The sequence below is a fragment of the Hyla sarda genome, unplaced genomic scaffold (assembly GCF_029499605.1).
Source record: "Hyla sarda isolate aHylSar1 unplaced genomic scaffold, aHylSar1.hap1 scaffold_933, whole genome shotgun sequence".
NCBI lineage: Eukaryota > Metazoa > Chordata > Amphibia > Anura > Hylidae > Hyla > Hyla sarda.
In genome coordinates, this window is record NW_026610963.1 from 10,945 (window position 1) to 142,308 (window position 131,364).

Genomic DNA, 131,364 nt, shown 5'->3' on the forward strand with positions numbered 1-131,364 from the left:
TAACCCTCTGTACTTTGGTCTATATTGATGCGGGACATAGACAGCCAGCTGATGACCAATCCATTAGTGCAATGGATGGCTGGAAGCATTTGTCTTTGCCTTTGCAATACCACAGAAGCAATGCATGGTCAATGTACAGCAATGACACACCTGTGTGAACAGCCAGGAGACCCCCCCCCCCCCCCCCCCATGTTATGTTACATAGTTACATAGTTAGTACGGTCGAAAAAAGACATATGTCCATCAAGTTCAACCAGGGAATTAAGGGGTAGGGGTGTGGCGCGATATTGGGGAAGGGATGAGATTTTATATTTCTTCATAAGCATTAATCTTATTTTGTCAATTAGGAACATTCAGCACCCACCCGCTATCAAGGCAGCTGCCTATCATGTCATGCCCTACCTGCACAGGTGTGCTGGCTACTCAAATGATCCAATTAAGGAGGCCATTTAGTCAGCAGCAGCAGAAGTCCTGTGCCTGGACGCTCCAACAGCGGCCAGACACAAGCAGAAGCAGAAGCAGCAGAAGCAGCAGCAGCACCACCTTTTGTTTTTTGGCTGCAGCAGCAGCAAGGCCCACAGGGCTGGCTAGCTGGCTAGCCAGCAAGCAGGTAGCAATGAAAGTAGGAATCTTTCTTTTTAACCCTGTAAGGGGGTGGTGCACTGTACCCGAAGATACTGCCATATCGGGTCAATGCATAGGGCGACGGAAGCAAGCTTCGAAATCGGCCCCCGTTCTCAAAAATCCATTTAATATATGGTCCCCAGATAGGGGACGTATCAGATATTAAACTGATAAGAACAGATTTTTTTTTTTTTTTTTTTTTTATCTAAAGCCGAGGAACGTGCTTTCGATTCACCCAAAGTGCAAGAAAAAGTGCAAACGTGTTACACTAAAAAAAACGTGCACAAAGGATGCGGTCTATCGCAAGCCCTTCTCCGATAGGAGAGAGGCCCCCCAACAAACCTTACCCTTCGCCTCCGGACCAAAAGGTACCTGCGAGGTTCCAGGTTCGATGTCCCTTTTCGCCGAAGCTACTAGGAGACCACAAATGCTCCCGGCATCCCCCTTGGCGTTAGCCAAGGTATCTGCCCGCAGAGCCGATTACGGTAGGTACCCTGCGAAGCAGGAGTACCCGGGGTGTTTGCAGGGAGGTGCGGAACCTAATGGCCACACACACCTCCCCTAGACCGCCAGGAGGGACACCCAGAAGGGCTACCGCATCCTGACAAATCCTGTGAACACACAACACGCAAAAAGTGACACAGTGAGACAAAAAATAAATAAATAAGTGAATGTGTGCAGATATACTGCCCGGACATCCGGCCGGATCTATAAAAATTTCTCTGATCCTAGCCAGAAGGCCGGGAATCAAGAGGTGAGTGCCACAAGGTGAAGAGATTATGGTGCCCGTGCTTCAACTCAGTGAGCCTATTCTCCCAGTGAGTTTCGGCACCTCGGGGTCACCACTCCCCGAGGCACAAAAGTACCTCGGCTCTAGACCCTCTCAGCCTCATGGCGAGACCCGGAGGGAACAGGTCACATCGGGGCAGCCGTCGAGCTGATTCCTCAGAACCAGCCCCGGAAAGCCCTGGTACACCTGCATCCTCCATGCAGCACCCATCCCCACCAGCATGAAAACTGATAAGAACAGATACTACACTTGATCTTAGCCAAAAGGCCGAGAAGCGATAACCGTGAAAGGGGCGGGCCCAACAAGGTGCCCTTCATGGGCACTATCACTGCTTGCTGTCAGGGAGGCTGCCAGACAATTTTCCATGCACACTCTGGGCTGGGGGGCAGTCAACCACCAGTACACACAGCAGAACCTAAACCCATACCATTATTGCTAAGCAGCAAGACAGGGGCCCATTGCACTCCCACGGGGCCTTTTTAAATGCAATCCATAACCCGGATTTGCCAGGAACCCTTCTTACTCCTCCTACTTGCATGTGACACTGGGCTTAGGATCTGCATAGGAAACACACACACAAGCACACACCTACCTTTGTTGCCTGCAGATGCCTCCTTGGCTGTCCCCAAACGGTATCAAACCAACACCCACGGGAAGCTGTAAGCATAGAGGACATGCCTGCACCCCATTGGACTTACCTGTGTGGGTTAAATCCGGGTTATTTGACAACCTATGGCGGTGATGGTTCTGCTCAGGCAGAGCAGTGCTGATGCTCCTCATAAAGCTGTCGCTGCTGTGAAGGTTCTAGGTGACATCACAAATCCCTATGGTTACATACACAACAAAGCTGGGTTGTTGTTGTTTACACTCTGCAAGGCCTGTGGAAGTGAGTGACATCATAGCACTGTAGTTCTGAGGGTTCTAGATGGATGCAACAATCTCCTGTTGCTTCTATGAAGGCCATAATAGACGACATCACCAAACAGCTCCATAGTCACATACACAGCAAAGGAGAGATGTTGTTTACACCTAGTGATGTCAGTGGTATTGAGTGACATCACAGCACAGTGCTAAGGCTCCTGGGCCTGGACACAGCAGCGGCTGCAATATCTCAACGGAGAATACGTTTATATATATGTGTGTGTGTGCGCGTATATATATATATATATATATATATATATATATATATATATATTTCTCCGCCGAAATCACTTTTAAACCCATTTCCACCTTTTTTTCCCTTCTCTTCCTCTTACTTTTTTTTCACGTTTTTTTACGTTTTTCTCCTTTTCGCCTCTTTTCTGGGCGTATTATTCTTCTTTTTCTTCTTTTTTTTCGTCTAATGCATACCCCATCAGTGCAGCAATGCTTATTCAATACCGCCAGCAGATGGAGACACTGGGGGATAATTTTCTAAGGATTTATACTGATTTTTCCTGTCTGAATTTGTCGCACAGAAAGTTGCAGGCCAAATATGTGTGACATTTCTGCGACTTTAGCTTCTAGAGCATTTTTACAACATTATACATAGGTGCTGAATACATAAAAAGCGACTGTTCAGCGACAGACAAGTCGCATCGGCTGAAAGTAGGCCAGAATGTCAGTCCATGTTGGAGCAGGTTTAGATACAGTCTAAAGTATAGATCTCAAAGTCTGTGCACAGAATTTAGCAAGGGCCTCGCACCTTCTGATGCATCAGGTAGGTGCACAATAGCATAGCCTAACCCTCTGTACTTTGGTCTATATTGATGCGGGACATAGACAGCCAGCTGATGACCAATCCATTAGTGCAATGGATGGCTGGAAGCATTTGTCTTTGCCTTTGCAATACCACAGAAGCAATGCATGGTCAATGTACAGCAATGACACACCTGTGTGAACAGCCAGGAGCCCCCCCCCCCCCCCCCCATGTTATGTTACATAGTTACATAGTTAGTACGGTCGAAAAAAGACATATGTCCATCAAGTTCAACCAGGGAATTAAGGGGTAGGGGTGTGGCGCGATATTGGGGAAGGGATGAGATTTTATATTTCTTCATAAGCATTAATCTTATTTTGTCAATTAGGAACATTCAGCACCCACCCGCTATCAAGGCAGCTGCCTATCATGTCATGCCCTACCTGCACAGGTGTGCTGGCTACTCAAATGATCCAATTAAGGAGGCCATTTAGTCAGCAGCAGCAGAAGTCCTGTGCCTGGACGCTCCAACAGCGGCCGGACACAAGCAGAAGCACCACCTTTTGTTTTTTGGCTGCAGCAGCAGCAAGGCCCACAGGGCTGGCTAGCTGGCTAGCCAGCAAGCAGGTAGGAATGAAAGTAGGAATCTTTCTTTTTAACCCTGTAAGGGGGTGGTGCACTGTACCCGAAGATACTGCCATATCGGGTCAATGCATAGGGCGACGGAAGCAAGCTTCGAAATCGGCCCCCGTTCTCAAAAATCCATTTAATATATGGTCCCCAGATAGGGGACGTATCAGATATTAAACTGATAAGAACAGATACTACACTTGATCTTAGCCAAAAGGCCGAGAAGCGATAACCGTGAAAGGGGCGGGCCCAACAAGGTGCCCTTCATGGGCACTATCACTGCTTGCTGTCAGGGAGGCTGCCAGACAATTTTCCATGCACACTCTGGGCTGGGGGGCAGTCAACCACCAGTACACACAGCAGAACCTAAACCCATACCATTATTGCTAAGCAGCAAGACAGGGGCCCATTGCACTCCCACGGGGCCTTTTTAAATGCAATCCATAACCCGGATTTGCCAGGAACCCTTCTTACTCCTCCTACTTGCATGTGACACTGGGCTTAGGATCTGCATAGGAAACACACGCACAAGCACACACCTACCTTTGTTGCCTGCAGATGCCTCCTTGGCTGTCCCCAAACGGTATCAAACCAACACCCACGGGAAGCTGTAAGCATAGAGGACATGCCTGCACCCCATTGGACTTACCTGTGTGGGTTAAACCCGGGTTATTTGACAACCTATGGCGGTGATGGTTCTGCTCAGGCAGAGCAGTGCTGATGCTCCTCATAAAGCTGTCGCTGCTGTGAAGGTTCTAGGTGACATCACAAATCCCTATGGTTACATACACAACAAAGCTGGGTTGTTGTTTTTTACACTCTGCAAGGCCTGTGGAAGTGAGTGACATCATAGCACTGTAGTTCTGAGGGTTCTAGATGGATGCAACAATCTCCTGTTGCTTCTATGAAGGCCATAATAGACGACATCACCAAACAGCTCCATAGTCACATACACAGCAAAGGAGAGATGTTGTTTACACCTAGTGATGTCAGTGGTATTGAGTGACATCACAGCACAGTGCTAAGGCTCCTGGGCCTGGACACAGCAGCGGCTGCAATATCTCAACGGAGAATACGTTTATATATATGTGTGTGTGTGCGCGTATATATATATATATATATATATATATATATATATATATATATATTTCTCCGCCGAAATCACTTTTAAACCCATTTCCACCTTTTTTTCCCTTCTCTTCCTCTTACTTTTTTTTCACGTTTTTTTACGTTTTTCTCCTTTTCGCCTCTTTTCTGGGTGTATTATTCTTCTTTTTCTTCTTTTTTTTCGTCTAATGCATACCCCATCAGTGCAGCAATGCTTATTCAATACCGCCAGCAGATGGAGACACTGGGGGATAATTTTCTAAGGATTTATACAGATTTTTCCTGTCTGAATTTGTCGCACAGAAAGTTGCAGGCCAAATATGTGTGACATTTCTGCGACTTTAGCTTCTAGAGCATTTTTACAACATTATACATAGGTGCTGAATACATAAAAAGCGACTGTTCAGCGACAGACAAGTCGCATCGGCTGAAAGTAGGCCAGAATGTCAGTCCATGTTGGAGCAGGTTTAGATACAGTCTAAAGTATAGATCTCAAAGTCTGTGCACAGAATTTAGCAAGGGCCTCGCACCTTCTGATGCATCAGGTAGGTGCACAATAGCATAGCCTAACCCTCTGTACTTTGGTCTATATTGATGCGGGACATAGACAGCCAGCTGATGACCAATCCATTAGTGCAATGGATGGCTGGAAGCATTTGTCTTTGCCTTTGCAATACCACAGAAGCAATGCATGGTCAATGTACAGCAATGACACACCTGTGTGAACAGCCAGGAGACCCCCCCCCCCCCCCCATGTTATGTTACATAGTTACATAGTTAGTACGGTCGAAAAAAGACATATGTCCATCAAGTTCAACCAGGGAATTAAGGGGTAGGGGTGTGGCGCGATATTGGGGAAGGGATGAGATTTTATATTTCTTCATAAGCATTAATCTTATTTTGTCAATTAGGAACATTCAGCACCCACCCGCTATCAAGGCAGCTGCCTATCATGTCATGCCCTACCTGCACAGGTGTGCTGGCTACTCAAATGATCCAATTAAGGAGGCCATTTAGTCAGCAGCAGCAGAAGTCCTGTGCCTGGACGCTCCAACAGCGGCCAGACACAAGCAGAAGCAGAAGCAGCAGAAGCAGCAGCAGCACCACCTTTTGTTTTTTGGCTGCAGCAGCAGCAAGGCCCACAGGGCTGGCTAGCTGGCTAGCCAGCAAGCAGGTAGCAATGAAAGTAGGAATCTTTCTTTTTAACCCTGTAAGGGGGTGGTGCACTGTACCCGAAGATACTGCCATATCGGGTCAATGCATAGGGCGACGGAAGCAAGCTTCGAAATCGGCCCCCGTTCTCAAAAATCCATTTAATATATGGTCCCCAGATAGGGGACGTATCAGATATTAAACTGATAAGAACAGATACTACACTTGATCTTAGCCAAAAGGCCGAGAAGCGATAACCGTGAAAGGGGCGGGCCCAACAAGGTGCCCTTCATGGGCACTATCACTGCTTGCTGTCAGGGAGGCTGCCAGACAATTTTCCATGCACACTCTGGGCTGGGGGGCAGTCAACCACCAGTACACACAGCAGAACCTAAACCCATACCATTATTGCTAAGCAGCAAGACAGGGGCCCATTGCACTCCCACGGGGCCTTTTTAAATGCAATCCATAACCCGGATTTGCCAGGAACCCTTCTTACTCCTCCTACTTGCATGTGACACTGGGCTTAGGATCTGCATAGGAAACACACACACAAGCACACACCTACCTTTGTTGCCTGCAGATGCCTCCTTGGCTGTCCCCAAACGGTATCAAACCAACACCCACGGGAAGCTGTAAGCATAGAGGACATGCCTGCACCCCATTGGACTTACCTGTGTGGGTTAAACCCGGGTTATTTGACAACCTATGGCGGTGATGGTTCTGCTCAGGCAGAGCAGTGCTGATGCTCCTCATAAAGCTGTCGCTGCTGTGAAGGTTCTAGGTGACATCACAAATCCCTATGGTTACATACACAACAAAGCTGGGTTGTTGTTGTTTACACTCTGCAAGGCCTGTGGAAGTGAGTGACATCATAGCACTGTAGTTCTGAGGGTTCTAGATGGATGCAACAATCTCCTGTTGCTTCTATGAAGGCCATAATAGACGACATCACCAAACAGCTCCATAGTCACATACACAGCAAAGGAGAGATGTTGTTTACACCTAGTGATGTCAGTGGTATTGAGTGACATCACAGCACAGTGCTAAGGCTCCTGGGCCTGGACACAGCAGCGGCTGCAATATCTCAACGGAGAATACGTTTATATATATGTGTGTGTGTGCGCGTATATATATATATATATATATATATATATATATATATATATATATATATTTCTCCGCCGAAATCACTTTTAAACCCATTTCCACCTTTTTTTCCCTTCTCTTCCTCTTACTTTTTTTTCACGTTTTTTTACGTTTTTCTCCTTTTCGCCTCTTTTCTGGGCGTATTATTCTTCTTTTTCTTCTTTTTTTTCGTCTAATGCATACCCCATCAGTGCAGCAATGCTTATTCAATACCGCCAGCAGATGGAGACACTGGGGGATAATTTTCTAAGGATTTATACAGATTTTTCCTGTCTGAATTTGTCGCACAGAAAGTTGCAGGCCAAATATGTGTGACATTTCTGCGACTTTAGCTTCTAGAGCATTTTTACAACATTATACATAGGTGCTGAATACATAAAAAGCGACTGTTCAGCGACAGACAAGTCGCATCGGCTGAAAGTAGGCCAGAATGTCAGTCCATGTTGGAGCAGGTTTAGATACAGTCTAAAGTATAGATCTCAAAGTCTGTGCACAGAATTTAGCAAGGGCCTCGCACCTTCTGATGCATCAGGTAGGTGCACAATAGCATAGCCTAACCCTCTGTACTTTGGTCTATATTGATGCGGGACATAGACAGCCAGCTGATGACCAATCCATTAGTGCAATGGATGGCTGGAAGCATTTGTCTTTGCCTTTGCAATACCACAGAAGCAATGCATGGTCAATGTACAGCAATGACACACCTGTGTGAACAGCCAGGAGACCCCCCCCCCCCCCATGTTATGTTACATAGTTACATAGTTAGTACGGTCGAAAAAAGACATATGTCCATCAAGTTCAACCAGGGAATTAAGGGGTAGGGGTGTGGCGCGATATTGGGGAAGGGATGAGATTTTATATTTCTTCATAAGCATTAATCTTATTTTGTCAATTAGGAACATTCAGCACCCACCCGCTATCAAGGCAGCTGCCTATCATGTCATGCCCTACCTGCACAGGTGTGCTGGCTACTCAAATGATCCAATTAAGGAGGCCATTTAGTCAGCAGCAGCAGAAGTCCTGTGCCTGGACGCTCCAACAGCGGCCAGACACAAGCAGAAGCAGAAGCAGCAGCAGCACCACCTTTTGTTTTTTGGCTGCAGCAGCAGCAAGGCCCACAGGGCTGGCTAGCTGGCTAGCCAGCAAGCAGGTAGCAATGAAAGTAGGAATCTTTCTTTTTAACCCTGTAAGGGGGTGGTGCACTGTACCCGAAGATACTGCCATATCGGGTCAATGCATAGGGCGACGGAAGCAAGCTTCGAAATCGGCCCCCGTTCTCAAAAATCCATTTAATATATGGTCCCCAGATAGGGGACGTATCAGATATTAAACTGATAAGAACAGATACTACACTTGATCTTAGCCAAAAGGCCGAGAAGCGATAACCGTGAAAGGGGCGGGCCCAACAAGGTGCCCTTCATGGGCACTATCACTGCTTGCTGTCAGGGAGGCTGCCAGACAATTTTCCATGCACACTCTGGGCTGGGGGGCAGTCAACCACCAGTACACACAGCAGAACCTAAACCCATACCATTATTGCTAAGCAGCAAGACAGGGGCCCATTGCACTCCCACGGGGCCTTTTTAAATGCAATCCATAACCCGGATTTGCCAGGAACCCTTCTTACTCCTCCTACTTGCATGTGACACTGGGCTTAGGATCTGCATAGGAAACACACACACAAGCACACACCTACCTTTGTTGTCTGCAGATGCCTCCTTGGCTGTCCCCAAACGGTATCAAACCAACACCCACGGGAAGCTGTAAGCATAGAGGACATGCCTGCACCCCATTGGACTTACCTGTGTGGGTTAAACCCGGGTTATTTGACAACCTATGGCGGTGATGGTTCTGCTCAGGCAGAGCAGTGCTGATGCTCCTCATAAAGCTGTCGCTGCTGTGAAGGTTCTAGGTGACATCACAAATCCCTATGGTTACATACACAACAAAGCTGGGTTGTTGTTGTTTACACTCTGCAAGGCCTGTGGAAGTGAGTGACATCATAGCACTGTAGTTCTGAGGGTTCTAGATGGATGCAACAATCTCCTGTTGCTTCTATGAAGGCCATAATAGACGACATCACCAAACAGCTCCATAGTCACATACACAGCAAAGGAGAGATGTTGTTTACACCTAGTGATGTCAGTGGTATTGAGTGACATCACAGCACAGTGCTAAGGCTCCTGGGCCTGGACACAGCAGCGGCTGCAATATCTCAACGGACAATACGTTTATATATATGTGTGTGTGTGCGCGTATATATATATATATATATATATATATATATATATATATATATTTCTCCGCCGAAATCACTTTTAAACCCATTTCCACCTTTTTTTCCCTTCTCTTCCTCTTACTTTTTTTTCACGTTTTTTTACGTTTTTCTCCTTTTCGCCTCTTTTCTGGGCGTATTATTCTTCTTTTTCTTCTTTTTTTTCGTCTAATGCATACCCCATCAGTGCAGCAATGCTTATTCAATACCGCCAGCAGATGGAGACACTGGGGGATAATTTTCTAAGGATTTATACTGATTTTTCCTGTCTGAATTTGTCGCACAGAAAGTTGCAGGCCAAATATGTGTGACATTTCTGCGACTTTAGCTTCTAGAGCATTTTTACAACATTATACATAGGTGCTGAATACATAAAAAGCGACTGTTCAGCGACAGACAAGTCGCATCGGCTGAAAGTAGGCCAGAATGTCAGTCCATGTTGGAGCAGGTTTAGATACAGTCTAAAGTATAGATCTCAAAGTCTGTGCACAGAATTTAGCAAGGGCCTCGCACCTTCTGATGCATCAGGTAGGTGCACAATAGCATAGCCTAACCCTCTGTACTTTGGTCTATATTGATGCGGGACATAGACAGCCAGCTGATGACCAATCCATTAGTGCAATGGATGGCTGGAAGCATTTGTCTTTGCCTTTGCAATACCACAGAAGCAATGCATGGTCAATGTACAGCAATGACACACCTGTGTGAACAGCCAGGAGCCCCCCCCCCCCCCCATGTTATGTTACATAGTTACATAGTTAGTACGGTCGAAAAAAGACATATGTCCATCAAGTTCAACCAGGGAATTAAGGGGTAGGGGTGTGGCGCGATATTGGGGAAGGGATGAGATTTTATATTTCTTCATAAGCATTAATCTTATTTTGTCAATTAGGAACATTCAGCACCCACCCGCTATCAAGGCAGCTGCCTATCATGTCATGCCCTACCTGCACAGGTGTGCTGGCTACTCAAATGATCCAATTAAGGAGGCCATTTAGTCAGCAGCAGCAGAAGTCCTGTGCCTGGACGCTCCAACAGCGGCCGGACACAAGCAGAAGCAGAAGCAGCAGAAGCAGCAGCAGCACCACCTTTTGTTTTTTGGCTGCAGCAGCAGCAAGGCCCACAGGGCTGGCTAGCTGGCTAGCCAGCAAGCAGGTAGGAATGAAAGTAGGAATCTTTCTTTTTAACCCTGTAAGGGGGTGGTGCACTGTACCCGAAGATACTGCCAATATCGGGTCAATGCATAGGGCGACGGAAGCAAGCTTCGAAATCGGCCCCCGTTCTCAAAAATCCATTTAATATATGGTCCCCAGATAGGGGACGTATCAGATATTAAACTGATAAGAACAGATACTACACTTGATCTTAGCCAAAAGGCCGAGAAGCGATAACCGTGAAAGGGGCGGGCCCAACAAGGTGCCCTTCATGGGCACTATCACTGCTTGCTGTCAGGGAGGCTGCTAGACAATTTTCCATGCACACTCTGGGCTGGGGGGCAGTCAACCACCAGTACACACAGCAGAACCTAAACCCATACCATTATTGCTAAGCAGCAAGACAGGGGCCCATTGCACTCCCACGGGGCCTTTTTAAATGCAATCCATAACCCGGATTTGCCAGGAACCCTTCTTACTCCTCCTACTTGCATGTGACACTGGGCTTAGGATCTGCATAGGAAACACACGCACAAGCACACACCTACCTTTGTTGCCTGCAGATGCCTCCTTGGCTGTCCCCAAACGGTATCAAACCAACACCCACGGGAAGCTGTAAGCATAGAGGACATGCCTGCACCCCATTGGACTTACCTGTGTGGGTTAAACCCGGGTTATTTGACAACCTATGGCGGTGATGGTTCTGCTCAGGCAGAGCAGTGCTGATGCTCCTCATAAAGCTGTCGCTGCTGTGAAGGTTCTAGGTGACATCACAAATCCCTATGGTTACATACACAACAAAGCTGGGTTGTTGTTTTTTACACTCTGCAAGGCCTGTGGAAGTGAGTGACATCATAGCACTGTAGTTCTGAGGGTTCTAGATGGATGCAACAATCTCCTGTTGCTTCTATGAAGGCCATAATAGACGACATCACCAAACAGCTCCATAGTCACATACACAGCAAAGGAGAGATGTTGTTTACACCTAGTGATGTCAGTGGTATTGAGTGACATCACAGCACAGTGCTAAGGCTCCTGGGCCTGGACACAGCAGCGGCTGCAATATCTCAACGGAGAATACGTTTATATATATGTGTGTGTGTGCGCGTATATATATATATATATATATATATATATATATATATATTTCTCCGCCGAAATCACTTTTAAACCCATTTCCACCTTTTTTTCCCTTCTCTTCCTCTTACTTTTTTTTCACGTTTTTTTACGTTTTTCTCCTTTTCGCCTCTTTTCTGGGTGTATTATTCTTCTTTTTCTTCTTTTTTTTCGTCTAATGCATACCCCATCAGTGCAGCAATGCTTATTCAATACCGCCAGCAGATGGAGACACTGGGGGATAATTTTCTAAGGATTTATACAGATTTTTCCTGTCTGAATTTGTCGCACAGAAAGTTGCAGGCCAAATATGTGTGACATTTCTGCGACTTTAGCTTCTAGAGCATTTTTACAACATTATACATAGGTGCTGAATACATAAAAAGCGACTGTTCAGCGACAGACAAGTCGCATCGGCTGAAAGTAGGCCAGAATGTCAGTCCATGTTGGAGCAGGTTTAGATACAGTCTAAAGTATAGATCTCAAAGTCTGTGCACAGAATTTAGCAAGGGCCTCGCACCTTCTGATGCATCAGGTAGGTGCACAATAGCATAGCCTAACCCTCTGTACTTTGGTCTATATTGATGCTGGACATAGACAGCCAGCTGATGACCAATCCATTAGTGCAATGGATGGCTGGAAGCATTTGTCTTTGCCTTTGCAATACCACAGAAGCAATGCATGGTCAATGTACAGCAATGACACACCTGTGTGAACAGCCAGGAGACCCCCCCCCCCCCCCCCATGTTATGTTACATAGTTACATAGTTAGTACGGTCGAAAAAAGACATATGTCCATCAAGTTCAACCAGGGAATTAAGGGGTAGGGGTGTGGCGCGATATTGGGGAAGGGATGAGATTTTATATTTCTTCATAAGCATTAATCTTATTTTGTCAATTAGGAACATTCAGCACCCACCCGCTATCAAGGCAGCTGCCTATCATGTCATGCCCTACCTGCACAGGTGTGCTGGCTACTCAAATGATCCAATTAAGGAGGCCATTTAGTCAGCAGCAGCAGAAGTCCTGTGCCTGGACGCTCCAACAGCGGCCAGACACAAGCAGAAGCAGAAGCAGCAGAAGCAGCAGCAGCAGCAGCACCACCTTTTGTTTTTTGGCTGCAGCAGCAGCAAGGCCCACAGGGCTGGCTAGCTGGCTAGCCAGCAAGCAGGTAGCAATGAAAGTAGGAATCTTTCTTTTTAACCCTGTAAGGGGGTGGTGCACTGTACCCGAAGATACTGCCATATCGGGTCAATGCATAGGGCGACGGAAGCAAGCTTCGAAATCGGCCCCCGTTCTCAAAAATCCATTTAATATATGGTCCCCAGATAGGGGACGTATCAGATATTAAACTGATAAGAACAGATACTACACTTGATCTTAGCCAAAAGGCCGAGAAGCGATAACCGTGAAAGGGGCGGGCCCAACAAGGTGCCCTTCATGGGCACTATCACTGCTTGCTGTCAGGGAGGCTGCCAGACAATTTTCCATGCACACTCTGGGCTGGGGGGCAGTCAACCACCAGTACACACAGCAGAACCTAAACCCATACCATTATTGCTAAGCAGCAAGACAGGGGCCCATTGCACTCCCACGGGGCCTTTTTAAATGCAATCCATAACCCGGATTTGCCAGGAACCCTTCTTACTCCTCCTACTTGCATGTGACACTGGGCTTAGGATCTGCATAGGAAACACACACACAAGCACACACCTACCTTTGTTGCCTGCAGATGCCTCCTTGGCTGTCCCCAAACGGTATCAAACCAACACCCACGGGAAGCTGTAAGCATAGAGGACATGCCTGCACCCCATTGGACTTACCTGTGTGGGTTAAACCCGGGTTATTTGACAACCTATGGCGGTGATGGTTCTGCTCAGGCAGAGCAGTGCTGATGCTCCTCATAAAGCTGTCGCTGCTGTGAAGGTTCTAGGTGACATCACAAATCCCTATGGTTACATACACAACAAAGCTGGGTTGTTGTTGTTTACACTCTGCAAGGCCTGTGGAAGTGAGTGACATCATAGCACTGTAGTTCTGAGGGTTCTAGATGGATGCAACAATCTCCTGTTGCTTCTATGAAGGCCATAATAGACGACATCACCAAACAGCTCCATAGTCACATACACAGCAAAGGAGAGATGTTGTTTACACCTAGTGATGTCAGTGGTATTGAGTGACATCACAGCACAGTGCTAAGGCTCCTGGGCCTGGACACAGCAGCGGCTGCAATATCTCAACGGAGAATACGTTTATATATATGTGTGTGTGTGCGCGTATATATATATATATATATATATATATATATATATATATATATTTCTCCGCCGAAATCACTTTTAAACCCATTTCCACCTTTTTTTCCCTTCTCTTCCTCTTACTTTTTTTTCACGTTTTTTTACGTTTTTCTCCTTTTCGCCTCTTTTCTGGGCGTATTATTCTTCTTTTTCTTCTTTTTTTTCGTCTAATGCATACCCCATCAGTGCAGCAATGCTTATTCAATACCGCCAGCAGATGGAGACACTGGGGGATAATTTTCTAAGGATTTATACTGATTTTTCCTGTCTGAATTTGTCGCACAGAAAGTTGCAGGCCAAATATGTGTGACATTTCTGCGACTTTAGCTTCTAGAGCATTTTTACAACATTATACATAGGTGCTGAATACATAAAAAGCGACTGTTCAGCGACAGACAAGTCGCATCGGCTGAAAGTAGGCCAGAATGTCAGTCCATGTTGGAGCAGGTTTAGATACAGTCTAAAGTATAGATCTCAAAGTCTGTGCACAGAATTTAGCAAGGGCCTCGCACCTTCTGATGCATCAGGTAGGTGCACAATAGCATAGCCTAACCCTCTGTACTTTGGTCTATATTGATGCGGGACATAGACAGCCAGCTGATGACCAATCCATTAGTGCAATGGATGGCTGGAAGCATTTGTCTTTGCCTTTGCAATACCACAGAAGCAATGCATGGTCAATGTACAGCAATGACACACCTGTGTGAACAGCCAGGAGACCCCCCCCATGTTATGTTACATAGTTACATAGTTAGTACGGTCGAAAAAAGACATATGTCCATCAAGTTCAACCAGGGAATTAAGGGGTAGGGGTGTGGCGCGATATTGGGGAAGGGATGAGATTTTATATTTCTTCATAAGCATTAATCTTATTTTGTCAATTAGGAACATTCAGCACCCAACCGCTATCAAGGCAGCTGCCTATCATGTCATGCCCTACCTGCACAGGTGTGCTGGCTACTCAAATGATCCAATTAAGGAGGCCATTTAGTCAGCAGCAGCAGAAGTCCTGTGCCTGGACGCTCCAACAGCGGCCAGACACAAGCAGAAGCAGAAGCAGCAGAAGCAGCAGCAGCACCACCTTTTGTTTTTTGGCTGCAGCAGCAGCAAGGGGCCCACAGGGCTGGCTAGCTGGCTAGCCAGCAAGCAGGTAGCAATGAAAGTAGGAATCTTTCTTTTTAACCCTGTAAGGGGGTGGTGCACTGTACCCGAAGATACTGCCATATCGGGTCAATGCATAGGGCGACGGAAGCAAGCTTCGAAATCGGCCCCCGTTCTCAAAAATCCATTTAATATATGGTCCCCAGATAGGGGACGTATCAGATATTAAACTGATAAGAACAGATTTTTTTTTTTTTTTTTTTTACATTTTTATTGAAAAAACTCAAAAACTTAAATACATCACAAAAAATGTTTACAATACATCAAATACTGTTTTCCATAAATGTAAATTCCACATAGCTAATGCTTTTTTCTGCCCATATCTCTTTTTATCAATTAAATAGTACAAGTAAACTTCACTGTATATCATCTTCAAACATTCTTTTTCACAAATAAAATCTCTTTTGAAGACAAGGATATTACGAACTTTCCATAATACATTTTTTGTACAGTTGATAAAAATCCACAAAATTCTCTCTTTTTCTTTCGTAACTCCATCACTTTTGCCATATAAAACAACTTCATGATTTAAAACTTTTAGACCTGTTAGGAATTTCAATAAAGAACCAATTAGTCTAAAAACCTTTTGTGCAAAATAACAATTCCAGAAAAGGTGCAAAACAGTTTCATCTATATTGCAATTTTCCCGGGGACAGACACATACAGCATTTAGACCTCTTCTATATTGGAAAAATCTTACCGGAAGACACTCATGGATAATCATCCATGCTAAATCCTTGTGCTCATTAAAAAGATATGGCTCGTTTACCTTTTTCCATATTTGTACACACCTATTATAAGAAAAATTAGAGACCATACATATTTCTTCTTGCAAATTTAACTGTACTTCTATCTTGCGAGCATCCCTCAAGGTTAACAAGTCAAAGTCTTTAAGGTTATACATACGTATAATTTTTTCTAAGATGGCATAATGTTTAGGCGGAGTTAAAAGTACAGGAGAAGATAATGATAAAAACACCCATTCTCTTTTTCTAAAAATATGTCCCGCAGAGTACTTTAAAAAACAGGACCATACACTTTTCATAAAAAGTCCCCTAAAACACCAACTAAAAAACCTTAAGTATAAAAATTTTCTAATACAGGGAACCTGTTTTCCTCCATTTTTTTGTGACTTATACATAGTATCTCTTTTTAATTTTTCTGCTTTAGAACTCCATAGAAACTCAAAGAGAATCCTCTGAAGTTGCCTAGACATAAGTTCATTAGGAGGATAAATCATATTTAAATAGAGCATAATGGGTATTAGCATAGCCTTAATCACCAAAATTTTACCTTCTAAGGATAATTTCCTAAGGGACCAAAAGTCTACCTTTTTCTTTACCTTTTCTTTTACCATTAGCCAACTTTCCTCACCATTGTTATTTTTATCAAAGATGACTCCAAGGATTTTTATTTTTTCTGACTGTAATTTTAGGTTTGGTATTTGCACGTTTTCCCATTTACCTATATAAAAACAGTCACATTTAGATAAATTAAGTTTAAAAGCAGAAGCTTTACAAAAGAAATCAGTAACATCAACAACTCTTTGTAAAGAGAAGGCACTTTCACAAAAAACATTAATATCATCCATATAGCCACACACTTTAAGGGTGGCATTATTACCTCCAGGAACTGGCACTCCTTTTATTATTTTATCATTCCTTATTAAGTTTAACAGAGGTTCTATTGCACATATAAACAGTATAGGAGACAGAGGGCAGCCTTGCTTTACCCCTGATGATAAATTAATAAAATCTGTAAGGAAACCATTTATTAAAATCCTGCTAAAAGAACCTTTATATAAGAGAGCAATTTGCTTAATAAATATGTTAGGAAAACCCATGCGTTGTAAAACCATCCATAAAAAACAATGTGATACTCTATCGAACGCTTTATGAAAATCTAGAGATAGAATGGCTAGATTTTGATTCCGCTCTTGCTGATACCATATGACGTCCCTAATAGCATTTAAAGGTTCAGCTACACTCCTTCCTGGGACACCACATACCTGATCCACATGGATGACCTTGTACAAAAACGGCTTCATTCTGTTAACAAAAATTTTTGACATAATCTTATAATCAACATTAAGAAGCGTAATTGGTCTCCAATTTTCTAAGCTGTTCCTATCCCCCTTTTTGGGGATCAGAGACACTATACCACTCCTCCAAGATAAAGGTAGAACATCAGAATTAAAAGCCTCCTTAAAAATATTAAGCAAATCATCTTTAAAAATGTCCCAAAAGGTTTTATAAAACTCTACAGGAAGTCCATCAGAACCTGGTGTTTTACCTGTGGATAAACTTTTAGCAGCAATTTCTAATTCTTGGCATCTTACTTCTGTGCAAAGTGCATCTTGGTCCTCCTTACTTAAACCACAATCTAAAGTGCTTAGGAGAAAATTAGCAGCAGATATATCAATGGGTTTCTCATTAAACAGATCTTGATAAAAGGATTTAGCTTTGGATAACATTCCTACATTAGTAGTTTCATCCTCAATGTTAATCATTAACTTTTTTGTTTCCATTACCTTTTTAAAAAAGAATCTTGTACACTTTTCATCCTTCTCTTTACATTCAACTTTGGAGTTAAAAATTATTTCTTTCCCTTTGTTAGTTATAGCCTTCTGAATATCACTTTTAACACTTAAAATCAGATCGTCTACATATACACCCAGCTCTTTGAGTTGATAATAGGTTTGTAGTTTTGTGTTAAGATCTCTATACCATTTCAATTTCTCTTTTGTTTTTTTAACACCCATCTTAATAAAATACTCTTTAAATTTTACCTTGCAGAATTCCCACCATGCTAAAAGAGAATTAAAATTAGTCCTTGAGTTCTGCAATTTTTTAAAAAGATAGATAAAATTACATTTAATTTCTTCATCTTCAAGCAAAGAGATATTCAGACGCCAGACTCCTTTGGCTCTGCAAACCCCATCAAACTTACATGTAGCAGATAAAATCTTATGATCTGAAAAAAAGGTAGAAGTCAATTGCATATTCCCATAAAATGCAAATCCAGAAGCAAAAATATAATCAATCCTTGACATATAAAGGCTATTCCCCCAGGTATACCCAGGGTCATTAGGGAAAGAGGTTCTCCACAAATCTTTTAAATTAAAATCAACTATAAAATCCTTTAGTTGTTTTTCAGTCTTATCTTTCCTTTGTTCAGATCCTCCAGCCCGCTCCTCTCCTGCCATTATACAATTAAAATCACCAGCGATGATAAGCGGGGATGAACCCGGTAAATAAAACTGAATTTTCTCTAATAAATCAGATCTTTCATCCTTATCTGGAGAGGCATATACATTTAAAAGTCTCATATTCATGTCATTATAAATAATATGAACGAGCAGGGCTCTACCGGGTACAATGTCTGTGAAGGAGGTAACTTTATACTCACTGCTCTTGAACAGTATGCAAACACCAGTCACTTTCCTCTCATTATCCCCTGACCACACAGACGGGCCAAGAGTCCATTCAGATCTCAAAGATGAATAATTGATATCATAATCAATGGCACATTCCTGTAAAAATAAAATGTCTGTAGGCAAAGAAGACAAGAAAGAAAATAAAGCAGCCCTCCTCTCTGGGCTCTTCAAACTCCTCACATTGAAGGAGGAGATATTAACACTTGGTAGCTCCTGGGTCATTCATTATCCTCAGACAAAGAACCCCAATCTGTAGGTGGTGACACAAATTCCTCAATATTAACAGGGTCGGATGCTGTTATAACCTTTTGGCAGACAATCTCCACGTTCCCCTCGTCCGCACTAACTCGACCACTCCTTTTGATGTTAAGGCCCTTTTCCTCTTTCCGGTCTCTGCTTTTCCTCTTTCGCCGTTCTTCTACATCCATCTCCTCTGTATCCCTTCTGGGCGGTCCAGGACCCTCAACTTCCATGAGAGGAGAACCCCTCACTTCTGTCTCAGGTCCCACGACCTTCCCCGGGGACACAATGCTTTTGGAGACATGAGCCACAGCAGGTATCACAGGAATTCCGGTAGCAGAAGACTCAGGCATCACTTTCAGGGTGTGGGTCTTAGGCACAGGCACAGCATCCATGGAGCTCTTCCTCATCGAGGGACCAGCCGACGTAGCCACAATATTGGCCCAGGAGCGTTGAGGACAATCCTTAAAAGCGTGTCCTTTCTGCTTACACACATTACACAGAATCTCATTTTGACAGTCCAAAGTGGTGTGGCCTTTTTGGCCACATCTTTTGCAAATAACCACTTCCTCTTTGCAAGATTCTTGTGTATGACCATATTCATGGCATTTCCTGCAATAATACGGCATCCCAGGGTAGAATAAATAGCCACGTTTACGCCCAATTAAAAAATTTGCAGGTGGGCGACACAGACCTCCAATTCCTCTCACATCTTCTCTGAACTTAACAGCAAACTTATGCTTTCCAGTCCAAAAGTCCATTGCATTCATTATTTTATGAGAGTATTTGACTTCCGCACAATATTGGTTTAAAAATAAGACAATGTCTCTTATATCCACGTATGGATCGTGCATAGTAACCACCAGTGGAACATCGCCATTAGAATATAGAGCAATGAAAACAAGTCCTTTCATATCCTCCTCATTGGCAAGCTCCCGAACTTTCTCAAACATATGGTCACATGCAGATGCGGAAGTCAAGGTAAGAATGAAAAGTCCTTTACCTGGGTCTTTTAGGCAAAACACATCTTCTCTCTGAATGTGCAATAAATCCAGCATAATTCTCTTGACAAAAAATTCCAAAGTCATCTTCTCCTTTTTCTCCTCATCCACTTCAATACGGAAGGTGTTCTTAATCCGAGTTTCAGTATGCGCAGCAAACCTAAGGGTCGCCATGGGGGATCGCCTTCCCGTTCTTTGTAAGTCCTCCTCCTATAGCAGCATGAGGCTTAAGACGGCTAAAAAACCGCCGATGCCTCAAGGCCGAAGGTTCGACAAACTCAGAGCCCCTTGACAAGATACAAGATCTTAGCCAAAAGGCCGAGAAGCGATAACCGTGAAAGGGGCGGGCCCAACAAGGTGCCCTTCATGGGCACTATCACTGCTTGCTGTCAGGGAGGCTGCCAGACAATTTTCCATGCACACTCTGGGCTGGGGGGCAGTCAACCACCAGTACACACAGCAGAACCTAAACCCATACCATTATTGCTAAGCAGCAAGACAGGGGCCCATTGCACTCCCACGGGGCCTTTTTAAATGCAATCCATAACCCGGATTTGCCAGGAACCCTTCTTACTCCTCCTACTTGCATGTGACACTGGGCTTAGGATCTGCATAGGAAACACACACACAAGCACACACCTACCTTTGTTGCCTGCAGATGCCTCCTTGGCTGTCCCCAAACGGTATCAAACCAACACCCACGGGAAGCTGTAAGCATAGAGGACATGCCTGCACCCCATTGGACTTACCTGTGTGGGTTAAACCCGGGTTATTTGACAACCTATGGCGGTGATGGTTCTGCTCAGGCAGAGCAGTGCTGATGCTCCTCATAAAGCTGTCGCTGCTGTGAAGGTTCTAGGTGACATCACAAATCCCTATGGTTACATACACAACAAAGCTGGGTTGTTGTTGTTTACACTCTGCAAGGCCTGTGGAAGTGAGTGACATCATAGCACTGTAGTTCTGAGGGTTCTAGATGGATGCAACAATCTCCTGTTGCTTCTATGAAGGCCATAATAGACGACATCACCAAACAGCTCCATAGTCACATACACAGCAAAGGAGAGATGTTGTTTACACCTAGTGATGTCAGTGGTATTGAGTGACATCACAGCACAGTGCTAAGGCTCCTGGGCCTGGACACAGCAGCGGCTGCAATATCTCAACGGAGAATACGTTTATATATATGTGTGTGTGTGCGCGTATATATATATATATATATATATATATATATATATATATATATATATTTCTCCGCCGAAATCACTTTTAAACCCATTTCCACCTTTTTTTCCCTTCTCTTCCTCTTACTTTTTTTTCACGTTTTTTTACGTTTTTCTCCTTTTCGCCTCTTTTCTGGGCGTATTATTCTTCTTTTTCTTCTTTTTTTTCGTCTAATGCATACCCCATCAGTGCAGCAATGCTTATTCAATACCGCCAGCAGATGGAGACACTGGGGGATAATTTTCTAAGGATTTATACTGATTTTTCCTGTCTGAATTTGTCGCACAGAAAGTTGCAGGCCAAATATGTGTGACATTTCTGCGACTTTAGCTTCTAGAGCATTTTTACAACATTATACATAGGTGCTGAATACATAAAAAGCGACTGTTCAGCGACAGACAAGTCGCATCGGCTGAAAGTAGGCCAGAATGTCAGTCCATGTTGGAGCAGGTTTAGATACAGTCTAAAGTATAGATCTCAAAGTCTGTGCACAGAATTTAGCAAGGGCCTCGCACCTTCTGATGCATCAGGTAGGTGCACAATAGCATAGCCTAACCCTCTGTACTTTGGTCTATATTGATGCGGGACATAGACAGCCAGCTGATGACCAATCCATTAGTGCAATGGATGGCTGGAAGCATTTGTCTTTGCCTTTGCAATACCACAGAAGCAATGCATGGTCAATGTACAGCAATGACACACCTGTGTGAACAGCCAGGAGACCCCCCCCCCCCCCCCCCATGTTATGTTACATAGTTACATAGTTAGTACGGTCGAAAAAAGACATATGTCCATCAAGTTCAACCAGGAAATTAAGGGGTAGGGGTGTGGCGCGATATTGGGGAAGGGATGAGATTTTATATTTCTTCATAAGCATTAATCTTATTTTGTCAATTAGGAACATTCAGCACCCACCCGCTATCAAGGCAGCTGCCTATCATGTCATGCCCTACCTGCACAGGTGTGCTGGCTACTCAAATGATCCAATTAAGGAGGCCATTTAGTCAGCAGCAGCAGAAGTCCTGTGCCTGGACGCTCCAACAGCGGCCAGACACAAGCAGAAGCAGAAGCAGCAGAAGCAGCAGCAGCACCACCTTTTGTTTTTTGGCTGCTGCAGCAGCAGCAAGGCCCACAGGGCTGGCTAGCTGGCTAGCCAGCAAGCAGGTAGCAATGAAAGTAGGAATCTTTCTTTTTAACCCTGTAAGGGGGTGGTGCACTGTACCCGAAGATACTGCCATATCGGGTCAATGCATAGGGCGACGGAAGCAAGCTTCGAAATCGGCCCCCGTTCTCAAAAATCCATTTAATATATGGTCCCCAGATAGGGGACGTATCAGATATTAAACTGATAAGAACAGATACTACACTTGATCTTAGCCAAAAGGCCGAGAAGCGATAACCGTGAAAGGGGCGGGCCCAACAAGGTGCCCTTCATGGGCACTATCACTGCTTGCTGTCAGGGAGGCTGCCAGACAATTTTCCATGCACACTCTGGGCTGGGGGGCAGTCAACCACCAGTACACACAGCAGAACCTAAACCCATACCATTATTGCTAAGCAGCAAGACAGGGGCCCATTGCACTCCCACGGGGCCTTTTTAAATGCAATCCATAACCCGGATTTGCCAGGAACCCTTCTTACTCCTCCTACTTGCATGTGACACTGGGCTTAGGATCTGCATAGGAAACACACACACAAGCACACACCTACCTTTGTTGCCTGCAGATGCCTCCTTGGCTGTCCCCAAACGGTATCAAACCAACACCCACGGGAAGCTGTAAGCATAGAGGACATGCCTGCACCCCATTGGACTTACCTGTGTGGGTTAAACCCGGGTTATTTGACAACCTATGGCGGTGATGGTTCTGCTCAGGCAGAGCAGTGCTGATGCTCCTCATAAAGCTGTCGCTGCTGTGAAGGTTCTAGGTGACATCACAAATCCCTATGGTTACATACACAACAAAGCTGGGTTGTTGTTGTTTACACTCTGCAAGGCCTGTGGAAGTGAGTGACATCATAGCACTGTAGTTCTGAGGGTTCTAGATGGATGCAACAATCTCCTGTTGCTTCTATGAAGGCCATAATAGACGACATCACCAAACAGCTCCATAGTCACATACACAGCAAAGGAGAGATGTTGTTTACACCTAGTGATGTCAGTGGTATTGAGTGACATCACAGCACAGTGCTAAGGCTCCTGGGCCTGGACACAGCAGCGGCTGCAATATCTCAACGGAGAATACGTTTATATATATGTGTGTGTGTGCGCGTATATATATATATATATATATATATATATATATATATATATATATTTCTCCGCCGAAATCACTTTTAAACCCATTTCCACCTTTTTTTCCCTTCTCTTCCTCTTACTTTTTTTTCACGTTTTTTTACGTTTTTCTCCTTTTCGCCTCTTTTCTGGGCGTATTATTCTTCTTTTTCTTCTTTTTTTTCGTCTAATGCATACCCCATCAGTGCAGCAATGCTTATTCAATACCGCCAGCAGATGGAGACACTGGGGGATAATTTTCTAAGGATTTATACTGATTTTTCCTGTCTGAATTTGTCGCACAGAAAGTTGCAGGCCAAATATGTGTGACATTTCTGCGACTTTAGCTTCTAGAGCATTTTTACAACATTATACATAGGTGCTGAATACATAAAAAGCGACTGTTCAGCGACAGACAAGTCGCATCGGCTGAAAGTAGGCCAGAATGTCAGTCCATGTTGGAGCAGGTTTAGATACAGTCTAAAGTATAGATCTCAAAGTCTGTGCACAGAATTTAGCAAGGGCCTCGCACCTTCTGATGCATCAGGTAGGTGCACAATAGCATAGCCTAACCCTCTGTACTTTGGTCTATATTGATGCGGGACATAGACAGCCAGCTGATGACCAATCCATTAGTGCAATGGATGGCTGGAAGCATTTGTCTTTGCCTTTGCAATACCACAGAAGCAATGCATGGTCAATGTACAGCAATGACACACCTGTGTGAACAGCCAGGAGACCCCCCCCCCCCCCATGTTATGTTACATAGTTACATAGTTAGTACGGTCGAAAAAAGACATATGTCCATCAAGTTCAACCAGGGAATTAAGGGGTAGGGGTGTGGCGCGATATTGGGGAAGGGATGAGATTTTATATTTCTTCATAAGCATTAATCTTATTTTGTCAATTAGGAACATTCAGCACCCACCCGCTATCAAGGCAGCTGCCTATCATGTCATGCCCTACCTGCACAGGTGTGCTGGCTACTCAAATGATCCAATTAAGGAGGCCATTTAGTCAGCAGCAGCAGAAGTCCTGTGCCTGGACGCTCCAACAGCGGCCAGACACAAGCAGAAGCAGAAGCAGCAGAAGCAGCAGCAGCACCACCTTTTGTTTTTTGGCTGCTGCAGCAGCAGCAAGGCCCACAGGGCTGGCTAGCTGGCTAGCCAGCAAGCAGGTAGCAATGAAAGTAGGAATCTTTCTTTTTAACCCTGTAAGGGGGTGGTGCACTGTACCCGAAGATACTGCCATATCGGGTCAATGCATAGGGCGACGGAAGCAAGCTTCGAAATCGGCCCCCGTTCTCAAAAATCCATTTAATATATGGTCCCCAGATAGGGGACGTATCAGATATTAAACTGATAAGAACAGATACTACACTTGATCTTAGCCAAAAGGCCGAGAAGCGATAACCGTGAAAGGGGCGGGCCCAACAAGGTGCCCTTCATGGGCACTATCACTGCTTGCTGTCAGGGAGGCTGCCAGACAATTTTCCATGCACACTCTGGGCTGGGGGGCAGTCAACCACCAGTACACACAGCAGAACCTAAACCCATACCATTATTGCTAAGCAGCAAGACAGGGGCCCATTGCACTCCCACGGGGCCTTTTTAAATGCAATCCATAACCCGGATTTGCCAGGAACCCTTCTTACTCCTCCTACTTGCATGTGACACTGGGCTTAGGATCTGCATAGGAAACACACACACAAGCACACACCTACCTTTGTTGCCTGCAGATGCCTCCTTGGCTGTCCCCAAACGGTATCAAACCAACACCCACGGGAAGCTGTAAGCATAGAGGACATGCCTGCACCCCATTGGACTTACCTGTGTGGGTTAAACCCGGGTTATTTGACAACCTATGGCGGTGATGGTTCTGCTCAGGCAGAGCAGTGCTGATGCTCCTCATAAAGCTGTCGCTGCTGTGAAGGTTCTAGGTGACATCACAAATCCCTATGGTTACATACACAACAAAGCTGGGTTGTTGTTGTTTACACTCTGCAAGGCCTGTGGAAGTGAGTGACATCATAGCACTGTAGTTCTGAGGGTTCTAGATGGATGCAACAATCTCCTGTTGCTTCTATGAAGGCCATAATAGACGACATCACCAAACAGCTCCATAGTCACATACACAGCAAAGGAGAGATGTTGTTTACACCTAGTGATGTCAGTGGTATTGAGTGACATCACAGCACAGTGCTAAGGCTCCTGGGCCTGGACACAGCAGCGGCTGCAATATCTCAACGGAGAATACGTTTATATATATGTGTGTGTGTGCGCGTATATATATATATATATATATATATATATATATATATATTTCTCCGCCGAAATCACTTTTAAACCCATTTCCACCTTTTTTTCCCTTCTCTTCCTCTTACTTTTTTTTCACGTTTTTTTACGTTTTTCTCCTTTTCGCCTCTTTTCTGGGCGTATTATTCTTCTTTTTCTTCTTTTTTTTCGTCTAATGCATACCCCATCAGTGCAGCAATGCTTATTCAATACCGCCAGCAGATGGAGACACTGGGGGATAATTTTCTAAGGATTTATACTGATTTTTCCTGTCTGAATTTGTCGCACAGAAAGTTGCAGGCCAAATATGTGTGACATTTCTGCGACTTTAGCTTCTAGAGCATTTTTACAACATTATACATAGGTGCTGAATACATAAAAAGCGACTGTTCAGCGACAGACAAGTCGCATCGGCTGAAAGTAGGCCAGAATGTCAGTCCATGTTGGAGCAGGTTTAGATACAGTCTAAAGTATAGATCTCAAAGTCTGTGCACAGAATTTAGCAAGGGCCTCGCACCTTCTGATGCATCAGGTAGGTGCACAATAGCATAGCCTAACCCTCTGTACTTTGGTCTATATTGATGCGGGACATAGACAGCCAGCTGATGACCAATCCATTAGTGCAATGGATGGCTGGAAGCATTTGTCTTTGCCTTTGCAATACCACAGAAGCAATGCATGGTCAATGTACAGCAATGACACACCTGTGTGAACAGCCAGGAGACCCCCCCCCCCCCCCATGTTATGTTACATAGTTACATAGTTAGTACGGTCGAAAAAAGACATATGTCCATCAAGTTCAACCAGGGAATTAAGGGGTAGGGGTGTGGCGCGATATTGGGGAAGGGATGAGATTTTATATTTCTTCATAAGCATTAATCTTATTTTGTCAATTAGGAACATTCAGCACCCACCCGCTATCAAGGCAGCTGCCTATCATGTCATGCCCTACCTGCACAGGTGTGCTGGCTACTCAAATGATCCAATTAAGGAGGCCATTTAGTCAGCAGCAGCAGAAGTCCTGTGCCTGGACGCTCCAACAGCGGCCAGACACAAGCAGAAGCAGAAGCAGCAGAAGCAGCAGCAGCACCACCTTTTGTTTTTTGGCTGCAGCAGCAGCAAGGCCCACAGGGCTGGCTAGCTGGCTAGCCAGCAAGCAGGTAGCAATGAAAGTAGGAATCTTTCTTTTTAACCCTGTAAGGGGGTGGTGCACTGTACCCGAAGATACTGCCATATCGGGTCAATGCATAGGGCGACGGAAGCAAGCTTCGAAATCGGCCCCCGTTCTCAAAAATCCATTTAATATATGGTCCCCAGATAGGGGACGTATCAGATATTAAACTGATAAGAACAGATACTACACTTGATCTTAGCCAAAAGGCCGAGAAGCGATAACCGTGAAAGGGGCGGGCCCAACAAGGTGCCCTTCATGGGCACTATCACTGCTTGCTGTCAGGGAGGCTGCCAGACAATTTTCCATGCACACTCTGGGCTGGGGGGCAGTCAACCACCAGTACACACAGCAGAACCTAAACCCATACCATTATTGCTAAGCAGCAAGACAGGGGCCCATTGCACTCCCACGGGGCCTTTTTAAATGCAATCCATAACCCGGATTTGCCAGGAACCCTTCTTACTCCTCCTACTTGCATGTGACACTGGGCTTAGGATCTGCATAGGAAACACACACACAAGCACACACCTACCTTTGTTGCCTGCAGATGCCTCCTTGGCTGTCCCCAAACGGTATCAAACCAACACCCACGGGAAGCTGTAAGCATAGAGGACATGCCTGCACCCCATTGGACTTACCTGTGTGGGTTAAACCCGGGTTATTTGACAACCTATGGCGGTGATGGTTCTGCTCAGGCAGAGCAGTGCTGATGCTCCTCATAAAGCTGTCGCTGCTGTGAAGGTTCTAGGTGACATCACAAATCCCTATGGTTACATACACAACAAAGCTGGGTTGTTGTTGTTTACACTCTGCAAGGCCTGTGGAAGTGAGTGACATCATAGCACTGTAGTTCTGAGGGTTCTAGATGGATGCAACAATCTCCTGTTGCTTCTATGAAGGCCATAATAGACGACATCACCAAACAGCTCCATAGTCACATACACAGCAAAGGAGAGATGTTGTTTACACCTAGTGATGTCAGTGGTATTGAGTGACATCACAGCACAGTGCTAAGGCTCCTGGGCCTGGACACAGCAGCGGCTGCAATATCTCAACGGAGAATACGTTTATATATATGTGTGTGTGTGCGCGTATATATATATATATATATATATATATATATATATATATATATATATATATATATTCTCCGCCGAAATCACTTTTAAACCCATTTCCACCTTTTTTTCCCTTCTCCTCCTCTTACTTTTTTTTCACGTTTTTTTACGTTTTTCTCCTTTTCGCCTCTTTTCTGGGCGTATTATTCTTCTTTTTCTTCTTTTTTTTCGTCTAATGCATACCCCATCAGTGCAGCAATGCTTATTCAATACCGCCAGCAGATGGAGACACTGGGGGATAATTTTCTAAGGATTTATACTGATTTTTCCTGTCTGAATTTGTCGCACAGAAAGTTGCAGGCCAAATATGTGTGACATTTCTGCGACTTTAGCTTCTAGAGCATTTTTACAACATTATACATAGGTGCTGAATACATAAAAAGCGACTGTTCAGCGACAGACAAGTCGCATCGGCTGAAAGTAGGCCAGAATGTCAGTCCATGTTGGAGCAGGTTTAGATACAGTCTAAAGTATAGATCTCAAAGTCTGTGCACAGAATTTAGCAAGGGCCTCGCACCTTCTGATGCATCAGGTAGGTGCACAATAGCATAGCCTAACCCTCTGTACTTTGGTCTATATTGATGCGGGACATAGACAGCCAGCTGATGACCAATCCATTAGTGCAATGGATGGCTGGAAGCATTTGTCTTTGCCTTTGCAATACCACAGAAGCAATGCATGGTCAATGTACAGCAATGACACACCTGTGTGAACAGCCAGGAGACCCCCCCCCCCCCATGTTATGTTACATAGTTACATAGTTAGTACGGTCGAAAAAAGACATATGTCCATCAAGTTCAACCAGGGAATTAAGGGGTAGGGGTGTGGCGCGATATTGGGGAAGGGATGAGATTTTATATTTCTTCATAAGCATTCATCTTATTTTGTCAATTAGGAACATTCAGCACCCACCCGCTATCAAGGCAGCTGCCTATCATGTCATGCCCTACCTGCACAGGTGTGCTGGCTACTCAAATGATCCAATTAAGGAGGCCATTTAGTCAGCAGCAGCAGAAGTCCTGTGCCTGGACGCTCCAACAGCGGCCAGACACAAGCAGAAGCAGAAGCAGCAGAAGCAGCAGCAGCACCACCTTTTGTTTTTTGGCTGCAGCAGCAGCAAGGCCCACAGGGCTGGCTAGCTGGCTAGCCAGCAAGCAGGTAGCAATGAAAGTAGGAATCTTTCTTTTTAACCCTGTAAGGGGGTGGTGCACTGTACCCGAAGATACTGCCATATCGGGTCAATGCATAGGGCGACGGAATCAAGCTTCGAAATCGGCCCCCGTTCTCAAAAATCCATTTAATATATGGTCCCCAGATAGGGGACGTATCAGATATTAAACTGATAAGAACAGATACTACACTTGATCTTAGCCAAAAGGCCGAGAAGCGATAACCGTGAAAGGGGCGGGCCCAACAAGGTGCCCTTCATGGGCACTATCACTGCTTGCTGTCAGGGAGGCTGCCAGACAATTTTCCATGCACACTCTGGGCTGGGGGGCAGTCAACCACCAGTACACACAGCAGAACCTAAACCCATACCATTATTGCTAAGCAGCAAGACAGGGGCCCATTGCACTCCCACGGGGCCTTTTTAAATGCAATCCATAACCCGGATTTGCCAGGAACCCTTCTTACTCCTCCTACTTGCATGTGACACTGGGCTTAGGATCTGCATAGGAAACACACACACAAGCACACACCTACCTTTGTTGCCTGCAGATGCCTCCTTGGCTGTCCCCAAACGGTATCAAACCAACACCCACGGGAAGCTGTAAGCATAGAGGACATGCCTGCACCCCATTGGACTTACCTGTGTGGGTTAAACCAGGGTTATTTGACAACCTATGGCGGTGATGGTTCTGCTCAGGCAGAGCAGTGCTGATGCTCCTCATAAAGCTGTCGCTGCTGTGAAGGTTCTAGGTGACATCACAAATCCCTATGGTTACATACACAACAAAGCTGGGTTGTTGTTGTTTACACTCTGCAAGGCCTGTGGAAGTGAGTGACATCATAGCACTGTAGTTCTGAGGGTTCTAGATGGATGCAACAATCTCCTGTTGCTTCTATGAAGGCCATAATAGACGACATCACCAAACAGCTCCATAGTCACATACACAGCAAAGGAGAGATGTTGTTTACACCTAGTGATGTCAGTGGTATTGAGTGACATCACAGCACAGTGCTAAGGCTCCTGGGCCTGGACACAGCAGCGGCTGCAATATCTCAACGGAGAATACGTTTATATATATGTGTGTGTGTGCGCGTATATATATATATATATATATATATATATATATATATATATATTTCTCCGCCGAAATCACTTTTAAACCCATTTCCACCTTTTTTTCCCTTCTCTTCCTCTTACTTTTTTTTCACGTTTTTTTACGTCTTTCTCCTTTTCGCCTCTTTTCTGGGCGTATTATTCTTCTTTTTCTTCTTTTTTTTCGTCTAATGCATACCCCATCAGTGCAGCAATGCTTATTCAATACCGCCAGCAGATGGAGACACTGGGGGATAATTTTCTAAGGATTTATACTGATTTTTCCTGTCTGAATTTGTCGCACAGAAAGTTGCAGGCCAAATATGTGTGACATTTCTGCGACTTTAGCTTCTAGAGCATTTTTACAACATTATACATAGGTGCTGAATACATAAAAAGCGACTGTTCAGCGACAGACAAGTCGCATCGGCTGAAAGTAGGCCAGAATGTCAGTCCATGTTGGAGCAGGTTTAGATACAGTCTAAAGTATAGATCTCAAAGTCTGTGCACAGAATTTAGCAAGGGCCTCGCACCTTCTGATGCATCAGGTAGGTGCACAATAGCATAGCCTAACCCTCTGTACTTTGGTCTATATTGATGCGGGACATAGACAGCCAGCTGATGACCAATCCATTAGTGCAATGGATGGCTGGAAGCATTTGTCTTTGCCTTTGCAATACCACAGAAGCAATGCATGGTCAATGTACAGCAATGACACACCTGTGTGAACAGCCAGGAGACCCCCCCCCCCCCATGTTATGTTACATAGTTACATAGTTAGTACGGTCGAAAAAAGACATATGTCCATCAAGTTCAACCAGGGAATTAAGGGGTAGGGGTGTGGCGCGATATTGGGGAAGGGATGAGATTTTATATTTCTTCATAAGCATTCATCTTATTTTGTCAATTAGGAACATTCAGCACCCACCCGCTATCAAGGCAGCTGCCTATCATGTCATGCCCTACCTGCACAGGTGTGCTGGCTACTCAAATGATCCAATTAAGGAGGCCATTTAGTCAGCAGCAGCAGAAGTCCTGTGCCTGGACGCTCCAACAGCGGCCAGACACAAGCAGAAGCAGAAGCAGCAGAAGCAGCAGCAGCACCACCTTTTGTTTTTTGGCTGCAGCAGCAGCAAGGCCCACAGGGCTGGCTAGCTGGCTAGCCAGCAAGCAGGTAGCAATGAAAGTAGGAATCTTTCTTTTTAACCCTGTAAGGGGGTGGTGCACTGTACCCGAAGATACTGCCATATCGGGTCAATGCATAGGGCGACGGAAGCAAGCTTCGAAATCTGCCCCCGTTCTCAAAAATCCATTTAATATATGGTCCCCAGATAGGGGACGTATCAGATATTAAACTGATAAGAACAGATACTACACTTGATCTTAACCAAAAGGCCGAGAAGCGATAACCGTGAAAGGGGCGGGCCCAACAAGGTGCCCTTCATGGGCACTATCACTGCTTGCTGTCAGGGAGGCTGCCAGACAATTTTCCATGCACACTCTGGGCTGGGGGGCAGTCAACCACCAGTACACACAGCAGAACCTAAACCCATACCATTATTGCTAAGCAGCAAGACAGGGGCCCATTGCACTCCCACGGGGCCTTTTTAAATGCAATCCATAACCCGGATTTGCCAGGAACCCTTCTTACTCCTCCTACTTGCATGTGACACTGGGCTTAGGATCTGCATAGGAAACACACACACAAGCACACACCTACCTTTGTTGCCTGCAGATGCCTCCTTGGCTGTCCCCAAACGGTATCAAACCAACACCCACGGGAAGCTGTAAGCATAGAGGACATGCCTGCACCCCATTGGACTTACCTGTGTGGGTTAAACCCGGGTTATTTGACAACCTATGGCGGTGATGGTTCTGCTCAGGCAGAGCAGTGCTGATGCTCCTCATAAAGCTGTCGCTGCTGTGAAGGTTCTAGGTGACATCACAAATCCCTATGGTTACATACACAACAAAGCTGGGTTGTTGTTGTTTACACTCTGCAAGGCCTGTGGAAGTGAGTGACATCATAGCACTGTAGTTCTGAGGGTTCTAGATGGATGCAACAATCTCCTGTTGCTTCTATGAAGGCCATAATAGACGACATCACCAAACAGCTCCATAGTCACATACACAGCAAAGGAGAGATGTTGTTTACACCTAGTGATGTCAGTGGTATTGAGTGACATCACAGCACAGTGCTAAGGCTCCTGGGCCTGGACACAGCAGCGGCTGCAATATCTCAACGGAGAATACGTTTATATATATATGTGTGTGTGTGCGCATATATATATATATATATATATATATATATATTTCTCCGCCGAAATCACTTTTAAACCCATTTCCACCTTTTTTTCCCTTCTCTTCCTCTTACTTTTTTTTCACGTTTTTTTACGTTTTTCTCCTTTTCGCCTCTTTTCTGGGCGTATTATTCTTCTTTTTCTTCTTTTTTTTCGTCTAATGCATACCCCATCAGTGCAGCAATGCTTATTCAATACCGCCAGCAGATGGAGACACTGGGGGATAATTTTCTAAGGATTTATACTGATTTTTCCTGTCTGAATTTGTCGCACAGAAAGTTGCAGGCCAAATATGTGTGACATTTCTGCGACTTTAGCTTCTAGAGCATTTTTACAACATTATACATAGGTGCTGAATACATAAAAAGCGACTGTTCAGCGACAGACAAGTCGCATCGGCTGAAAGTAGGCCAGAATGTCAGTCCATGTTGGAGCAGGTTTAGATACAGTCTAAAGTATAGATCTCAAAGTCTGTGCACAGAATTTAGCAAGGGCCTCGCACCTTCTGATGCATCAGGTAGGTGCACAATAGCATAGCCTAACCCTCTGTACTTTGGTCTATATTGATGCGGGACATAGACAGCCAGCTGATGACCAATCCATTAGTGCAATGGATGGCTGGAAGCATTTGTCTTTGCCTTTGCAATACCACAGAAGCAATGCATGGTCAATGTACAGCAATGACACACCTGTGTGAACAGCCAGGAGACCCCCCCCCCCCCATGTTATGTTACATAGTTACATAGTTAGTACGGTCGAAAAAAGACATATGTCCATCAAGTTCAACCAGGGAATTAAGGGGTAGGGGTGTGGCGCGATATTGGGGAAGGGATGAGATTTTATATTTCTTCATAAGCATTCATCTTATTTTGTCAATTAGGAACATTCAGCACCCACCCGCTATCAAGGCAGCTGCCTATCATGTCATGCCCTACCTGCACAGGTGTGCTGGCTACTCAAATGATCCAATTAAGGAGGCCATTTAGTCAGCAGCAGCAGAAGTCCTGTGCCTGGACGCTCCAACAGCGGCCAGACACAAGCAGAAGCAGAAGCAGCAGAAGCAGCAGCAGCACCACCTTTTGTTTTTTGGCTGCAGCAGCAGCAAGGCCCACAGGGCTGGCTAGCTGGCTAGCCAGCAAGCAGGTAGCAATGAAAGTAGGAATCTTTCTTTTTAACCCTGTAAGGGGGTGGTGCACTGTACCCGAAGATACTGCCATATCGGGTCAATGCATAGGGCGACGGAAGCAAGCTTCGAAATCGGCCCCCGTTCTCAAAAATCCATTTAATATATGGTCCCCAGATAGGGGACGTATCAGATATTAAACTGATAAGAACAGATACTACACTTGATCTTAGCCAAAAGGCCGAGAAGCGATAACCGTGAAAGGGGCGGGCCCAACAAGGTGCCCTTCATGGGCACTATCACTGCTTGCTGTCAGGGAGGCTGCCAGACAATTTTCCATGCACACTCTGGGCTGGGGGGCAGTCAACCACCAGTACACACAGCAGAACCTAAACCCATACCATTATTGCTAAGCAGCAAGACAGGGGCCCATTGCACTCCCACGGGGCCTTTTTAAATGCAATCCATAACCCGGATTTGCCAGGAACCCTTCTTACTCCTCCTACTTGCATGTGACACTGGGCTTAGGATCTGCATAGGAAACACACACACAAGCACACACCTACCTTTGTTGCCTGCAGATGCCTCCTTGGCTGTCCCCAAACGGTATCAAACCAACACCCACGGGAAGCTGTAAGCATAGAGGACATGCCTGCACCCCATTGGACTTACCTGTGTGGGTTAAACCCGGGTTATTTGACAACCTATGGCGGTGATGGTTCTGCTCAGGCAGAGCAGTGCTGATGCTCCTCATAAAGCTGTCGCTGCTGTGAAGGTTCTAGGTGACATCACAAATCCCTATGGTTACATACACAACAAAGCTGGGTTGTTGTTGTTTACACTCTGCAAGGCCTGTGGAAGTGAGTGACATCATAGCACTGTAGTTCTGAGGGTTCTAGATGGATGCAACAATCTCCTGTTGCTTCTATGAAGGCCATAATAGACGACATCACCAAACAGCTCCATAGTCACATACACAGCAAAGGAGAGATGTTGTTTACACCTAGTGATGTCAGTGGTATTGAGTGACATCACAGCACAGTGCTAAGGCTCCTGGGCCTGGACACAGCAGCGGCTGCAATATCTCAACGGAGAATACGTTTATATATATGTGTGTGTGTGCGCATATATATATATATATATATATTTCTCCGCCGAAATCACTTTTAAACCCATTTCCACCTTTTTTTCCCTTCTCTTCCTCTTACTTTTTTTTCACGTTTTTTTACGTTTTTCTCCTTTTCGCCTCTTTTCTGGGCGTATTATTCTTCTTTTTCTTCTTTTTTTTCGTCTAATGCATACCCCATCAGTGCAGCAATGCTTATTCAATACCGCCAGCAGATGGAGACACTGGGGGATAATTTTCTAAGGATTTATACTGATTTTTCCTGTCTGAATTTGTCGCACAGAAAGTTGCAGGCCAAATATGTGTGACATTTCTGCGACTTTAGCTTCTAGAGCATTTTTACAACATTATACATAGGTGCTGAATACATAAAAAGCGACTGTTCAGCGACAGACAAGTCGCATCGGCTGAAAGTAGGCCAGAATGTCAGTCCATGTTGGAGCAGGTTTAGATACAGTCTAAAGTATAGATCTCAAAGTCTGTGCACAGAATTTAGCAAGGGCCTCGCACCTTCTGATGCATCAGGTAGGTGCACAATAGCATAGCCTAACCCTCTGTACTTTGGTCTATATTGATGCGGGACATAGACAGCCAGCTGATGACCAATCCATTAGTGCAATGGATGGCTGGAAGCATTTGTCTTTGCCTTTGCAATACCACAGAAGCAATGCATGGTCAATGTACAGCAATGACACACCTGTGTGAACAGCCAGGAGACCCCCCCCATGTTATGTTACATAGTTACATAGTTAGTACGGTCGAAAAAAGACATATGTCCATCAAGTTCAACCAGGGAATTAAGGGGTAGGGGTGTGGCGCGATATTGGGGAAGGGATGAGATTTTATATTTCTTCATAAGCATTAATCTTATTTTGTCAATTAGGAACATTCAGCACCCACCCGCTATCAAGGCAGCTGCCTATCATGTCATGCCCTACCTGCACAGGTGTGCTGGCTACTCAAATGATCCAATTAAGGAGGCCATTTAGTCAGCAGCAGCAGAAGTCCTGTGCCTGGACGCTCCAACAGCGGCCAGACACAAGCAGAAGCAGAAGCAGAAGCAGCAGAAGCAGCAGCAGCACCACCTTTTGTTTTTTGGCTGCAGCAGCAGCAAGGCCCACAGGGCTGGCTAGCTGGCTAGCCAGCAAGCAGGTAGCAATGAAAGTAGGAATCTTTCTTTTTAACCCTGTAAGGGGGTGGTGCACTGTACCCGAAGATACTGCCATATCGGGTCAATGCATAGGGCGACGGAAGCAAGCTTCGAAATCGGCCCCCGTTCTCAAAAATCCATTTAATATATGGTCCCCAGATAGGGGACGTATCAGATATTAAACTGATAAGAACAGATACTACACTTGATCTTAGCCAAAAGGCCGAGAAGCGATAACCGTGAAAGGGGCGGGCCCAACAAGGTGCCCTTCATGGGCACTATCACTGCTTGCTGTCAGGGAGGCTGCCAGACAATTTTCCATGCACACTCTGGGCTGGGGGGCAGTCAACCACCAGTACACACAGCAGAACCTAAACCCATACCATTATTGCTAAGCAGCAAGACAGGGGCCCATTGCACTCCCACGGGGCCTTTTTAAATGCAATCCATAACCCGGATTTGCCAGGAACCCTTCTTACTCCTCCTACTTGCATGTGACACTGGGCTTAGGATCTGCATAGGAAACACACACACAAGCACACACCTACCTTTGTTGCCTGCAGATGCCTCCTTGGCTGTCCCCAAACGGTATCAAACCAACACCCACGGGAAGCTGTAAGCATAGAGGACATGCCTGCACCCCATTGGACTTACCTGTGTGGGTTAAACCCGGGTTATTTGACAACCTATGGCGGTGATGGTTCTGCTCAGGCAGAGCAGTGCTGATGCTCCTCATAAAGCTGTCGCTGCTGTGAAGGTTCTAGGTGACATCACAAATCCCTATGGTTACATACACAACAAAGCTGGGTTGTTGTTGTTTACACTCTGCAAGGCCTGTGGAAGTGAGTGACATCATAGCACTGTAGTTCTGAGGGTTCTAGATGGATGCAACAATCTCCTGTTGCTTCTATGAAGGCCATAATAGACGACATCACCAAACAGCTCCATAGTCACATACACAGCAAAGGAGAGATGTTGTTTACACCTAGTGATGTCAGTGGTATTGAGTGACATCACAGCACAGTGCTAAGGCTCCTGGGCCTGGACACAGCAGCGGCTGCAATATCTCAACGGAGAATACGTTTATATATATGTGTGTGTGTGCGTGTATATATATATATATATATATATATATATATATATATATATATATTTCTCCGCCGAAATCACTTTTAAACCCATTTCCACCTTTTTTTCCCTTCTCTTCCTCTTACTTTTTTTTCACGTTTTTTTACGTTTTTCTCCTTTTCGCCTCTTTTCTGGGCGTATTATTCTTCTTTTTCTTCTTTTTTTTCGTCTAATGCATACCCCATCAGTGCAGCAATGCTTATTCAATACCGCCAGCAGATGGAGACACTGGGGGATAATTTTCTAAGGATTTATACTGATTTTTCCTGTCTGAATTTGTCGCACAGAAAGTTGCAGGCCAAATATGTGTGACATTTCTGCAACTTTAGCTTCTAGAGCATTTTTACAACATTATACATAGGTGCTGAATACATAAAAAGCGACTGTTCAGCGACAGACAAGTCGCATCGGCTGAAAGTAGGCCAGAATGTCAGTCCATGTTGGAGCAGGTTTAGATACAGTCTAAAGTATAGATCTCAAAGTCTGTGCACAGAATTTAGCAAGGGCCTCGCACCTTCTGATGCATCAGGTAGGTGCACAATAGCATAGCCTAACCCTCTGTACTTTGGTCTATATTGATGCGGGACATAGACAGCCAGCTGATGACCAATCCATTAGTGCAATGGATGGCTGGAAGCATTTGTCTTTGCCTTTGCAATACCACAGAAGCAATGCATGGTCAATGTACAGCAATGACACACCTGTGTGAACAGCCAGGAGACCCCCCCCCCCCCCCCCCATGTTATGTTACATAGTTACATAGTTAGTACGGTCGAAAAAAGACATATGTCCATCAAGTTCAACCAGGGAATTAAGGGGTAGGGGTGTGGCGCGATATTGGGGAAGGGATGAGATTTTATATTTCTTCATAAGCATTAATCTTATTTTGTCAATTAGGAACATTCAGCACCCACCCGCTATCAAGGCAGCTGCCTATCATGTCATGCCCTAGCTGCACAGGTGTGCTGGCTACTCAAATGATCCAATTAAGGAGGCCATTTAGTCAGCAGCAGCAGAAGTCCTGTGCCTGGACGCTCCAACAGCGGCCAGACACAAGCAGAAGCAGAAGCAGCAGAAGCAGCAGCAGCACCACCTTTTGTTTTTTGGCTGCAGCAGCAGCAAGGCCCACAGGGCTGGCTAGCTGGCTAGCCAGCAAGCAGGTAGCAATGAAAGTAGGAATCTTTCTTTTTAACCCTGTAAGGGGGTGGTGCACTGTACCCGAAGATACTGCCATATCGGGTCAATGCATAGGGCGACGGAAGCAAGCTTCGAAATCGGCCCCCGTTCTCAAAAATCCATTTAATATATGGTCCCCAGATAGGGGACGTATCAGATATTAAACTGATAAGAACAGATACTACACTTGATCTTAGCCAAAAGGCCGAGAAGCGATAACCGTGAAAGGGGCGGGCCCAACAAGGTGCCCTTCATGGGCACTATCACTGCTTGCTGTCAGGGAGGCTGCCAGACAATTTTCCATGCACACTCTGGGCTGGGGGGCAGTCAACCACCAGTACACACAGCAGAACCTAAACCCATACCATTATTGCTAAGCAGCAAGACAGGGGCCCATTGCACTCCCACGGGGCCTTTTTAAATGCAATCCATAACCCGGATTTGCCAGGAACCCTTCTTACTCCTCCTACTTGCATGTGACACTGGGCTTAGGATCTGCATAGGAAACACACACACAAGCACACACCTACCTTTGTTGCCTGCAGATGCCTCCTTGGCTGTCCCCAAACGGTATCAAACCAACACCCACGGGAAGCTGTAAGCATAGAGGACATGCCTGCACCCCATTGGACTTACCTGTGTGGGTTAAACCCGGGTTATTTGACAACCTATGGCGGTGATGGTTCTGCTCAGGCAGAGCAGTGCTGATGCTCCTCATAAAGCTGTCGCTGCTGTGAAGGTTCTAGGTGACATCACAAATCCCTATGGTTACATACACAACAAAGCTGGGTTGTTGTTGTTTACACTCTGCAAGGCCTGTGGAAGTGAGTGACATCATAGCACTGTAGTTCTGAGGGTTCTAGATGGATGCAACAATCTCCTGTTGCTTCTATGAAGGCCATAATAGACGACATCACCAAACAGCTCCATAGTCACATACACAGCAAAGGAGAGATGTTGTTTACACCTAGTGATGTCAGTGGTATTGAGTGACATCACAGCACAGTGCTAAGGCTCCTGGGCCTGGACACAGCAGCGGCTGCAATATCTCAACGGAGAATACGTTTATATATATGTGTGTGTGTGCGCGTATATATATATATATATATATATATATATATATATATATATATATTTCTCCGCCGAAATCACTTTTAAACCCATTTCCACCTTTTTTTCCCTTCTCTTCCTCTTACTTTTTTTTCACGTTTTTTTACGTTTTTCTCCTTTTCGCCTCTTTTCTGGGCGTATTATTCTTCTTTTTCTTCTTTTTTTTCGTCTAATGCATACCCCATCAGTGCAGCAATGCTTATTCAATACCGCCAGCAGATGGAGACACTGGGGGATAATTTTCTAAGGATTTATACTGATTTTTCCTGTCTGAATTTGTCGCACAGAAAGTTGCAGGCCAAATATGTGTGACATTTCTGCGACTTTAGCTTCTAGAGCATTTTTACAACATTATACATAGGTGCTGAATACATAAAAAGCGACTGTTCAGCGACAGACAAGTCGCATCGGCTGAAAGTAGGCCAGAATGTCAGTCCATGTTGGAGCAGGTTTAGATACAGTCTAAAGTATAGATCTCAAAGTCTGTGCACAGAATTTAGCAAGGGCCTCGCACCTTCTGATGCATCAGGTAGGTGCACAATAGCATAGCCTAACCCTCTGTACTTTGGTCTATATTGATGCGGGACATAGACAGCCAGCTGATGACCAATCCATTAGTGCAATGGATGGCTGGAAGCATTTGTCTTTGCCTTTGCAATACCACAGAAGCAATGCATGGTCAATGTACAGCAATGACACACCTGTGTGAACAGCCAGGAGACCCCCCCCCCCCCCCCATGTTATGTTACATAGTTACATAGTTAGTACGGTCGAAAAAAGACATATGTCCATCAAGTTCAACCAGGGAATTAAGGGGTAGGGGTGTGGCGCGATATTGGGGAAGGGATGAGATTTTATATTTCTTCATAAGCATTAATCTTATTTTGTCAATTAGGAACATTCAGCACCCACCCGCTATCAAGGCAGCTGCCTATCATGTCATGCCCTACCTGCACAGGTGTGCTGGCTACTCAAATGATCCAATTAAGGAGGCCATTTAGTCAGCAGCAGCAGAAGTCCTGTGCCTGGACGCTCCAACAGCGGCCAGACACAAGCAGAAGCAGAAGCAGCAGCAGCACCACCTTTTGTTTTTTGGCTGCAGCAGCAGCAAGGCCCACAGGGCTGGCTAGCTGGCTAGCCAGCAATGAAAGTAGGAATCTTTCTTTTTAACCCTGTAAGGGGGTGGTGCACTGTACCCGAAGATACTGCCATATCGGGTCAATGCATAGGGCGACGGAAGCAAGCTTCGAAATCGGCCCCCGTTCTCAAAAATCCATTTAATATATGGTCCCCAGATAGGGGACGTATCAGATATTAAACTGATAAGAACAGATACTACACTTGATCTTAGCCAAAAGGCCGAGAAGCGATAACCGTGAAAGGGGCGGGCCCAACAAGGTGCCCTTCATGGGCACTATCACTGCTTGCTGTCAGGGAGGCTGCCAGACAATTTTCCATGCACACTCTGGGCTGGGGGGCAGTCAACCACCAGTACACACAGCAGAACCTAAACCCATACCATTATTGCTAAGCAGCAAGACAGGGGCCCATTGCACTCCCACGGGGCCTTTTTAAATGCAATCCATAACCCGGATTTGCCAGGAACCCTTCTTACTCCTCCTACTTGCATGTGACACTGGGCTTAGGATCTGCATAGGAAACACACACACAAGCACACACCTACCTTTGTTGCCTGCAGATGCCTCCTTGGCTGTCCCCAAACGGTATCAAACCAACACCCACGGGAAGCTGTAAGCATAGAGGACATGCCTGCACCCCATTGGACTTACCTGTGTGGGTTAAACCCGGGTTATTTGACAACCTATGGCGGTGATGGTTCTGCTCAGGCAGAGCAGTGCTGATGCTCCTCATAAAGCTGTCGCTGCTGTGAAGGTTCTAGGTGACATCACAAATCCCTATGGTTACATACACAACAAAGCTGGGTTGTTGTTGTTTACACTCTGCAAGGCCTGTGGAAGTGAGTGACATCATAGCACTGTAGTTCTGAGGGTTCTAGATGGATGCAACAATCTCCTGTTGCTTCTATGAAGGCCATAATAGACGACATCACCAAACAGCTCCATAGTCACATACACAGCAAAGGAGAGATGTTGTTTACACCTAGTGATGTCAGTGGTATTGAGTGACATCACAGCACAGTGCTAAGGCTCCTGGGCCTGGACACAGCAGCGGCTGCAATATCTCAACGGAGAATACGTTTATATATATGTGTGTGTGTGCGCGTATATATATATATATATATATATATATATATATATATATATATATATTTCTCCGCCGAAATCACTTTTAAACCCATTTCCACCTTTTTTTCCCTTCTCTTCCTCTTACTTTTTTTTCACGTTTTTTTACGTTTTTCTCCTTTTCGCCTCTTTTCTGGGCGTATTATTCTTCTTTTTCTTCTTTTTTTTTCGTCTAATGCATACCCCATCAGTGCAGCAATGCTTATTCAATACCGCCAGCAGATGGAGACACTGGGGGATAATTTTCTAAGGATTTATACTGATTTTTCCTGTCTGAATTTGTCGCACAGAAAGTTGCAGGCCAAATATGTGTGACATTTCTGCGACTTTAGCTTCTAGAGCATTTTTACAACATTATACATAGGTGCTGAATACATAAAAAGCGACTGTTCAGCGACAGACAAGTCGCATCGGCTGAAAGTAGGCCAGAATGTCAGTCCATGTTGGAGCAGGTTTAGATACAGTCTAAAGTATAGATCTCAAAGTCTGTGCACAGAATTTAGCAAGGGCCTCGCACCTTCTGATGCATCAGGTAGGTGCACAATAGCATAGCCTAACCCTCTGTACTTTGGTCTATATTGATGCGGGACATAGACAGCCAGCTGATGACCAATCCATTAGTGCAATGGATGGCTGGAAGCATTTGTCTTTGCCTTTGCAATACCACAGAAGCAATGCATGGTCAATGTACAGCAATGACACACCTGTGTGAACAGCCAGGAGACCCCCCCCCCCCCCATGTTATGTTACATAGTTACATAGTTAGTACGGTCGAAAAAAGACATATGTCCATCAAGTTCAACCAGGGAATTAAGGGGTAGGGGTGTGGCGCGATATTGGGGAAGGGATGAGATTTTATATTTCTTCATAAGCATTAATCTTATTTTGTCAATTAGGAACATTCAGCACCCACCCGCTATCAAGGCAGCTGCCTATCATGTCATGCCCTACCTGCACAGGTGTGCTGGCTACTCAAATGATCCAATTAAGGAGGCCATTTAGTCAGCAGCAGCAGAAGTCCTGTGCCTGGACGCTCCAACATTGGCCAGACACAAGCAGAAGCAGAAGCAGCAGAAGCAGCAGCAGCACCACCTTTTGTTTTTTGGCTGCAGCAGCAGCAAGGCCCACAGGAATGGCTAGCTGGCTAGCCAGCAAGCAGGTAGCAATGAAAGTAGGAATCTTTCTTTTTAACCCTGTAAGGGGGTGGTGCACTGTACCCGAAGATACTGCCATATCGGGTGAATGCATAGGGCGACGGAAGCAAGCTTCGAAATCGGCCCCCGTTCTCAAAAATCCATTTAATATATGGTCCCCAGATAGGGGACGTATCAGATATTAAACTGATAAGAACAGATTTTTTTTATCTAAAGCCGAGGAACGTGCTTTCGATTCACCCAAAGTGCAAGAAAAAGTGCAAACGTGTTACACTAAAAAAACGTGCACAAAGGATGCGGTCTATCGCAAGCCCTTCTCCGATAGGAGAGAGGCCCCCCAACAAACCTTACCCTTCGCCTCCGGACCAAAAGGTACCTGCGAGGTTCCAGGTTCGATGTCCCTTTTCGCCGAAGCTACTAGGGGACCACAAATGCTCCCGGCATCCCCCTTGGCGTTAGCCAAGGTATCTGCCCGCAGAGCCGATTACGGTAGGTACCCTGCCAAAGCAGGAGTACCCGGGGTGTTTGCAGGGAGGTGCGGAACCTAATGGCCACACACACCTCCCCTAGACCGCCAGGAGGGACACCCAGAAGGGCTACCGCATCCTGACAAATCCTGTGAACACACAACACGCAAAAAGTGACACAGTGAGACAAAAAAGAAATAAATAAGTGAATGTGTGCAGATATACTGCCCGGACATCCGGCCGGATCTATAAAAATTTCTCTGATCCTAGCCAGAAGGCCGGGAATCAAGAGGTGAGTGCCACAAGGAGAGATTATGGTGCCCGTGCTTCAACCCAGTGAGTCTATTCTCCCAGTGAGTTTCGGCACCTCGGGGTCACCACTCCCCGAGGCACAAAAGTACCTCGGCTCTAGACCCTCTCAGCCTCATGGCGAGACCCGGAGGGAACAGGTCACATCGGGGCAGCCGTCGAGCTGATTCCTCAGAACCAGCAGCGGAAAGCCCCGGTACACCTGCATCCTCCATGCAGCACCCATCCCCACCAGCATGAAAACTGATAAGAACAGATACTACACTTGATCTTAGCCAAAAGGCCGAGAAGCGATAACCGTGAAAGGGGCGGGCCCAACAAGGTGCCCTTCATGGGCACTATCACTGCTTGCTGTCAGGGAGGCTGCCAGACAATTTTCCATGCACACTCTGGGCTGGGGGGCAGTCAACCACCAGTACACACAGCAGAACCTAAACCCATACCATTATTGCTAAGCAGCAAGACAGGGGCCCATTGCACTCCCACGGGGCCTTTTTAAATGCAATCCATAACCCGGATTTGCCAGGAACCCTTCTTACTCCTCCTACTTGCATGTGACACTGGGCTTAGGATCTGCATAGGAAACACACACACAAGCACACACCTACCTTTGTTGCCTGCAGATGCCTCCTTGGCTGTCCCCAAACGGTATCAAACCAACACCCACGGGAAGCTGTAAGCATAGAGGACATGCCTGCACCCCATTGGACTTACCTGTGTGGGTTAAACCCGGGTTATTTGACAACCTATGGCGGTGATGGTTCTGCTCAGGCAGAGCAGTGCTGATGCTCCTCATAAAGCTGTCGCTGCTGTGAAGGTTCTAGGTGACATCACAAATCCCTATGGTTACATACACAACAAAGCTGGGTTGTTGTTGTTTACACTCTGCAAGGCCTGTGGAAGTGAGTGACATCATAGCACTGTAGTTCTGAGGGTTCTAGATGGATGCAACAATCTCCTGTTGCTTCTATGAAGGCCATAATAGACGACATCACCAAACAGCTCCATAGTCACATACACAGCAAAGGAGAGATGTTGTTTACACCTAGTGATGTCAGTGGTATTGAGTGACATCACAGCACAGTGCTAAGGCTCCTGGGCCTGGACACAGCAGCGGCTGCAATATCTCAACGGAGAATACGTTTATATATATGTGTGTGTGTGCGCGTATATATATATATATATATATATATATATATATATATATTTCTCCGCCGAAATCACTTTTAAACCCATTTCCACCTTTTTTTCCCTTCTCTTCCTCTTACTTTTTTTTCACGTTTTTTTACGTTTTTCTCCTTTTCGCCTCTTTTCTGGGCGTATTATTCTTCTTTTTCTTCTTTTTTTTCGTCTAATGCATACCCCATCAGTGCAGCAATGCTTATTCAATACCGCCAGCAGATGGAGACACTGGGGGATAATTTTCTAAGGATTTATACTGATTTTTCCTGTCTGAATTTGTCGCACAGAAAGTTGCAGGCCAAATATGTGTGACATTTCTGCGACTTTAGCTTCTAGAGCATTTTTACAACATTATACATAGGTGCTGAATACATAAAAAGCGACTGTTCAGCGACAGACAAGTCGCATCGGCTGAAAGTAGGCCAGAATGTCAGTCCATGTTGGAGCAGGTTTAGATACAGTCTAAAGTATAGATCTCAAAGTCTGTGCACAGAATTTAGCAAGGGCCTCGCACCTTCTGATGCATCAGGTAGGTGCACAATAGCATAGCCTAACCCTCTGTACTTTGGTCTATATTGATGCGGGACATAGACAGCCAGCTGATGACCAATCCATTAGTGCAATGGATGGCTGGAAGCATTTGTCTTTGCCTTTGCAATACCACAGAAGCAATGCATGGTCAATGTACAGCAATGACACACCTGTGTGAACAGCCAGGAGACCCCCCCCCCCCCCCCATGTTATGTTACATAGTTACATAGTTAGTACGGTCGAAAAAAGACATATGTCCATCAAGTTCAACCAGGGAATTAAGGGGTAGGGGTGTGGCGCGATATTGGGGAAGGGATGAGATTTTATATTTCTTCATAAGCATTAATCTTATTTTGTCAATTAGGAACATTCAGCACCCACCCGCTATCAAGGCAGCTGCCTATCATGTCATGCCCTACCTGCACAGGTGTGCTGGCTACTCAAATGATCCAATTAAGGAGGCCATTTAGTCAGCAGCAGAAGTCCTGTGCCTGGACGCTCCAACAGCGGCCAGACACAAGCAGAAGCAGAAGCAGCAGAAGCAGCAGCAGCACCACCTTTTGTTTTTTGGCTGCAGCAGCAGCAAGGCCCACAGGGCTGGCTAGCTGGCTAGCCAGCAATGAAAGTAGGAATCTTTCTTTTTAACCCTGTAAGGGGGTGGTGCACTGTACCCGAAGATACTGCCATATCGGGTCAATGCATAGGGCGACGGAAGCAAGCTTCGAAATCGGCCCCCGTTCTCAAAAATCCATTTAATATATGGTCCCCAGATAGGGGACGTATCAGATATTAAACTGATAAGAACAGATACTACACTTGATCTTAGCCAAAAGGCCGAGAAGCGATAACCGTGAAAGGGGCGGGCCCAACAAGGTGCCCTTCATGGGCACTATCACTGCTTGCTGTCAGGGAGGCTGCCAGACAATTTTCCATGCACACTCTGGGCTGGGGGGCAGTCAACCACCAGTACACACAGCAGAACCTAAACCCATACCATTATTGCTAAGCAGCAAGACAGGGGCCCATTGCACTCCCACGGGGCCTTTTTAAATGCAATCCATAACCCGGATTTGCCAGGAACCCTTCTTACTCCTCCTACTTGCATGTGACACTGGGCTTAGGATCTGCATAGGAAACACACACACAAGCACACACCTACCTTTGTTGCCTGCAGATGCCTCCTTGGCTGTCCCCAAACGGTATCAAACCAACACCCACGGGAAGCTGTAAGCATAGAGGACATGCCTGCACCCCATTGGACTTACCTGTGTGGGTTAAACCCGGGTTATTTGACAACCTATGGCGGTGATGGTTCTGCTCAGGCAGAGCAGTGCTGATGCTCCTCATAAAGCTGTCGCTGCTGTGAAGGTTCTAGGTGACATCACAAATCCCTATGGTTACATACACAACAAAGCTGGGTTGTTGTTGTTTACACTCTGCAAGGCCTGTGGAAGTGAGTGACATCATAGCACTGTAGTTCTGAGGGTTCTAGATGGATGCAACAATCTCCTGTTGCTTCTATGAAGGCCATAATAGACGACATCACCAAACAGCTCCATAGTCACATACACAGCAAAGGAGAGATGTTGTTTACACCTAGTGATGTCAGTGGTATTGAGTGACATCACAGCACAGTGCTAAGGCTCCTGGGCCTGGACACAGCAGCGGCTGCAATATCTCAACGGAGAATACGTTTATATATATGTGTGTGTGTGCGCGTATATATATATATATATATATATATATATATATATATATATATATATTTCTCCGCCGAAATCACTTTTAAACCCATTTCCACCTTTTTTTCCCTTCTCTTCCTCTTACTTTTTTTTCACGTTTTTTTACGTTTTTCTCCTTTTCGCCTCTTTTCTGGGCGTATTATTCTTCTTTTTCTTCTTTTTTTTCGTCTAATGCATACCCCATCAGTGCAGCAATGCTTATTCAATACCGCCAGCAGATGGAGACACTGGGGGATAATTTTCTAAGGATTTATACTGATTTTTCCTGTCTGAATTTGTCGCACAGAAAGTTGCAGGCCAAATATGTGTGACATTTCTGCGACTTTAGCTTCTAGAGCATTTTTACAACATTATACATAGGTGCTGAATACATAAAAAGCGACTGTTCAGCGACAGACAAGTCGCATCGGCTGAAAGTAGGCCAGAATGTCAGTCCATGTTGGAGCAGGTTTAGATACAGTCTAAAGTATAGATCTCAAAGTCTGTGCACAGAATTTAGCAAGGGCCTCGCACCTTCTGATGCATCAGGTAGGTGCACAATAGCATAGCCTAACCCTCTGTACTTTGGTCTATATTGATGCGGGACATAGACAGCCAGCTGATGACCAATCCATTAGTGCAATGGATGGCTGGAAGCATTTGTCTTTGCCTTTGCAATACCACAGAAGCAATGCATGGTCAATGTACAGCAATGACACACCTGTGTGAACAGCCAGGAGACCCCCCCCCCCCCATGTTATGTTACATAGTTACATAGTTAGTACGGTCGAAAAAAGACATATGTCCATCAAGTTCAACCAGGGAATTAAGGGGTAGGGGTGTGGCGCGATATTGGGGAAGGGATGAGATTTTATATTTCTTCATAAGCATTAATCTTATTTTGTCAATTAGGAACATTCAGCACCCACCCGCTATCAAGGCAGCTGCCTATCATGTCATGCCCTACCTGCACAGGTGTGCTGGCTACTCAAATGATCCAATTAAGGAGGCCATTTAGTCAGCAGCAGCAGAAGTCCTGTGCCTGGACGCTCCAACAGCGGCCAGACACAAGCAGAAGCAGAAGCAGCAGAAGCAGCAGCAGCACCACCTTTTGTTTTTTGGCTGCAGCAGCAGCAAGGCCCACAGGGCTGGCTAGCTGGCTAGCCAGCAAGCAGGTAGCAATGAAAGTAGGAATCTTTCTTTTTAACCCTGTAAGGGGGTGGTGCACTGTACCCGAAGATACTGCCATATCGGGTCAATGCATAGGGCGACGGAAGCAAGCTTCGAAATCTGCCCCCGTTCTCAAAAATCCATTTAATATATGGTCCCCAGATAGGGGACGTATCAGATATTTAACTGATAAGAACAGATACTACACTTGATCTTAGCCAAAAGGCCGAGAAGCGATAACCGTGAAAGGGGCGGGCCCAACAAGGTGCCCTTCATGGGCACTATCACTGCTTGCTGTCAGGGAGGCTGCCAGACAATTTTCCATGCACACTCTGGGCTGGGGGGCAGTCAACCACCAGTATACACAGCAGAACCTAAACCCATACCATTATTGCTAAGCAGCAAGACAGGGGCCCATTGCACTCCCACGGGGCCTTTTTAAATGCAATCCATAACCCGGATTTGCCAGGAACCCTTCTTACTCCTCCTACTTGCATGTGACACTGGGCTTAGGATCTGCATAGGAAACACACACACAAGCACACACCTACCTTTGTTGCCTGCAGATGCCTCCTTGGCTGTCCCCAAACGGTATCAAACCAACACCCACGGGAAGCTGTAAGCATAGAGGACATGCCTGCACCCCATTGGACTTACCTGTGTGGGTTAAACCCGGGTTATTTGACAACCTATGGCGGTGATGGTTCTGCTCAGGCAGAGCAGTGCTGATGCTCCTCATAAAGCTGTCGCTGCTGTGAAGGTTCTAGGTGACATCACAAATCCCTATGGTTACATACACAACAAAGCTGGGTTGTTGTTGTTTACACTCTGCAAGGCCTGTGGAAGTGAGTGACATCATAGCACTGTAGTTCTGAGGGTTCTAGATGGATGCAACAATCTCCTGTTGCTTCTATGAAGGCCATAATAGACGACATCACCAAACAGCTCCATAGTCACATACACAGCAAAGGAGAGATGTTGTTTACACCTAGTGATGTCAGTGGTATTGAGTGACATCACAGCACAGTGCTAAGGCTCCTGGGCCTGGACACAGCAGCGGCTGCAATATCTCAACGGAGAATACGTTTATATATATGTGTGTGTGTGCGTATATATATATATATATATATATATATATATATATATATATATATATTTCTCCGCCGAAATCACTTTTAAACCCATTTCCACCTTTTTTTCCCTTCTCTTCCTCTTACTTTTTTTTCACGTTTTTTTACGTTTTTCTCCTTTTCGCCTCTTTTCTGGGCGTATTATTCTTCTTTTTCTTCTTTTTTTTCGTCTAATGCATACCCCATCAGTGCAGCAATGCTTATTCAATACCGCCAGCAGATGGAGACACTGGGGGATAATTTTCTAAGGATTTATACTGATTTTTCCTGTCTGAATTTGTCGCACAGAAAGTTGCAGGCCAAATATGTGTGACATTTCTGCGACTTTAGCTTCTAGAGCATTTTTACAACATTATACATAGGTGCTGAATACATAAAAAGCGACTGTTCAGCGACAGACAAGTCGCATCGGCTGAAAGTAGGCCAGAATGTCAGTCCATGTTGGAGCAGGTTTAGATACAGTCTAAAGTATAGATCTCAAAGTCTGTGCACAGAATTTAGCAAGGGCCTCGCACCTTCTGATGCATCAGGTAGGTGCACAATAGCATAGCCTAACCCTCTGTACTTTGGTCTATATTGATGCGGGACATAGACAGCCAGCTGATGACCAATCCATTAGTGCAATGGATGGCTGGAAGCATTTGTCTTTGCCTTTGCAATACCACAGAAGCAATGCATGGTCAATGTACAGCAATGACACACCTGTGTGAACAGCCAGGAGACCCCCCCCCCCCCCCCCATGTTATGTTACATAGTTACATAGTTAGTACGGTCGAAAAAAGACATATGTCCATCAAGTTCAACCAGGGAATTAAGGGGTAGGGGTGTGGCGCGATATTGGGGAAGGGATGAGATTTTATATTTCTTCATAAGCATTAATCTTATTTTGTCAATTAGGAACATTCAGCACCCACCCGCTATCAAGGCAGCTGCCTATCATGTCATGCCCTACCTGCACAGGTGTGCTGGCTACTCAAATGATCCAATTAAGGAGGCCATTTAGTCAGCAGCAGCAGAAGTCCTGTGCCTGGACGCTCCAACAGCGGCCAGACACAAGCAGAAGCAGAAGCAGCAGAAGCAGCAGCAGCACCACCTTTTGTTTTTTGGCTGCAGCAGCAGCAAGGCCCACAGGGCTGGCTAGCTGGCTAGCCAGCAAGCAGGTAGCAATGAAAGTAGGAATCTTTCTTTTTAACCCTGTAAGGGGGTGGTGCACTGTACCCGAAGATACTGCCATATCGGGTCAATGCATAGGGTGACGGAAGCAAGCTTCGAAATCGGCCCCCGTTCTCAAAAATCCATTTAATATATGGTCCCCAGATAGGGGACGTATCAGATATTAAACTGATAAGAACAGATACTACACTTGATCTTAGCCAAAAGGCCGAGAAGCGATAACCGTGAAAGGGGCGGGCCCAACAAGGTGCCCTTCATGGGCACTATCACTGCTTGCTGTCAGGGAGGCTGCCAGACAATTTTCCATGCACACTCTGGGCTGGGGGGCAGTCAACCACCAGTACACACAGCAGAACCTAAACCCATACCATTATTGCTAAGCAGCAAGACAGGGGCCCATTGCACTCCCACGGGGCCTTTTTAAATGCAATCCATAACCCGGATTTGCCAGGAACCCTTCTTACTCCTCCTACTTGCATGTGACACTGGGCTTAGGATCTGCATAGGAAACACACACACAAGCACACACCTACCTTTGTTGCCTGCAGATGCCTCCTTGGCTGTCCCCAAACGGTATCAAACCAACACCCACGGGAAGCTGTAAGCATAGAGGACATGCCTGCACCCCATTGGACTTACCTGTGTGGGTTAAACCCGGGTTATTTGACAACCTATGGCGGTGATGGTTCTGCTCAGGCAGAGCAGTGCTGATGCTCCTCATAAAGCTGTCGCTGCTGTGAAGGTTCTAGGTGACATCACAAATCCCTATGGTTACATACACAACAAAGCTGGGTTGTTGTTGTTTACACTCTGCAAGGCCTGTGGAAGTGAGTGACATCATAGCACTGTAGTTCTGAGGGTTCTAGATGGATGCAACAATCTCCTGTTGCTTCTATGAAGGCCATAATAGACGACATCACCAAACAGCTCCATAGTCACATACACAGCAAAGGAGAGATGTTGTTTACACCTAGTGATGTCAGTGGTATTGAGTGACATCACAGCACAGTGCTAAGGCTCCTGGGCCTGGACACAGCAGCGGCTGCAATATCTCAACGGAGAATACGTTTATATATATGTGTGTGTGTGCGCGTATATATATATATATATATATATATATATATATATATATATATTTCTCCGCCGAAATCACTTTTAAACCCATTTCCACCTTTTTTTCCCTTCTCTTCCTCTTACTTTTTTTTCACGTTTTTTTACGTCTTTCTCCTTTTCGCCTCTTTTCTGGGCGTATTATTCTTCTTTTTCTTCTTTTTTTTCGTCTAATGCATACCCCATCAGTGCAGCAATGCTTATTCAATACCGCCAGCAGATGGAGACACTGGGGGATAATTTTCTAAGGATTTATACTGATTTTTCCTGTCTGAATTTGTCGCACAGAAAGTTGCAGGCCAAATATGTGTGACATTTCTGCGACTTTAGCTTCTAGAGCATTTTTACAACATTATACATAGGTGCTGAATACATAAAAAGCGACTGTTCAGCGACAGACAAGTCGCATCGGCTGAAAGTAGGCCAGAATGTCAGTCCATGTTGGAGCAGGTTTAGATACAGTCTAAAGTATAGATCTCAAAGTCTGTGCACAGAATTTAGCAAGGGCCTCGCACCTTCTGATGCATCAGGTAGGTGCACAATAGCATAGCCTAACCCTCTGTACTTTGGTCTATATTGATGCGGGACATAGACAGCCAGCTGATGACCAATCCATTAGTGCAATGGATGGCTGGAAGCATTTGTCTTTGCCTTTGCAATACCACAGAAGCAATGCATGGTCAATGTACAGCAATGACACACCTGTGTGAACAGCCAGGAGACCCCCCCCCCCCCCCATGTTATGTTACATAGTTACATAGTTAGTACGGTCGAAAAAAGACATATGTCCATCAAGTTCAACCAGGGAATTAAGGGGTAGGGGTGTGGCGCGATATTGGGGAAGGGATGAGATTTTATATTTCTTCATAAGCATTAATCTTATTTTGTCAATTAGGAACATTCAGCACCCACCCGCTATCAAGGCAGCTGCCTATCATGTCATGCCCTACCTGCACAGGTGTGCTGGCTACTCAAATGATCCAATTAAGGAGGCCATTTAGTCAGCAGCAGCAGAAGTCCTGTGCCTGGACGCTCCAACAGCGGCCAGACACAAGCAGAAGCAGAAGCAGCAGAAGCAGCAGCAGCACCACCTTTTGTTTTTTGGCTGCAGCAGCAGCAAGGCCCACAGGGCTGGCTAGCTGGCTAGCCAGCAAGCAGGTAGCAATGAAAGTAGGAATCTTTCTTTTTAACCCTGTAAGGGGGTGGTGCACTGTACCCGAAGATACTGCCATATCGGGTCAATGCATAGGGCGACGGAAGCAAGCTTCGAAATCGGCCCCCGTTCTCAAAAATCCATTTAATATATGGTCCCCAGATAGGGGACGTATCAGATATTAAACTGATAAGAACAGATTTTTTTTTTAAGTTAGCCCTCAGAACTCACTCAGAGTTCCAAGATCTTATTTGGAACTCAATTTTGTGTTCATCATCAGGTAACATGTTTTTATTTCTTTTCTTAAACACTAATGAAACAAAATAGAACATTTAAAAACAAAATAAGAAATAACATAAAATAGCAAAACCAAACATTACTTTCTAATTAAACAAAACCAAATTAGAAGGTCATCCCCTTCCTCCATGCAAACACCATTAGAAAGTCTATCAGTCCTCGACTGATATTGCCATTTGCTATATCTTTCTTAACTTGAGACGCCAACCAGCCTGGAATTTTATACGTTTCAACAAAACGGTTCATGTCTGCCTTGAAAGAAAAATAGACTTTATCCCGAGCTTCTTCCTCCCGGTTCTTCAAGCCTATCTTTAGATCCATCATATCTTTGTCAAACGTTTTTCTTTCTGCTTCCGACAAATTTTCCAACAAACCACCAAGCACACCAAAATACTGCACTGGCACATACCCTTCCTCCTCTCTCTTCTTCCTCTGCTCTGTAGGTCTTCTAGTTGGAACCTGCTCCACTTCTGGTTCTTTCACTTCAGCTGGTTCCTCTCTGCTTCTTTTTACAGCTTCCTTTTTCTCTGAATTTTTCTCAGACTTTTTCTTAGGACACGAGCCAAGCAAATGGCCCTCCTCACCACACAGATGGCATTTCCTTTTCTTTTGACAATTTTCCACCTCGTGACCCTCCTCTTGACACTTGAAACACCACAAAAACGTGCAATCCTCCTTTCTGTGACCGTACTGTTTACATTTGCGGCAAAAATCTTGCATACCAGAAAAATACAGATCCCCGTTCACAGAACCAATTTTAAACCGTCCTGGGGGGATCACTAACTTGCCATCTGCCATTTTAAATTTCACATGGAACCTCCACTTGGTGGTCCATAGTCCATATTGATTAAATACCTTGCCTTTAGGCAGAACACTGTCACAGAATCGAGACAAAAAGGTAACGATATCCTCCTCCGAAGTATATGGGCTATACATCCTTATAGTCACCAATCGTTCTCTACGTGGGAAATGTGGAACTATCTCCACCCCTTCCAAAACCGGACATACCTTCTTTTGCTGCAATATGTTCCAAAATGACTCATAGTCCTCTTCAGAAGCCAGCACCACGTCGTAGTATCCACTTCTGGGAAACTCAAGCATGGATAGGATTTGCTCCCTCTTGACTTCCAGCAACTTAAACAGCACTTCTTCCACGACAAAGACAAGGCCTCTTTCCTTCTTCCGGACATCGAGCAGGGAAATACGCACTCCATTCCGAAGTCTCGCAAAAGGCGGCACGCCTTCCGAAGAAAAACCGCAATCTTCCTCCATGTCCATGATGTCCAGACACCTCCCCCACCGAAGTAGGTAGGTGGGGATCGCCTCCCGTTGTCTGGGGACTAAGCCGGCTCCCTGATAGCAGCAGGGGGGTGAAGTCCCTCCGTTAAGAAGGACGATCCCCCCAGGCAAAGGAGCCGGGTACCCCAGACACCCTCTGGCCAGACCAAGTGAGCAGAACTACACTTGATCTTAGCCAAAAGGCCGAGAAGCGATAACCGTGAAAGGGGCGGGCCCAACAAGGTGCCCTTCATGGGCACTATCACTGCTTGCTGTCAGGGAGGCTGCCAGACAATTTTCCATGCACACTCTGGGCTGGGGGGCAGTCAACCACCAGTACACACAGCAGAACCTAAACCCATACCATTATTGCTAAGCAGCAAGACAGGGGCCCATTGCACTCCCACGGGGCCTTTTTAAATGCAATCCATAACCCGGATTTGCCAGGAACCCTTCTTACTCCTCCTACTTGCATGTGACACTGGGCTTAGGATCTGCATAGGAAACACACACACAAGCACACACCTACCTTTGTTGCCTGCAGATGCCTCCTTGGCTGTCCCCAAACGGTATCAAACCAACACCCACGGGAAGCTGTAAGCATAGAGGACATGCCTGCACCCCATTGGACTTACCTGTGTGGGTTAAACCCGGGTTATTTGACAACCTATGGCGGTGATGGTTCTGCTCAGGCAGAGCAGTGCTGATGCTCCTCATAAAGCTGTCGCTGCTGTGAAGGTTCTAGGTGACATCACAAATCCCTATGGTTACATACACAACAAAGCTGGGTTGTTGTTGTTTACACTCTGCAAGGCCTGTGGAAGTGAGTGACATCATAGCACTGTAGTTCTGAGGGTTCTAGATGGATGCAACAATCTCCTGTTGCTTCTATGAAGGCCATAATAGACGACATCACCAAACAGCTCCATAGTCACATACACAGCAAAGGAGAGATGTTGTTTACACCTAGTGATGTCAGTGGTATTGAGTGACATCACAGCACAGTGCTAAGGCTCCTGGGCCTGGACACAGCAGCGGCTGCAATATCTCAACGGAGAATACGTTTATATATATGTGTGTGTGTGCGCGTATATATATATATATATATATATATATATATATATATATATATTTCTCCGCCGAAATCACTTTTAAACCCATTTCCACCTTTTTTTCCCTTCTCTTCCTCTTACTTTTTTTTCACGTTTTTTTACGTCTTTCTCCTTTTCGCCTCTTTTCTGGGCGTATTATTCTTCTTTTTCTTCTTTTTTTTCGTCTAATGCATACCCCATCAGTGCAGCAATGCTTATTCAATACCGCCAGCAGATGGAGACACTGGGGGATAATTTTCTAAGGATTTATACTGATTTTTCCTGTCTGAATTTGTCGCACAGAAAGTTGCAGGCCAAATATGTGTGACATTTCTGCGACTTTAGCTTCTAGAGCATTTTTACAACATTATACATAGGTGCTGAATACATAAAAAGCGACTGTTCAGCGACAGACAAGTCGCATCGGCTGAAAGTAGGCCAGAATGTCAGTCCATGTTGGAGCAGGTTTAGATACAGTCTAAAGTATAGATCTCAAAGTCTGTGCACAGAATTTAGCAAGGGCCTCGCACCTTCTGATGCATCAGGTAGGTGCACAATAGCATAGCCTAACCCTCTGTACTTTGGTCTATATTGATGCGGGACATAGACAGCCAGCTGATGACCAATCCATTAGTGCAATGGATGGCTGGAAGCATTTGTCTTTGCCTTTGCAATACCACAGAAGCAATGCATGGTCAATGTACAGCAATGACACACCTGTGTGAACAGCCAGGAGACCCCCCCCCCCCCCCCCATGTTATGTTACATAGTTACATAGTTAGTACGGTCGAAAAAAGACATATGTCCATCAAGTTCAACCAGGGAATTAAGGGGTAGGGGTGTGGCGCGATATTGGGGAAGGGATGAGATTTTATATTTCTTCATAAGCATTAATCTTATTTTGTCAATTAGGAACATTCAGCACCCACCCGCTATCAAGGCAGCTGCCTATCATGTCATGCCCTACCTGCACAGGTGTGCTGGCTACTCAAATGATCCAATTAAGGAGGCCATTTAGTCAGCAGCAGCAGAAGTCCTGTGCCTGGACGCTCCAACAGCGGCCAGACACAAGCAGAAGCAGAAGCAGCAGAAGCAGCAGCAGCACCACCTTTTGTTTTTTGGCTGCAGCAGCAGCAAGGCCCACAGGGCTGGCTAGCTGGCTAGCCAGCAAGCAGGTAGCAATGAAAGTAGGAATCTTTCTTTTTAACCCTGTAAGGGGGTGGTGCACTGTACCCGAAGATACTGCCATATCGGGTCAATGCATAGGGCGACGGAAGCAAGCTTCGAAATCGGCCCCCGTTCTCAAAAATCCATTTAATATATGGTCCCCAGATAGGGGACGTATCAGATATTAAACTGATAAGAACAGATACTACACTTGATCTTAGCCAAAAGGCCGAGAAGCGATAACCGTGAAAGGGGCGGGCCCAACAAGGTGCCCTTCATGGGCACTATCACTGCTTGCTGTCAGGGAGGCTGCCAGACAATTTTCCATGCACACTCTGGGCTGGGGGGCAGTCAACCACCAGTACACACAGCAGAACCTAAACCCATACCATTATTGCTAAGCAGCAAGACAGGGGCCCATTGCACTCCCACGGGGCCTTTTTAAATGCAATCCATAACCCGGATTTGCCAGGAACCCTTCTTACTCCTCCTACTTGCATGTGACACTGGGCTTAGGATCTGCATAGGAAACACACACACAAGCACACACCTACCTTTGTTGCCTGCAGATGCCTCCTTGGCTGTCCCCAAACGGTATCAAACCAACACCCACGGGAAGCTGTAAGCATAGAGGACATGCCTGCACCCCATTGGACTTACCTGTGTGGGTTAAACCCGGGTTATTTGACAACCTATGGCGGTGATGGTTCTGCTCAGGCAGAGCAGTGCTGATGCTCCTCATAAAGCTGTCGCTGCTGTGAAGGTTCTAGGTGACATCACAAATCCCTATGGTTACATACACAACAAAGCTGGGTTGTTGTTGTTTACACTCTGCAAGGCCTGTGGAAGTGAGTGACATCATAGCACTGTAGTTCTGAGGGTTCTAGATGGATGCAACAATCTCCTGTTGCTTCTATGAAGGCCATAATAGACGACATCACCAAACAGCTCCATAGTCACATACACAGCAAAGGAGAGATGTTGTTTACACCTAGTGATGTCAGTGGTATTGAGTGACATCACAGCACAGTGCTAAGGCTCCTGGGCCTGGACACAGCAGCGGCTGCAATATCTCAACGGAGAATATGTTTATATATATGTGTGTGTGTGCGCGTATATATATATATATATATATATATATATATATATATATATATATATTTCTCCGCCGAAATCACTTTTAAACCCATTTCCACCTTTTTTTCCCTTCTCTTCCTCTTACTTTTTTTTCACGTTTTTTTACGTCTTTCTCCTTTTCGCCTCTTTTCTGGGCGTATTATTCTTCTTTTTCTTCTTTTTTTTCGTCTAATGCATACCCCATCAGTGCAGCAATGCTTATTCAATACCGCCAGCAGATGGAGACACTGGGGGATAATTTTCTAAGGATTTATACTGATTTTTCCTGTCTGAATTTGTCGCACAGAAAGTTGCAGGCCAAATATGTGTGACATTTCTGCGACTTTAGCTTCTAGAGCATTTTTACAACATTATACATAGGTGCTGAATACATAAAAAGCGACTGTTCAGCGACAGACAAGTCGCATCGGCTGAAAGTAGGCCAGAATGTCAGTCCATGTTGGAGCAGGTTTAGATACAGTCTAAAGTATAGATCTCAAAGTCTGTGCACAGAATTTAGCAAGGGCCTCGCACCTTCTGATGCATCAGGTAGGTGCACAATAGCATAGCCTAACCCTCTGTACTTTGGTCTATATTGATGCGGGACATAGACAGCCAGCTGATGACCAATCCATTAGTGCAATGGATGGCTGGAAGCATTTGTCTTTGCCTTTGCAATACCACAGAAGCAATGCATGGTCAATGTACAGCAATGACACACCTGTGTGAACAGCCAGGAGACCCCCCCCCCCCCATGTTATGTTACATAGTTACATAGTTAGTACGGTCGAAAAAAGACATATGTCCATCAAGTTCAACCAGGGAATTAAGGGGTAGGGGTGTGGCGCGATATTGGGGAAGGGATGAGATTTTATATTTCTTCATAAGCATTAATCTTATTTTGTCAATTAGGAACATTCAGCACCCACCCGCTATCAAGGCAGCTGCCTATCATGTCATGCCCTACCTGCACAGGTGTGCTGGCTACTCAAATGATCCAATTAAGGAGGCCATTTAGTCAGCAGCAGCAGAAGTCCTGTGCCTGGACGCTCCAACAGCGGCCAGACACAAGCAGAAGCAGAAGCAGCAGAAGCAGCAGCAGCACCACCTTTTGTTTTTTGGCTGCAGCAGCAGCAAGGCCCACAGGGCTGGCTAGCTGGCTAGCCAGCAAGCAGGTAGCAATGAAAGTAGGAATCTTTCTTTTTAACCCTGTAAGGGGGTGGTGCACTGTACCCGAAGATACTGCCATATCGGGTCAATGCATAGGGCGACGGAAGCAAGCTTCGAAATCGGCCCCCGTTCTCAAAAATCCATTTAATATATGGTCCCCAGATAGGGGACGTATCAGATATTAAACTGATAAGAACAGATACTACACTTGATCTTAGCCAAAAGGCCGAGAAGCGATAACCGTGAAAGGGGCGGGCCCAACAAGGTGCCCTTCATGGGCACTATCACTGCTTGCTGTCAGGGAGGCTGCCAGACAATTTTCCATGCACACTCTGGGCTGGGGGGCAGTCAACCACCAGTACACACAGCAGAACCTAAACCCATACCATTATTGCTAAGCAGCAAGACAGGGGCCCATTGCACTCCCACGGGGCCTTTTTAAATGCAATCCATAACCCGGATTTGCCAGGAACCCTTCTTACTCCTCCTACTTGCATGTGACACTGGGCTTAGGATCTGCATAGGAAACACACACACAAGCACACACCTACCTTTGTTGCCTGCAGATGCCTCCTTGGCTGTCCCCAAACGGTATCAAACCAACACCCACGGGAAGCTGTAAGCATAGAGGACATGCCTGCACCCCATTGGACTTACCTGTGTGGGTTAAACCCGGGTTATTTGACAACCTATGGCGGTGATGGTTCTGCTCAGGCAGAGCAGTGCTGATGCTCCTCATAAAGCTGTCGCTGCTGTGAAGGTTCTAGGTGACATCACAAATCCCTATGGTTACATACACAACAAAGCTGGGTTGTTGTTGTTTACACTCTGCAAGGCCTGTGGAAGTGAGTGACATCATAGCACTGTAGTTCTGAGGGTTCTAGATGGATGCAACAATCTCCTGTTGCTTCTATGAAGGCCATAATAGACGACATCACCAAACAGCTCCATAGTCACATACACAGCAAAGGAGAGATGTTGTTTACACCTAGTGATGTCAGTGGTATTGAGTGACATCACAGCACAGTGCTAAGGCTCCTGGGCCTGGACACAGCAGCGGCTGCAATATCTCAACGGAGAATACGTTTATATATATGTGTGTGTGTGCGCGTATATATATATATATATATATATATATATATATATATATATATATTTCTCCGCCGAAATCACTTTTAAACCCATTTCCACCTTTTTTTCCCTTCTCTTCCTCTTACTTTTTTTTCACGTTTTTTTACGTTTTTCTCCTTTTCGCCTCTTTTCTGGGCGTATTATTCTTCTTTTTCTTCTTTTTTTTCGTCTAATGCATACCCCATCAGTGCAGCAATGCTTATTCAATACCGCCAGCAGATGGAGACACTGGGGGATAATTTTCTAAGGATTTATACTGATTTTTCCTGTCTGAATTTGTCGCACAGAAAGTTGCAGGCCAAATATGTGTGACATTTCTGCGACTTTAGCTTCTAGAGCATTTTTACAACATTATACATAGGTGCTGAATACATAAAAAGCGACTGTTCAGCGACAGACAAGTCGCATCGGCTGAAAGTAGGCCAGAATGTCAGTCCATGTTGGAGCAGGTTTAGATACAGTCTAAAGTATAGATCTCAAAGTCTGTGCACAGAATTTAGCAAGGGCCTCGCACCTTCTGATGCATCAGGTAGGTGCACAATAGCATAGCCTAACCCTCTGTACTTTGGTCTATATTGATGCGGGACATAGACAGCCAGCTGATGACCAATCCATTAGTGCAATGGATGGCTGGAAGCATTTGTCTTTGCCTTTGCAATACCACAGAAGCAATGCATGGTCAATGTACAGCAATGACACACCTGTGTGAACAGCCAGGAGACCCCCCCCCCCCCATGTTATGTTACATAGTTACATAGTTAGTACGGTCGAAAAAAGACATATGTCCATCAAGTTCAACCAGGGAATTAAGGGGTAGGGGTGTGGCGCGATATTGGGGAAGGGATGAGATTTTATATTTCTTCATAAGCATTAATCTTATTTTGTCAATTAGGAACATTCAGCACCCACCCGCTATCAAGGCAGCTGCCTATCATGTCATGCCCTACCTGCACAGGTGTGCTGGCTACTCAAATGATCCAATTAAGGAGGCCATTTAGTCAGCAGCAGCAGAAGTCCTGTGCCTGGACGCTCCAACAGCGGCCAGACACAAGCAGCAGCAGCAGCAGCACCACCTTTTGTTTTTTGGCTGCAGCAGCAGCAAGGCCCACAGGGCTGGCTAGCTGGCTAGCCAGCAAGCAGGTAGCAATGAAAGTAGGAATCTTTCTTTTTAACCCTGTAAGGGGGTGGTGCACTGTACCCGAAGATACTGCCATATCGGGTCAATGCATAGGGCGACGGAAGCAAGCTTCGAAATCGGCCCCCGTTCTCAAAAATCCATTTAATATATGGTCCCCAGATAGAGGACGTATCAGATATTAAACTGATAAGAACAGATACTACACTTGATCTTAGCCAAAAGGCCGAGAAGCGATAACCGTGAAAGGGGCGGGCCCAACAAGGTGCCCTTCATGGGCACTATCACTGCTTGCTGTCAGGGAGGCTGCCAGACAATTTTCCATGCACACTCTGGGCTGGGGGGCAGTCAACCACCAGTACACACAGCAGAACCTAAACCCATACCATTATTGCTAAGCAGCAAGACAGGGGCCCATTGCACTCCCACGGGGCCTTTTTAAATGCAATCCATAACCCGGATTTGCCAGGAACCCTTCTTACTCCTCCTACTTGCATGTGACACTGGGCTTAGGATCTGCATAGGAAACACACACACAAGCACACACCTACCTTTGTTGCCTGCAGATGCCTCCTTGGCTGTCCCCAAACGGTATCAAACCAACACCCACGGGAAGCTGTAAGCATAGAGGACATGCCTGCACCCCATTGGACTTACCTGTGTGGGTTAAACCCGGGTTATTTGACAACCTATGGCGGTGATGGTTCTGCTCAGGCAGAGCAGTGCTGATGCTCCTCATAAAGCTGTCGCTGCTGTGAAGGTTCTAGGTGACATCACAAATCCCTATGGTTACATACACAACAAAGCTGGGTTGTTGTTGTTTACACTCTGCAAGGCCTGTGGAAGTGAGTGACATCATAGCACTGTAGTTCTGAGGGTTCTAGATGGATGCAACAATCTCCTGTTGCTTCTATGAAGGCCATAATAGACGACATCACCAAACAGCTCCATAGTCACATACACAGCAAAGGAGAGATGTTGTTTACACCTAGTGATGTCAGTGGTATTGAGTGACATCACAGCACAGTGCTAAGGCTCCTGGGCCTGGACACAGCAGCGGCTGCAATATCTCAACGGAGAATACGTTTATATATATGTGTGTGTGTGCGCGTATATATATATATATATATATATATATATATATATATATATATTTCTCCGCCGAAATCACTTTTAAACCCATTTCCACCTTTTTTTCCCTTCTCTTCCTCTTACTTTTTTTTCACGTTTTTTTACGTTTTTCTCCTTTTCGCCTCTTTTCTGGGCGTATTATTCTTCTTTTTCTTCTTTTTTTTCGTCTAATGCATACCCCATCAGTGCAGCAATGCTTATTCAATACCGCCAGCAGATGGAGACACTGGGGGATAATTTTCTAAGGATTTATACTGATTTTTCCTGTCTGAATTTGTCGCACAGAAAGTTGCAGGCCAAATATGTGTGACATTTCTGCGACTTTAGCTTCTAGAGCATTTTTACAACATTATACATAGGTGCTGAATACATAAAAAGCGACTGTTCAGCGACAGACAAGTCGCATCGGCTGAAAGTAGGCCAGAATGTCAGTCCATGTTGGAGCAGGTTTAGATACAGTCTAAAGTATAGATCTCAAAGTCTGTGCACAGAATTTAGCAAGGGCCTCGCACCTTCTGATGCATCAGGTAGGTGCACAATAGCATAGCCTAACCCTCTGTACTTTGGTCTATATTGATGCGGGACATAGACAGCCAGCTGATGACCAATCCATTAGTGCAATGGATGGCTGGAAGCATTTGTCTTTGCCTTTGCAATACCACAGAAGCAATGCATGGTCAATGTACAGCAATGACACACCTGTGTGAACAGCCAGGAGACCCCCCCCCCCCCCCATGTTATGTTACATAGTTACATAGTTAGTACGGTCGAAAAAAGACATATGTCCATCAAGTTCAACCAGGGAATTAAGGGGTAGGGGTGTGGCGCGATATTGGGGAAGGGATGAGATTTTATATTTCTTCATAAGCATTAATCTTATTTTGTCAATTAGGAACATTCAGCACCCACCCGCTATCAAGGCAGCTGCCTATCATGTCATGCCCTACCTGCACAGGTGTGCTGGCTACTCAAATGATCCAATTAAGGAGGCCATTTAGTCAGCAGCAGCAGAAGTCCTGTGCCTGGACGCTCCAACAGCGGCCAGACACAAGCAGAAGCAGAAGCAGCAGAAGCAGCAGCAGCACCACCTTTTGTTTTTTGGCTGCAGCAGCAGCAAGGCCCACAGGGCTGGCTAGCTGGCTAGCCAGCAAGCAGGTAGCAATGAAAGTAGGAATCTTTCTTTTTAACCCTGTAAGGGGGTGGTGCACTGTACCCGAAGATACTGCCATATCGGGTCAATGCATAGGGCGACGGAAGCAAGCTTCGAAATCGGCCCCCGTTCTCAAAAATCCATTTAATATATGGTCCCCAGATAGGGGACGTATCAGATATTAAACTGATAAGAACAGATACTACACTTGATCTTAGCCAAAAGGCCGAGAAGCGATAACCGTGAAAGGGGCGGGCCCAACAAGGTGCCCTTCATGGGCACTATCACTGCTTGCTGTCAGGGAGGCTGCCAGACAATTTTCCATGCACACTCTGGGCTGGGGGGCAGTCAACCACCAGTACACACAGCAGAACCTAAACCCATACCATTATTGCTAAGCAGCAAGACAGGGGCCCATTGCACTCCCACGGGGCCTTTTTAAATGCAATCCATAACCCGGATTTGCCAGGAACCCTTCTTACTCCTCCTACTTGCATGTGACACTGGGCTTAGGATCTGCATAGGAAACACACACACAAGCACACACCTACCTTTGTTGCCTGCAGATGCCTCCTTGGCTGTCCCCAAACGGTATCAAACCAACACCCACGGGAAGCTGTAAGCATAGAGGACATGCCTGCACCCCATTGGACTTACCTGTGTGGGTTAAACCCGGGTTATTTGACAACCTATGGCGGTGATGGTTCTGCTCAGGCAGAGCAGTGCTGATGCTCCTCATAAAGCTGTCGCTGCTGTGAAGGTTCTAGGTGACATCACAAATCCCTATGGTTACATACACAACAAAGCTGGGTTGTTGTTGTTTACACTCTGCAAGGCCTGTGGAAGTGAGTGACATCATAGCACTGTAGTTCTGAGGGTTCTAGATGGATGCAACAATCTCCTGTTGCTTCTATGAAGGCCATAATAGACGACATCACCAAACAGCTCCATAGTCACATACACAGCAAAGGAGAGATGTTGTTTACACCTAGTGATGTCAGTGGTATTGAGTGACATCACAGCACAGTGCTAAGGCTCCTGGGCCTGGACACAGCAGCGGCTGCAATATCTCAACGGAGAATACGTTTATATATATGTGTGTGTGTGCGCGTATATATATATATATATATATATATATATATATATATATATTTCTCCGCCGAAATCACTTTTAAACCCATTTCCACCTTTTTTTCCCTTCTCTTCCTCTTACTTTTTTTTCACGTTTTTTTACGTTTTTCTCCTTTTCGCCTCTTTTCTGGGCGTATTCTTCTTCTTTTTCTTCTTTTTTTTCGTCTAATGCATACCCCATCAGTGCAGCAATGCTTATTCAATACCGCCAGCAGATGGAGACACTGGGGGATAATTTTCTAAGGATTTATACTGATTTTTCCTGTCTGAATTTGTCGCACAGAAAGTTGCAGGCCAAATATGTGTGACATTTCTGCGACTTTAGCTTCTAGAGCATTTTTACAACATTATACATAGGTGCTGAATACATAAAAAGCGACTGTTCAGCGACAGACAAGTCGCATCGGCTGAAAGTAGGCCAGAATGTCAGTCCATGTTGGAGCAGGTTTAGATACAGTCTAAAGTATAGATCTCAAAGTCTGTGCTCAGAATTTAGCAAGGGCCTCGCACCTTCTGATGCATCAGGTAGGTGCACAATAGCATAGCCTAACCCTCTGTACTTTGGTCTATATTGATGCGGGACATAGACAGCCAGCTGATGACCAATCCATTAGTGCAATGGATGGCTGGAAGCATTTGTCTTTGCCTTTGCAATACCACAGAAGCAATGCATGGTCAATGTACAGCAATGACACACCTGTGTGAACAGCCAGGAGACCCCCCCCCCCCCCCCATGTTATGTTACATAGTTACATAGTTAGTACGGTCGAAAAAAGACATATGTCCATCAAGTTCAACCAGGGAATTAAGGGGTAGGGGTGTGGCGCGATATTGGGGAAGGGATGAGATTTTATATTTCTTCATAAGCATTAATCTTATTTTGTCAATTAGGAACATTCAGCACCCACCCGCTATCAAGGCAGCTGCCTATCATGTCATGCCCTACCTGCACAGGTGTGCTGGCTACTCAAATGATCCAATTAAGGAGGCCATTTAGTCAGCAGCAGCAGAAGTCCTGTGCCTGGATGCTCCAACAGCGGCCAGACACAAGCAGAAGCAGAAGCAGCAGAAGCAGCAGCAGCACCACCTTTTGTTTTTTGGCTGCAGCAGCAGCAAGGCCCACAGGGCTGGCTAGCTGGCTAGCCAGCAAGCAGGTAGCAATGAAAGTAGGAATCTTTCTTTTTAACCCTGTAAGGGGGTGGTGCACTGTACCCGAAGATACTGCCATATCGGGTCAATGCATAGGGCGACGGAAGCAAGCTTCGAAATCGGCCCCCGTTCTCAAAAATCCATTTAATATATGGTCCCCAGATAGGGGACGTATCAGATATTAAACTGATAAGAACAGATACTACACTTGATCTTAGCCAAAAGGCCGAGAAGCGATAACCGTGAAAGGGGCGGGCCCAACAAGGTGCCCTTCATGGGCACTATCACTGCTTGCTGTCAGGGAGGCTGCCAGACAATTTTCCATGCACACTCTGGGCTGGGGGGCAGTCAACCACCAGTACACACAGCAGAACCTAAACCCATACCATTATTGCTAAGCAGCAAGACAGGGGCCCATTGCACTCCCACGGGGCCTTTTTAAATGCAATCCATAACCCGGATTTGCCAGGAACCCTTCTTACTCCTCCTACTTGCATGTGACACTGGGCTTAGGATCTGCATAGGAAACACACACACAAGCACACACCTACCTTTGTTGCCTGCAGATGCCTCCTTGGCTGTCCCCAAACGGTATCAAACCAACACCCACGGGAAGCTGTAAGCATAGAGGACATGCCTGCACCCCATTGGACTTACCTGTATGGGTTAAACCCGGGTTATTTGACAACCTATGGCGGTGATGGTTCTGCTCAGGCAGAGCAGTGCTGATGCTCCTCATAAAGCTGTCGCTGCTGTGAAGGTTCTAGGTGACATCACAAATCCCTATGGTTACATACACAACAAAGCTGGGTTGTTGTTGTTTACACTCTGCAAGGCCTGTGGAAGTGAGTGACATCATAGCACTGTAGTTCTGAGGGTTCTAGATGGATGCAACAATCTCCTGTTGCTTCTATGAAGGCCATAATAGACGACATCACCAAACAGCTCCATAGTCACATACACAGCAAAGGAGAGATGTTGTTTACACCTAGTGATGTCAGTGGTATTGAGTGACATCACAGCACAGTGCTAAGGCTCCTGGGCCTGGACACAGCAGCGGCTGCAATATCTCAACGGAGAATACGTTTATATATATGTGTGTGTGTGCGCGTATATATATATATATATATATATATATATATATATTTCTCCGCCGAAATCACTTTTAAACCCATTTCCACCTTTTTTTCCCTTCTCTTCCTCTTACTTTTTTTTCACGTTTTTTTACGTTTTTCTCCTTTTCGCCTCTTTTCTGGGCGTATTATTCTTCTTTTTCTTCTTTTTTTTCGTCTAATGCATACCCCATCAGTGCAGCAATGCTTATTCAATACCGCCAGCAGATGGAGACACTGGGGGATAATTTTCTAAGGATTTATACTGATTTTTCCTGTCTGAATTTGTCGCACAGAAAGTTGCAGGCCAAATATGTGTGACATTTCTGCGACTTTAGCTTCTAGAGCATTTTTACAACATTATACATAGGTGCTGAATACATAAAAAGCGACTGTTCAGCGACAGACAAGTCGCATCGGCTGAAAGTAGGCCAGAATGTCAGTCCATGTTGGAGCAGGTTTAGATACAGTCTAAAGTATAGATCTCAAAGTCTGTGCACAGAATTTAGCAAGGGCCTCGCACCTTCTGATGCATCAGGTAGGTGCACAATAGCATAGCCTAACCCTCTGTACTTTGGTCTATATTGATGCGGGACATAGACAGCCAGCTGATGACCAATCCATTAGTGCAATGGATGGCTGGAAGCATTTGTCTTTGCCTTTGCAATACCACAGAAGCAATGCATGGTCAATGTACAGCAATGACACACCTGTGTGAACAGCCAGGAGACCCCCCCCCCCCCCCCCCCATGTTATGTTACATAGTTACATAGTTAGTACGGTCGAAAAAAGACATATGTCCATCAAGTTCAACCAGGGAATTAAGGGGTAGGGGTGTGGCGCGATATTGGGGAAGGGATGAGATTTTATATTTCTTCATAAGCATTAATCTTATTTTGTCAATTAGGAACATTCAGCACCCACCCGCTATCAAGGCAGCTGCCTATCATGTCATGCCCTACCTGCACAGGTGTGCTGGCTACTCAAATGATCCAATTAAGGAGGCCATTTAGTCAGCAGCAGCAGAAGTCCTGTGCCTGGACGCTCCAACAGCGGCCAGACACAAGCAGAAGCAGAAGCAGCAGCAGCACCACCTTTTGTTTTTTGGCTGCAGCAGCAGCAAGGCCCACAGGGCTGGCTAGCTGGCTAGCCAGCAAGCAGGTAGCAATGAAAGTAGGAATCTTTCTTTTTAACCCTGTAAGGGGGTGGTGCACTGTACCCGAAGATACTGCCATATCGGGTCAATGCATAGGGCGACGGAAGCAAGCTTCGAAATCGGCCCCCGTTCTCAAAAATCCATTTAATATATGGTCCCCAGATAGGGGACGTATCAGATATTAAACTGATAAGAACAGATACTACACTTGATCTTAGCCAAAAGGCCGAGAAGCGATAACCGTGAAAGGGGCGGGCCCAACAAGGTGCCCTTCATGGGCACTATCACTGCTTGCTGTCAGGGAGGCTGCCAGACAATTTTCCATGCACACTCTGGGCTGGGGGGCAGTCAACCACCAGTACACACAGCAGAACCTAAACCCATACCATTATTGCTAAGCAGCAAGACAGGGGCCCATTGCACTCCCACGGGGCCTTTTTAAATGCAATCCATAACCCGGATTTGCCAGGAACCCTTCTTACTCCTCCTACTTGCATGTGACACTGGGCTTAGGATCTGCATAGGAAACACACACACAAGCACACACCTACCTTTGTTGCCTGCAGATGCCTCCTTGGCTGTCCCCAAACGGTATCAAACCAACACCCACGGGAAGCTGTAAGCATAGAGGACATGCCTGCACCCCATTGGACTTACCTGTGTGGGTTAAACCCGGGTTATTTGACAACCTATGGCGGTGATGGTTCTGCTCAGGCAGAGCAGTGCTGATGCTCCTCATAAAGCTGTCGCTGCTGTGAAGGTTCTAGGTGACATCACAAATCCCTATGGTTACATACACAACAAAGCTGGGTTGTTGTTGTTTACACTCTGCAAGGCCTGTGGAAGTGAGTGACATCATAGCACTGTAGTTCTGAGGGTTCTAGATGGATGCAACAATCTCCTGTTGCTTCTATGAAGGCCATAATAGACGACATCACCAAACAGCTCCATAGTCACATACACAGCAAAGGAGAGATGTTGTTTACACCTAGTGATGTCAGTGGTATTGAGTGACATCACAGCACAGTGCTAAGGCTCCTGGGCCTGGACACAGCAGCGGCTGCAATATCTCAACGGAGAATACGTTTATATATATGTGTGTGTGTGCGCGTATATATATATATATATATATATATATATATATATATATATATATATTTCTCCGCCGAAATCACTTTTAAACCCATTTCCACCTTTTTTTCCCTTCTCTTCCTCTTACTTTTTTTTCACGTTTTTTTACGTTTTTCTCCTTTTCGCCTCTTTTCTGGGCGTATTATTCTTCTTTTTCTTCTTTTTTTTCGTCTAATGCATACCCCATCAGTGCAGCAATGCTTATTCAATACCGCCAGCAGATGGAGACACTGGGGGATAATTTTCTAAGGATTTATACTGATTTTTCCTGTCTGAATTTGTCACACAGAAAGTTGCAGGCCAAATATGTGTGACATTTCTGCGACTTTAGCTTCTAGAGCATTTTTACAACATTATACATAGGTGCTGAATACATAAAAAGCGACTGTTCAGCGACAGACAAGTCGCATCGGCTGAAAGTAGGCCAGAATGTCAGTCCATGTTGGAGCAGGTTTAGATACAGTCTAAAGTATAGATCTCAAAGTCTGTGCACAGAATTTAGCAAGGGCCTCGCACCTTCTGATGCATCAGGTAGGTGCACAATAGCATAGCCTAACCCTCTGTACTTTGGTCTATATTGATGCGGGACATAGACAGCCAGCTGATGACCAATCCATTAGTGCAATGGATGGCTGGAAGCATTTGTCTTTGCCTTTGCAATACCACAGAAGCAATGCATGGTCAATGTACAGCAATGACACACCTGTGTGAACAGCCAGGAGACCCCCCCCCCCCCCCATGTTATGTTACATAGTTACATAGTTAGTACGGTCGAAAAAAGACATATGTCCATCAAGTTCAACCAGGGAATTAAGGGGTAGGGGTGTGGCGCGATATTGGGGAAGGGATGAGATTTTATATTTCTTCATAAGCATTAATCTTATTTTGTCAATTAGGAACATTCAGCACCCACCCGCTATCAAGGCAGCTGCCTATCATGTCATGCCCTACCTGCACAGGTGTGCTGGCTACTCAAATGATCCAATTAAGGAGGCCATTTAGTCAGCAGCAGAAGTCCTGTGCCTGGACGCTCCAACAGCGGCCAGACACAAGCAGAAGCAGAAGCAGCAGAAGCAGCAGCAGCACCACCTTTTGTTTTTTGGCTGCAGCAGCAGCAAGGCCCACAGGGCTGGCTAGCTGGCTAGCCAGCAAGCAGGTAGCAATGAAAGTAGGAATCTTTCTTTTTAACCCTGTAAGGGGGTGGTGCACTGTACCCGAAGATACTGCCATATCGGGTCAATGCATAGGGCGACGGAAGCAAGCTTCGAAATCGGCCCCCGTTCTCAAAAATCCATTTAATATATGGTCCCCAGATAGGGGACGTATCAGATATTAAACTGATAAGAACAGATACTACACTTGATCTTAGCCAAAAGGCCGAGAAGCGATAACCGTGAAAGGGGCGGGCCCAACAAGGTGCCCTTCATGGGCACTATCACTGCTTGCTGTCAGGGAGGCTGCCAGACAATTTTCCATGCACACTCTGGGCTGGGGGGCAGTCAACCACCAGTACACACAGCAGAACCTAAACCCATACCATTATTGCTAAGCAGCAAGACAGGGGCCCATTGCACTCCCACGGGGCCTTTTTAAATGCAATCCATAACCCGGATTTGCCAGGAACCCTTCTTACTCCTCCTACTTGCATGTGACACTGGGCTTAGGATCTGCATAGGAAACACACACACAAGCACACACCTACCTTTGTTGCCTGCAGATGCCTCCTTGGCTGTCCCCAAACGGTATCAAACCAACACCCACGGGAAGCTGTAAGCATAGAGGACATGCCTGCACCCCATTGGACTTACCTGTGTGGGGGTATACCCGGGTTATTTGACAACCTATGGCGGTGATGGTTCTGCTCAGGCAGAGCAGTGCTGATGCTCCTCATAAAGCTGTCGCTGCTGTGAAGGTTCTAGGTGACATCACAAATCCCTATGGTTACATACACAACAAAGCTGGGTTGTTGTTGTTTACACTCTGCAAGGCCTGTGGAAGTGAGTGACATCATAGCACTGTAGTTCTGAGGGTTCTAGATGGATGCAACAATCTCCTGTTGCTTCTATGAAGGCCATAATAGACGACATCACCAAACAGCTCCATAGTCACATACACAGCAAAGGAGAGATGTTGTTTACACCTAGTGATGTCAGTGGTATTGAGTGACATCACAGCACAGTGCTAAGGCTCCTGGGCCTGGACACAGCAGCGGCTGCAATATCTCAACGGAGAATACGTTTATATATATGTGTGTGTCACGATGCCGGCTGGCAGGTAGTGGATCCTCTGTGCCAGAGAGGGATTGGCGTGGACCGTGCTAGTGGATCGGTTCTAAGTCACTACTGGTTTTCACCAGAGCCCGCCGCAAAGCGGGATGGTCTTGCTGCGGCGGTAGTGACCAGGTCGTATCCACTAGCAACGGCTCTACCTCTCTGGCTGCTGAAGATAGGCGCGGTACAAGGGAGTAGACAGAAGCAAGGTCGGACGTAGCAGAAGGTCGGGGCAGGCAGCAAGGATCGTAGTCAGGGGCAACGGCAGGAGGTCTGGAACACAGGCTAGGAACACACTAGGAAACGCTTTCACTGGCACGATGGCAACAAGATCCGGCGAGGGAGTGAAGGGGAAGTGAGATGATATAGGGAAGTGCACAGGTGATAACACTAATTGGAACCACTGCGCCAATCAGCGGCGCAGTGGCCCTTTAAATCGCAAAGACCCGGCGCACGCGCGCCCTAGGGAGCGGGGCCGCGCGCGCCGGGACAGGACAGACGGAGAGCGAGTCAGGTACGGGAGCCGGGGTGCGCATCGCGAGCGGGCGCTACCCGCATCGCGAATCGCATCCCGGCTGGAGGCGGTATCGCAGCGCCCCGGGTCAGTGGAACTGACCGGAGCGCTGCAGTGAGAAGAGTGTAGCGAGCGCTCCGGGGAGGAGCGGGGACCCGGAGTGCTCGGCGTAACAGTACCCCCCCCCCTTGGGTCTCCCCCTCTTCTTGGGGCCTGAGAACCTGAGGACCAGACTTTTGTCCAGGATATTGTCCTCAGGTTCCCAGGACCTCTCTTCGGGACCACAACCCTCCCAATCCACTAAAAAGAAGGTTTTCCCTCTGACCTTTTTAGATGCTAAAATCTCTTTGACGGAGAAGATGTCCGAGGAGCCGGAGACAGGAGTGGGAGGAACAGATTTGGGAGAGAAACGGTTAATGATAAGTGGTTTAAGAAGAGAAACGTGAAAGGCATTAGGAATACGAAGAGAAGGAGGAAGAAGAAGTTTGTAAGAGACAGGATTAATCTGGCGCAAAATTTTGAAAGGACCAAGATAGCGTGGTCCCAACTTATAGCTAGGGACACGGAAGCGGACATATTTAGCGGAGAGCCATACCTTGTCTCCAGGGGAAAAAATGGGAGGAGCTCTTCTTTTCTTATCCGCAAATTTCTTCATGCGTGAAGAAGCCTGTAAGAGAGAATTTTGGGTCTCTCTCCATATGATGGAAAGATCACGAGAAATTTCATCCACAGCGGGCAGACCAGAGGGCAAGGGGGTAGGGAGGGGAGGAAGAGGGTGACGGCCGTACACCACGAAAAATGGGGATTTGGAGGAAGATTCAGAGACTCTGAAATTATACGAGAATTCGGCCCAAGGTAGAAGATCTGCCCAGTCATCCTGGCGGGAGGAAACAAAATGTCGTAAATAATCACCCAAGACCTGGTTAATTCTTTCTACTTGTCCATTGGATTGAGGATGATATGCAGAAGAAAAATTTTATTTAATCTTGAGTTGTTTACAGAGAGCCCTCCAGAATTTAGACACGAATTGGACGCCTCTATCCGAGACGATCTGCGTAGGCAACCCGTGAAGACGAAAAATGTGTACAAAAAATTGTTTAGCCAACTGAGGCGCTGAAGGAAGACCAGGAAGAGGGATGAAATGTGCCATTTTGGAGAATCGATCAACGACCACCCAAATAACAGTGTTGCCATGGGATGGGGGTAAGTCAGTAATAAAATCCATACCAATCAGAGACCAAGGCTGTTCGGGGACAGGCAGAGGATGAAGAAAACCAGCGGGCTTCTGGCGAGGAGTCTTATCCCGGGCACAGATAGTGCAGGCTCGCACAAAGTCCACCACATCAGTCTCTAGAGTCGGCCACCAATAGAAGCGAGAGATGAGTTGCACAGATTTCTTGATGCCCGCATGACCTGCGAGATGGGAGGAGTGACCCCATTTGAGGATTCCGAGGCGTTGGCGTGGAGAAACAAAGGTCTTTCCTGGAGGAGTTTGCCTGATGGAGGCTGGAGAAGTGGAAATCAGGCAGTCAGGAGGAATGATGTGTTGAGGAGAGAGTTCAACTTCAGAAGCATCTGAGGAACGAGAGAGAGCATCGGCCCTAATGTTCTTATCGGCAGGCCGAAAGTGAATTTCAAAATTAAATCGGGCAAAGAACAGAGACCACCTGGCCTGACGAGGATTCAGCCGTTGGGCAGACTGGAGGTAGGAGAGGTTCTTGTGATCGGTGTAAATAATAACTGGAAATCTTGATCCCTCCAGCAGATGCCTCCATTCCTCAAGTGCTAATTTAATGGCTAGAAGCTCTCGATCCCCGATGGAGTAGTTCCTCTCCGCCGGAGAGAAGGTCCTAGAAAAAAAACCACAAGTAACAGCATGCCCGGAAGAGTTTTTTTGTAGAAGGACAGCTCCAGCTCCCACTGAGGAGGCATCAACCTCCAATAGAAAGGGTTTAGATGGGTCAGGTCTGGAGAGCACGGGAGCCGAAGAAAAGGCAGACTTGAGCCATTTAAAGGCGTCTTCCGCTTGAGGAGGCCAAGACTTGGGATCGGCATTTTTTTTGGTTAAAGCCACAATAGGAGCCACAACGGTAGAAAAATGTGGAATAAATTGCCTGTAATAATTGGCGAACCCCAAAAAACGTTGGATGGCACGGAGTCCGGAGGGGCGTGGCCAATCTAAGACGGCAGAGAGTTTGTCTGGATCCATTTGTAGTCCCTGGGCAGAGACCAAGTATCCTAGGAAAGGAAGAGATTGGCATTCAAACAGACATTTCTCTATTTTGGCATAGAGTTGATTGTCACGAAGTCTCTGAAGAACCATACGGACATGCTGGCGGTGTTCTTCTAGATTGGCAGAAAAAATCAGGATATCGTCCAGATATACAACAACACAGGAGTATAGGAGATCACGAAAAATTTCATTAACAAAGTCTTGGAAGACGGCAGGGGCGTTGCACAGGCCAAAGGGCATGACCAGATACTCAAAGTGTCCATCTCTGGTGTTAAATGCCGTTTTCCATTCATCCCCCTCTCTGATGCGGATGAGATTATAAGCACCTCTTAAGTCCAGTTTGGTAAAAATGTGGGCACCTTGGAGGCGATCAAAGAGTTCAGAGATGAGGGGTAGGGGGTAGCGGTTCTTAACCGTGATTTTATTAAGACCGCGGTAGTCAATGCAAGGACGTAGAGAGCCATCTTTTTTGGACACAAAGAAAAATCCGGCTCCGGCAGGAGAGGAGGATTTACGGATAAAGCCCTTTTTTAAATTTTCCTGGACGTATTCAGACATGGCAAGAGTCTCTGGGACGGACAGAGGATAGATTCTGCCCCGGGGTGGAGTAGTGCCCGGGAGGAGGTCAATAGGACAATCATAAGGCCTGTGAGGAGGTAGAGTCTCAGCTTGTTTTTTGCAAAAAACGTCCGCAAAGTCCATATAGGCCTTAGGGAGACCGGTTACAGGAGGAACCACAGAGTCACGGCAAGGGTTACTGGGAACCGGTTTTAGGCAGTCCTTGGAACAAGAGGGCCCCCAACTCCTGATCTCCCCAGTGGACCAATCCAGGGTTGGGGAATGGAGTTGAAGCCAGGGAAGTCCAAGGAGAATTTCAGAAGTGCAATTGGGGAGGACCAAAAGTTCAATCCTCTCGTGATGAGATCCGATGCACATTAGAAGGGGCTCCGTGCGGAAACGTATGGTACAGTCCAATCTTTCATTGTTTACACAATTGATGTAGAGGGGTCTGGCGAGACTGGTCACCGGGATGTTGAACTTGTTGACGAGAGAGGCCAAAATAAAATTTCCTGCAGATCCGGAGTCCAAGAAGGCCACAGCAGAGAAGGAGAAGGCAGAGGCAGACATCCGCACAGGCACAGTAAGACGTGGAGAAGCAGAGTAGACATCAAGGACTGTCTCACCTTTGTGCGGAGTCAGCGTACGTCTTTCCAGGCGGGGAGGACGGATAGGACAATCCTTCAGGAAGTGTTCGGTACTAGCACAGTACAGGCAGAGATTCTCCATGCGGCGTCGTGTCCTCTCTTGAGGTGTCAGGCGAGACCGGTCGACCTGCATAGCCTCCACGGCGGGAGGCACAGGAACAGATTGCAGGGGACCAGAGGAGAGAGGAGCCGGGGAGAAGAAACGCCTCGTGCGAACAGAGTCCATATCCTGGCGGAGCTCCTGACGGCTTTCGGAAAAACGCATGTCAATGCGAGTGGCTAGGTGAATGAGTTCATGTAGATTAGCAGGGATTTCTCGTGCGGCCAGAACATCTTTAATGTTGCTGGATAGGCCTTTTTTAAAGGTCGCGCAGAGTGCCTCATTATTCCAGGATAATTCTGAAGCAAGAGTACGGAATTGTACGGCATACTCGCCAACGGAAGAATTACCCTGGACCAGGTTCAACAGGGCAGTCTCAGCAGAAGAGGCTCGGGCAGGTTCCTCAAAGACACTTCGAATTTCCGAGAAGAAGGAGTGTACAGAGGCAGTGACGGGGTCATTGCGGTCCCAGAGCGGTGTGGCCCAAGACAGGGCTTTTCCAGACAGAAGGCTGACTACGAAAGCCACCTTAGACCTTTCAGTGGGGAACTGGTCCGACATCATCTCCAAGTGCAATGAACATTGGGAAAGAAAGCCACGGCAAAACTTAGAGTCCCCATCAAATTTATCCGGCAAGGATAGTCGTAGTCCAGAAGTGGCCACTCGCTGCGGAGGAGGTGCAGGAGCTGGCGGAGGAGATGATTGCTGGAGCTGTGGTAGTAACTGTTGTAGCATAACAGTCAGTTGAGACAGCTGTTGGCCTTGTTGCGCTATCTGTTGTGACTGCTGGGCGACCACCGTGGTGAGGTCAGCGACAACTGGCAGAGGAACTTCAGCGGGATCCATGGCCGGATCTACAGTCACGATGCCGGCTGGCAGGTAGTGGATCCTCTGTGCCAGAGAGGGATTGGCGTGGACCGTGCTAGTGGATCGGTTCTAAGTCACTACTGGTTTTCACCAGAGCCCGCCGCAAAGCGGGATGGTCTTGCTGCGGCGGTAGTGACCAGGTCGTATCCACTAGCAACGGCTCTACCTCTCTGGCTGCTGAAGATAGGCGCGGTACAAGGGAGTAGACAGAAGCAAGGTCGGACGTAGCAGAAGGTCGGGGCAGGCAGCAAGGATCGTAGTCAGGGGCAACGGCAGGAGGTCTGGAACACAGGCTAGGAACACACTAGGAAACGCTTTCACTGGCACGATGGCAACAAGATCCGGCGAGGGAGTGAAGGGGAAGTGAGATGATATAGGGAAGTGCACAGGTGATAACACTAATTGGAACCACTGCGCCAATCAGCGGCGCAGTGGCCCTTTAAATCGCAAAGACCCGGCGCGCGCGCGCCCTAGGGAGCGGGGCCGCGCGCGCCGGGACAGGACAGACGGAGAGCGAGTCAGGTACGGGAGCCGGGGTGCGCATCGCGAGCGGGCGCTACCCGCATCGCGAATCGCATCCCGGCTGGAGGCGGTATCGCAGCGCCCCGGGTCAGTGGAACTGACCGGAGCGCTGCAGTGAGAAGAGTGTAGCGAGCGCTCCGGGGAGGAGCGGGGACCCGGAGCGCTCGGCGTAACAGTGTGTGTGTGCGCGTATATATATATATATATATATATATATATATATATATATATATATATTTCTCCGCCGAAATCACTTTTAAACCCATTTCCACCTTTTTTTCCCTTCTCTTCCTCTTACTTTTTTTTCACGTTTTTTTACGTTTTTCTCCTTTTCGCCTCTTTTCTGGGCGTATTATTCTTCTTTTTCTTCTTTTTTTTCGTCTAATGCATACCCCATCAGTGCAGCAATGCTTATTCAATACCGCCAGCAGATGGAGACACTGGGGGATAATTTTCTAAGGATTTATACTGATTTTTCCTGTCTGAATTTGTCGCACAGAAAGTTGCAGGCCAAATATGTGTGACATTTCTGCGACTTTAGCTTCTAGAGCATTTTTACAACATTATACATAGGTGCTGAATACATAAAAAGCGACTGTTCAGCGACAGACAAGTCGCATCGGCTGAAAGTAGGCCAGAATGTCAGTCCATGTTGGAGCAGGTTTAGATACAGTCTAAAGTATAGATCTCAAAGTCTGTGCACAGAATTTAGCAAGGGCCTCGCACCTTCTGATGCATCAGGTAGGTGCACAATAGCATAGCCTAACCCTCTGTACTTTGGTCTATATTGATGCGGGACATAGACAGCCAGCTGATGACCAATCCATTAGTGCAATGGATGGCTGGAAGCATTTGTCTTTGCCTTTGCAATACCACAGAAGCAATGCATGGTCAATGTACAGCAATGACACACCTGTGTGAACAGCCAGGAGACCCCCCCCCCCCCCCCCCATGTTATGTTACATAGTTACATAGTTAGTACGGTCGAAAAAAGACATATGTCCATCAAGTTCAACCAGGGAATTAAGGGGTAGGGGTGTGGCGCGATATTGGGGAAGGGATGAGATTTTATATTTCTTCATAAGCATTAATCTTATTTTGTCAATTAGGAACATTCAGCACCCACCCGCTATCAAGGCAGCTGCCTATCATGTCATGCCCTACCTGCACAGGTGTGCTGGCTACTCAAATGATCCAATTAAGGAGGCCATTTAGTCAGCAGCAGCAGAAGTCCTGTGCCTGGACGCTCCAACAGCGGCCAGACACAAGCAGAAGCAGAAGCAGCAGAAGCAGCAGCAGCACCACCTTTTGTTTTTTGGCTGCAGCAGCAGCAAGGCCCACAGGGCTGGCTAGCTGGCTAGCCAGCAAGCAGGTAGCAATGAAAGTAGGAATCTTTCTTTTTAACCCTGTAAGGGGGTGGTGCACTGTACCCGAAGATACTGCCATATCGGGTGAATGCATAGGGCGACGGAAGCAAGCTTCGAAATCGGCCCCCGTTCTCAAAAATCCATTTAATATATGGTCCCCAGATAGGGGACGTATCAGATATTAAACTGATAAGAACAGATACTACACTTGATCTTAGCCAAAAGGCCGAGAAGCGATAACCGTGAAAGGGGCGGGCCCAACAAGGTGCCCTTCATGGGCACTATCACTGCTTGCTGTCAGGGAGGCTGCCAGACAATTTTCCATGCACACTCTGGGCTGGGGGGCAGTCAACCACCAGTACACACAGCAGAACCTAAACCCATACCATTATTGCTAAGCAGCAAGACAGGGGCCCATTGCACTCCCACGGGGCCTTTTTAAATGCAATCCATAACCCGGATTTGCCAGGAACCCTTCTTACTCCTCCTACTTGCATGTGACACTGGGCTTAGGATCTGCATAGGAAACACACACACAAGCACACACCTACCTTTGTTGCCTGCAGATGCCTCCTTGGCTGTCCCCAAACGGTATCAAACCAACACCCACGGGAAGCTGTAAGCATAGAGGACATGCCTGCACCCCATTGGACTTACCTGTGTGGGGGTATACCCGGGTTATTTGACAACCTATGGCGGTGATGGTTCTGCTCAGGCAGAGCAGTGCTGATGCTCCTCATAAAGCTGTCGCTGCTGTGAAGGTTCTAGGTGACATCACAAATCCCTATGGTTACATACACAACAAAGCTGGGTTGTTGTTGTTTACACTCTGCAAGGCCTGTGGAAGTGAGTGACATCATAGCACTGTAGTTCTGAGGGTTCTAGATGGATGCAACAATCTCCTGTTGCTTCTATGAAGGCCATAATAGACGACATCACCAAACAGCTCCATAGTCACATACACAGCAAAGGAGAGATGTTGTTTACACCTAGTAATGTCAGTGGTATTGAGTGACATCACAGCACAGTGCTAAGGCTCCTGGGCCTGGACACAGCAGCGGCTGCAATATCTCAACGGAGAATACGTTTATATATATGTGTGTGTGTGCGCGTATATATATATATATATATATATATATATATATATATATATATTTCTCCGCCGAAATCACTTTTAAACCCATTTCCACCTTTTTTTCACTTCTCTTCCTCTTACTTTTTTTTCACGTTTTTTTACGTTTTTCTCCTTTTCGCCTCTTTTCTGGGCGTATTATTCTTCTTTTTCTTCTTTTTTTTCGTCTAATGCATACCCCATCAGTGCAGCAATGCTTATTCAATACCGCCAGCAGATGGAGACACTGGGGGATAATTTTCTAAGGATTTATACTGATTTTTCCTGTCTGAATTTGTCGCACAGAAAGTTGCAGGCCAAATATGTGTGACATTTCTGCGACTTTAGCTTCTAGAGCATTTTTACAACATTATACATAGGTGCTGAATACATAAAAAGCGACTGTTCAGCGACAGACAAGTCGCATCGGCTGAAAGTAGGCCAGAATGTCAGTCCATGTTGGAGCAGGTTTAGATACAGTCTAAAGTATAGATCTCAAAGTCTGTGCACAGAATTTAGCAAGGGCCTCGCACCTTCTGATGCATCAGGTAGGTGCACAATAGCATAGCCTAACCCTCTGTACTTTGGTCTATATTGATGCGGGACATAGACAGCCAGCTGATGACCAATCCATTAGTGCAATGGATGGCTGGAAGCATTTGTCTTTGCCTTTGCAATACCACAGAAGCAATGCATGGTCAATGTACAGCAATGACACACCTGTGTGAACAGCCAGGAGACCCCCCCCCCCCCCCCATGTTATGTTACATAGTTACATAGTTAGTACGGTCGAAAAAAGACATATGTCCATCAAGTTCAACCAGGGAATTAAGGGGTAGGGGTGTGGCGCGATATTGGGGAAGGGATGAGATTTTATATTTCTTCATAAGCATTAATCTTATTTTGTCAATTAGGAACATTCAGCACCCACCCGCTATCAAGGCAGCTGCCTATCATGTCATGCCCTACCTGCACAGGTGTGCTGGCTACTCAAATGATCCAATTAAGGAGGCCATTTAGTCAGCAGCAGCAGAAGTCCTGTGCCTGGACGCTCCAACAGCGGCCAGACACAAGCAGAAGCAGAAGCAGCAGAAGCAGCAGCAGCACCACCTTTTGTTTTTTGGCTGCAGCAGCAGCAAGGCCCACAGGGCTGGCTAGCTGGCTAGCCAGCAAGCAGGTAGCAATGAAAGTAGGAATCTTTCTTTTTAACCCTGTAAGGGGGTGGTGCACTGTACCCGAAGATACTGCCATATCGGGTCAATGCATAGGGCGACGGAAGCAAGCTTCGAAATCGGCCCCCGTTCTCAAAAATCCATTTAATATATGGTCCCCAGATAGGGGACGTATCAGATATTAAACTGATAAGAACAGATACTACACTTGATCTTAGCCAAAAGGCCGAGAAGCGATAACCGTGAAAGGGGCGGGCCCAACAAGGTGCCCTTCATGGGCACTATCACTGCTTGCTGTCAGGGAGGCTGCCAGACAATTTTCCATGCACACTCTGGGCTGGGGGGCAGTCAACCACCAGTACACACAGCAGAACCTAAACCCATACCATTATTGCTAAGCAGCAAGACAGGGGCCCATTGCACTCCCACGGGGCCTTTTTAAATGCAATCCATAACCCGGATTTGCCAGGAACCCTTCTTACTCCTCCTACTTGCATGTGACACTGGGCTTAGGATCTGCATAGGAAACACACACACAAGCACACACCTACCTTTGTTGCCTGCAGATGCCTCCTTGGCTGTCCCCAAACGGTATCAAACCAACACCCACGGGAAGCTGTAAGCATAGAGGACATGCCTGCACCCCATTGGACTTACCTGTGTGGGGGTATACCCGGGTTATTTGACAACCTATGGCGGTGATGGTTCTGCTCAGGCAGAGCAGTGCTGATGCTCCTCATAAAGCTGTCGCTGCTGTGAAGGTTCTAGGTGACATCACAAATCCCTATGGTTACATACACAACAAAGCTGGGTTGTTGTTGTTTACACTCTGCAAGGCCTGTGGAAGTGAGTGACATCATAGCACTGTAGTTCTGAGGGTTCTAGATGGATGCAACAATCTCCTGTTGCTTCTATGAAGGCCATAATAGACGACATCACCAAACAGCTCCATAGTCACATACACAGCAAAGGAGAGATGTTGTTTACACCTAGTGATGTCAGTGGTATTGAGTGACATCACAGCACAGTGCTAAGGCTCCTGGGCCTGGACACAGCAGCGGCTGCAATATCTCAACGGAGAATACGTTTATATATATGTGTGTGTCACGATGCCGGCTGGCAGGTAGTGGATCCTCTGTGCCAGAGAGGGATTGGCGTGGACCGTGCTAGTGGATCGGTTCTAAGTCACTACTGGTTTTCACCAGAGCCCGCCGCAAAGCGGGATGGTCTTGCTGCGGCGGTAGTGACCAGGTCGTATCCACTAGCAACGGCTCTACCTCTCTGGCTGCTGAAGATAGGCGCGGTACAAGGGAGTAGACAGAAGCAAGGTCGGACGTAGCAGAAGGTCGGGGCAGGCAGCAAGGATCGTAGTCAGGGGCAACGGCAGGAGGTCTGGAACACAGGCTAGGAACACACTAGGAAACGCTTTCACTGGCACGATGGCAACAAGATCCGGCGAGGGAGTGAAGGGGAAGTGAGATGATATAGGGAAGTGCACAGGTGATAACACTAATTGGAACCACTGCGCCAATCAGCGGCGCAGTGGCCCTTTAAATCGCAAAGACCCGGCGCGCGCGCGCCCTAGGGAGCGGGGCCGCGCGCGCCGGGACAGGACAGACGGAGAGCGAGTCAGGTACGGGAGCCGGGGTGCGCATCGCGAGCGGGCGCTACCCGCATCGCGAATCGCATCCCGGCTGGAGGCGGTATCGCAGCGCCCCGGGTCAGTGGAACTGACCGGAGCGCTGCAGTGAGAAGAGTGTAGCGAGCGCTCCGGGGAGGAGCGGGGACCCGGAGTGCTCGGCGTAACAGTACCCCCCCCCCCTTGGGTCTCCCCCTCTTCTTGGGGCCTGAGAACCTGAGGACCAGACTTTTGTCCAGGATATTGTCCTCAGGTTCCCAGGACCTCTCTTCGGGACCACAACCCTCCCAATCCACTAAAAAGAAGGTTTTCCCTCTGACCTTTTTAGATGCTAAAATCTCTTTGACGGAGAAGATGTCCGAGGAGCCGGAGACAGGAGTGGGAGGAACAGATTTGGGAGAGAAACGGTTAATGATAAGTGGTTTAAGAAGAGAAACGTGAAAGGCATTAGGAATACGAAGAGAAGGAGGAAGAAGAAGTTTGTAAGAGACAGGATTAATCTGGCGCAAAATTTTGAAAGGACCAAGATAGCGTGGTCCCAACTTATAGCTAGGGACACGGAAGCGGACATATTTAGCGGAGAGCCATACCTTGTCTCCAGGGGAAAAAATGGGAGGAGCTCTTCTTTTCTTATCCGCAAATTTCTTCATGCGTGAAGAAGCCTGTAAGTGAGAATTTTGGGTCTCTCTCCATATGATGGAAAGATCACGAGAAATTTCATCCACAGCGGGCAGACCAGAGGGCAAGGGGGTAGGGAGGGGAGGAAGAGGGTGACGGCCGTACACCACGAAAAATGGGGATTTGGAGGAAGATTCAGAGACTCTGAAATTATACGAGAATTCGGCCCAAGGTAGAAGATCTGCCCAGTCATCCTGGCGGGAGGAAACAAAATGTCGTAAATAATCACCCAAGACCTGGTTAATTCTTTCTACTTGTCCATTGGATTGAGGATGATATGCAGAAGAAAAATTTAATTTAATCTTGAGTTGTTTACAGAGAGCCCTCCAGAATTTAGACACGAATTGGACGCCTCTATCCGAGACGATCTGCGTAGGCAACCCGTGAAGACGAAAAATGTGTACAAAAAATTGTTTAGCCAACTGAGGCGCTGAAGGAAGACCAGGAAGAGGGATGAAATGTGCCATTTTGGAGAATCGATCAACGACCACCCAAATAACAGTGTTGCCATGGGATGGGGGTAAGTCAGTAATAAAATCCATACCAATCAGAGACCAAGGCTGTTCGGGGACAGGCAGAGGATGAAGAAAACCAGCGGGCTTCTGGCGAGGAGTCTTATCCCGGGCACAGATAGTGCAGGCTCGCACAAAGTCCACCACATCAGTCTCTAGAGTCGGCCACCAATAGAAGCGAGAGATGAGTTGCACAGATTTCTTGATGCCCGCATGACCTGCGAGATGGGAGGAGTGACCCCATTTGAGGATTCCGAGGCGTTGGCGTGGAGAAACAAAGGTCTTTCCTGGAGGAGTTTGCCTGATGGAGGCTGGAGAAGTGGAAATCAGGCAGTCAGGAGGAATGATGTGTTGAGGAGAGAGTTCAACTTCAGAAGCATCTGAGGAACGAGAGAGAGCATCGGCCCTAATGTTCTTATCGGCAGGCCGAAAGTGAATTTCAAAATTAAATCGGGCAAAGAACAGAGACCACCTGGCCTGACGAGGATTCAGCCGTTGGGCAGACTGGAGGTAGGAGAGGTTCTTGTGATCGGTGTAAATAATAACTGGAAATCTTGATCCCTCCAGCAGATGCCTCCATTCCTCAAGTGCTAATTTAATGGCTAGAAGCTCTCGATCCCCGATGGAGTAGTTCCTCTCCGCCGGAGAGAAGGTCCTAGAAAAAAAACCACAAGTAACAGCATGCCCGGAAGAGTTTTTTTGTAGAAGGACAGCTCCAGCTCCCACTGAGGAGGCATCAACCTCCAATAGAAAGGGTTTAGATGGGTCAGGTCTGGAGAGCACGGGAGCCGAAGAAAAGGCAGACTTGAGCCATTTAAAGGCGTCTTCCGCTTGAGGAGGCCAAGACTTGGGATCGGCATTTTTTTTGGTTAAAGCCACAATAGGAGCCACAACGGTAGAAAAATGTGGAATAAATTGCCTGTAATAATTGGCGAACCCCAAAAAACGTTGGATGGCACGGAGTCCGGAGGGGCGTGGCCAATCTAAGACGGCAGAGAGTTTGTCTGGATCCATTTGTAGTCCCTGGGCAGAGACCAAGTATCCTAGGAAAGGAAGAGATTGGCATTCAAACAGACATTTCTCTATTTTGGCATAGAGTTGATTGTCACGAAGTCTCTGAAGAACCATACGGACATGCTGGCGGTGTTCTTCTAGATTGGCAGAAAAAATCAGGATATCGTCCAGATATACAACAACACAGGAGTATAGGAGATCACGAAAAATTTCATTAACAAAGTCTTGGAAGACGGCAGGGGCGTTGCACAGGCCAAAGGGCATGACCAGATACTCAAAGTGTCCATCTCTGGTGTTAAATGCCGTTTTCCATTCATCCCCCTCTCTGATGCGGATGAGATTATAAGCACCTCTTAAGTCCAGTTTGGTAAAAATGTGGGCACCTTGGAGGCGATCAAAGAGTTCAGAGATGAGGGGTAGGGGGTAGCGGTTCTTAACCGTGATTTTATTAAGACCGCGGTAGTCAATGCAAGGACGTAGAGAGCCATCTTTTTTGGACACAAAGAAAAATCCGGCTCCGGCAGGAGAGGAGGATTTACGGATAAAGCCCTTTTTTAAATTTTCCTGGACGTATTCAGACATGGCAAGAGTCTCTGGGACGGACAGAGGATAGATTCTGCCCCGGGGTGGAGTAGTGCCCGGGAGGAGGTCAATAGGACAATCATAAGGCCTGTGAGGAGGTAGAGTCTCAGCTTGTTTTTTGCAAAAAACGTCCGCAAAGTCCATATAGGCCTTAGGGAGACCGGTTACAGGAGGAACCACAGAGTCACGGCAAGGGTTACTGGGAACCGGTTTTAGGCAGTCCTTGGAACAAGAGGGCCCCCAACTCCTGATCTCCCCAGTGGACCAATCCAGGGTTGGGGAATGGAGTTGAAGCCAGGGAAGTCCAAGGAGAATTTCAGAAGTGCAATTGGGGAGGACCAAAAGTTCAATCCTCTCGTGATGAGATCCGATGCACATTAGAAGGGGCTCCGTGCGGAAACGTATGGTACAGTCCAATCTTTCATTGTTTACACAATTGATGTAGAGGGGTCTGGCGAGACTGGTCACCGGGATGTTGAACTTGTTGACGAGAGAGGCCAAAATAAAATTTCCTGCAGATCCGGAGTCCAAGAAGGCCACAGCAGAGAAGGAGAAGGCAGAGGCAGACATCCGCACAGGCACAGTAAGACGTGGAGAAGCAGAGTAGACATCAAGGACTGTCTCACCTTTGTGCGGAGTCAGCGTACGTCTTTCCAGGCGGGGAGGACGGATAGGACAATCCTTCAGGAAGTGTTCGGTACTAGCACAGTACAGGCAGAGATTCTCCATGCGGCGTCGTGTCCTCTCTTGAGGTGTCAGGCGAGACCGGTCGACCTGCATAGCCTCCACGGCGGGAGGCACAGGAACAGATTGCAGGGGACCAGAGGAGAGAGGAGCCGGGGAGAAGAAACGCCTCGTGCGAACAGAGTCCATATCCTGGCGGAGCTCCTGACGCCTTTCGGAAAAACGCATGTCAATGCGAGTGGCTAGGTGAATGAGTTCATGTAGATTAGCAGGGATTTCTCGTGCGGCCAGAACATCTTTAATGTTGCTGGATAGGCCTTTTTTAAAGGTCGCGCAGAGTGCCTCATTATTCCAGGATAATTCTGAAGCAAGAGTACGGAATTGTACGGCATACTCGCCAACGGAAGAATTACCCTGGACCAGGTTCAACAGGGCAGTCTCAGCAGAAGAGGCTCGGGCAGGTTCCTCAAAGACACTTCGAATTTCCGAGAAGAAGGAGTGTACAGAGGCAGTGACGGGGTCATTGCGGTCCCAGAGCGGTGTGGCCCAAGACAGGGCTTTTCCAGACAGAAGGCTGACTACGAAAGCCACCTTAGACCTTTCAGTGGGGAACTGGTCCGACATCATCTCCAAGTGCAATGAACATTGGGAAAGAAAGCCACGGCAAAACTTAGAGTCCCCATCAAATTTATCCGGCAAGGATAGTCGTAGTCCAGAAGTGGCCACTCGCTGCGGAGGAGGTGCAGGAGCTGGCGGAGGAGATGATTGCTGGAGCTGTGGTAGTAACTGTTGTAGCATAACAGTCAGTTGAGACAGCTGTTGGCCTTGTTGCGCTATCTGTTGTGACTGCTGGGCGACCACCGTGGTGAGGTCAGCGACAACTGGCAGAGGAACTTCAGCGGGATCCATGGCCGGATCTACAGTCACGATGCCGGCTGGCAGGTAGTGGATCCTCTGTGCCAGAGAGGGATTGGCGTGGACCGTGCTAGTGGATCGGTTCTAAGTCACTACTGGTTTTCACCAGAGCCCGCCGCAAAGCGGGATGGTCTTGCTGCGGCGGTAGTGACCAGGTCGTATCCACTAGCAACGGCTCTACCTCTCTGGCTGCTGAAGATAGGCGCGGTACAAGGGAGTAGACAGAAGCAAGGTCGGACGTAGCAGAAGGTCGGGGCAGGCAGCAAGGATCGTAGTCAGGGGCAACGGCAGGAGGTCTGGAACACAGGCTAGGAACACACTAGGAAACGCTTTCACTGGCACGATGGCAACAAGATCCGGCGAGGGAGTGAAGGGGAAGTGAGATGATATAGGGAAGTGCACAGGTGATAACACTAATTGGAACCACTGCGCCAATCAGCGGCGCAGTGGCCCTTTAAATCGCAAAGACCCGGCGCGCGCGCGCCCTAGGGAGCGGGGCCGCGCGCGCCGGGACAGGACAGACGGAGAGCGAGTCAGGTACGGGAGCCGGGGTGCGCATCGCGAGCGGGCGCTACCCGCATCGCGAATCGCATCCCGTCTGGAGGCGGTATCGCAGCGCCCCGGGTCAGTGGAACTGACCGGAGCGCTGCAGTGAGAAGAGTGTAGCGAGCGCTCCGGGGAGGAGCGGGGACCCGGAGCGCTCGGCGTAACAGTGTGTGTGTGCGCGTATATATATATATATATATATATATATATATATATATATATATATATATTTCTCCGCCGAAATCACTTTTAAACCCATTTCCACCTTTTTTTCCCTTCTCTTCCTCTTACTTTTTTTTCACGTTTTTTTACGTTTTTCTCCTTTTCGCCTCTTTTCTGGGCGTATTATTCTTCTTTTTCTTCTTTTTTTTCGTCTAATGCATACCCCATCAGTGCAGCAATGCTTATTCAATACCGCCAGCAGATGGAGACACTGGGGGATAATTTTCTAAGGATTTATACTGATTTTTCCTGTCTGAATTTGTCGCACAGAAAGTTGCAGGCCAAATATGTGTGACATTTCTGCGACTTTAGCTTCTAGAGCATTTTTACAACATTATACATAGGTGCTGAATACATAAAAAGCGACTGTTCAGCGACAGACAAGTCGCATCGGCTGAAAGTAGGCCAGAATGTCAGTCCATGTTGGAGCAGGTTTAGATACAGTCTAAAGTATAGATCTCAAAGTCTGTGCACAGAATTTAGCAAGGGCCTCGCACCTTCTGATGCATCAGGTAGGTGCACAATAGCATAGCCTAACCCTCTGTACTTTGGTCTATATTGATGCGGGACATAGACAGCCAGCTGATGACCAATCCATTAGTGCAATGGATGGCTGGAAGCATTTGTCTTTGCCTTTGCAATACCACAGAAGCAATGCATGGTCAATGTACAGCAATGACACACCTGTGTGAACAGCCAGGAGACCCCCCCCCCCCCCCCCCATGTTATGTTACATAGTTACATAGTTAGTACGGTCGAAAAAAGACATATGTCCATCAAGTTCAACCAGGGAATTAAGGGGTAGGGGTGTGGCGCGATATTGGGGAAGGGATGAGATTTTATATTTCTTCATAAGCATTAATCTTATTTTGTCAATTAGGAACATTCAGCACCCACCCGCTATCAAGGCAGCTGCCTATCATGTCATGCCCTACCTGCACAGGTGTGCTGGCTACTCAAATGATCCAATTAAGGAGGCCATTTAGTCAGCAGCAGCAGAAGTCCTGTGCCTGGACACTCCAACAGCGGCCAGACACAAGCAGAAGCAGAAGCAGCAGAAGCAGCAGCAGCACCACCTTTTGTTTTTTGGCTGCAGCAGCAGCAAGGCCCACAGGGCTGGCTAGCTGGCTAGCCAGCAAGCAGGTAGCAATGAAAGTAGGAATCTTTCTTTTTAACCCTGTAAGGGGGTGGTGCACTGTACCCGAAGATACTGCCATATCGGGTCAATGCATAGGGCGACGGAAGCAAGCTTCGAAATCGGCCCCCGTTCTCAAAAATCCATTTAATATATGGTCCCCAGATAGGGGACGTATCAGATATTAAACTGATAAGAACAGATTTTTTTTTTTTTTTTTTTTTTATCTAAAGCCGAGGAACGTGCTTTCGATTCACCCAAAGTGCAAGAAAAAGTGCAAACGTGTTACACAAAAAAAAACGTGCACAAAGGATGCGGTCTATCGCAAGCCCTTCTCCGATAGGAGAGAGGCCCCCCAACAAACCTTACCCTTCGCCTCCGGACCAAAAGGTACCTGCGAGGTTCCAGGTTCGATGTCCCTTTTCGCCGAAGCTACTAGGGGACCACAAATGCTCCCGGCATCCCCCTTGGCGTCAGCCAAGGTATCTGCCCGCAGAGCCGATTACGGTAGGTACCCTGCCAAAGCAGGAGTACCCGGGGTGTTTGCAGGGAGGTGTGGAACCTAATGGCCACACACACCTCCCCTAGACCGCCAGGAGGGACACCCAGAAGGGCTACCGCATCCTGACAAATCCTGTGAACACACAACACGCAAAAAGTGACACAGTGAGACAAAAAAGAAATAAATAAGTGAATGTGTGCAGATATACTGCCCGGACATTCGGCCGGATCTATAAAAATTTCTCTGATCCTAGCCAGAAGGCCGGGAATCAAGAGGTGAGTGCCACAAGGTGAAGAGATTATGGTGCCCGTGCGTCAACTCGGTGAGTCTATTCTCCCAGTGAGTTTCGGCACCTCGGGGTCACCACTCCCCGAGGCACAAAAGTACCTCGGCTCTAGACCCTCTCAGCCTCATGGCGAGACCCGGAGGGAACAGGTCACATCGGGGCAGCCGTCGAGCTGATTCCTCAGAACCAGCCCCGGAAAGCCCTGGTACACCTGCATCCTCCATGCAGCACCCATCCCCACCAGCATGAAAACTGATAAGAACAGATACTACACTTGATCTTAGCCAAAAGGCCGAGAAGCGATAACCGTGAAAGGGGCGGGCCCAACAAGGTGCCCTTCATGGGCACTATCACTGCTTGCTGTCAGGGAGGCTGCCAGACAATTTTCCATGCACACTCTGGGCTGGGGGGCAGTCAACCACCAGTACACACAGCAGAACCTAAACCCATACCATTATTGCTAAGCAGCAAGACAGGGGCCCATTGCACTCCCACGGGGCCTTTTTAAATGCAATCCATAACCCGGATTTGCCAGGAACCCTTCTTACTCCTCCTACTTGCATGTGACACTGGGCTTAGGATCTGCATAGGAAACACACACACAAGCACACACCTACCTTTGTTGCCTGCAGATGCCTCCTTGGCTGTCCCCAAACGGTATCAAACCAACACCCACGGGAAGCTGTAAGCATAGAGGACATGCCTGCACCCCATTGGACTTACCTGTGTGGGTTAAACCCGGGTTATTTGACAACCTATGGCGGTGATGGTTCTGCTCAGGCAGAGCAGTGCTGATGCTCCTCATAAAGCTGTCGCTGCTGTGAAGGTTCTAGGTGACATCACAAATCCCTATGGTTACATACACAACAAAGCTGGGTTGTTGTTGTTTACACTCTGCAAGGCCTGTGGAAGTGAGTGACATCATAGCACTGTAGTTCTGAGGGTTCTAGATGGATGCAACAATCTCCTGTTGCTTCTATGAAGGCCATAATAGACGACATCACCAAACAGCTCCATAGTCACATACACAGCAAAGGAGAGATGTTGTTTACACCTAGTGATGTCAGTGGTATTGAGTGACATCACAGCACAGTGCTAAGGCTCCTGGGCCTGGACACAGCAGCGGCTGCAATATCTCAACGGAGAATACGTTTATATATATGTGTGAGTGTGCGCGTATATATATATATATATATATATATATATATATATATATATATTTCTCCGCCGAAATCACTTTTAAACCCATTTCCACCTTTTTTTCCCTTCTCTTCCTCTTACTTTTTTTTCACGTTTTTTTACGTTTTTCTCCTTTTCGCCTCTTTTCTGGGCGTATTATTCTTCTTTTTCTTCTTTTTTTTCGTCTAATGCATACCCCATCAGTGCAGCAATGCTTATTCAATACCGCCAGCAGATGGAGACCCTGGGGGATAATTTTCTAAGGATTTATACTGATTTTTCCTGTCTGAATTTGTCGCACAGAAAGTTGCAGGCCAAATATGTGTGACATTTCTGCGACTTTAGCTTCTAGAGCATTTTTACAACATTATACATAGGTGCTGAATACATAAAAAGCGACTGTTCAGCGACAGACAAGTCGCATCGGCTGAAAGTAGGCCAGAATGTCAGTCCATGTTGGAGCAGGTTTAGATACAGTCTAAAGTATAGATCTCAAAGTCTGTGCACAGAATTTAGCAAGGGCCTCGCACCTTCTGATGCATCAGGTAGGTGCACAATAGCATAGCCTAACCCTCTGTACTTTGGTCTATATTGATGCGGGACATAGACAGCCAGCTGATGACCAATCCATTAGTGCAATGGATGGCTGGAAGCATTTGTCTTTGCCTTTGCAATACCACAGAAGCAATGCATGGTCAATGTACAGCAATGACACACCTGTGTGAACAGCCAGGAGACCCCCCCCCCATGTTATGTTACATAGTTACATAGTTAGTACGGTCGAAAAAAGACATATGTCCATCAAGTTCAACCAGGGAATTAAGGGGTAGGGGTGTGGCGCGATATTGGGGAAGGGATGAGATTTTATATTTCTTCATAAGCATTAATCTTATTTTGTCAATTAGGAACATTCAGCACCCACCCGCTATCAAGGCAGCTGCCTATCATGTCATGCCCTACCTGCACAGGTGTGCTGGCTACTCAAATGATCCAATTAAGGAGGCTATTTAGTCAGCAGCAGCAGAAGTCCTGTGCCTGGACGCTCCAACAGCGGCCAGACACAAGCAGAAGCAGAAGCAGCAGAAGCAGCAGCAGCACCACCTTTTGTTTTTTGGCTGCAGCAGCAGCAAGGCCCACAGGGCTGGCTAGCTGGCTAGCCAGCAAGCAGGTAGCAATGAAAGTAGGAATCTTTCTTTTTAACCCTGTAAGGGGGTGGTGCACTGTACCCGAAGATACTGCCATATCGGGTCAATGCATAGGGCGACGGAAGCAAGCTTCGAAATCGGCCCCCGTTCTCAAAAATCCATTTAATATATGGTCCCCAGATAGGGGACGTATCAGATATTAAACTGATAAGAACAGATTTTTTTACTTTTAGATATAATATTCTTAGACTAAAAGACCTTACGCAGTCCAGATTACACTTAGTCTGCTAAAAGCATATTCCACAGATGTAGATTCCAAAGACTTTTAGCCACTTTGTGACCTAATCTTTTTTTATCCAATAAATAGAAAACATACATCTCACTAAGAGCTAGGCGAACACAATCTTTAGAGGTAATAGTGTCTCTTTTAAAAAGAAGAATATTCCTCGTCTTCCATAGTGCAATTTTAATACAATTTATACTAATCCACAAAACCCGAGACTTCTCCACAGATAAAACATTATAAAATCCATATAAAATAACTTCATGATTTAAAAAATTAAGATCAGAAATGAATTTTAGTAAGGGTCCTATCAAATGCCATATCTCTTGGGCGTAAAAACAGTTCCAAAAAAGGTGTAAAACTGTTTCCTCACTAGGACACCCCATTCTCGGGCACTTTGCACTACGACACAATCCTCTTCTGTGTTGGAATTCTCTGGTAGGCAAACATTGATGTGCTATCTGCCAGGCCAGATCTTTTAAGTCATTAGATAAGAATCCCATATTCACCATCCTCCAAACTCTTAGAGATTTCTCAGTGGAATAATTAGATATTAAGCAAATCTGTTCTATCTTCCTGATTTCAGGAACTAATTTTCGTGCATTACTACAAATTTCTTGACTAAAATTAGCAATGCCATAAATACGAATAATCTTTTCTAAAACCACATAGTGCGCTGGGGGAATAAATAAGATTGGGGACGTTAAAGGTAAGGTTATCCACTTTCTTTTTCTAAAAATGTGACCTGCAGCATATTTTAAAAAATAAGACCAATAACAGTTTCTTTGCAAGCCATTAAAACACATAGAAAAAAAGTGAATATATAAAAACCTTTTTAAATCAGGCACATCCTTACCCCCCAATTTCTTTGTCTTCATCATTACATCTCTCCTGAGTTTATCCATTTTAGACCCCCATAAAAAATGAAAGCAAATCTTGTTTAAAAACTTTAAGGTGCGTTCACTCGGTGGGAAAACCAAGCTTAAATATAGCATGATAGGTAGCAACAAAGCTTTCATTATCAGTACTTTTCCTTCTATTGTTAATTTCCTCATTTTCCAAAAACTTATTTTCTTTTGCACTTTCTCTTTGACGATGGACCAGCTTTCCTCTCCATTATTTTCATTGTCAAAGATGACACCCAAGATTTTGATTTTATCATATTGCACATTCACCTCCGTATTGCCCCAATTCCCTATTGCAAAGCAATCACATTTATTTTTATTTAATTTGAAGCCAGAGCCCTCACAAAAAAATTCTGTCTGTCTGATAGCACGTTTCAGGGATGGTTCATCTGAACATAGAATATTAACATCATCCATGTATGCTATCGTCTTTACGCTCTGTCCTCCACTTCCAGGGATTGGCACTCCTCTAATGAGCTTATCTTTTCTCAAAACATTCAACAGAGGTTCTATTGCACATATGAAAAGAATGGGTGATAGGGGGCACCCCTGTTTCACCCCAGACTGTAAACATACTTCTTGGGATAAAAAACCGTTAATTAAAATACGACTAAAACAGTTTTTATATAAAAGTGCAATTTTTCCAACAATAAAATCAGGAAAATTCATTTTCTTTAAAACCAACCATAAAAAATCATGAGAAACACGGTCATAAGCCTTTTGAAAATCCAAGGATAAAATTGCCAATTTCTGATCACATTGTTTCTGATACCATAAAACATCTTTTACAAGGTTTAGATGATCACTTATTTTCCTTCCAGGTACTCCGCATACTTGGTCACTGTGTATAACCTTAGCAATTACCTGCTTGAGCCTATTTGCTAAAATTTTTGCTAAAACCTTATAGTCTGTATTTAGCAGGGTAATAGGCCTCCAATTTTCTAATTTAGAGATGTCTCCTTTTTTAAAAATCAGAGTAACAACACCATCTCTCCAGGACGCAGGTAAAATCTCAGATTTAAAAGCACAGTTAAAAATACCTAAAAGATCATCTTTTAAAATGGACCAAAAACACAGATAAAATTCAACTGGCAACCCATCCGAACCAGGTGTTTTACCATTTAAAAAACTCTTAAAAGTGCTTAAAAGTTCAGGTAAAAAGATTTCATCACAAAGGCTCTCTTGGTCAGTTTTGTCAAGTTTTGAATCTAAGGTATCTAAAACATCATTAGTAAAGGAAATATCAATATCTTTTTTATTAAAAAGCTCCTGATAAAATACTTGTGCTTCTCGCAACATCTCTTCATTAGTTATCTTCCCTTCAATTACAGATATCATTTCTTTCTTTCCCACCACCTTCTTAAAAAAGAATCTCGAACACTTTTCATCATTCTCCAGACATTGCACCTTGCTGTTAAAAATCATTTCTTTTCCTTTTTGACTAATGGCATTTTTTATTTCATTCTTTGTCTGAGCAATAACATCATCCATCTCAAGCCCGGCTTGCTTTAGTTTATAATATGTTTGGATTTTAGTGTTTAACATTTTAAACCATAACTTTTTCTCCTTAGCCTTTTGGATGCCCACACGGATAAAAAACTGTTTAGTCCACTTTTTAACATCCTCCCACCAATCCAAAATATTTTTATATTGGGATTGACGCAATCTCCATTTGTTATAAGCAGCAATAAAATCATTTTTTGTTTTCATGTCCTCTAATAAAGTAGTGTTGAGCTTCCAAACGCCTCTGCCTTTCTCTAGGCCAGGTAAAGTGACATGTGCATATAATAACTTATGATCAGAGAAAATATTCGATAAAAGAGAAACATCAACTAGATTAAAACTTTCCGATAAAAAAATAAAATCAATCCTGGATTTGCAGACATTATTTTCCCATGTGTAACCAGGGTCGTCTGGGTATTTTCTCCTCCAGACATCGGTAAAGTTAAAATCCTCAGTCATACACTTAATCTGTTTCTCTGTTTTATCCACTCTGACATGCACACTTCCACTCTCACGATGATCACCACTCATACAACAATTAAAATCTCCAGCCATTAAAATAGGTGTTGAACCTGGGATAAAAGCCTGAATATCATTAATCAAGTCGGCTCTCACATTTTTTTCAGGAGAAGCATAGATGTTAAAAAGCTTAATCTCCGAGCCATTGTACTTAATATTAACTAATAGTGCTCTACCAGGTATAATTTCTAAGAAGGACAAAACTTGTACATCTGAACCTCTAAACAAGATCCCAACACCTGAAGATCTGTTCAGATTGTCACCCGACCAGACCGATGGTCCCAAAGTCCAGCCACGACAAAGGTCCTCATAATTTGGACTATGTTCAATTCCACATTCTTGTAAAAAGAACAGAGAACAGTCCAAGGTCTCTAAAAAACTAAACAAAGCAGCCCTTCTCGTAGGGCTCTTTAGACCTCTCACATTAAGAGAGGAGCACTTTAAGGAAGCTATTCGCTACTGGAGTTTGAGTCCGATATGAAACCCACAGGTGACTCCGGGCTTTCGAACTCTTTGATATTTTTTGGATCGGACGCTGATCTTATAGAAGGCCTCCATGCATGTTGACTGTCCTCACATTCGTCTGAGCTTTTTTTGACAGGCCGTTTAATGCCAAGTTGTGGCTCATCTCCGAGTTCCTTCTTCCGCTTGATCTCCTTCACGCCAACCTCCATGGCTTCACTGCTCACTAGTGACCCTCCACCGCCAGAACCCTCCACAGAAGGTCTCCCCTCTGTCTCAGGCACAGCAGAAAGGTCCATAAGCTCCGCCACGACATCAGAAGTTACAGCCGGCTTTTCTGAAGGCGCCTCAGACCGCTGGGGTGCTTTCGCAGGTGGTACTTCAGCTTGCACTACACCCACTCTCCCCGCTACACGGTCAGCCCACGATCTAGCTACACTGGAACGGAGACTGCAATCTTTAAAGGCATGGCCTTCTTCACCACAAATGTTGCAGACAATTTTAGCACAGTCCTTAGAAACATGGCCTTCTTGATTGCACCGACCACAGCGAACTGTAGTGTCCGTGCAAACTTCCATAGTATGTCCGAATTTCTTACATTTCCTACAAAAAGTAGGCATCTCGGGATAAAACAAATAGCCCTTATCCCGACCGATAGAAAAGTTGGAGGGTGGATGACACAACCCTCCAATGCCAGTAGCATCCTCCTTCATTTTCACAAAAAACTTATGTTTCCCCGTCCATAGGTCTTCTGAATTCATCACCTTATGGGAATACTTAACAGAACTGCAGTATTTCCCCAAAAAGAGCTCAATATGGGACACAGTCACAAAGGGATTGTGCATACACACAACTAGAGGAATATCGCCACCAGTATACAACACTGTGACCGTGATCCCATCAAGCTCAGCAAGGTCTTGATTGCTTTTCAGCTTCTCAAAAAGATTCTGGCATGCATAAGCAGAGTCCAGAGTTAGGATGAAGCTGCCCTTCCGAGGATCTCTGAGACAGACGATGTTCTCTTTCTTCACCCCAAGAAGCTTGTAGAGAGTTTCTTTCACAAAATAAGAAAGTTGGACGAGTTCTTGTTTGTCTTCATCAACATCAAAGCGAAAGGAAAAACGAATCCGCGTTTCACCGGATGTAAGGTAACGGATGCGAACACCCATCTTGTCGATCGCCTTTTCGGTTCCTCGTAGCAGCCCCCCTTGGAAAAGGTAGGACAAACTCCCAGGATCCTCCTGACCAGACACTTGATCTAGCCAAAAGGCCGAGAAGCGATAACCGTGAAAGGGGCGGGCCCAACAAGGTCCCCTTCATGGGCACTATCACTGCTTGCTGTCAGGGAGGCTGCCAGACAATTTTCCATGCACACTCTGGGCTGGGGGGCAGTCAACCACCAGTACACACAGCAGAACCTAAACCCATACCATTATTGCTAAGCAGCAAGACAGGGGCCCATTGCACTCCCACGGGGCCTTTTTAAATGCAATCCATAACCCGGATTTGCCAGGAACCCTTCTTACTCCTCCTACTTGCATGTGACACTGGGCTTAGGATCTGCATAGGAAACACACACACAAGCACACACCTACCTTTGTTGCCTGCAGATGCCTCCTTGGCTGTCCCCAAACGGTATCAAACCAACACCCACGGGAAGCTGTAAGCATAGAGGACATGCCTGCACCCCATTGGACTTACCTGTGTGGGTTAAATCCGGGTTATTTGACAACCTATGGCGGTGATGGTTCTGCTCAGGCAGAGCAGTGCTGATGCTCCTCATAAAGCTGTCGCTGCTGTGAAGGTTCTAGGTGACATCACAAATCCCTATGGTTACATACACAACAAAGCTGGGTTGTTGTTGTTTACACTCTGCAAGGCCTGTGGAAGTGAGTGACATCATAGCACTGTAGTTCTGAGGGTTCTAGATGGATGCAACAATCTCCTGTTGCTTCTATGAAGGCCGTAATAGACGACATCACCAAACAGCTCCATAGTCACATACACAGCAAAGGAGAGATGTTGTTTACACCTAGTGATGTCAGTGGTATTGAGTGACATCATAGCACAGTGCTAAGGCTCCTGGGCCTGGACACAGCAGCGGCTGCAATATCTCAACGGAGAATACGTTTATATATATGTGTGTGTGTGCGCGTATATATATATATATATATATATATATATATATATATATATATATATTTCTCCGCCGAAATCACTTTTAAACCCATTTCCACCTTTTTTTCCCTTCTCTTCCTCTTACTTTTTTTTCACGTTTTTTTACGTTTTTCTCCTTTTCGCCTCTTTTCTGGGCGTATTATTCTTCTTTTTCTTCTTTTTTTTCGTCTAATGCATACCCCATCAGTGCAGCAATGCTTATTCAATACCGCCAGCAGATGGAGACACTGGGGGATAATTTTCTAAGGATTTATACTGATTTTTCCTGTCTGAATTTGTCGCACAGAAAGTTGCAGGCCAAATATGTGCGACATTTCTGCGACTTTAGCTTCTAGAGCATTTTTACAACATTATACATAGGTGCTGAATACATAAAAAGCGACTGTTCAGCGACAGACAAGTCGCATCGGCTGAAAGTAGGCCAGAATGTCAGTCCATGTTGGAGCAGGTTTAGATACAGTCTAAAGCATAGATCTCAAAGTCTGTGCACAGAATTTAGCAAGGGCCTCGCACCTTCTGATGCATCAGGTAGGTGCACAATAGCATAGCCTAACCCTCTGTACTTTGGTCTATATTGATGCGGGACATAGACAGCCAGCTGATGACCAATCCATTAGTGCAATGGATGGCTGGAAGCATTTGTCTTTGCCTTTGCAATACCACAGAAGCAATGCATGGTCAATGTACAGCAATGACACACCTGTGTGAACAGCCAGGAGACCCCCCCCCCCCCCCCCATGTTATGTTACATAGTTACATAGTTAGTACGGTCGAAAAAAGACATATGTCCATCAAGTTCAACCAGGGAATTAAGGGGTAGGGGTGTGGCGCGATATTGGGGAAGGGATGAGATTTTATATTTCTTCATAAGCATTAATCTTATTTTGTCAATTAGGAACATTCAGCACCCACCCGCTATCAAGGCAGCTGCCTATCATGTCATGCCCTACCTGCACAGGTGTGCTGGCTACTCAAATGATCCAATTAAGGAGGCCATTTAGTCAGCAGCAGCAGAAGTCCTGTGCCTGGACGCTCCAACAGCGGCCAGACACAAGCAGAAGCAGAAGCAGCAGAAGCAGCAGCAGCAGCACCACCTTTTGTTTTTTGGCTGCAGAAGCAGCAGCAGCAAGGCCCACAGGGCTGGCTAGCTGGCTAGCCAGCAAGCAAGCAGGTAGCAATGAAAGTAGGAATCTTTCTTTTTAACCCTGTAAGGGGGTGGTGCACTGTACCCGAAGATACTGCCATATCGGGTCAATGCATAGGGCGACGGAAGCAAGCTTCGAAATCAGCCCCCGTTCTCAAAAATCCATTTAATATATGGTCCCCAGATAGGGGACGTATCAGATATTAAACTGATAAGAACAGATACTACACTTGATCTTAGCCAAAAGGCCGAGAAGCGATAACCGTGAAAGGGGCGGGCCCAACAAGGTCCCCTTCATGGGCACTATCACTGCTTGCTGTCAGGGAGGCTGCCAGACAATTTTCCATGCACACTCTGGGCTGGGGGGCAGTCAACCACCAGTACACACAGCAGAACCTAAACCCATACCATTATTGCTAAGCAGCAAGACAGGGGCCCATTGCACTCCCACGGGGCCTTTTTAAATGCAATCCATAACCCGGATTTGCCAGGAACCCTTCTTACTCCTCCTACTTGCATGTGACACTGGGCTTAGGATCTGCATAGGAAACACACACACAAGCACACACCTACCTTTGTTGCCTGCAGATGCCTCCTTGGCTGTCCCCAAACGGTATCAAACCAACACCCACGGGAAGCTGTAAGCATAGAGGACATGCCTGCACCCCATTGGACTTACCTGTGTGGGTTAAATCCGGGTTATTTGACAACCTATGGCGGTGATGGTTCTGCTCAGGCAGAGCAGTGCTGATGCTCCTCATAAAGCTGTCGCTGCTGTGAAGGTTCTAGGTGACATCACAAATCCCTATGGTTACATACACAACAAAGCTGGGTTGTTGTTGTTTACACTCTGCAAGGCCTGTGGAAGTGAGTGACATCATAGCACTGTAGTTCTGAGGGTTCTAGATGGATGCAACAATCTCCTGTTGCTTCTATGAAGGCCGTAATAGACGACATCACCAAACAGCTCCATAGTCACATACACAGCAAAGGAGAGATGTTGTTTACACCTAGTGATGTCAGTGGTATTGAGTGACATCATAGCACAGTGCTAAGGCTCCTGGGCCTGGACACAGCAGCGGCTGCAATATCTCAACGGAGAATACGTTTATATATATGTGTGTGTGTGCGCGTATATATATATATATATATATATATATATATATATATATATATATTTCTCCGCCGAAATCACTTTTAAACCCATTTCCACCTTTTTTTCCCTTCTCTTCCTCTTACTTTTTTTTCACGTTTTTTTACGTTTTTCTCCTTTTCGCCTCTTTTCTGGGCGTATTATTCTTCTTTTTCTTCTTTTTTTTCGTCTAATGCATACCCCATCAGTGCAGCAATGCTTATTCAATACCGCCAGCAGATGGAGACACTGGGGGATAATTTTCTAAGGATTTATACTGATTTTTCCTGTCTGAATTTGTCGCACAGAAAGTTGCAGGCCAAATATGTGCGACATTTCTGCGACTTTAGCTTCTAGAGCATTTTTACAACATTATACATAGGTGCTGAATACATAAAAAGCGACTGTTCAGCGACAGACAAGTCGCATCGGCTGAAAGTAGGCCAGAATGTCAGTCCATGTTGGAGCAGGTTTAGATACAGTCTAAAGCATAGATCTCAAAGTCTGTGCACAGAATTTAGCAAGGGCCTCGCACCTTCTGATGCATCAGGTAGGTGCACAATAGCATAGCCTAACCCTCTGTACTTTGGTCTATATTGATGCGGGACATAGACAGCCAGCTGATGACCAATCCATTAGTGCAATGGATGGCTGGAAGCATTTGTCTTTGCCTTTGCAATACCACAGAAGCAATGCATGGTCAATGTACAGCAATGACACACCTGTGTGAACAGCCAGGAGACCCCCCCCCCCCCCCCCATGTTATGTTACATAGTTACATAGTTAGTACGGTCGAAAAAAGACATATGTCCATCAAGTTCAACCAGGGAATTAAGGGGTAGGGGTGTGGCGCGATATTGGGGAAGGGATGAGATTTTATATTTCTTCATAAGCATTAATCTTATTTTGTCAATTAGGAACATTCAGCACCCACCCGCTATCAAGGCAGCTGCCTATCATGTCATGCCCTACCTGCACAGGTGTGCTGGCTACTCAAATGATCCAATTAAGGAGGCCATTTAGTCAGCAGCAGCAGAAGTCCTGTGCCTGGACGCTCCAACAGCGGCCAGACACAAGCAGAAGCAGAAGCAGCAGAAGCAGCAGCAGCAGCACCACCTTTTGTTTTTTGGCTGCAGAAGCAGCAGCAGCAAGGCCCACAGGGCTGGCTAGCTGGCTAGCCAGCAAGCAAGCAGGTAGCAATGAAAGTAGGAATCTTTCTTTTTAACCCTGTAAGGGGGTGGTGCACTGTACCCGAAGATACTGCCATATCGGGTCAATGCATAGGGCGACGGAAGCAAGCTTCGAAATCAGCCCCCGTTCTCAAAAATCCATTTAATATATGGTCCCCAGATAGGGGACGTATCAGATATTAAACTGATAAGAACAGATACTACACTTGATCTTAGCCAAAAGGCCGAGAAGCGATAACCGTGAAAGGGGCGGGCCCAACAAGGTCCCCTTCATGGGCACTATCACTGCTTGCTGTCAGGGAGGCTGCCAGACAATTTTCCATGCACACTCTGGGCTGGGGGGCAGTCAACCACCAGTACACACAGCAGAACCTAAACCCATACCATTATTGCTAAGCAGCAAGACAGGGGCCCATTGCACTCCCACGGGGCCTTTTTAAATGCAATCCATAACCCGGATTTGCCAGGAACCCTTCTTACTCCTCCTACTTGCATGTGACACTGGGCTTAGGATCTGCATAGGAAACACACACACAAGCACACACCTACCTTTGTTGCCTGCAGATGCCTCCTTGGCTGTCCCCAAACGGTATCAAACCAACACCCACGGGAAGCTGTAAGCATAGAGGACATGCCTGCACCCCATTGGACTTACCTGTGTGGGTTAAATCCGGGTTATTTGACAACCTATGGCGGTGATGGTTCTGCTCAGGCAGAGCAGTGCTGATGCTCCTCATAAAGCTGTCGCTGCTGTGAAGGTTCTAGGTGACATCACAAATCCCTATGGTTACATACACAACAAAGCTGGGTTGTTGTTGTTTACACTCTGCAAGGCCTGTGGAAGTGAGTGACATCATAGCACTGTAGTTCTGAGGGTTCTAGATGGATGCAACAATCTCCTGTTGCTTCTATGAAGGCCGTAATAGACGACATCACCAAACAGCTCCATAGTCACATACACAGCAAAGGAGAGATGTTGTTTACACCTAGTGATGTCAGTGGTATTGAGTGACATCATAGCACAGTGCTAAGGCTCCTGGGCCTGGACACAGCAGCGGCTGCAATATCTCAACGGAGAATACGTTTATATATATGTGTGTGTGTGCGCGTATATATATATATATATATATATATATATATATATATATATATATTTCTCCGCCGAAATCACTTTTAAACCCATTTCCACCTTTTTTTCCCTTCTCTTCCTCTTACTTTTTTTTCACGTTTTTTTACGTTTTTCTCCTTTTCGCCTCTTTTCTGGGCGTATTATTCTTCTTTTTCTTCTTTTTTTTCGTCTAATGCATACCCCATCAGTGCAGCAATGCTTATTCAATACCGCCAGCAGATGGAGACACTGGGGGATAATTTTCTAAGGATTTATACTGATTTTTCCTGTCTGAATTTGTCGCACAGAAAGTTGCAGGCCAAATATGTGCGACATTTCTGCGACTTTAGCTTCTAGAGCATTTTTACAACATTATACATAGGTGCTGAATACATAAAAAGCGACTGTTCAGCGACAGACAAGTCGCATCGGCTGAAAGTAGGCCAGAATGTCAGTCCATGTTGGAGCAGGTTTAGATACAGTCTAAAGCATAGATCTCAAAGTCTGTGCACAGAATTTAGCAAGGGCCTCGCACCTTCTGATGCATCAGGTAGGTGCACAATAGCATAGCCTAACCCTCTGTACTTTGGTCTATATTGATGCGGGACATAGACAGCCAGCTGATGACCAATCCATTAGTGCAATGGATGGCTGGAAGCATTTGTCTTTGCCTTTGCAATACCACAGAAGCAATGCATGGTCAATGTACAGCAATGACACACCTGTGTGAACAGCCAGGAGACCCCCCCCCCCCCCCCCATGTTATGTTACATAGTTACATAGTTAGTACGGTCGAAAAAAGACATATGTCCATCAAGTTCAACCAGGGAATTAAGGGGTAGGGGTGTGGCGCGATATTGGGGAAGGGATGAGATTTTATATTTCTTCATAAGCATTAATCTTATTTTGTCAATTAGGAACATTCAGCACCCACCCGCTATCAAGGCAGCTGCCTATCATGTCATGCCCTACCTGCACAGGTGTGCTGGCTACTCAAATGATCCAATTAAGGAGGCCATTTAGTCAGCAGCAGCAGAAGTCCTGTGCCTGGACGCTCCAACAGCGGCCAGACACAAGCAGAAGCAGAAGCAGCAGAAGCAGCAGCAGCAGCACCACCTTTTGTTTTTTGGCTGCAGAAGCAGCAGCAGCAAGGCCCACAGGGCTGGCTAGCTGGCTAGCCAGCAAGCAAGCAGGTAGCAATGAAAGTAGGAATCTTTCTTTTTAACCCTGTAAGGGGGTGGTGCACTGTACCCGAAGATACTGCCATATCGGGTCAATGCATAGGGCGACGGAAGCAAGCTTCGAAATCAGCCCCCGTTCTCAAAAATCCATTTAATATATGGTCCCCAGATAGGGGACGTATCAGATATTAAACTGATAAGAACAGATACTACACTTGATCTTAGCCAAAAGGCCGAGAAGCGATAACCGTGAAAGGGGCGGGCCCAACAAGGTCCCCTTCATGGGCACTATCACTGCTTGCTGTCAGGGAGGCTGCCAGACAATTTTCCATGCACACTCTGGGCTGGGGGGCAGTCAACCACCAGTACACACAGCAGAACCTAAACCCATACCATTATTGCTAAGCAGCAAGACAGGGGCCCATTGCACTCCCACGGGGCCTTTTTAAATGCAATCCATAACCCGGATTTGCCAGGAACCCTTCTTACTCCTCCTACTTGCATGTGACACTGGGCTTAGGATCTGCATAGGAAACACACACACAAGCACACACCTACCTTTGTTGCCTGCAGATGCCTCCTTGGCTGTCCCCAAACGGTATCAAACCAACACCCACGGGAAGCTGTAAGCATAGAGGACATGCCTGCACCCCATTGGACTTACCTGTGTGGGTTAAATCCGGGTTATTTGACAACCTATGGCGGTGATGGTTCTGCTCAGGCAGAGCAGTGCTGATGCTCCTCATAAAGCTGTCGCTGCTGTGAAGGTTCTAGGTGACATCACAAATCCCTATGGTTACATACACAACAAAGCTGGGTTGTTGTTGTTTACACTCTGCAAGGCCTGTGGAAGTGAGTGACATCATAGCACTGTAGTTCTGAGGGTTCTAGATGGATGCAACAATCTCCTGTTGCTTCTATGAAGGCCGTAATAGACGACATCACCAAACAGCTCCATAGTCACATACACAGCAAAGGAGAGATGTTGTTTACACCTAGTGATGTCAGTGGTATTGAGTGACATCATAGCACAGTGCTAAGGCTCCTGGGCCTGGACACAGCAGCGGCTGCAATATCTCAACGGAGAATACGTTTATATATATGTGTGTGTGTGCGCGTATATATATATATATATATATATATATATATATATATATATATATTTCTCCGCCGAAATCACTTTTAAACCCATTTCCACCTTTTTTTCCCTTCTCTTCCTCTTACTTTTTTTTCACGTTTTTTTACGTTTTTCTCCTTTTCGCCTCTTTTCTGGGCGTATTATTCTTCTTTTTCTTCTTTTTTTTCGTCTAATGCATACCCCATCAGTGCAGCAATGCTTATTCAATACCGCCAGCAGATGGAGACACTGGGGGATAATTTTCTAAGGATTTATACTGATTTTTCCTGTCTGAATTTGTCGCACAGAAAGTTGCAGGCCAAATATGTGCGACATTTCTGCGACTTTAGCTTCTAGAGCATTTTTACAACATTATACATAGGTGCTGAATACATAAAAAGCGACTGTTCAGCGACAGACAAGTCGCATCGGCTGAAAGTAGGCCAGAATGTCAGTCCATGTTGGAGCAGGTTTAGATACAGTCTAAAGCATAGATCTCAAAGTCTGTGCACAGAATTTAGCAAGGGCCTCGCACCTTCTGATGCATCAGGTAGGTGCACAATAGCATAGCCTAACCCTCTGTACTTTGGTCTATATTGATGCGGGACATAGACAGCCAGCTGATGACCAATCCATTAGTGCAATGGATGGCTGGAAGCATTTGTCTTTGCCTTTGCAATACCACAGAAGCAATGCATGGTCAATGTACAGCAATGACACACCTGTGTGAACAGCCAGGAGACCCCCCCCCCCCCCCCATGTTATGTTACATAGTTACATAGTTAGTACGGTCGAAAAAAGACATATGTCCATCAAGTTCAACCAGGGAATTAAGGGGTAGGGGTGTGGCGCGATATTGGGGAAGGGATGAGATTTTATATTTCTTCATAAGCATTAATCTTATTTTGTCAATTAGGAACATTCAGCACCCACCCGCTATCAAGGCAGCTGCCTATCATGTCATGCCCTACCTGCACAGGTGTGCTGGCTACTCAAATGATCCAATTAAGGAGGCCATTTAGTCAGCAGCAGCAGAAGTCCTGTGCCTGGACGCTCCAACAGCGGCCAGACACAAGCAGAAGCAGAAGCAGCAGAAGCAGCAGCAGCAGCACCACCTTTTGTTTTTTGGCTGCAGAAGCAGCAGCAGCAAGGCCCACAGGGCTGGCTAGCTGGCTAGCCAGCAAGCAAGCAGGTAGCAATGAAAGTAGGAATCTTTCTTTTTAACCCTGTAAGGGGGTGGTGCACTGTACCCGAAGATACTGCCATATCGGGTCAATGCATAGGGCGACGGAAGCAAGCTTCGAAATCAGCCCCCGTTCTCAAAAATCCATTTAATATATGGTCCCCAGATAGGGGACGTATCAGATATTAAACTGATAAGAACAGATACTACACTTGATCTTAGCCAAAAGGCCGAGAAGCGATAACCGTGAAAGGGGCGGGCCCAACAAGGTCCCCTTCATGGGCACTATCACTGCTTGCTGTCAGGGAGGCTGCCAGACAATTTTCCATGCACACTCTGGGCTGGGGGGCAGTCAACCACCAGTACACACAGCAGAACCTAAACCCATACCATTATTGCTAAGCAGCAAGACAGGGGCCCATTGCACTCCCACGGGGCCTTTTTAAATGCAATCCATAACCCGGATTTGCCAGGAACCCTTCTTACTCCTCCTACTTGCATGTGACACTGGGCTTAGGATCTGCATAGGAAACACACACACAAGCACACACCTACCTTTGTTGCCTGCAGATGCCTCCTTGGCTGTCCCCAAACGGTATCAAACCAACACCCACGGGAAGCTGTAAGCATAGAGGACATGCCTGCACCCCATTGGACTTACCTGTGTGGGTTAAATCCGGGTTATTTGACAACCTATGGCGGTGATGGTTCTGCTCAGGCAGAGCAGTGCTGATGCTCCTCATAAAGCTGTCGCTGCTGTGAAGGTTCTAGGTGACATCACAAATCCCTATGGTTACATACACAACAAAGCTGGGTTGTTGTTGTTTACACTCTGCAAGGCCTGTGGAAGTGAGTGACATCATAGCACTGTAGTTCTGAGGGTTCTAGATGGATGCAACAATCTCCTGTTGCTTCTATGAAGGCCGTAATAGACGACATCACCAAACAGCTCCATAGTCACATACACAGCAAAGGAGAGATGTTGTTTACACCTAGTGATGTCAGTGGTATTGAGTGACATCATAGCACAGTGCTAAGGCTCCTGGGCCTGGACACAGCAGCGGCTGCAATATCTCAACGGAGAATACGTTTATATATATGTGTGTGTGTGCGCGTATATATATATATATATATATATATATATATATATATATATATATTCTCCGCCGAAATCACTTTTAAACCCATTTCCACCTTTTTTTCCCTTCTCTTCCTCTTACTTTTTTTTCACGTTTTTTTACGTTTTTCTCCTTTTCGCCTCTTTTCTGGGCGTATTATTCTTCTTTTTCTTCTTTTTTTTCGTCTAATGCATACCCCATCAGTGCAGCAATGCTTATTCAATACCGCCAGCAGATGGAGACACTGGGGGATAATTTTCTAAGGATTTATACTGATTTTTCCTGTCTGAATTTGTCGCACAGAAAGTTGCAGGCCAAATATGTGCGACATTTCTGCGACTTTAGCTTCTAGAGCATTTTTACAACATTATACATAGGTGCTGAATACATAAAAAGCGACTGTTCAGCGACAGACAAGTCGCATCGGCTGAAAGTAGGCCAGAATGTCAGTCCATGTTGGAGCAGGTTTAGATACAGTCTAAAGCATAGATCTCAAAGTCTGTGCACAGAATTTAGCAAGGGCCTCGCACCTTCTGATGCATCAGGTAGGTGCACAATAGCATAGCCTAACCCTCTGTACTTTGGTCTATATTGATGCGGGACATAGACAGCCAGCTGATGACCAATCCATTAGTGCAATGGATGGCTGGAAGCATTTGTCTTTGCCTTTGCAATACCACAGAAGCAATGCATGGTCAATGTACAGCAATGACACACCTGTGTGAACAGCCAGGAGACCCCCCCCCCCCCCCCCATGTTATGTTACATAGTTACATAGTTAGTACGGTCGAAAAAAGACATATGTCCATCAAGTTCAACCAGGGAATTAAGGGGTAGGGGTGTGGCGCGATATTGGGGAAGGGATGAGATTTTATATTTCTTCATAAGCATTAATCTTATTTTGTCAATTAGGAACATTCAGCACCCACCCGCTATCAAGGCAGCTGCCTATCATGTCATGCCCTACCTGCACAGGTGTGCTGGCTACTCAAATGATCCAATTAAGGAGGCCATTTAGTCAGCAGCAGCAGAAGTCCTGTGCCTGGACGCTCCAACAGCGGCCAGACACAAGCAGAAGCAGAAGCAGCAGAAGCAGCAGCAGCAGCACCACCTTTTGTTTTTTGGCTGCAGAAGCAGCAGCAGCAAGGCCCACAGGGCTGGCTAGCTGGCTAGCCAGCAAGCAAGCAGGTAGCAATGAAAGTAGGAATCTTTCTTTTTAACCCTGTAAGGGGGTGGTGCACTGTACCCGAAGATACTGCCATATCGGGTCAATGCATAGGGCGACGGAAGCAAGCTTCGAAATCAGCCCCCGTTCTCAAAAATCCATTTAATATATGGTCCCCAGATAGGGGACGTATCAGATATTAAACTGATAAGAACAGATACTACACTTGATCTTAGCCAAAAGGCCGAGAAGCGATAACCGTGAAAGGGGCGGGCCCAACAAGGTCCCCTTCATGGGCACTATCACTGCTTGCTGTCAGGGAGGCTGCCAGACAATTTTCCATGCACACTCTGGGCTGGGGGGCAGTCAACCACCAGTACACACAGCAGAACCTAAACCCATACCATTATTGCTAAGCAGCAAGACAGGGGCCCATTGCACTCCCACGGGGCCTTTTTAAATGCAATCCATAACCCGGATTTGCCAGGAACCCTTCTTACTCCTCCTACTTGCATGTGACACTGGGCTTAGGATCTGCATAGGAAACACACACACAAGCACACACCTACCTTTGTTGCCTGCAGATGCCTCCTTGGCTGTCCCCAAACGGTATCAAACCAACACCCACGGGAAGCTGTAAGCATAGAGGACATGCCTGCACCCCATTGGACTTACCTGTGTGGGTTAAATCCGGGTTATTTGACAACCTATGGCGGTGATGGTTCTGCTCAGGCAGAGCAGTGCTGATGCTCCTCATAAAGCTGTCGCTGCTGTGAAGGTTCTAGGTGACATCACAAATCCCTATGGTTACATACACAACAAAGCTGGGTTGTTGTTGTTTACACTCTGCAAGGCCTGTGGAAGTGAGTGACATCATAGCACTGTAGTTCTGAGGGTTCTAGATGGATGCAACAATCTCCTGTTGCTTCTATGAAGGCCGTAATAGACGACATCACCAAACAGCTCCATAGTCACATACACAGCAAAGGAGAGATGTTGTTTACACCTAGTGATGTCAGTGGTATTGAGTGACATCATAGCACAGTGCTAAGGCTCCTGGGCCTGGACACAGCAGCGGCTGCAATATCTCAACGGAGAATACGTTTATATATATGTGTGTGTGTGCGCGTATATATATATATATATATATATATATATATATATATATATATATATTTCTCCGCCGAAATCACTTTTAAACCCATTTCCACCTTTTTTTCCCTTCTCTTCCTCTTACTTTTTTTTCACGTTTTTTTACGTTTTTCTCCTTTTCGCCTCTTTTCTGGGCGTATTATTCTTCTTTTTCTTCTTTTTTTTCGTCTAATGCATACCCCATCAGTGCAGCAATGCTTATTCAATACCGCCAGCAGATGGAGACACTGGGGGATAATTTTCTAAGGATTTATACTGATTTTTCCTGTCTGAATTTGTCGCACAGAAAGTTGCAGGCCAAATATGTGCGACATTTCTGCGACTTTAGCTTCTAGAGCATTTTTACAACATTATACATAGGTGCTGAATACATAAAAAGCGACTGTTCAGCGACAGACAAGTCGCATCGGCTGAAAGTAGGCCAGAATGTCAGTCCATGTTGGAGCAGGTTTAGATACAGTCTAAAGCATAGATCTCAAAGTCTGTGCACAGAATTTAGCAAGGGCCTCGCACCTTCTGATGCATCAGGTAGGTGCACAATAGCATAGCCTAACCCTCTGTACTTTGGTCTATATTGATGCGGGACATAGACAGCCAGCTGATGACCAATCCATTAGTGCAATGGATGGCTGGAAGCATTTGTCTTTGCCTTTGCAATACCACAGAAGCAATGCATGGTCAATGTACAGCAATGACACACCTGTGTGAACAGCCAGGAGACCCCCCCCCCCCCCCCCATGTTATGTTACATAGTTACATAGTTAGTACGGTCGAAAAAAGACATATGTCCATCAAGTTCAACCAGGGAATTAAGGGGTAGGGGTGTGGCGCGATATTGGGGAAGGGATGAGATTTTATATTTCTTCATAAGCATTAATCTTATTTTGTCAATTAGGAACATTCAGCACCCACCCGCTATCAAGGCAGCTGCCTATCATGTCATGCCCTACCTGCACAGGTGTGCTGGCTACTCAAATGATCCAATTAAGGAGGCCATTTAGTCAGCAGCAGCAGAAGTCCTGTGCCTGGACGCTCCAACAGCGGCCAGACACAAGCAGAAGCAGAAGCAGCAGAAGCAGCAGCAGCAGCACCACCTTTTGTTTTTTGGCTGCAGAAGCAGCAGCAGCAAGGCCCACAGGGCTGGCTAGCTGGCTAGCCAGCAAGCAAGCAGGTAGCAATGAAAGTAGGAATCTTTCTTTTTAACCCTGTAAGGGGGTGGTGCACTGTACCCGAAGATACTGCCATATCGGGTCAATGCATAGGGCGACGGAAGCAAGCTTCGAAATCAGCCCCCGTTCTCAAAAATCCATTTAATATATGGTCCCCAGATAGGGGACGTATCAGATATTAAACTGATAAGAACAGATACTACACTTGATCTTAGCCAAAAGGCCGAGAAGCGATAACCGTGAAAGGGGCGGGCCCAACAAGGTCCCCTTCATGGGCACTATCACTGCTTGCTGTCAGGGAGGCTGCCAGACAATTTTCCATGCACACTCTGGGCTGGGGGGCAGTCAACCACCAGTACACACAGCAGAACCTAAACCCATACCATTATTGCTAAGCAGCAAGACAGGGGCCCATTGCACTCCCACGGGGCCTTTTTAAATGCAATCCATAACCCGGATTTGCCAGGAACCCTTCTTACTCCTCCTACTTGCATGTGACACTGGGCTTAGGATCTGCATAGGAAACACACACACAAGCACACACCTACCTTTGTTGCCTGCAGATGCCTCCTTGGCTGTCCCCAAACGGTATCAAACCAACACCCACGGGAAGCTGTAAGCATAGAGGACATGCCTGCACCCCATTGGACTTACCTGTGTGGGTTAAATCCGGGTTATTTGACAACCTATGGCGGTGATGGTTCTGCTCAGGCAGAGCAGTGCTGATGCTCCTCATAAAGCTGTCGCTGCTGTGAAGGTTCTAGGTGACATCACAAATCCCTATGGTTACATACACAACAAAGCTGGGTTGTTGTTGTTTACACTCTGCAAGGCCTGTGGAAGTGAGTGACATCATAGCACTGTAGTTCTGAGGGTTCTAGATGGATGCAACAATCTCCTGTTGCTTCTATGAAGGCCGTAATAGACGACATCACCAAACAGCTCCATAGTCACATACACAGCAAAGGAGAGATGTTGTTTACACCTAGTGATGTCAGTGGTATTGAGTGACATCATAGCACAGTGCTAAGGCTCCTGGGCCTGGACACAGCAGCGGCTGCAATATCTCAACGGAGAATACGTTTATATATATGTGTGTGTGTGCGCGTATATATATATATATATATATATATATATATATATATATATATATATTTCTCTCCGCCGAAATCACTTTTAAACCCATTTCCACCTTTTTTTCCCTTCTCTTCCTCTTACTTTTTTTTCACGTTTTTTTACGTTTTTCTCCTTTTCGCCTCTTTTCTGGGCGTATTATTCTTCTTTTTCTTCTTTTTTTTCGTCTAATGCATACCCCATCAGTGCAGCAATGCTTATTCAATACCGCCAGCAGATGGAGACACTGGGGGATAATTTTCTAAGGATTTATACTGATTTTTCCTGTCTGAATTTGTCGCACAGAAAGTTGCAGGCCAAATATGTGCGACATTTCTGCGACTTTAGCTTCTAGAGCATTTTTACAACATTATACATAGGTGCTGAATACATAAAAAGCGACTGTTCAGCGACAGACAAGTCGCATCGGCTGAAAGTAGGCCAGAATGTCAGTCCATGTTGGAGCAGGTTTAGATACAGTCTAAAGCATAGATCTCAAAGTCTGTGCACAGAATTTAGCAAGGGCCTCGCACCTTCTGATGCATCAGGTAGGTGCACAATAGCATAGCCTAACCCTCTGTACTTTGGTCTATATTGATGCGGGACATAGACAGCCAGCTGATGACCAATCCATTAGTGCAATGGATGGCTGGAAGCATTTGTCTTTGCCTTTGCAATACCACAGAAGCAATGCATGGTCAATGTACAGCAATGACACACCTGTGTGAACAGCCAGGAGACCCCCCCCCCCCCCCCCATGTTATGTTACATAGTTACATAGTTAGTACGGTCGAAAAAAGACATATGTCCATCAAGTTCAACCAGGGAATTAAGGGGTAGGGGTGTGGCGCGATATTGGGGAAGGGATGAGATTTTATATTTCTTCATAAGCATTAATCTTATTTTGTCAATTAGGAACATTCAGCACCCACCCGCTATCAAGGCAGCTGCCTATCATGTCATGCCCTACCTGCACAGGTGTGCTGGCTACTCAAATGATCCAATTAAGGAGGCCATTTAGTCAGCAGCAGCAGAAGTCCTGTGCCTGGACGCTCCAACAGCGGCCAGACACAAGCAGAAGCAGAAGCAGCAGAAGCAGCAGCAGCAGCACCACCTTTTGTTTTTTGGCTGCAGAAGCAGCAGCAGCAAGGCCCACAGGGCTGGCTAGCTGGCTAGCCAGCAAGCAAGCAGGTAGCAATGAAAGTAGGAATCTTTCTTTTTAACCCTGTAAGGGGGTGGTGCACTGTACCCGAAGATACTGCCATATCGGGTCAATGCATAGGGCGACGGAAGCAAGCTTCGAAATCAGCCCCCGTTCTCAAAAATCCATTTAATATATGGTCCCCAGATAGGGGACGTATCAGATATTAAACTGATAAGAACAGATACTACACTTGATCTTAGCCAAAAGGCCGAGAAGCGATAACCGTGAAAGGGGCGGGCCCAACAAGGTCCCCTTCATGGGCACTATCACTGCTTGCTGTCAGGGAGGCTGCCAGACAATTTTCCATGCACACTCTGGGCTGGGGGGCAGTCAACCACCAGTACACACAGCAGAACCTAAACCCATACCATTATTGCTAAGCAGCAAGACAGGGGCCCATTGCACTCCCACGGGGCCTTTTTAAATGCAATCCATAACCCGGATTTGCCAGGAACCCTTCTTACTCCTCCTACTTGCATGTGACACTGGGCTTAGGATCTGCATAGGAAACACACACACAAGCACACACCTACCTTTGTTGCCTGCAGATGCCTCCTTGGCTGTCCCCAAACGGTATCAAACCAACACCCACGGGAAGCTGTAAGCATAGAGGACATGCCTGCACCCCATTGGACTTACCTGTGTGGGTTAAATCCGGGTTATTTGACAACCTATGGCGGTGATGGTTCTGCTCAGGCAGAGCAGTGCTGATGCTCCTCATAAAGCTGTCGCTGCTGTGAAGGTTCTAGGTGACATCACAAATCCCTATGGTTACATACACAACAAAGCTGGGTTGTTGTTGTTTACACTCTGCAAGGCCTGTGGAAGTGAGTGACATCATAGCACTGTAGTTCTGAGGGTTCTAGATGGATGCAACAATCTCCTGTTGCTTCTATGAAGGCCGTAATAGACGACATCACCAAACAGCTCCATAGTCACATACACAGCAAAGGAGAGATGTTGTTTACACCTAGTGATGTCAGTGGTATTGAGTGACATCATAGCACAGTGCTAAGGCTCCTGGGCCTGGACACAGCAGCGGCTGCAATATCTCAACGGAGAATACGTTTATATATATGTGTGTGTGTGCGCGTATATATATATATATATATATATATATATATATATATATATATATTTCTCCGCCGAAATCACTTTTAAACCCATTTCCACCTTTTTTTCCCTTCTCTTCCTCTTACTTTTTTTTCACGTTTTTTTACGTTTTTCTCCTTTTCGCCTCTTTTCTGGGCGTATTATTCTTCTTTTTCTTCTTTTTTTTCGTCTAATGCATACCCCATCAGTGCAGCAATGCTTATTCAATACCGCCAGCAGATGGAGACACTGGGGGATAATTTTCTAAGGATTTATACTGATTTTTCCTGTCTGAATTTGTCGCACAGAAAGTTGCAGGCCAAATATGTGCGACATTTCTGCGACTTTAGCTTCTAGAGCATTTTTACAACATTATACATAGGTGCTGAATACATAAAAAGCGACTGTTCAGCGACAGACAAGTCGCATCGGCTGAAAGTAGGCCAGAATGTCAGTCCATGTTGGAGCAGGTTTAGATACAGTCTAAAGCATAGATCTCAAAGTCTGTGCACAGAATTTAGCAAGGGCCTCGCACCTTCTGATGCATCAGGTAGGTGCACAATAGCATAGCCTAACCCTCTGTACTTTGGTCTATATTGATGCGGGACATAGACAGCCAGCTGATGACCAATCCATTAGTGCAATGGATGGCTGGAAGCATTTGTCTTTGCCTTTGCAATACCACAGAAGCAATGCATGGTCAATGTACAGCAATGACACACCTGTGTGAACAGCCAGGAGACCCCCCCCCCCCCCCCCATGTTATGTTACATAGTTACATAGTTAGTACGGTCGAAAAAAGACATATGTCCATCAAGTTCAACCAGGGAATTAAGGGGTAGGGGTGTGGCGCGATATTGGGGAAGGGATGAGATTTTATATTTCTTCATAAGCATTAATCTTATTTTGTCAATTAGGAACATTCAGCACCCACCCGCTATCAAGGCAGCTGCCTATCATGTCATGCCCTACCTGCACAGGTGTGCTGGCTACTCAAATGATCCAATTAAGGAGGCCATTTAGTCAGCAGCAGCAGAAGTCCTGTGCCTGGACGCTCCAACAGCGGCCAGACACAAGCAGAAGCAGAAGCAGCAGAAGCAGCAGCAGCAGCACCACCTTTTGTTTTTTGGCTGCAGAAGCAGCAGCAGCAAGGCCCACAGGGCTGGCTAGCTGGCTAGCCAGCAAGCAAGCAGGTAGCAATGAAAGTAGGAATCTTTCTTTTTAACCCTGTAAGGGGGTGGTGCACTGTACCCGAAGATACTGCCATATCGGGTCAATGCATAGGGCGACGGAAGCAAGCTTCGAAATCAGCCCCCGTTCTCAAAAATCCATTTAATATATGGTCCCCAGATAGGGGACGTATCAGATATTAAACTGATAAGAACAGATACTACACTTGATCTTAGCCAAAAGGCCGAGAAGCGATAACCGTGAAAGGGGCGGGCCCAACAAGGTCCCCTTCATGGGCACTATCACTGCTTGCTGTCAGGGAGGCTGCCAGACAATTTTCCATGCACACTCTGGGCTGGGGGGCAGTCAACCACCAGTACACACAGCAGAACCTAAACCCATACCATTATTGCTAAGCAGCAAGACAGGGGCCCATTGCACTCCCACGGGGCCTTTTTAAATGCAATCCATAACCCGGATTTGCCAGGAACCCTTCTTACTCCTCCTACTTGCATGTGACACTGGGCTTAGGATCTGCATAGGAAACACACACACAAGCACACACCTACCTTTGTTGCCTGCAGATGCCTCCTTGGCTGTCCCCAAACGGTATCAAACCAACACCCACGGGAAGCTGTAAGCATAGAGGACATGCCTGCACCCCATTGGACTTACCTGTGTGGGTTAAATCCGGGTTATTTGACAACCTATGGCGGTGATGGTTCTGCTCAGGCAGAGCAGTGCTGATGCTCCTCATAAAGCTGTCGCTGCTGTGAAGGTTCTAGGTGACATCACAAATCCCTATGGTTACATACACAACAAAGCTGGGTTGTTGTTGTTTACACTCTGCAAGGCCTGTGGAAGTGAGTGACATCATAGCACTGTAGTTCTGAGGGTTCTAGATGGATGCAACAATCTCCTGTTGCTTCTATGAAGGCCGTAATAGACGACATCACCAAACAGCTCCATAGTCACATACACAGCAAAGGAGAGATGTTGTTTACACCTAGTGATGTCAGTGGTATTGAGTGACATCATAGCACAGTGCTAAGGCTCCTGGGCCTGGACACAGCAGCGGCTGCAATATCTCAACGGAGAATACGTTTATATATATGTGTGTGTGTGCGCGTATATATATATATATATATATATATATATATATATATATATATATATTTCTCCGCCGAAATCACTTTTAAACCCATTTCCACCTTTTTTTCCCTTCTCTTCCTCTTACTTTTTTTTCACGTTTTTTTACGTTTTTCTCCTTTTCGCCTCTTTTCTGGGCGTATTATTCTTCTTTTTCTTCTTTTTTTTCGTCTAATGCATACCCCATCAGTGCAGCAATGCTTATTCAATACCGCCAGCAGATGGAGACACTGGGGGATAATTTTCTAAGGATTTATACTGATTTTTCCTGTCTGAATTTGTCGCACAGAAAGTTGCAGGCCAAATATGTGCGACATTTCTGCGACTTTAGCTTCTAGAGCATTTTTACAACATTATACATAGGTGCTGAATACATAAAAAGCGACTGTTCAGCGACAGACAAGTCGCATCGGCTGAAAGTAGGCCAGAATGTCAGTCCATGTTGGAGCAGGTTTAGATACAGTCTAAAGCATAGATCTCAAAGTCTGTGCACAGAATTTAGCAAGGGCCTCGCACCTTCTGATGCATCAGGTAGGTGCACAATAGCATAGCCTAACCCTCTGTACTTTGGTCTATATTGATGCGGGACATAGACAGCCAGCTGATGACCAATCCATTAGTGCAATGGATGGCTGGAAGCATTTGTCTTTGCCTTTGCAATACCACAGAAGCAATGCATGGTCAATGTACAGCAATGACACACCTGTGTGAACAGCCAGGAGACCCCCCCCCCCCCCCCCCATGTTATGTTACATAGTTACATAGTTAGTACGGTCGAAAAAAGACATATGTCCATCAAGTTCAACCAGGGAATTAAGGGGTAGGGGTGTGGCGCGATATTGGGGAAGGGATGAGATTTTATATTTCTTCATAAGCATTAATCTTATTTTGTCAATTAGGAACATTCAGCACCCACCCGCTATCAAGGCAGCTGCCTATCATGTCATGCCCTACCTGCACAGGTGTGCTGGCTACTCAAATGATCCAATTAAGGAGGCCATTTAGTCAGCAGCAGCAGAAGTCCTGTGCCTGGACGCTCCAACAGCGGCCAGACACAAGCAGAAGCAGAAGCAGCAGAAGCAGCAGCAGCAGCACCACCTTTTGTTTTTTGGCTGCAGAAGCAGCAGCAGCAAGGCCCACAGGGCTGGCTAGCTGGCTAGCCAGCAAGCAAGCAGGTAGCAATGAAAGTAGGAATCTTTCTTTTTAACCCTGTAAGGGGGTGGTGCACTGTACCCGAAGATACTGCCATATCGGGTCAATGCATAGGGCGACGGAAGCAAGCTTCGAAATCAGCCCCCGTTCTCAAAAATCCATTTAATATATGGTCCCCAGATAGGGGACGTATCAGATATTAAACTGATAAGAACAGATACTACACTTGATCTTAGCCAAAAGGCCGAGAAGCGATAACCGTGAAAGGGGCGGGCCCAACAAGGTCCCCTTCATGGGCACTATCACTGCTTGCTGTCAGGGAGGCTGCCAGACAATTTTCCATGCACACTCTGGGCTGGGGGGCAGTCAACCACCAGTACACACAGCAGAACCTAAACCCATACCATTATTGCTAAGCAGCAAGACAGGGGCCCATTGCACTCCCACGGGGCCTTTTTAAATGCAATCCATAACCCGGATTTGCCAGGAACCCTTCTTACTCCTCCTACTTGCATGTGACACTGGGCTTAGGATCTGCATAGGAAACACACACACAAGCACACACCTACCTTTGTTGCCTGCAGATGCCTCCTTGGCTGTCCCCAAACGGTATCAAACCAACACCCACGGGAAGCTGTAAGCATAGAGGACATGCCTGCACCCCATTGGACTTACCTGTGTGGGTTAAATCCGGGTTATTTGACAACCTATGGCGGTGATGGTTCTGCTCAGGCAGAGCAGTGCTGATGCTCCTCATAAAGCTGTCGCTGCTGTGAAGGTTCTAGGTGACATCACAAATCCCTATGGTTACATACACAACAAAGCTGGGTTGTTGTTGTTTACACTCTGCAAGGCCTGTGGAAGTGAGTGACATCATAGCACTGTAGTTCTGAGGGTTCTAGATGGATGCAACAATCTCCTGTTGCTTCTATGAAGGCCGTAATAGACGACATCACCAAACAGCTCCATAGTCACATACACAGCAAAGGAGAGATGTTGTTTACACCTAGTGATGTCAGTGGTATTGAGTGACATCATAGCACAGTGCTAAGGCTCCTGGGCCTGGACACAGCAGCGGCTGCAATATCTCAACGGAGAATACGTTTATATATATGTGTGTGTGTGCGCGTATATATATATATATATATATATATATATATATATATATATATATTTCTCCGCCGAAATCACTTTTAAACCCATTTCCACCTTTTTTTCCCTTCTCTTCCTCTTACTTTTTTTTCACGTTTTTTTACGTTTTTCTCCTTTTCGCCTCTTTTCTGGGCGTATTATTCTTCTTTTTCTTCTTTTTTTTCGTCTAATGCATACCCCATCAGTGCAGCAATGCTTATTCAATACCGCCAGCAGATGGAGACACTGGGGGATAATTTTCTAAGGATTTATACTGATTTTTCCTGTCTGAATTTGTCGCACAGAAAGTTGCAGGCCAAATATGTGCGACATTTCTGCGACTTTAGCTTCTAGAGCATTTTTACAACATTATACATAGGTGCTGAATACATAAAAAGCGACTGTTCAGCGACAGACAAGTCGCATCGGCTGAAAGTAGGCCAGAATGTCAGTCCATGTTGGAGCAGGTTTAGATACAGTCTAAAGCATAGATCTCAAAGTCTGTGCACAGAATTTAGCAAGGGCCTCGCACCTTCTGATGCATCAGGTAGGTGCACAATAGCATAGCCTAACCCTCTGTACTTTGGTCTATATTGATGCGGGACATAGACAGCCAGCTGATGACCAATCCATTAGTGCAATGGATGGCTGGAAGCATTTGTCTTTGCCTTTGCAATACCACAGAAGCAATGCATGGTCAATGTACAGCAATGACACACCTGTGTGAACAGCCAGGAGACCCCCCCCCCCCCCCCCATGTTATGTTACATAGTTACATAGTTAGTACGGTCGAAAAAAGACATATGTCCATCAAGTTCAACCAGGGAATTAAGGGGTAGGGGTGTGGCGCGATATTGGGGAAGGGATGAGATTTTATATTTCTTCATAAGCATTAATCTTATTTTGTCAATTAGGAACATTCAGCACCCACCCGCTATCAAGGCAGCTGCCTATCATGTCATGCCCTACCTGCACAGGTGTGCTGGCTACTCAAATGATCCAATTAAGGAGGCCATTTAGTCAGCAGCAGCAGAAGTCCTGTGCCTGGACGCTCCAACAGCGGCCAGACACAAGCAGAAGCAGAAGCAGCAGAAGCAGCAGCAGCAGCACCACCTTTTGTTTTTTGGCTGCAGAAGCAGCAGCAGCAAGGCCCACAGGGCTGGCTAGCTGGCTAGCCAGCAAGCAAGCAGGTAGCAATGAAAGTAGGAATCTTTCTTTTTAACCCTGTAAGGGGGTGGTGCACTGTACCCACGAAGATACTGCCATATCGGGTCAATGCATAGGGCGACGGAAGCAAGCTTCGAAATCAGCCCCCGTTCTCAAAAATCCATTTAATATATGGTCCCCAGATAGGGGACGTATCAGATATTAAACTGATAAGAACAGATACTACACTTGATCTTAGCCAAAAGGCCGAGAAGCGATAACCGTGAAAGGGGCGGGCCCAACAAGGTCCCCTTCATGGGCACTATCACTGCTTGCTGTCAGGGAGGCTGCCAGACAATTTTCCATGCACACTCTGGGCTGGGGGGCAGTCAACCACCAGTACACACAGCAGAACCTAAACCCATACCATTATTGCTAAGCAGCAAGACAGGGGCCCATTGCACTCCCACGGGGCCTTTTTAAATGCAATCCATAACCCGGATTTGCCAGGAACCCTTCTTACTCCTCCTACTTGCATGTGACACTGGGCTTAGGATCTGCATAGGAAACACACACACAAGCACACACCTACCTTTGTTGCCTGCAGATGCCTCCTTGGCTGTCCCCAAACGGTATCAAACCAACACCCACGGGAAGCTGTAAGCATAGAGGACATGCCTGCACCCCATTGGACTTACCTGTGTGGGTTAAATCCGGGTTATTTGACAACCTATGGCGGTGATGGTTCTGCTCAGGCAGAGCAGTGCTGATGCTCCTCATAAAGCTGTCGCTGCTGTGAAGGTTCTAGGTGACATCACAAATCCCTATGGTTACATACACAACAAAGCTGGGTTGTTGTTGTTTACACTCTGCAAGGCCTGTGGAAGTGAGTGACATCATAGCACTGTAGTTCTGAGGGTTCTAGATGGATGCAACAATCTCCTGTTGCTTCTATGAAGGCCGTAATAGACGACATCACCAAACAGCTCCATAGTCACATACACAGCAAAGGAGAGATGTTGTTTACACCTAGTGATGTCAGTGGTATTGAGTGACATCATAGCACAGTGCTAAGGCTCCTGGGCCTGGACACAGCAGCGGCTGCAATATCTCAACGGAGAATACGTTTATATATATGTGTGTGTGTGCGCGTATATATATATATATATATATATATATATATATATATATATATATTTCTCCGCCGAAATCACTTTTAAACCCATTTCCACCTTTTTTTCCCTTCTCTTCCTCTTACTTTTTTTTCACGTTTTTTTACGTTTTTCTCCTTTTCGCCTCTTTTCTGGGCGTATTATTCTTCTTTTTTCTTCTTTTTTTTCGTCTAATGCATACCCCATCAGTGCAGCAATGCTTATTCAATACCGCCAGCAGATGGAGACACTGGGGGATAATTTTCTAAGGATTTATACTGATTTTTCCTGTCTGAATTTGTCGCACAGAAAGTTGCAGGCCAAATATGTGCGACATTTCTGCGACTTTAGCTTCTAGAGCATTTTTACAACATTATACATAGGTGCTGAATACATAAAAAGCGACTGTTCAGCGACAGACAAGTCGCATCGGCTGAAAGTAGGCCAGAATGTCAGTCCATGTTGGAGCAGGTTTAGATACAGTCTAAAGCATAGATCTCAAAGTCTGTGCACAGAATTTAGCAAGGGCCTCGCACCTTCTGATGCATCAGGTAGGTGCACAATAGCATAGCCTAACCCTCTGTACTTTGGTCTATATTGATGCGGGACATAGACAGCCAGCTGATGACCAATCCATTAGTGCAATGGATGGCTGGAAGCATTTGTCTTTGCCTTTGCAATACCACAGAAGCAATGCATGGTCAATGTACAGCAATGACACACCTGTGTGAACAGCCAGGAGACCCCCCCCCCCCCCCCCATGTTATGTTACATAGTTACATAGTTAGTACGGTCGAAAAAAGACATATGTCCATCAAGTTCCAACCAGGGAATTAAGGGGTAGGGGTGTGGCGCGATATTGGGGAAGGGATGAGATTTTATATTTCTTCATAAGCATTAATCTTATTTTGTCAATTAGGAACATTCAGCACCCACCCGCTATCAAGGCAGCTGCCTATCATGTCATGCCCTACCTGCACAGGTGTGCTGGCTACTCAAATGATCCAATTAAGGAGGCCATTTAGTCAGCAGCAGCAGAAGTCCTGTGCCTGGACGCTCCAACAGCGGCCAGACACAAGCAGAAGCAGAAGCAGCAGAAGCAGCAGCAGCAGCACCACCTTTTGTTTTTTGGCTGCAGAAGCAGCAGCAGCAAGGCCCACAGGGCTGGCTAGCTGGCTAGCCAGGCAAGCAAGCAGGTAGCAATGAAAGTAGGAATCTTTCTTTTTAACCCTGTAAGGGGGTGGTGCACTGTACCCGAAGATACTGCCATATCGGGTCAATGCATAGGGCGACGGAAGCAAGCTTCGAAATCAGCCCCCGTTCTCAAAAATCCATTTAATATATGGTCCCAGATAGGGGACGTATCAGATATTAAACTGATAAGAACAGATACTACACTTGATCTTAGCCAAAAGGCCGAGAAGCGATAACCGTGAAAGGGGCGGGCCCAACAAGGTCCCCTTCATGGGCACTATCACTGCTTGCTGTCAGGAGGCTGCCAGACAATTTTCCATGCACACTCTGGGCTGGGGGCAGTCAACCACCAGTACACACAGCAGAACCTAAACCCATACCATTATTGCTAAGCAGCAAGACAGGGGCCATTGCACTCCCACGGGGCCTTTTTAAATGCAATCCATAACCCGGATTTGCCAGGAACCCTTCTTACTCCTCCTACTTGCATGTGACACTGGGCTTAGGATCTGCATAGGAAACACACACACAAGCACACACCTACCTTTGTTGCCTGCAGATGCCTCCTTGGCTGTCCCCAAACGGTATCAAACCAACACCCACGGGAAGCTGTAAGCATAGAGGACATGGCCTGCACCCCATTGGACTTACCTGTGTGGGTTAAATCCGGGTTATTTGACAACCTATGGCGGTGATGGTTCTGCTCAGGCAGAGCAGTGCTGATGCTCCTCATAAAGCTGTCGCTGCTGTGAAGGTTCTAGGTGACATCACAAATCCCTATGGTTACATACACAACAAAGCTGGGTTGTTGTTGTTTACACTCTGCAAGGCCTGTGGAAGTGAGTGACATCATAGCACTGTAGTTCTGAGGGTTCTAGATGGATGCAACAATCTCCTGTTGCTTCTATGAAGGCCGTAATAGACGACATCACCAAACAGCTCCATAGTCACATACACAGCAAAGGAGAGATGTTGTTTACACCTAGTGATGTCAGTGGTATTGAGTGACATCATAGCACAGTGCTAAGGCTCCTGGGCTGGACACAGCAGCGGCTGCAATATCTCAACGGAGAATACGTTTATATATATGTGTGTGTGTGCGCGTATATATATATATATTATATATATATATATATATATATATATATATATTTCTCCGCCGAAATCACTTTAAACCCATTTCCACCTTTTTTTCCCTTCTCTTCCTCTTACTTTTTTTCACGTTTTTTTTACGTTTTTCTCCTTTTCGCCTCTTTTCTGGGCGTATTATTCTTCTTTTTCTTCTTTTTTTCGTCTAATGCATACCCCATCAGTGCAGCAATGCTTATTCAATACCGCCAGCAGATGGAGACACTGGGGGATAATTTTCTAAGGATTTATACTGATTTTTCCTGTCTGAATTTGTCGCACAGAAAGTTGCAGGCCAAATATGTGCGACATTTCCTGCGACTTTAGCTTCTAGAGCATTTTTACAACATTATACATAGGTGCTGAATACATAAAAAGCGACTGTTCAGCGACAGGACAAGTCGCATCGGCTGAAAGTAGGCCAGAATGTCAGTCCATGTTGGAGCAGGTTTAGATACAGTCTAAAGCATAGATCTCAAAGTCTGTGCACAGAATTTAGCAAGGGCCTCGCACCTTCTGATGCATCAGGTAGGTGCACAATAGCATAGCCTAACCTCTGTACTTTGGTCTATATTGATGCGGGACATAGACAGCCAGCTGATGACCAATCCATTAGTGCAATGGATGGCTGGAAGCATTTGTCTTTGCCTTTGCAATACCACAGAAGCAATGCATGGTCAATGTACAGCAATGACACACCTGTGTGAACAGCCAGGAGGACCCCCCCCCCCCCCCCCATGTTATGTTACATAGTTACATAGTTAGTACGGTCGAAAAAAGACATATGTCCATCAAGTTCAACCAGGGAATTAAGGGGTAGGGGTGTGGCGCGATATTGGGGAAGGGATGAGATTTTATATTTCTTCATAAGCATTAATCTTATTTTGTCAATTAGGAACATTCAGCACCCACCCGCTATCAAGGCAGCTGCCTATCATGTCATGCCTACCTGCACAGGTGTGCTGGCTACTCAAATGATCCAATTAAGGAGGCCATTTAGTCAGCAGCAGCAGAAGTCCTGTGCCTGGACGCTCCAACAGCGGCCAGACACAAGCAGAAGCAGAAGCAGCAGAAGCAGCAGCAGCAGCACCACCTTTTGTTTTTTGGCTGCAGAAGCAGCAGCAGCAAGGCCCACAGGGCTGGCTAGCTGGCTAGCCAGCAAGCAAGCAGGTAGCAATGAAAGTAGGAATCTTTCTTTTTAACCCTGTAAGGGGGTGGTGCACTGTACCCGAAGATACTGCCATATCGGGTCAATGCATAGGGCGACGGAAGCAAGCTTCGAAATCAGCCCCCGTTCTCAAAATCCATTTAATATATGGTCCCCAGATAGGGGACGTATCAGATATTAAACTGATAAGAACAGATACTACACTTGATCTTAGCCAAAAGGCCGAGAAGCGATAACCGTGAAAGGGCGGGCCCAACAAGGTCCCCTTCATGGGCACTATCACTGCTTGCTGTCAGGAGGGCTGCCAGACAATTTTCCATGCACACTCTGGGCTGGGGGGCAGTCAACCACCAGTACACACAGCAGAACCTAAACCCATACCATTATTGCTAAGCAGCAAGACAGGGGCCCATTGCACTCCCACGGGGCCTTTTTTAAATGCAATCCATAACCGGATTTGCCAGGAACCCTTCTTACTCCTCCTACTTGCATGTGACACTGGGCTTAGGATCTGCATAGGAAACACACACACAAGCACACACCTACCTTTGTTGCCTGCAGATGCCTCCTTGGCTGTCCCCAAACGGTATCAAACCAACACCCACGGGAAGCTGTAAGCATAGAGGACATGCCTGCACCCCATTGGACTTACCTGTGTGGGTTAAATCCGGGTTATTTGACAACCTATGGCGGTGATGGTTCTGCTCAGGCAGAGCAGTGCTGATGCTCCTCATAAAGCTGTCGCTGCTGTGAAGGTTCTAGGTGACATCACAAATCCCTATGGTTACATACACAACAAAGCTGGGTTGTTGTTGTTTACACTCTGCAAGGCCTGTGGAAGTGAGTGACATCATAGCACTGTAGTTCTGAGGGTTCTAGATGGATGCAACAATCTCCTGTTGCTTCTATGAAGGCCGTAATAGACGACATCACCAAACAGCTCCATAGTCACATACACAGCAAAGGAGAGATGTTGTTTACACCTAGTGATGTCAGTGGTATTGAGTGACATCATAGCACAGTGCTAAGGCTCCTGGGCCTGGACACAGCAGCGGCTGCAATATCTCAACGGAGAATACGTTTATATATATGTGTGTGTGTGCGCGTATATATATATATATATATATATATATATATATATATATATATATATTTCTCCGCCGAAATCACTTTTAAACCCATTTCCACCTTTTTTTCCCTTCTCTTCCTCTTACTTTTTTTTCAACGTTTTTTTACGTTTTTCTCCTTTCGCCTCTTTTCTGGGCGTATTATTCTTCTTTTTCTTCTTTTTTTCGTCTAATGCATACCCCATCAGTGCAGCAATGCTTATTCAATACCGCCAGCAGATGGAGACACTGGGGATAATTTTCTAAGGATTTATACTGATTTTTCCTGTCTGAATTTGTCGCACAGAAAGTTGCAGGCCAAATATGTGCGACATTTCTGCGACTTTAGCTTCTAGAGCATTTTTACAACATTATACATAGGTGCTGAATACATAAAAAGCGACTGTTCAGCGACAGACAAGTCGCATCGGCTGAAAGTAGGCCAGAATGTCAGTCCATGTTGGAGCAGGTTTAGATACAGTCTAAAGCATAGATCTCAAAGTCTGTGCACAGAATTTAGCAAGGGCCTCGCACCTTCTGATGCATCAGGTAGGTGCACAATAGCATAGCCTAACCCTCTGTACTTTGGTCTATATTGATGCGGGACATAGACAGCCAGCTGATGACCAATCCATTAGTGCAATGGATGGCTGGAAGCATTTGTCTTTGCCTTTGCAATACCACAGAAGCAATGCATGGTCAATGTACAGCAATGACACACCTGTGTGAACAGCCAGGAGACCCCCCCCCCCCCCCCCATGTTATGTTACATAGTTACATAGTTAGTACGGTCGAAAAAGACATATGTCCATCAAGTTCAACCAGGGAATTAAGGGGTAGGGGTGTGGCGCGATATTGGGGAAGGATGAGATTTTATATTTCTTCATAAGCATTAATCTTATTTTGTCAATTAGGAACATTCAGCACCCACCCGCTATCAAGGCAGCTGCCTATCATGTCATGCCCCTACCTGCACAGGTGTGCTGGCTACTCAAATGATCCAATTAAGGAGGCCATTTAGTCAGCAGCAGCAGAAGTCCTGTGCCTGGACGCTCCAACAGCGGCCAGACACAAGCAGAAGCAGAAGCAGCAGAAGCAGCAGCAGCAGCACCACCTTTTGTTTTTTGGCTGCAGAAGCAGCAGCAGCAAGGCCCACAGGGCTGGCTAGCTGGCTAGCCAGCAAGCAAGCAGGTAGCAATGAAAGTAGGAATCTTTCTTTTTAACCCTGTAAGGGGGTGGTGCACTGTACCCGAAGATACTGCCATATCGGGTCAATGCATAGGGCGACGGAAGCAAGCTTCGAAATCAGCCCCCGTTCTCAAAATCCATTTAATATATGGTCCCCAGATAGGGGACGTATCAGATATTAAACTGATAAGAACAGATACTACACTTGATCTTAGCCAAAAGGCCGAGAAGCGATAACCGTGAAAGGGCGGCCCAACAAGGTCCCCTTCATGGGCACTATCACTGCTTGCTGTCAGGGAGGCTGCCAGACAATTTTCCATGCACACTCTGGGCTGGGGGGCAGTCAACCACCAGTACACACAGCAGAACCTAAACCCATACCATTATTGCTAAGCAGCAAGACAGGGGCCCATTGCACTCCCACGGGGCCTTTTTAAATGCAATCCATAACCCGGATTTGCCAGGAACCCTTCTTACTCCTCCTACTTGCATGTGACACTGGGCTTAGGATCTGCATAGGAAACACACACACAAGCACACACCTACCTTTGTTGCCTGCAGATGCCTCCTTGGCTGTCCCCAAACGGTATCAAACCAACACCCACGGGAAGCTGTAAGCATAGAGGACATGCCTGCACCCCATTGGACTTACCTGTGTGGGTTAAATCCGGGTTATTTGACAACCTATGGCGGTGATGGTTCTGCTCAGGCAGAGCAGTGCTGATGCTCCTCATAAAGCTGTCGCTGCTGTGAAGGTTCTAGGTGACATCACAAATCCCTAGGTTACATACACAACAAAGCTGGGTTGTTGTTGTTTACACTCTGCAAGGCTGTGGAAGTGAGTGACATCATAGCACTGTAGTTCTGAGGGTTCTAGATGGATGCAACAATCTCCTGTTGCTTCTATGAAGGCCGTAATAGACGACATCACCAAACAGCTCCATAGTCACATACACAGCAAAGGAGAGATGTTGTTTACACCTAGTGATGTCAGTGGTATTGAGTGACCATCATAGCACAGTGCTAAGGCTCCTGGGCCTGGACACAGCAGCGGCTGCAATATCTCAACGGAGAATTCGTTTATATATATGTGTGTGTGTGCGCGTATATATATATATATATATATATATATATATATATATATATATATATTTCTCCGCCGAAATCACTTTTAAACCCATTTCCACCTTTTTTTTCCCTTCTCTTCCTCTTACTTTTTTTTCACGTTTTTTTACGTTTTTCTCCTTTTCGCCTCTTTTCTGGGCGTATTATTCTTCTTTTTCTTCTTTTTTTTCGTCTAATGCATACCCCATCAGTGCAGCAATGCTTATTCAATACCGCCAGCAGATGGAGACACTGGGGGATAATTTTCTAAGGATTTATACTGATTTTCCTGTCTGAATTTGTCGCACAGAAAGTTGCAGGCCAAATATGTGCGACATTTCTGCGACTTTAGCTTCTAGAGCATTTTTACAACATTATACATAGGTGCTGAATACATAAAAAGCGACTGTTCAGCGACAGACAAGTCGCATCGGCTGAAAGTAGGCCAGAATGTCAGTCCATGTTGGAGCAGGTTTAGATACAGTCTAAAGCATAGATCTCAAAGTCTGTGCACAGAATTTAGCAAGGGCCTCGCACCTTCTGATGCATCAGGTAGGTGCACAATAGCATAGCCTAACCCTCTGTACTTTGGTCTATATTGATGCGGGACATAGACAGCCAGCTGATGACCAATCCATTAGTGCAATGGATGGCTGGAAGCATTTGTCTTTGCCTTTGCAATACCACAGAAGCAATGCATGGTCAATGTACAGCAATGACACACCTGTGTGAACAGCCAGGAGACCCCCCCCCCCCCCCCCATGTTATGTTACATAGTTACATAGTTAGTACGGTCGAAAAAAGACATATGTCCATCAAGTTCAACCAGGGAATTAAGGGGTAGGGGTGTGGCGCGATATTGGGGGAAGGGATGAGATTTTATATTTCTTCATAAGCATTAATCTTATTTTGTCAATTAGGAACATTCAGCACCCACCCGCTATCAAGGCAGCTGCCTATCATGTCATGCCCTACCTGCACAGGTGTGCTGGCTACTCAAATGATCCAATTAAGGAGGCCATTTAGTCAGCAGCAGCAGAAGTCCTGTGCCTGGACGCTCCAACAGCGGCCAGACACAAGCAGAAGCAGAAGCAGCAGAAGCAGCAGCAGCAGCACCACCTTTTGTTTTTTGGCTGCAGAAGCAGCAGCAGCAAGGCCCACAGGGCTGGCTAGCTGGCTAGCCAGCAAGCAAGCAGGTAGCCAATGAAAGTAGGAATCTTTCTTTTAACCCTGTAAGGGGGTGTGCACTGTACCCGAAGATACTGCCATATCGGGTCAATGCATAGGGCGACGGAAGCAAGCTTCGAAATCAGCCCCCGTTCTCAAAAATCATTTAATATATGGTCCCCAGATAGGGGACGTATCAGATATTAAACTGATAAGAACAGATACTACACTTGATCTTAGCCAAAAGGCCGAGAAGCGATAACCGTGAAGGGGCGGGCCCAACAAGGTCCCCTTCATGGGCACTATCACTGCTTGCTGTCAGGGAGGCTGCCAGACAATTTTCCATGCACACTCTGGGCTGGGGGGCAGTCAACCACCAGTACACACAGCAGAACCTAAACCCATACCATTATTGCTAAGCAGCAAGACAGGGGCCCATTGCACTCCCACGGGGCCTTTTTAAATGCAATCCATAACCCGGATTTGCCAGGAACCCTTCTTACTCCTCCTACTTGCATGTGACCACTGGGCTTAGGATCTGCATAGGAAACACACACACAAGCACACACCTACCTTTGTTGCCTGCAGATGCCTCCTTGGCTGTCCCCAAACGGTATCAAACCAACACCCACGGAAGCTGTAAGCATAGAGGACATGCCTGCACCCCATTGGACTTACCTGTGTGGTTAAATCCGGGTTATTTGACAACCTATGGCGGTGATGGTTCTGCTCAGGCAGAGCAGTGCTGATGCTCCTCATAAAGCTGTCGCTGCTGTGAAGGTTCTAGGTGACATCACAAATCCCTATGGTTACATACACAACAAAGCTGGGTTGTTGTTGTTTACACTCTGCAAGGCCTGTGGAAGTGAGTGACATCATAGCACTGTAGTTCTGAGGGTTCTAGATGGATGCAACAATCTCCTGTTGCTTCTATGAAGGCCGTAATAGACGACATCACCAAACAGCTCCATAGTCACATACACAGCAAAGGAGAGATGTTGTTTACACCTAGTGATGTCAGTGGTATTGAGTGACATCATAGCACAGTGCTAAGGCTCCTGGGCCTGGACACAGCAGCGGCTGCAATATCTCAACGGAGAATACGTTTATATATATGTGTGTGTGTGCGCGTATATATATATATATATATATAATATATATATATATATATATATTATTTCTCCGCCGAAATCACTTTTAAAACCCCATTTCCACCTTTTTTTCCCTTCTCTTCCTCTTACTTTTTTTTCACGTTTTTTACGTTTTTCTCCTTTTCGCCTCTTTTCTGGGCGTATTATTCTTCTTTTTCTTCTTTTTTTCGTCTAATGCATACCCCATCAGTGCAGCAATGCTTATTCAATACCGCCAGCAGATGGAGACACTGGGGGATAATTTTCTAAGGATTTATACTGATTTTTCCTGTCTGAATTTGTCGCACAGAAAGTTGCAGGCCAAATATGTGCGACATTTCTGCGACTTTAGCTTCTAGAGCATTTTTACAACATTATACATAGGTGCTGAATACATAAAAAGCGACTGTTCAGCGACAGACAAGTCGCATCGGCTGAAAGTAGGCCAGAATGTCAGTCCATGTTGGAGCAGGTTTAGATACAGTCCTAAAGCATAGATCTCAAAGTCTGTGCACAGAATTTAGCAAGGGCCTCGCACCTTCTGATGCATCAGGTAGGTGCACAATAGCATAGCCTAACCCTCTGTACTTTGGTCTATATTGATGCGGGACATAGACAGCCAGGCTGATGACCAATCCATTAGTGCAATGGATGGCTGGAAGCATTTGTCTTTGCCTTTGCAATACCACAGAAGCAATGCATGGTCAATGTACAGCAATGACACACCTGTGTGAACAGCCAGGAGACCCCCCCCCCCCCCCCCCCATGTTATGTTACATAGTTACATAGTTAGTACGGTCGAAAAAAGACATATGTCCATCAAGTTCAACCAGGGAATTAAGGGGTAGGGGTGTGGCGCGATATTGGGGAAGGGATGAGATTTTATATTTCTTCATAAGCATTAATCTTATTTTGTCAATTAGGAACATTCAGCACCCACCCGCTATCAAGGCAGCTGCCTATCATGTCATGCCCTACCTGCACAGGTGTGCTGGCTACTCAAATGATCCAATTAAGGAGGCCATTAGTCAGCAGCAGCAGAAGTCCTGTGCCTGGACGCTCCAACAGCGGCCAGACACAAGCAGAAGCAGAAGCAGCAGAAGCAGCAGCAGCAGCACCACCTTTTGTTTTTTGGCTGCAGAAGCAGCAGCAGCAAGGCCACAGGGCTGGCTAGCTGGCTAGCCAGCAAGCAAGCAGGTAGCAATGAAAGTAGGAATCTTTCTTTTTAACCCTGTAAGGGGGTGGTGCACTGTACCCGAAGATACTGCCATATCGGGTCAATGCATAGGGCGACGGAAGCAAGCTTCGAAATCAGCCCTCCGTTCTCAAAAATCCATTTAATATATGGTCCCCAGATAGGGGACGTATCAGATATTAAACTGATAAGAACAGATACTACACTTGATCTTAGCCAAAAGGCCGAGAAGCGATAACCGTGAAAGGGGCGGGGCCCAACAAGGTCCCCTTCATGGGCACTATCACTGCTTGCTGTCAGGAGGCTGCCAGACAATTTTCATGCACACTCTGGGCTGGGGGGCAGTCAACCACCAGTACACACAGCAGAACCTAAACCCATACCATTATTGCTAAGCAGCAAGACAGGGGCCCCATTGCACTCCACGGGGCCTTTTTAAATGCAATCCATAACCCGGATTTGCCAGGAACCCTCTTCTTACTCCTCCTACTTGCATGTGACACTGGCTTAGGATCTGCATAGGAACACACACACAAGCACACACCTACCTTTGTTGCCTGCAGATGCCTCCTTGGCTGTCCCCAAACGGTATCAAACCAACACCCACGGGAAGCTGTAAGCATAGAGGACATGCCTGCACCCCATTGGACTGACCTGTGTGGGTTAAATCCGGGTTATTTGACAACCTATGGCGGTGATGGTTCTGCTCAGGCAGAGCAAGTGCTGATGCTCCTCATAAAGCTGTCGCTGCTGTGAAGGTTCTAGGTGACATCACAAATCCCTATGGTTA

At 46.2% G+C, this 131,364-nt stretch overlaps 45 non-coding genes and 5 pseudogenes across 45 annotated transcripts; all 50 read right to left on the minus strand.

The window, feature by feature from the left end:
* Window positions 1–652: 652 nt before the first annotated feature.
* On the minus strand, window positions 653–840 carry LOC130350120 (U2 spliceosomal RNA). The gene has a single exon (XR_008887304.1). It is a non-coding gene; the product is annotated as a U2 spliceosomal RNA (small nuclear RNA).
* A 693-nt stretch (window positions 841–1,533) lies between these two features.
* On the minus strand, window positions 1,534–1,693 carry LOC130350065 (U2 spliceosomal RNA; annotated as a pseudogene).
* Window positions 1,694–3,761: 2,068 nt separating this feature from the next.
* On the minus strand, window positions 3,762–3,952 carry LOC130350079 (U2 spliceosomal RNA). The gene has a single exon (XR_008887268.1). It is a non-coding gene; the product is annotated as a U2 spliceosomal RNA (small nuclear RNA).
* A 2,093-nt stretch (window positions 3,953–6,045) lies between these two features.
* LOC130350080 (U2 spliceosomal RNA) lies at window positions 6,046–6,236 on the minus strand. The gene has a single exon (XR_008887269.1). It is a non-coding gene; the product is annotated as a U2 spliceosomal RNA (small nuclear RNA).
* A 2,086-nt stretch (window positions 6,237–8,322) lies between these two features.
* LOC130350082 (U2 spliceosomal RNA) lies at window positions 8,323–8,513 on the minus strand. The gene has a single exon (XR_008887270.1). It is a non-coding gene; the product is annotated as a U2 spliceosomal RNA (small nuclear RNA).
* Window positions 8,514–10,602: 2,089 nt separating this feature from the next.
* Window positions 10,603–10,794, minus strand: LOC130350111 (U2 spliceosomal RNA). The gene has a single exon (XR_008887297.1). It is a non-coding gene; the product is annotated as a U2 spliceosomal RNA (small nuclear RNA).
* Window positions 10,795–12,888: 2,094 nt separating this feature from the next.
* LOC130350083 (U2 spliceosomal RNA) lies at window positions 12,889–13,079 on the minus strand. The gene has a single exon (XR_008887271.1). It is a non-coding gene; the product is annotated as a U2 spliceosomal RNA (small nuclear RNA).
* Window positions 13,080–15,164: 2,085 nt separating this feature from the next.
* LOC130350119 (U2 spliceosomal RNA) lies at window positions 15,165–15,359 on the minus strand. The gene has a single exon (XR_008887303.1). It is a non-coding gene; the product is annotated as a U2 spliceosomal RNA (small nuclear RNA).
* Window positions 15,360–22,240: 6,881 nt separating this feature from the next.
* LOC130350084 (U2 spliceosomal RNA) lies at window positions 22,241–22,431 on the minus strand. Its single transcript, XR_008887272.1, has one exon. It is a non-coding gene; the product is annotated as a U2 spliceosomal RNA (small nuclear RNA).
* A 2,094-nt stretch (window positions 22,432–24,525) lies between these two features.
* Window positions 24,526–24,716, minus strand: LOC130350085 (U2 spliceosomal RNA). Its single transcript, XR_008887273.1, has one exon. It is a non-coding gene; the product is annotated as a U2 spliceosomal RNA (small nuclear RNA).
* A 2,086-nt stretch (window positions 24,717–26,802) lies between these two features.
* LOC130350086 (U2 spliceosomal RNA) lies at window positions 26,803–26,993 on the minus strand. Its single transcript, XR_008887274.1, has one exon. It is a non-coding gene; the product is annotated as a U2 spliceosomal RNA (small nuclear RNA).
* A 2,099-nt stretch (window positions 26,994–29,092) lies between these two features.
* Window positions 29,093–29,283, minus strand: LOC130350116 (U2 spliceosomal RNA). Its single transcript, XR_008887301.1, has one exon. It is a non-coding gene; the product is annotated as a U2 spliceosomal RNA (small nuclear RNA).
* A 2,088-nt stretch (window positions 29,284–31,371) lies between these two features.
* On the minus strand, window positions 31,372–31,562 carry LOC130350105 (U2 spliceosomal RNA). Its single transcript, XR_008887291.1, has one exon. It is a non-coding gene; the product is annotated as a U2 spliceosomal RNA (small nuclear RNA).
* A 2,078-nt stretch (window positions 31,563–33,640) lies between these two features.
* LOC130350087 (U2 spliceosomal RNA) lies at window positions 33,641–33,831 on the minus strand. The gene has a single exon (XR_008887275.1). It is a non-coding gene; the product is annotated as a U2 spliceosomal RNA (small nuclear RNA).
* A 2,067-nt stretch (window positions 33,832–35,898) lies between these two features.
* On the minus strand, window positions 35,899–36,089 carry LOC130350088 (U2 spliceosomal RNA). Its single transcript, XR_008887276.1, has one exon. It is a non-coding gene; the product is annotated as a U2 spliceosomal RNA (small nuclear RNA).
* Window positions 36,090–38,184: 2,095 nt separating this feature from the next.
* LOC130350089 (U2 spliceosomal RNA) lies at window positions 38,185–38,375 on the minus strand. Its single transcript, XR_008887277.1, has one exon. It is a non-coding gene; the product is annotated as a U2 spliceosomal RNA (small nuclear RNA).
* A 2,073-nt stretch (window positions 38,376–40,448) lies between these two features.
* On the minus strand, window positions 40,449–40,639 carry LOC130350091 (U2 spliceosomal RNA). The gene has a single exon (XR_008887279.1). It is a non-coding gene; the product is annotated as a U2 spliceosomal RNA (small nuclear RNA).
* Window positions 40,640–42,733: 2,094 nt separating this feature from the next.
* Window positions 42,734–42,914, minus strand: LOC130350063 (U2 spliceosomal RNA; annotated as a pseudogene).
* A 683-nt stretch (window positions 42,915–43,597) lies between these two features.
* Window positions 43,598–43,757, minus strand: LOC130350064 (U2 spliceosomal RNA; annotated as a pseudogene).
* A 2,073-nt stretch (window positions 43,758–45,830) lies between these two features.
* LOC130350093 (U2 spliceosomal RNA) lies at window positions 45,831–46,021 on the minus strand. Its single transcript, XR_008887280.1, has one exon. It is a non-coding gene; the product is annotated as a U2 spliceosomal RNA (small nuclear RNA).
* Window positions 46,022–48,113: 2,092 nt separating this feature from the next.
* LOC130350110 (U2 spliceosomal RNA) lies at window positions 48,114–48,304 on the minus strand. The gene has a single exon (XR_008887296.1). It is a non-coding gene; the product is annotated as a U2 spliceosomal RNA (small nuclear RNA).
* Window positions 48,305–50,398: 2,094 nt separating this feature from the next.
* LOC130350104 (U2 spliceosomal RNA) lies at window positions 50,399–50,589 on the minus strand. The gene has a single exon (XR_008887290.1). It is a non-coding gene; the product is annotated as a U2 spliceosomal RNA (small nuclear RNA).
* Window positions 50,590–52,679: 2,090 nt separating this feature from the next.
* LOC130350118 (U2 spliceosomal RNA) lies at window positions 52,680–52,871 on the minus strand. Its single transcript, XR_008887302.1, has one exon. It is a non-coding gene; the product is annotated as a U2 spliceosomal RNA (small nuclear RNA).
* A 3,644-nt stretch (window positions 52,872–56,515) lies between these two features.
* LOC130350094 (U2 spliceosomal RNA) lies at window positions 56,516–56,706 on the minus strand. Its single transcript, XR_008887281.1, has one exon. It is a non-coding gene; the product is annotated as a U2 spliceosomal RNA (small nuclear RNA).
* A 2,092-nt stretch (window positions 56,707–58,798) lies between these two features.
* LOC130350095 (U2 spliceosomal RNA) lies at window positions 58,799–58,989 on the minus strand. Its single transcript, XR_008887282.1, has one exon. It is a non-coding gene; the product is annotated as a U2 spliceosomal RNA (small nuclear RNA).
* Window positions 58,990–61,064: 2,075 nt separating this feature from the next.
* Window positions 61,065–61,255, minus strand: LOC130350101 (U2 spliceosomal RNA). The gene has a single exon (XR_008887288.1). It is a non-coding gene; the product is annotated as a U2 spliceosomal RNA (small nuclear RNA).
* A 2,090-nt stretch (window positions 61,256–63,345) lies between these two features.
* Window positions 63,346–63,536, minus strand: LOC130350096 (U2 spliceosomal RNA). The gene has a single exon (XR_008887283.1). It is a non-coding gene; the product is annotated as a U2 spliceosomal RNA (small nuclear RNA).
* A 2,089-nt stretch (window positions 63,537–65,625) lies between these two features.
* On the minus strand, window positions 65,626–65,816 carry LOC130350097 (U2 spliceosomal RNA). Its single transcript, XR_008887284.1, has one exon. It is a non-coding gene; the product is annotated as a U2 spliceosomal RNA (small nuclear RNA).
* Window positions 65,817–67,893: 2,077 nt separating this feature from the next.
* LOC130350098 (U2 spliceosomal RNA) lies at window positions 67,894–68,084 on the minus strand. Its single transcript, XR_008887285.1, has one exon. It is a non-coding gene; the product is annotated as a U2 spliceosomal RNA (small nuclear RNA).
* Window positions 68,085–70,175: 2,091 nt separating this feature from the next.
* Window positions 70,176–70,366, minus strand: LOC130350099 (U2 spliceosomal RNA). The gene has a single exon (XR_008887286.1). It is a non-coding gene; the product is annotated as a U2 spliceosomal RNA (small nuclear RNA).
* A 7,736-nt stretch (window positions 70,367–78,102) lies between these two features.
* On the minus strand, window positions 78,103–78,293 carry LOC130350109 (U2 spliceosomal RNA). Its single transcript, XR_008887295.1, has one exon. It is a non-coding gene; the product is annotated as a U2 spliceosomal RNA (small nuclear RNA).
* Window positions 78,294–80,385: 2,092 nt separating this feature from the next.
* Window positions 80,386–80,576, minus strand: LOC130350100 (U2 spliceosomal RNA). Its single transcript, XR_008887287.1, has one exon. It is a non-coding gene; the product is annotated as a U2 spliceosomal RNA (small nuclear RNA).
* Window positions 80,577–88,315: 7,739 nt separating this feature from the next.
* LOC130350062 (U2 spliceosomal RNA) lies at window positions 88,316–88,503 on the minus strand. The gene has a single exon (XR_008887256.1). It is a non-coding gene; the product is annotated as a U2 spliceosomal RNA (small nuclear RNA).
* A 694-nt stretch (window positions 88,504–89,197) lies between these two features.
* LOC130350066 (U2 spliceosomal RNA) lies at window positions 89,198–89,357 on the minus strand (annotated as a pseudogene).
* A 2,085-nt stretch (window positions 89,358–91,442) lies between these two features.
* On the minus strand, window positions 91,443–91,619 carry LOC130350117 (U2 spliceosomal RNA; annotated as a pseudogene).
* A 6,821-nt stretch (window positions 91,620–98,440) lies between these two features.
* Window positions 98,441–98,631, minus strand: LOC130350061 (U2 spliceosomal RNA). Its single transcript, XR_008887255.1, has one exon. It is a non-coding gene; the product is annotated as a U2 spliceosomal RNA (small nuclear RNA).
* A 2,107-nt stretch (window positions 98,632–100,738) lies between these two features.
* On the minus strand, window positions 100,739–100,929 carry LOC130350078 (U2 spliceosomal RNA). The gene has a single exon (XR_008887267.1). It is a non-coding gene; the product is annotated as a U2 spliceosomal RNA (small nuclear RNA).
* Window positions 100,930–103,036: 2,107 nt separating this feature from the next.
* On the minus strand, window positions 103,037–103,227 carry LOC130350090 (U2 spliceosomal RNA). The gene has a single exon (XR_008887278.1). It is a non-coding gene; the product is annotated as a U2 spliceosomal RNA (small nuclear RNA).
* A 2,106-nt stretch (window positions 103,228–105,333) lies between these two features.
* LOC130350102 (U2 spliceosomal RNA) lies at window positions 105,334–105,524 on the minus strand. Its single transcript, XR_008887289.1, has one exon. It is a non-coding gene; the product is annotated as a U2 spliceosomal RNA (small nuclear RNA).
* Window positions 105,525–107,630: 2,106 nt separating this feature from the next.
* LOC130350115 (U2 spliceosomal RNA) lies at window positions 107,631–107,821 on the minus strand. Its single transcript, XR_008887300.1, has one exon. It is a non-coding gene; the product is annotated as a U2 spliceosomal RNA (small nuclear RNA).
* Window positions 107,822–109,930: 2,109 nt separating this feature from the next.
* LOC130350067 (U2 spliceosomal RNA) lies at window positions 109,931–110,121 on the minus strand. The gene has a single exon (XR_008887257.1). It is a non-coding gene; the product is annotated as a U2 spliceosomal RNA (small nuclear RNA).
* Window positions 110,122–112,232: 2,111 nt separating this feature from the next.
* Window positions 112,233–112,423, minus strand: LOC130350068 (U2 spliceosomal RNA). The gene has a single exon (XR_008887258.1). It is a non-coding gene; the product is annotated as a U2 spliceosomal RNA (small nuclear RNA).
* Window positions 112,424–114,530: 2,107 nt separating this feature from the next.
* LOC130350069 (U2 spliceosomal RNA) lies at window positions 114,531–114,721 on the minus strand. Its single transcript, XR_008887259.1, has one exon. It is a non-coding gene; the product is annotated as a U2 spliceosomal RNA (small nuclear RNA).
* A 2,110-nt stretch (window positions 114,722–116,831) lies between these two features.
* LOC130350071 (U2 spliceosomal RNA) lies at window positions 116,832–117,022 on the minus strand. The gene has a single exon (XR_008887260.1). It is a non-coding gene; the product is annotated as a U2 spliceosomal RNA (small nuclear RNA).
* A 2,107-nt stretch (window positions 117,023–119,129) lies between these two features.
* Window positions 119,130–119,322, minus strand: LOC130350113 (U2 spliceosomal RNA). Its single transcript, XR_008887299.1, has one exon. It is a non-coding gene; the product is annotated as a U2 spliceosomal RNA (small nuclear RNA).
* A 2,110-nt stretch (window positions 119,323–121,432) lies between these two features.
* LOC130350112 (U2 spliceosomal RNA) lies at window positions 121,433–121,622 on the minus strand. Its single transcript, XR_008887298.1, has one exon. It is a non-coding gene; the product is annotated as a U2 spliceosomal RNA (small nuclear RNA).
* A 2,106-nt stretch (window positions 121,623–123,728) lies between these two features.
* LOC130350106 (U2 spliceosomal RNA) lies at window positions 123,729–123,918 on the minus strand. The gene has a single exon (XR_008887292.1). It is a non-coding gene; the product is annotated as a U2 spliceosomal RNA (small nuclear RNA).
* Window positions 123,919–126,023: 2,105 nt separating this feature from the next.
* LOC130350107 (U2 spliceosomal RNA) lies at window positions 126,024–126,213 on the minus strand. Its single transcript, XR_008887293.1, has one exon. It is a non-coding gene; the product is annotated as a U2 spliceosomal RNA (small nuclear RNA).
* A 2,106-nt stretch (window positions 126,214–128,319) lies between these two features.
* Window positions 128,320–128,509, minus strand: LOC130350108 (U2 spliceosomal RNA). Its single transcript, XR_008887294.1, has one exon. It is a non-coding gene; the product is annotated as a U2 spliceosomal RNA (small nuclear RNA).
* A 2,109-nt stretch (window positions 128,510–130,618) lies between these two features.
* LOC130350072 (U2 spliceosomal RNA) lies at window positions 130,619–130,810 on the minus strand. Its single transcript, XR_008887261.1, has one exon. It is a non-coding gene; the product is annotated as a U2 spliceosomal RNA (small nuclear RNA).
* Window positions 130,811–131,364: the final 554 nt, after the last annotated feature.